Source organism: Lucilia sericata, unplaced genomic scaffold, assembly GCF_015586225.1.
Source record: "Lucilia sericata isolate MDLA Ls3-8-SP2 unplaced genomic scaffold, ASM1558622v1 Contig000538F_arrow, whole genome shotgun sequence".
NCBI classification, from domain to species: Eukaryota; Metazoa; Arthropoda; class Insecta; order Diptera; family Calliphoridae; genus Lucilia; species Lucilia sericata.
In genome coordinates this window covers 148,287-292,465 of record NW_023994548.1, presented here as the reverse complement: position 1 = coordinate 292,465, position 144,179 = coordinate 148,287, and the positions used below count along the sequence as shown (strand labels likewise).

Genomic DNA, 144,179 nt, shown 5'->3' with positions numbered 1-144,179 from the left:
TAAAAATCATTAACCTTCTAAACACCGGTGTCAAAATCAAATTTTTGAATTTTATTATCTTGAAGAAATAAGAGCATGATGTTGTTAATTTGTTGATGGATATTGATGAAACTTCTTAGAAGTTATTTTTTACTACATTCAAATAATACGATAAACCAAATACTGGATATATATTAGGGTTGTCATTCGAATATAAATTATTCGATTAATCGAGGAAAAAAATTTGTTTTTCTTCGAACGAATAAAAAATTTTCAATTTAGAATAAAGAATAATTCGAACAATTTTTGCCGATTAATCGAATATTCGAATAATATTTGAATGTTACTTTTTACGAATATTTTATTATACATAGCATTGAAATTATGTTAATATTTTGTAACACAAATCTAAATATAAAGATATGTTATAATTGAAACAAAACTTTTACTACTTTTTGCAGTTTATAAAAATTGTTGTTTTGTTAAAAATGAAATGGTTCTAGTTTTAAAAGTGATATTCTTAAATTTTTTTAATGTTTGCTTAATTTTTGTTTAATGTTTCAGTATCTGTCTTTTTACAAGAAAAGACAATTTCTAAATATATTGAACCCTGTTTCCTGGGTTGACTTCTTTGGACAAAAAGTGTAATATCAAACTACAACAGGGAGTTCAGCATACTTGCTGCTTGGGTACAAGTGGCAAGCAAGGCTCCAGAAACGTTGCTAGATATTCCACCGATTGAAACATATTTAAAATATGAGGCGGCACTTACCAAAAAACCTTTTTCTTCCATGAAAAGCAGCGCACAACTACTAGCAAAGAAAATTACCGAGCTAGGCTATTGTGGTTATTATATTCACGCAAAAATGGCTCAAGCTCATAGAAATCGCGTATTTCATGATTTTCGACAGGGCTTGTGTCGAAATCTTGTCTGCTCTGATTTGTTCACTCGTGGTATAGATGTTCAGGCAGTCAATGTTGTCATCAATTTCGACTTTCCACGGATGGCCGAAACCTATTTGCATCGTATTGGTCGTTCCGGTCGATTTGGTCATTTAGGTATTGCAATCAATTTAATAACATACGAGGATAGGTTTGATTTACATCGAATTGAAAAAGAACTTGGAACTGAAATCAAGCCTATACCTAAGGTGATTGACCCAGCTTTGTATGTGGCCAATATAGCTCTTAATTCCGGAGAATCTAGTAATAATGATCTTAATAATTCATGTACCGAAGAAGGAAATGTTAGCAAATAATATGCTATTGTCAAAAAATTATACATAAAATTCTAAAAGGAAAAATTATTGAATTTTGAATTTTACAGGAAATTTTACAGGAAATTAGCTGCCTAATTTCCTGTAAAATTTTTTATGTTTTTTTTAAAAAACATAAAAAAAATTGTTTTTTTATTTCGCAATCTTTTTTTAAATTTACAATAATTATTTTAAAAGAACTAACATATTTATGTTTTTTAAAAAAATCGTAAAATGAACAAATTTTTTTTCTAAATTTATATAAAATTATTTTGCATTTTACTAAAATATTTCGTACAATTTCGTATATATTACGAAAGAATTTTGTGGTGCGAAACCACGAAGCATTTCGTACAATGTACGACATTTTTCGTGTATATTAGGCATGGATTATTTTCAGTGTATACATTGAAAGACACATCAAGAGAATGTTAAATGCTCATTTACTACAGGACCAGTGTAAGCCAAAAAAAGTTTCGAGAAAAATAGCTTACTATTTTTAAAATAACTTTTATACGAATCAATTTAACCAAATTTAGATAGTAGAGGTTAATTGTTATGTTTCTCATCTAAATTGAAATTTAATATTTATTATTCATCTTATATTCGTGAAAACATGAGTTTTACTTTTTACGTTTGCAATAAAAAATCTCACAACGAAAATAATAGACATATTTAAAATTTGATAAATCTATTTATATAAAAACTTTATTTAGTATGAGGCATGTTTTGCGTCAAAAACCCAAATTTTGGATTATACCAGTCTTGTAGTAAATGAGCGATATGTAAGTATTTGCAATTAATTTCTTCCAGATTATTCTCAACTGTAGTGTCAATCGGCCACATCCCACTGCCTTGAATTTCTAAATTGATTGGTTGCTTTCGAAAAACTTGTATATATGTACATATGTATAAATATCAAGTAAAATTATCTCAAATGCACTAGTTGTTTGGACGAATGCAACCGAACATTTAATTGGTATTGGATGCATCATGTAGGCAAGATGCGCTTATTCCTTCCTAAATCTTAAGTCCCATGTAAATGCATGATTCATCTGTGGTTGATCTGCTACTTTCTCTCACCTCGGTTTTATCCTTCCATCGATACCATATTCTTAAGACTGAGTAATTTAAGGATATATTTTTGTGACATGGTCATTGCATTGCAAATTTGTTTAAACTGAAAATAACATTTTATAGTGCTTATGGCAGAAGACATTGCAGACGACGATGCAAATTATTGTTAGAAAGGATACTTTGTAATGATACAAAATATTTGACTTAGAAATTCAGCAATTTTTGAAAATTAAGATTATATATACATACATATGTATATATATACATTTGTATACAAAATAAAAGTGTAGTATGTAGTACTAAATTGAGTTGAGTTTTCTTTGAATATGTCAAGATAATGGCAAACATAACTCCACAGCTTCCTCTCAATACCAACCAACTATCGATTTAATGTCCCTGGAGAGTTGTTAATGTTCGCTTGGCTGTTTTTGTGCTACGTGAACGACACTTTATTTAGCAAATATCAGACAACATCTACATATTACTCGTACAAATACAAATAAATAATAAAACCTTTTTTCTTTATTTTACTTTGTATGTATATTCGGTTTATTTCTAATTTTCTTTGCAGCATTTCTTAGCATTCTTTTGTTTGTTGTAGAACATTTGTCTCGAACATTTTCGTTTTGTCACGGCACACGAAATAAAAGAACGTCTAACTAACCACCCACATGTGTTCACGCCATTTTCCGATGTCCAGTGCTGTTCGCGTAATACGCTATACTCTGTCGTTAACGACATTTATACGTTCTTTTTCAGCACACACACACTTTTAACTCTCCCAGCTGTTTTATAAGGGGTCAATGTTTCCCTTTTAGACAGCATTTTTCCCAATGGGTTATTACTTGGTTGAATCGATTTAATGTAGGAATATGTACATTAGGGTGCCCCGTTTGTATGGAGGAAAAATAAGGTGTCAATGCTCCCAATTAAAATTAAAGTTTAATTTATATGAAATATTGGTATCATTAGAAAGGTCCTTAAGAGGCGCTTTAAATTTCATGTCAAAAAGTAGTGAAAATTTGCTAATTTTTCGGGAAATTTTCAGATTTTTTGCATTTTAACACAGATGAATTTAATATAATTCGTTGAAATTAATTTCCGTTTTTGAAAATTCAATCTAGATCGAAGTTTATTTGATTTTATAGACTCCTATGTACGCTACCAAAACTTTGCAAAATAATGTAAACTACAACATACAAACCTTTATTAACAAAGTAAGCATAACAAATAATTGTGTTCATATTTTAGTGAAAATGAAAAATTTGATCTAAAATAGAATGAAACCATAAAGTGTTATATACCAATCAGCGTTGCCACTTTGGTCCAATTGGACCAAAATTGGTAGTTTCAAATCTCTGAAATGACTTTTGGTAGTTTGGTTGGTAGATTTAAATTTTGGTCCAAATTTGGTAGGATGAGATAATTTTGATCTCATGCATATGAATTTATAAACATTTCTGACCTTGTTACGGCAAAGTAATAAGAATTTTAATAAATACGTAAATCTTAAATCTTATCCTTGTTAAGTTTATATTGTTTTTCTAAGAAAATATTAAGTTTCTATATTTTTCAACATTTCTGATTCATGAATGTTAGTAAGTTAGTTAGTTTGAAATGGGGATGTTACATAAAATCCGAAGGAATACTTCTAGGCCTGCATCGGTCCCGTTGTGAACTTCCTAACCAATGCCTCAGGTGGGAATCGAACGCACGACGTCAGGTCTGACTATAACATAAAGCACTAACCTACTGGAGGCCACACTAATTATTTTTTTCTAAGAAGCCAGATTCATGAATGAATATATAATTTGGTGGGTCTACTACCTTACAAACGGAATCACAAAATTAATATACCCCAATCTTTTTTGATGGGTATACATATATTAGGGGTATATTGGTTTTGTGATTCCGTTTGTAAGTATATAGTTTTTCTAGGTTCTTATTAGATTCTAAGACGATATAGCCATGTCCGCCCGTCAGTCTGTTGAAACAGTTTTTTAAGAACCAAAATCTTTATCTAATTTATGTCGATTGGTCCACAATTGATCCTATTACAGCCATATAGCCCCTTTTACGGAAAATAATTTTATTATCAATAAATAGCAAATTAGTTAACCGTAGTATAATAAAAGGATTTATCCATAAAGTCCTCAATTTGTACGATAGATTCTGATGGTGTATATACACATATGATTCGTCATAGCCGAATATAATACTATTACTATTTTCTCGGGAATGATTTTGGTACAAATTTTGTCGAAAACAGCAATTATGTATTTCATAACTATGTATATAGTACCAAAGTATTTGGAATTTCTGTCTAATTACGTAAAAGTAAACCATTGATTCTTTGGAACAAATCATTGTATGATATTACATATTAGTTTTAAAAATAATGGAACTATAAACAGAAGCAATTGTCCCTACGGAAAAATTTGGTAGTTTTTGGAACGTTTTGGTAGTTTTTTGTCGGAACTTTGGTAAGAAAAATAAATTGTGAGTGGCAACGCTGATACCAATATAAAGCTAATGAAATACGGATATACATATTATGTACGTTAGATATATTATATTTATTTATGTAGCTAGCACAATACCAGGGAGAAAATAGGATTAAAAATATTTAAATATAATACAAAACATATCGAATTTCGAAAAACAGAAAAAAAGGTTTATAACGAAATAATTTCAATTAATTAGATTAAATAATTCTACGTAAAACTTTGAAAAACTTAAATATTTTCCGAAAAAATACGACATTTGTAATAATTTTGGAGTTGTATACAAAATTGTGTTATTGAAATCGTCTCCCAAGGACTTTTCATATGATACATACTAAATTTGCATATGGTTTATTTGCAAGAAATATGATAAAAATCATAAAAACCTTAATATGGGACCTTTTTATCCTTTGATCCAGCTCACCAAATATTTAGCGTTAGGACAAAAATTTTTAGAAAAGGTATAATAGAATGAACTAATTTTTCAAACAAAAACTTATATTCGAGTAAATATAGATATATTTTATGTAAAAAAATAGTTTTATTAGAATATTTTCCAAAATAAGTTATTTTTTTCACATTTCTTAATCAAGCGCTTTGAGACACGTTGGCGAATTTTTAATAAATTTTACATTTTGCAACCAAATTTTCTGTTTTATATCTTTTTGAAATACTAAATTATGACTCTTTAACAATGATATGTAAAAATATTTACTTAATAGCAACATTTATCACATAATATCAAAATATGTATACGAAGTATGCTCCTACCGCGACCAGGTCACGTTTTTGGGGACAAAAGCTGTTGTAACTCTGTTTGACTTAAAGTAACAAGAATTATGTATATATTATAAATTTTGAATAACAATATTAGCTTTCTTTTCTTTCTATTATTAACCGTTCCGGAGTTATAGCTTCATATGTTCGTTTTTTGGCCAAATATTTGTATTTGTTCGGACTTTGAGCAACGAGCAGCACGTCTTAACGTCGATAAAATCAAATATTTGGAAAAGGGAATAGTTATGTGGGGTTCAGAGAAACCCCATATAAGATCCGGTCAGTCTAATGTACATACATACATACTTTATAATGCAGAAGGGAATCTAACTCATCAAATTAGTATTAATAGAAGTACAACTTTGCAATTATTCAAGCACAGGCACTTAAATGCACCTACACTAAAAATGGAAATGTTACTATTTCGTGAGTACCACCCCGAACTGCAGGGATTGTATACGTAATAATCCCAACAATAATGATTCTAATGTTGATAATAATGACGACGGCGATGATGACTTGAAAATATTTTTTGTTTTTTTTTTTCAATTTATGTATGTGTATTTGCAGCATCACTCAACCGTTCGCGTTCAAATACAAAATAAATATCTATTCCAAATATATACTATACACGTACAATGTACTGTATACAAATGTTTATACATATGTACATGTATGTGAGTATCAGTGCAAATGTCCGTTTAAAAATACAACTTACACATGCACAAATAACAGCTCAATAAGAAAAATATTTGCGAATGAATGAGTGTGTGTGTTGTATACACGTATCCTGTTTCTGACATATATTATAAGCAGAATAGAAAATAAAAGCCCGTCGTCGTTCTAAAGACTTTACTCCCTGATGGACAAACAAAAAGAAAACCTGGTGGTAGCTAACTTTTCCATGTCACTCTTTACGCCAAACGTATGTGTGTTTTTATGTATACATACTTACACACATGTATAGTCACCCACATTCACACCACCACCCACTGTCCACTGGTCTGACAATTGAACTAAACGACTAAACGTCAAAAATAAAACGCGTCGCATAGCATCGCGACCCTCTTATTGAAATATTCAAAGAAGGACATTTAAGATTGTATAGAAGGGATCTCATATGTATGCCCAAGTTTACACACGTCTATACAAGCATACATATATGAATGAATGTGTGCTTGTTTGTACATACATTTATATGAATACCCCAATAACAAAATGTGTACATACTTGTGTATATTTTTATACATTTTGAAAGGTATGTATGTTTATATTGACACATGTTTGTGTATGTTTATGTGTATCTGTGTGTGTTCTCCTGATTTCGTACTGTATCCTTCGCGTTTATATTTCACAATTTAAGTCCTTGACTACGCGGCGCGAATGATGCTTATGTTAAAGTAAAAAGAAATTCTTATTTTGGACTGTCCAACACATACATAAAATAAAAAAACTTTTTGTTACGGCACAACTGTACTTATTTCTATCCATACAGAAACTCACTCACTTAATCACAAGAATAGAATAATAGAGAAAATTACATCGAAACAAATTACATACATATGTACATAGTACACACTGTATGTCTGTTTAATATCAATACATACATACATATGTACATATTAATGTGTAGTATTTAAATATTTTGCAATAAATTTTAAATGAAAAATTAAATTTGTATTTTAGATTTCAGTGTGCAACAAAAAAATCTACGAAAATAATCCCAAATTTCGTTACCGATACCGTTTTTCTTTTTTCAAATAGTAGGTGTCCAATCATAAGTAGAATAAATCATTTAAGATAAATTAATAACACAAGTTTACAAATTAATAATTTTTGTTTGCTCAAGGAACGAAACATACATATATTTTTGGAAAGGGCTATGTCCGGTGGTTAATTAACAATTTTTATTTTTTATACGTCGAAATTTTGAGATAAAGTGGTTTTCATTTACCATCTTCCATCAGTAGCGCTGGAAAAATATTTGAAAATGAAAACTGATTTTTGCGTGCTTTCACCTATAATATACAATTTCTAGAATATAAAAAAAGTAGGACTTTTTACCAAATTTTTTTTTTTTGGGCCCGATATTTAGTCATTTTTATACCCACCATCAAAAAAGATCGAAATATTGATCATAGACCCACAAAAGTATATATATTCTGGGTCCTCATTAAATTCTAAGACGATCTAGCCATGTCTGTCCGTCCGTCCGTCTGTCTGTCTGTCTGTTGAAAGCACGATAGAGTCCGAATGGAAAGAGCTAGAGGGTTGAAATTTCACATAAATATTTCTTATAGGTAAGGTTTGTTTGGTATTGAAAATGGGCGATATCGGTCCACGTTTTCGGATAGCCCCCATACAAGTGGCCCCTCGAAAAGCAGCTTTAACAGCCATAACTTGTTTAAAAATACGAATATAGGGATGAAATTCGACATAAGTAAGTTCCTTATGATCCAAAATCACTATGCAAAATTTTATGAGGATCGGTCCATAATTGACCCTACCCCCCATATAAGGTCCCCTTCAGAAAATGACTTTAACGCTCATTACTGGCTTAAAAATACTAGTATATAGATGAAATTTGACATAAGTAAGTTTCATACGAGTCAAAATCTATCTAAAAAATGTTACGAGGATCGGTCCATGATTGACCCTACCCCCCCATATAAGGTCTCCTTCAGAAAATGACTGCAACGCTCATTAATGGTTTAAAAATACGAGTGTAGCGATGAAATTCGACACAAATAAATTTAATACGAACCAAATTCTGTCTACTGTCTGTCTGTCAAATTTTATGAGGATCGACCCATAATTGACCCTACCCCCCTATATAAGATCCCCTTCAGAAAATTACTTTAACGCTTATAACTGGCCTAAATATACGAGTATATAGATGAAATTTGACATAAGTACGTTTCGTTCGAGTCAAACGAGGTTTGATGGTGGGTATATAAGATTCGTCATAGCCGAATGTAACACTCTTACTTGTTTATAAATTTTTTTTTTTAATAAAAAAATATTTAATTTCTAAAATATTATTGACATTTTATTCCAGAATTACAAACTTATGTATCTGAATTTATCTCTCATAGTTCATTTCTTATATTCTCATTTATTCTTTTCCGAAAAACTTTTGAAAGTGTAAGTGATAAAAATGGCACCTAGAAATAATATGCTGAAAAAGGGTTAAATTTGTTCCTCCTAATTTAACCCTTTTCAAGTTTATGTTAGGTTAGGTTGATAAGAAGATGTATACTACATCAAATCCGAAGAAACACACCTACATACTCGGGAATGTTGTGTGCTCCTTTTCATGAAAAAAATTTTGTACACTGAGTATATTATTTGTCAGTGTTCAGAAACTCAGTTTCCTGGACGTAATTCCTATGAATCATTTCCAAGATACTTGGATCTAACTTCGACGAATGCTTGACAGTGGCAATGAAAGTGCTCCAGAGTTTCACTCTCCTCTCCACATGTTCTACATTCGTCTGAATCCGCTCGGCCAGTTTTGCAGAGATGTGCTCGTAATCCTGTATGTCCACTCAGAATACGCACCATCATACTAACTCCAGACTTGCTCATTTTAAGGAGATTTCTCATCTTGTTTTATCACGGTCACCCCATAGGATCTTTGTGGTTCTACCCACCGTTTCATTATTCCAAGAGACCTTATGGGATTCTCTCAGCCATATTTTTAATTCAGCTTTTGTTGCGTCGAATGGTTTTGCGTTCGTCAGATTAACTACCTCGAACTCCCTTCCCTTTAAAGCTATTACATTCGCCCTTTCGTTGCCGACTACTCCCGAGTGTCCTGGTACCCATATGATGTAAACCTTACCTCTGGGAGAGCATTCAATTAAAGCTTTCTTACAATCCAATACGGTCTTAGATTTAATTCTACCACCTGATATCACCCTAATTGCCTTCTGGCTGTCGGTGAATATATTAAGGGGCGTATGCCCATATTTATTCTAATCGAATTTACACATTCCGTTATTGCTCGGACTTCTGCCTGGAAGCTTGTGTATTGATTAGGTAAACGGTGGTATATTTCTGTTTCTGGGTCTTCAATATAGAACCCCAGGCCCACTTTATCCCACAATTTAGAGCCAAATTCTAAATTCCTCCCAGTGGTGTACCGCGAAATATCATTTTTCTGGTAGTTATATCGTACATCTCGCCGCTTATCCATCTGTTCGTTAGAATGTAGTTGATCCAGTTACGGAGCACCCGGTCAACATAAAACTGGTCTAGGGATTGGATAAGAGTATTAGTGTGAGCGTTGATGTCAATGCATACCGCCAGTGTATACAGTTTGCTATCGAAGGATTCACCTATGTAGTGAAAAACTTCTTTTAAAGCTGCTTAGGTAGGTAGGTAGGTAGGTAGGTTGATAGGAGGATGTATACTACATCAAATCCGAAGAAATACACCTAGGCCACTATCGGGCCTGTTGTGCGCTCCAATTCAAAAAAAAAAAAAAAAAAAAAAAAAAAAAAAAAAAAAAAAAAAAAAAATTGTTCACTATATGTATTATTTTTCCATGTTCAGAAACTCAGTTTCCTGGACGTAATTCCTAAGAATCTTCCAATCGGTGTTGGTTAAGAATGTTATTTCTGGAATAACATCACTTCCAAGATACTTGGATCTAACTTCGACGAATGCCTGACAATGGCAAAGAAAGTGCTCCAGAGTTTCACTGTCCTCTCCACATGCTCTACATTCGTCTGAATTCGCACGTCCAATTTTGTATAGATGTGCTCGTAATCCTGTGTGTCCACTGAGAATACGTACCATCATACTAACCTCAGACTTGCTCATTTTGAGAAGATTTCTCGTCTTGCTCTCATCAGGGTCACCCCATAGAATCTTTGTGGTTCTACCCACCGTTTCATTATTCCAAGAGGCCTTATGGGATTCTCTCATCCATATTTTTAATTCAGCTTTTGTTGCGTCGAATGGTTTTGCGTTTGTCAGGTTAACTACATCGAGCTCCCTTCCCTTTAAAGCTATTACATTCGCCCTTTCGTTGCCGGCTACTCCCGAGTGGCCTGGTACCCATATGATGTGAACCTTACCTCTGGGAGAGTATTCAGTTAAAGCTTTCTTACAAATCCAAAGCTGCTTAAATTTTATGTCTTTGTCGGGTATACTGGTTTTAACCATACTATCGACTTTCCATTCCAAGGTTTTAAGTAGGAAGTACGTATGATTTATCGGCCGATAAGACTTAGGTGTCGCATAGCTAGGTTTCCCTGGTTTAGGTATTACCCTTGCATCCTGCCATTTAATAGGGGTATATGTGAATTTCAAGCACGCAGTGAATATCTGAGACAGATGTACGGAAACCAGTCCCCCTCCATCTGTAAGAGTGCCGGGAAAATGCCATCCGGCCCTGCAGGTTCATATGGAGCGAAGCTCTTGATTGCCCCTTTAACCATATCAAATGTAACTACAATTTTCGTGTTAGCCTTCCCTTCCTCTAATATTGGTTAATCTATGTTATTCGATGTACCGGGTGGGAAATGAGAGTCCATTAGGAGTTTCATTGTCTCCTCCATATCCTCCAGCCTCCTGCCCGTGTCATCGACCATAGATTCCAGTTGGACATGAGTTTTGGATAGGAATTTTTTATCTTCGTTACGTCATTTACGCTGTCAGTGAAAAGAAAAGTTTTCAGGAGTCTCGTTTGACTTTACGAACAATTTTCATATATATTCACTTTTGGCTCCTCAAAATTACCAGTACTTGCTAATGATGCTTTGGTTACTGTCTTAGGTGTTTTAGGGTCCTTATCGGGGCCGGTTTTGACAGCCCTTTCAATCGGCGCCTCTCCAATTTCGGAAAGGCCAGCTGTACCTTCTTTTGGCGAGTTAGTGGTACCTTCCTCGCTTCTAGGATTTAACTCCTTAACGTTATCAGTAGTTGCTACTGATGCTGTGGTCTTAGGTTTTTTAGTGTCCTTTTCGAGGCTTGTTGCAACAGCCCTTCCAATCGGCACCTTTCCGAATTTTGAATATGAAAGTTTAGAGCCGAAGTAAGCCTCTAAAGGTCGACACCTATTACAAATAAAGTTCCCTCAGGTTCTTCTTTCCTGTAAAAGACGTTGTATTTTTCCACGGCCCTTTAGTATATTCTTTCTTTATGAATAATTCGAAAATTTTACGTCCTAGATTTATATTTTTTCTGGACTTAGACGGCCAAAATAAAGAAATCCATATAGGTTTTATATCATGAGCAAAATCGTTGTAAACTATTTTAGTTATTGTAAATTTATATGAATAGATGGAAAGTAAATTAATTATTTATTACTCTCGGAGCGCGACGGCAACCAACGCTCTAATAGATAAAATAAACATTAGATACATATTTCTTTAATCCAGGAACTTTGGACAATTCGAAACAAGGCTTCAAGATTAAATCATGTAAATTTGCAACTATTCTACTGTAATGCGTAGTCCCACCAAGAACATATAAAGAAATTATGAATTCTCTCCCAACAGGGTTGAAATTGTAGAATGCAATAGTGAACCATGGTCGTTGAAACATATACATACATACCTGGAATTTGATGAAAGTGGTTGCAGAGGCAAAAAGAAAAGTTAAAAAATATATGTAATAGGTTGTGATGCCAACTCCTACGTAGCTAGTGGCTGACCCTTATTGATTACATTAATACAAAAGACTTGATCAAATTGAACTTAGCTAATAACATTAAGAAATCTTTCGAAAAATCAAAAATTTAAAACGAGACTCCTGGAAACTGCGAAGAGGTGGATAGATTAAATGATGCATAGATGATAAAAGAGATCCTATCCAAAACTTGAGCAAAAATAAAAGTTATTTTTTGATTTTTATTTTTTCGAGCAGAAGTAAAAGTTATTTTTTGACTTTTATTTTTTTGAGCAGTTATACAATTTTTTGATTATTGGAAAATAAGAGATTCTAATGCGAAAACTTTTTTTGCTCAAAACACAACTTTTATTTCTGCTCTAAGAAATAAAAGTACAAATTCTTATCTAGCGTTGCCATTTTGGGCTTTTCCTTGGTAGGAATTTTCTCGTTTAGTAGGAAGTTAGTCTAAATGGATTTTTTGGTAGGTTTGTCAAAACACATTCAGAGTATTTTTCATCAGGATACTAATATATGTATGTATTACGAAAGTTAAAGTAACTTTCTGATGGCGATATTATATGGTGGCTAGGGCCAAAGTACATAGAGGAATTCAAAAATGTCCAGAACGAATTGTACCGAACTTTATACCGATAGCTTTATTTATCAATGAAACATATGCGTTTAAGTGATTTTCGGAAGTGGACCTTATATGGGAGCTATCACCAATTATGATCCCATTCGAAAAAAATTCGTAGAGTGATCCATACGAATTTTATCAAGATACCTTTATTTGACAATGAAATATGTGTGTTTAAGTGATTTTCGGAAGTGGGCCTTATATAGGAGCTACGACTAATAATGGACCGATCCGAAAAGAAATTTGGTAGAATGATTTGTATGTACACAAAACATATTCAACAACAACTCAAATTTGATCACAAAAGCTTTATTTATCAATGAAATATGTGCGTTTAGGTGATTTTTGGAGGTGGACCTTATATGGGAGCTATAACCAATTGTGAACCGAATGAGATCTACGTTTGTTGTATGATTACTCTTCATATTATATTTATATGTAAAATTTTATGTTGATACCGATGTATTTGAGGGAGTAATTAACGATAAACTAATTTCCAGGAATATACACCTTTGTATGGGGCTATGTGAAATATTGGATCAATTGTTATGAGTTTGAACATACTTGATCCCTGGCACAAAAAAATAACGTGTGACAAAATTCATCGAAATATCTTTGGTAGTTTCTGAGAAAACTACCTAAGAATTGGGAAAAAAGCCTTATTTTTTTCGACATAGTCTGAAATTTTTACTCATAACTTTTTACATCGTGAACTGATTTTGCTGATTTTCAATACCAAACTGTACCGGATAATAAAGAATGTTTCGGGTGACTCACAGACAGACGGACGGACATAGCTAAATCGACTCAGAAAATCATAAGGATCAAGAATAATACTTTGTTGGGTGCCAGCTGAATATTTCTTGGTGTTACACACGGAATGACAAAGCTATATATACCTTCTATCACCACTGATGGTGGTGGAGGGTATAACAAGTAAGAGTGCTATAATATGCCGAATCTAATATACCCACCGTCAAACCGTGTGCCGTAAAATAAATGCTGTCCTATAAACATCAGGGTGATATTACTCATCAAATTTACTGATAGGGCCTTATATGAGAGGTAGGGTGAATTATTAACCGTTTTTATAAAATTTTTCATAATTTTATTAGACCGATTTTGGTTTATATAAAACATGTTTACATCAAATATCAGTTCCCGACACTTTCCGGTAGGAAGATTTACGTTCCTATTAAAGTTTCTTAGCTTTTGGCGAGAGGATTTCACTCGTAAGAGACTTACTTATGTCAAATTTCATTGCTTTACTCGTATTTTTAAGAATGTAATGAGCGTAAAATGAGCATTAAAGTATTTTTTAAAGGGGACCTTATAAGAGGTGTAGTGTCAATTATCGACCTATCCACATAAAACTTGGTAGAGAGTTTTTGGCTCTCCAGGGACTTACTTATGTTACTTATGTATGATAGAGATATTTTGGCTCGCATGGAACTTATGTGTGTCGAATTTCATTGCCTTACTCGTATTTTTAAGACCATAATTAGTGTTAAAGTAATTTTCTGAAGGGAATCTCATATGGGGTAGGTTCAATTATTTACCGATCCACATAAAATTTGGTAGAGAGGTTTTGGCTCGTCAGGGACTTACTTATATTAAATTTCATTGCTATACTCGTATTTTTAAGCCAGTAATGAGCGTTAAAGTAATTTTTTGAAGGGGACCTTATATGGGGGGTAGGTCAATTATGGAACGATCCACATAAAATTTGTTAGAGAGGCTTTGGCTCGTCAGGGACTTACTTATATTAAATTTCATTGTTATACTCGTGTTTTTAAGCAGTAATGAGCGTTATAGTGATTTTCCGAAGGGGACTTTATATGAGGGGTAGGGTTAATTATGGACCGATCCTCATAAAATTTGGTAGGGAGATTTCGGAACATATGAAACTTATTTATGTTGAATTTCATCACTATACTCGTACTTTTGAAACAGATATGACCGTTAAAGCTGTTTTTCGGGGGTCCACTTGTATGGGGGCTATCCGAAAACGTGGACCGATATTGCCCATTTTCAATACCAAACAAACCTTATCTATAGAGAATATTAGTGGAAAATTTCAACCCTCTCCTCGTAACAGACTTACTTATGTCAAATTTCATTGTTTTACTCGTATTTTTAAGAATATAATGAGCGTAAAATGAGCATTAAAGTAATTTTTTGAAGGGGACCTTGTATAAGGGGTAGGGTCAATTATGGACCGATGCACATAAAATTTGATAGATAGATTTTGGCTCGCATGGAACTTATGTGTGTCGAATTTCATCGTTATACTCTAGCTCATTCCGTTCGGACTCTATCATGCTTTCAACAGACACAGACGGGCGGACATGGCTAGATCGTCTTAGAATTTAATAAGGACCCAGAATATATATACTTTTATGGGTCTATGACCAATATTTCGATGTTTTACAAACGGAATGACAAAATCAATATATCTTTTTTGATGGTGGGTATAATAACTATAAATATTACTTTTTTCATTAAAAATTGAACAAATCGTCGAAATAGAGGGATTTTTGTATCAAAAATCGGCAATCGCAATAAAATCTAACAATGCTGGTTGTGTTTTTGCTTTTTTCAAATTTCGTTTGCAATTTCTGAAACAAAGCGTTCGTTACGAACTTCTCAACAAGAGCATCAAAAATATAAATATTTTATTTAGTTGCTTGACAGCACTCAACAAAGTAAGTTGATGTCGCTTTGTTTCAGAAATTGCAAACGAAATTTGAAAAAAACAAAAATTCAACTTCAAAAAACAAGAGCATAATTTACAAAAACAACATACACCCCATGATGCAATTAATAAGGTAGCCTAGTCCACACAGCTGATCATCAGCTGTTACAATCTTATCTGTCAAAGTTCCTGTTTGTTTACATGAAGAAAAAATCGCAAAAGTTTTAAAAAAAATTTAAAAAGCAAAAAAAATTATGTTTTTAAAAGAGTTTTCTGGCTCAGTCGTGATTAAATATCTTTCTTGTCCTTTTCTCTCTTGATAAAATAAGAAAATCTTTTGCTTCGGCATACGTTCCAAGTTAGATTTAACAATTTTTAACACGACCAATTACTTTTCACAAAAAGCTCGTTTTATTCGCAAAATTTGTCTTCTCAATAGTTATAGTTATGATTTTCAGGCATTCCACGTTTAATTAATTTAACATATTAATAGTTAAAATTTAAAATATTTGCTAATAACACATATTATTGTGTTTATTTGTTGCTTCTTTATTCTCCGCATGTAGTTAATTGTAACAGATGGGATTATTTCACAAAAACAAATCGCCTGTTGTTTTTGTATTGTTGTATTTGTTGTAGCGACGATGCTACCTTATTAAGTGTACACTGATACACCCTAAATAATTTTCTAGAATGCATAACAATGAAAGTAAATACCCTTCAAACATTTAGAAGACAAAACTATTGCGCATCACCCCAGACGCCACGTCAGAAACACTTCTGGACGATTGTCAGACGAGAACGCACATTTCACAAAAACAAAATACATTGATTTCGGATTTTCGTCTTCTAGAAATATACTTTTAAGTTACTTCCGGATGATAGTAAGAAGAGTGCATCCATTTTACTTAAACAAAAAAACATGACTGTTGATTTTTTTCATCTGGAAGTATACGTTTTAGTGACTTCTGAATTATATTAAGGTGAGAACACACATTTTACAATAACAAAATACATTGTTTCTGATTTTGTATCTTTTTATATCTTTTTATATATCTCAGTCGGTCCACAATTGGTCATAGCTCCCATGCCGAAAATCACATAAACGCATATATTTCATTGATAAATAAAGCTTGATAAAATTCGACACAAATATGTTTTGCCTAAATATGAATCATTCTACGAAACTTTTTCCGAATTGGCCCATAATTGGTCATAGCTCCCATATAAAGTCCACTTCCGAAAATCACTTAAACGCATATATTTCATTGTCAAATAAAGTTATCTTGATAAAATTCGACACAAAAATGTTTTGTCTTTATATGAATCCCTCTACGAAATTTTTCCGGATAGGCTCCCGTATAAGGTCCACTTACGAAAATCACTTAGGCGCATATATTTCTTTGAATAATAAAGCTATCGGGATAAAGTACGACTTGAATATGTTTTGTGAGCATATAAATCATTCTACCAAATTTTTACCTGATCGGTCCATATTTTGAAATAGCTCCTACATAAGGTCCACTTCAAAAAATCACTTAAACGCACATATTTCATTATCAAATAAAGACATTTTGATAAAATTCGACACAAATATGTTTTGTGTACATATATATTACCGGATGGCCCGTAATTGGTCATACCTCCTATATAAAGTCCAATTCCGAAAATCACCTAAACGCACATATTTCATTAATTATTCAGTCTATTGGAGTAAAATTCGACATGATTTTTTTTATATAAATCATTATACGAAATTTTCCTTATAGGTCCTTAATTGGTTACAACTTCCAAATAAGGACCATTTCCGAAAATTACTTAAATGCACATTGATAATTAAAGTTATCGGGATAAAATTCGACATAAATGTGTACTTTGTATATATAAATTATTCTACGGAATTTTTTCCAGATCAGTCCATAAGTTGTCTTAACCCCCAAAAAAGGTTAACTTCTGAAAATCACTTAATATCACTTAATCCGTTATTAAATGATTATAACCGGATAAAATTCGACATGATTGTGTTCTGTGTATAGATAAATCATTCTTTTAAAATGGACCTAATCAAAATTAGTTCGACATACGCATAAATGTTAGTATCCTCAATACGGAAACAAAAATTTTGTCAAGTTATCTAAAAATTAAATAATTAAATGGGTTTTAATAAAAAGTAACTTGCTGGTGTAGGCAGTGATGCCAGGAGATTTTTTTCAGAAATCCCTACGCTTATGAGAAAAAATCCCTTTTTTCCCTACACCCACTTTTTATTTTCCCTACATTTTTCCCTACACTACTTTTTTCCATTTTTTCCAAGTTTATCTTAAAAAAATACAAAAATAACATAAAAAACTAAAATTTAATATAATTATTTTAAATAAGGTTTACTTTTGCGTTTGCTTTTTGCGGTTTACTTTTATAAATTTTCAGAACATTAAATTATTTTTTCAATCCTGAGTTACTGCATTAAGCCCCCGACTACTCTATCTATAAGGAGTCAGAATATATCGCTCTACAGGATTGGCATAATCCAAAAAAGTCGTTTCAAGAAAAATGGATATGAATATTTAATGACATTTAACTTTGATAATTTTTAAACAAATCAAGGGATTTTAAAAATCCGAATTCAGATAGTTGAGGTTAATATATTTCTCATCTAAATTGAAATTCAATTTTTAGTTGTCTAATATTCACGAAAATGTGGGTTTTAGTTTTTACGTTTACAAAAAATCGATTTCACATCGAAAATAATAGACATATTAGAAATTTGATAAATCTATATGAAAGATTTTAGTATGTCGCATGTTTTGTAGACCTCAGTTCAAGAAACCCGAATTTTGGATTAGCAGAATTTTTACTAACGATACACTTAAAATTGATTTAATTTTTAATTTTAAAGTTTAATACATAAGAGTATATTTTTAGTTGATAAAAACTATGAAATTGAAAAAATCCCTACAACTTGACAATAGTAAGAAATCTTTCCCTTTTTCCCTACACGTGAAATTTTTGAAAAAAAATCCCTACAAAAAGGAAAAAATCCCTACACTTGGCATAACTGGGTGGAGGGTATTTGAGATTCGGCATACCTGAATATAGCACTCTAACATGTTATATTTTAATTTGGTTATAAGTATTTTAATAGGGGGTACAATACTGTTTTACAAAAAAAAAAAAAAAAATTATTAAAAATAAATTAATTTATTTATTGTTTTGAATCAATAAAAACATTACCTTTCATGAACATTTTTTTAAATAACTTGGAATTAAACCGTCTATAAAGATCTGAAATTACTAAATCATTGATTATTTTTAAAATTATTTACAGTGACTAACGATAGAAACACCTTAACGACCCTAAACTGTTATTGTAAAATATGCAATTTCGTGTCAAGTGACCCAAGTCAAAAAATAATTTATGTATAAAACAGTAGTATTAATTTGAATATAATGATTCCAGCTAGCGTTTAAATACTTTAAATAAAATTTTGAGTATTTTTTTTTTTTTGTTACGGTAATGAAATACAAATAAAATTTTAGCTCAAAGTGACCATACGTAATCTAGAAACAGGACCTAAACGCGCAAATAGTCAAATTAATCTAAATAGGTTAAAAATGCAATGTTCATCAAATGAAAGCCGAAACGTACAACTTGAAAAAGTCTTTAAATCACACATCGACAGAGCGTAAAATTTTCTTTCCGCATCAAAAGTTTGGAAAATTTTATTAGTCTTTTTGGTGTAGTGACTTCACTACTTTACAGTGTACTGTATTATAAATAACAAAAAAACATTAAAATTTCTAGATTTTTTATGAATAGGATTGGAAAAAAATTAAACACGACTTATTATTTTTGAACATTGCTCTCGGAAATGCATTTATTTGCAATTTTAGATACAAAATGAATCTTAATATATACTCCATGTAACAAAAAGTAAAGTAATAATGGAAGATTTTAAAAAATGAAACAAATAATGGATCGTTAGGTGTATAAAAATATCCTCCAAGAACTTTTGCGATCATATACAGTGCTATAAATGTCAATTAATTGAAAATATTTACAGGATAATGTTGTAAATAGGCTTGCATGCCAAGAATTAACATAGTAACGGGTATTTGTTTAGGAGGAGTTTATGTCGTTGATTCACCTTTATTAAAATTCCCATTATTTTTAACAATTACTAAGAAAAAAATTCTTCAAATAAATTTTTTTACGATTTAATGATAATTTTTCTTGAGATATTTTAAAATTAAAATAAATATTAAATATCAAACATTCTCATATGCAAAAATAACTTTAGGCAAACAAGAACTTATCTTTATGATTTCTCTATGTGTAACTCTATCAAAAAACTTCCAAGTTCTCATTCTCTTAGTTTGGAAGTTACGTACGTGTGTTGGACAGCGTTGCCAATTTAGCGCTTTTGGCGCTAGATTTAGCGCCTTTTAACAATCCAAAAGTCGCATTTTTTCCCTCTTAGAGCTTTTTTCGGAAAAAGGCGCTAAATTAGTTGATTTTGATCGTAACAGCTTTTTATTGATCAGAAAATTCTATAAAAATTCACAACAAGGGAAGTTTTTCACGTCAAAAAAGGGAAAAGTTGTAAATTAACTTAATTTTAGTTAGGTTAACTTGAACTTAAAATTAAAATTGCATTTCGTGAAAACTATTGATATTTTAATGTGAATAATACAAAAATAATTTTGATCGCACAAAGTTTGATTCACAAAAATTTAGCATTATTTTTTTTATAACTTCACTGTGAAGGAAACAATTACTTGACGATTACTTCAGTTTTTTTCACAAAGTTTTGGCTCTTGGTATTTTTGGAAATGAAGAGTTTAATTAAAATTTATTATGGGGAATTTCAAAAAATCTCTTTGACTAGTTATTGAAATCTTGATCGATGATAGCAATTAGCCATTGAATATTGAATTTAATAAACAAATTTTAGCTAAATACTATATTTTTTAAGACTATGTAATAATATAGTTTTAGCGCTTTTTAGTGCGTTTTGAGTGAATGGACGGCGCGTTTTAGTATAAAATAGTTGACAACACTGGTGTTGGAAAATAAACTAGAGAGCTCAATTGAGAGCTCGCTGCGCTTGTATGATATAAGTTGAAACGCGACAACTTACATGTTGCTGTCGATAATTTCGTCTTGAAAGAAGGTTCAATGACGACAAGTTAAAGACATTGTCTTATTTTATAATAAAAAGACGACAAATAGCATGCAGTAGTAGCTCATCTTGTCTTTAAAAATGCTTAATGTAAGACAAATTTAAGAAATTTTCTTTATTATGGCATCTATTAAACTCAAAACACGACAAATTTCACGACTGTGTTATTGAAAGTATGTATATATGTATGTATGTATGTATGTATGTATGTATGTATGTATGTATGTATGTATGTATGTATGTATGTATGTATGTATGTATGTATGTATGTATGTATGTATGTATGTATGTATGTATGTATGTACTTTATACGTGGCTAAACGGCTTGAAAGTTTTAATTAAAAAATTGGAATTAATTTGATTGTTTTAATTTAAATCTACTTTATGTACATACGTGTGAAAACAAAAGCAAGGGACCTCATTTGAGAGATCTTTGCGTTTTGCTGATATACATACATACATACATTAAATACGGGGTAATGACATCCCCTAATCCAAAAAATCCCTACAATTAATAAGGAACTGAACATTCACGCACCAAACGAGTTTGAATTTGTTGAACGTATTTGTTTTGATCATATCTTCAATACTTATATACCGATTTTGCTGGTCTTAAACAGGTAAACTCCTAAATTAATATCAAATAGAATCTAACATTTGGATTCTGGAGATATGGGAAATTCTCTTTTTAATTTAGATTTTGGGGTTAAAAAATGATGACATTTTTTAAAGCACATCAACGATATTTTGTGTGGACATTGTCTAATATCTTAGAAGTACAATTATCTTCTCGTGAATAATTTTTAGCAAAAGCCGCCAAAGTTATAGCGGTTTAAAGTTAATAGTTTAAAAGAATCCAAAATTACGTTTTTACCCGTAACTCGAAAAAAAACGTGGATATAATTCACAACGAAGTACCCAAAATACAAATTAATTTAAACCAAATATTTTAAATATTCGTGGATAAATTCGCTTTTTAAGAGTTTTTTTTTCAATCTCTTCAAAAAAAATTTTTTTTTATAAAACTAAGTACACACTTTTTTATAGCCTATTTAACATGATGTATTAATATATTAATTTACAATCATTAACTAAAAAATTATGCATTTATGTGTGATAGATTAAAAATGATGAGGTTTTAATTTATTTATGCATATGCTCGAATGCATTTTTTTAAAATTGCAATTATTCCAAAATGGTTGTATTTTTTCAAACGGATTATAGATTTTGCTATAGACCTCATTAACAGCAACCTAAAAGAATATAATTTTATCACTTTTATTACAAGTTTTTCTTAAAAGAAAAACACTGCGTTTTCTGCACAAGAGAAATTTGATGCAATTATTTTTGTGGTTAGCCAATAACTGCTTGTTTATAATTGTCTTCTGGTTCCATTTCTGAATTTAAATGAGTAAATAATATGAAAACCGTTAAAATGAAAATCTATATAAAGTTTGGAAATGAATTTAATACACATGACCGAACTTTTTTCAATGAATTTAATACAAAATCGTATCTTTTTCTAACGTCTTATCAATTTTGGTATAAGCATCATTGTCAGCTACCGATTAATGTTAAGTGTTACCAATTTTAATTAGCGGTTTAGGTGTGCTTCGTCGAATTATCTTGTAACTCAAGAAACACCGCGTTTTCGGCTAAAGAGAAATTTTGATGAAATACCTATTGTAGTTAGCATATGCCTACTTATCTACAATTAACTGCTTTTTTCATTTCTAAATTTTAATGAATAATTAATCCAAAAAACCGTTAAAATGAAATTTTGTAAAGAAATTATATATTTACATGAATGAACTTTTTTATAATTTTTTAATGCAAAAACGTACTTTTTTCAAACGGCTTATCGATTTTCGTATAAGCATCATTGTCAGCTATCGGTTGATGTATAATGTCCACAATTTAAATTAGCGTCTTAGGTGTGCTTCATCGATTTATGTTGTGAAAGAAACCCCGCGTATTCAGTCCACGAAAGGCCTTGATTAAATTTTTTGGATGCAAACCAATTCTTTCTATATAAAGATTGATTACTGATAAAATTCAGAATTTAAATTTTTTTATAATGCGGAAATTCGCTAAGGTAAAAAATGAAAAATTCGCAATTTTTTTGTATTCGCTCTAACATCTTTTCATGTTAATTTTTCATCGCGGCTTTAAGATTTCAACATGTAAAATTTAAAAGTATTTCGATCACGCGATATTTTGGGTATATTGAAGTAACGCTGTTAGTGTGCTTCGCGAAAAAGCCCTTTTTCGAAACTTTCACGTTTGTTTTTCCAATATTTAAGATTCTCCCGCAGAGATACCTTCTAGAGTACATTTTGGAGATATATATCAAACGACGCGTAATTACTATGTCTACTTTTTTTTATTTATACATTTTGCATAACTTAAGAACCGCAAATATTCTATCCAAAAAACTGCAAATTTTGTAAAATTGTATAAATTTGGTTTCAAAACATTGCGACCACGTAATTCTTTACTTATAAATCGCACAACAATTAAATATGGACTACAGTCATTCAATAAGTGTATACAGCTTACATTAGCAAAATTGACTATCTTAGTTGTAAGCCGCCCTCATAATATTAAAAAGTTGTAAAAAAACTACTTGGTTTCAATCACATTTTTGAGAAATTTTAACTTTGAGTGTTTATTTCTCCAACATGGAACTACTCTCGACCACAAAATTTTATGGACGTTTTCTTTCAAGTCTTGTGAATAAAAATTCGTCATCACTTAATTTTCAAAATATTAAACGAAAGAAATATTTAATGCATAAAGTTGATTTCTTAAAATCTAAAACAAAAAAAGAATTCCCATGTACATATATGGGGCCTCCAAAAAACTGATTTTGATAAACAGACGGACAGACATTTAGTGCGTGAACTTTTTTAACAATCACGGAAAAGTAGTATCGCTGTTTATCATATTTTTGAAGGCTCTATTCGACTTTGCTATGTCAACGGAATATCACTTTTAATTGTGTAGTGTGTAATTCGTTTTGAACTTTTTTAAATTTTAATTGTACTTTGAATATTATTATAAATGTAATTTGTTTATTTAAGCAATTATAAAAAAAAATATTTAAATATTAAAAATGTTTATGTAGATTTAATCGGGAATCATGCAGCAATGCCTCCTTTACGCTCTCATATTTCTTTTGGGATCCTTCATGTGTTAAAGTCAAACGTTGCTGTACCATACGTTTGTTTAACCCAATTTCCTTTGCTTCAGTTACAAGTTGTTCGTAGTCATAATTATTAAATTGATTTTCAAATTTATTCAAAAATCTTTGCAATGATTTCGACTCTGTTGTAAGCTGAAAAAATGTACACATTTTTTATATGCAAATAGAATACATATTTTTAAAACTTACACTTACATCTTCATACTGCCGTTGTAAATCATTGAGAAGACCAACAAAACGAGATTTTAAATCAAAAAGACAGGCATTGTAGGCAGCCCACGATTCTTCGTAAGTGAGTTTACGATTTTTATAAGGTACTAAATAGGGAGCAAGAAAGTCCGCTGGTTTAAGCTTTCAGTTCACTTTGATAAACTTCTTCATCTGCATACTGAAAACAAATTTATAATATATACATTAGTGCTATAACTTTTACAAAACTTTAATACACAACAACAAAAATGATTTCAAGGCCTAATTAATCCAGACTTATCATATGGTAAATACAAAAAGGTAATTAAATAGTAGACAGAAGACAAGTTAAAGGGCGGGGAGTGTGGAAGTGTTTGAGAAAGAAGAAGAAGAAAAGAAGAAGGAAGAATAAGAATAAGAAGAAGAAGAGAGAAGAAGAAGAAGAAGAAGAAGAAGAAGAAGAAGAAGAATAAGAAGAAGAAGAGAAGAAGAAGAAGAAGAAGAAGAAGAAGAACAAGAAGAAGAACAAGAATAAGAAGAAGAAGAAGAAGAGAAGAAGAAGAAGAAGAAGAAAAAGAAGAAGAAGAGAAGAAGAAGAAAATAAGAAAAGAACAATAAGAATAGAAGAAGAAGAAAAGAAGAAAGAAATAATAAGAAGAAGAATAAGAAGAAGAAGAATAAAGAAGAAGAAGAAGAATAAGAAGAAGAATAAGAATAATAAAGAATAATAATAATAAGAAAATAATTAAGACTAAGACAATAAAATAATAAAAGAATAATAATAATAATAATATAATAAATAATAATAATAATAATAATAATAATAATAATAATCATCAAAAAATTATAATTCAACAGTAGTTATGTACATAACAGCTACTGTTTATAAATTCACCAAAACAGTTTTCCTGAATTTAGATACTGAGTCACAAAATTTTCCATAGTCTTGAGACACGAGTACAAATAATCTGTTCATTAACTGTGTAAAATTTCTTGGAATAATTATAGAACTAGTTTCTCGAAGATTCCCAAAATTAAATCTGCTCATAAGGTAAGAAGGATGCCCATATTTCAGAATCTCGTAAAATTATAGGAACAATCTTAAGTCTATAAAACTTTTAAAATCACAATGTAAAATATCAACGGTAAACGAAGTCATCTAGTTATCGATCCATCCATCCATCCATCCATCCATCCATCCCATCCAATCCATCTATCTATCTATCTATCAGCGATCACAGCTAGCAGCGAGCGACGAGCGATATCGGAGCTAAGCGAGCTAGCATCAGCGAGAGAGGAGCGACGAGCGAGCAGCTAGCGAGCCTAGCGAGTATCGATCTACGATCAGCTAGCGGACGATCTACGAGCACGAGCAGCGAGCGATCTATCATCGAGCGAGGAGCGAGCGACGAGCGAGAGCGAGCGAGCGAGCGAGCGAGCGAGGAGCGAGCGAGCGAGCGAGCGAGCGAGCGAGCGAGCGAGCGAGCGAGGAGCGAGCGAGCGAGCGAGAGGCGAGCGAGCGAGCGAGCGAGCGAGCGAGCGAGAGAGCGAGCGAGCGAGCGAGCGAGCGAGCGAGCGAGCGAGCGAGCGAGCGAGCGAGCGAGCGAGCGAGCGAGCGAGCGAGCGAGCGAGCGAGCGAGGAGCGAGCGAGCGAGCGAGCGAGCGAGCGAGCGAGCGAGCGAGCGAGCGAGAGAGCGAGCGAGCGAGCGAGCGAGCGAGCGAGCGAGCGAGCGAGCGGGCGAGCGAGCGAGCGAGCGAGCGAGCGAGCGAGCGAGCGAGCGAGCGAGAGCGAGCGAGCGAGCGAGCGAGCGAGCGAGAGGGCGAGCGAGCGAGCGAGCGAGCGAGCGAGCGAGAGAGCGAGCAGCGAGCGAGCGAGCGAGCTAGCGAGCGAGCGAGCGAGCGAGCGAGCGAGCGAGCTAGCGAGCGAGCGATCTATCTATCTATCTATCTATCTATCTATCTATCTATCTATCTATCTATCTATCTATCTATCATCTATCTATCTATCTATCTATCTATCTATCTATCTATCTATCTATCTATCTATCTATCATCTATCTATCTATCTATCTATCTATCTATCTATCTATCTATATCATTTCAAGTCCCACGCCCACATACCAAATAAGTATTAACCGTCTTGTCTATTCCCGAGCAAAATTACGTACATCAATATCCAACATACCGGGTATGTCATACAAATTTTATGGCGGTTTCATCTTTTTTTACATTTCCGGTGTACAGTCTTTTCCTATTAACAAATTATATTATGCAAAAAATCTTAAGAAAAATCCCAAAATATGAACATTATGCAGAATTTGACTTTGTAAAATTTTGACTTCAAAAAGCTATTACTTTTTTTATAAACAATTTATGAACAATGACATATCACTCCTTATTTTAAACAAAATTTGTTGTTTAGTTAAATTTTTTTCATAAGATTCAAGAATATATATAATTCAAATAATAAAACTCAAAATTTATAATGAAACTTAATTTTTGTCCGATAACTGACATATTATTTTTATGAATACACTGGTATGTATGTTGGGTATTGATGTACGAGATAAAAGTAGAAAATATTAAAAATATATATCGAACTATTTATAGAAAACACTACTCTGAAGGAATATCCCAAATTTCATGACGATACGATATGTAGATCTCGAGATATATCACTTTGTAAATGAAAAACATATATAACATTGACATAACGGTTAAAAGTCGTATGTATAGACAACTTTGACAACCACATGAACGTACAAAATAGGCGGGCTACCTATATCGTAAACGTGAAACCTCCCATATAAAGAAAACCTTAAGTTAGTATTTCTGAGGAATTATAACAGCAAAAAGATTAGCGGACTAGCAATAGGGTCGTTGCACCTCCCATATGAATTAAATACAAAATTTTGTTTATCTCTGAATCTATTAGATCTAGAATTCTAATTTGCACGAATAACCTTGAAATTCATGGGAATATTTGAATTAAATGAAAAATTCCTTTATCTGGGAAACTATTAGATCTAGAATCGTCAAAATTTGCACGAATAAACTTCACATTCATGTGTAAAAAACAAATTGGCGGACTAGCAATAGGGGCCGTAGTACCTCCCATATGAATTAAATACAAAATTTCGTTTATCTCTGAAGCTATTAGATCTAAAATTCTAAAATTTTGTACGAATAACCTTGAAATGTATCTGAATGTTTGATTTAAATGAAAATTCCTTTATCTGGGAAACTTTAGAGTTAGAATCTTCAAACTTTACAAAAAAATTTAACATAAAAGTGAACATTTTGGGGGTTAAAATGGGCGGACATTCAAAAGGGGGTCTTGGAACCTCTCATATGGTTTAAATACAAAAATTCCTATATATGAGAAACTATTAGAACTAAATTCTTAAATTTTCCAAAAAGGAAATTTAACATAAAAGTGAACATTTGGGAGTAAAATTGGCACTCATTCTTGAGAAAGTCTCGAAACCTTTCATATGAATTAAATACAAAAATTCGTACATCTTACAAACTATTAAAGCTAAAATCTTCAAATTTTGCGCGCACAACTCTAACATCTATGTGAACATTTGGGTAATAAATTGCAGGACAACCGTTAGACCTCCTATATGAATCTGGGAAAATATTAGATCTATAATCCTCAAATTTTGCAGAAAGAACTTTGATATTCATGTAAGGTACCATACCCTATTTCAGTCTATCAATAGGAGGTATGGTACCTCCCATATGAATTAAATTAAATATTCGTATAACTGGGAAACTAATATAGCTAGAATCTTCATAAATCGTAAAGTGGTGTTTCTATTTACACACTGTTTGGACTTTATAGACAGCTAAACGGATAGTCCGATATTTCTGAAAATTTGACAGTGTCTTCCTGTATGTCTGGAAGGAATCATAGGCTACATTTCTTCAAAATTTCAAATGGGCGACGTGTCACGCCCACTTAAAAAATTTTGTATGGACAACTTTAACATCCATATAAATACATGGGAATAAAATTGACAGTCTAGCTACAGTGGGCGTGGCACCTTCTATAAAAAGAAAATCTTAAATGGGAATATCTGAGAAAATCTAACAGGTAGAGTTCTCATTTTTTTCGGAGGCATTTTAGTATTAATATGAATGTTTAGGATAGAAAATGGGTGGACTAGCAATAGGGGTCGTGGCACCTCCCATATGAATTAAATATTAAAATTTTACCAAAATTTTGCACAAAGACCTTTAAAATCCATATGAATATTTAGGAGAAGAAGGTCTTGGTACCCATACGGATTGAATATAAGAATTCGTATATCTGAGAAATTATTAGAGCTGAAATTTTCAAATTTTATACGAATATTTGGGTAATAAATTGGTGGACTAGATTTTACGGGACGTGGTGCCTCCCATAAGCGCACTTTTATTAGGAATATGAATTAAGTACAAAAATTCGTGTATCTGGGAAACTATTAAAGCTAGAAACCTCAATTTTGCACGAAGAACTTTAGCATCCATGTAAACATTTTGTGTAATAAATTGGCGGACTACCAATGGGTGGCGTTGCTCCACCCATATGAATAAAATATACAAAAATTCGTTTATCTTGGAAACTAATAAATTGGCGGACTAGCAAATTGGAACCTCCCATATGAATTAAATAAAAAATTCGAATGTCTGAGAAACTATTAGAGCTAGAAAATTTTACATGAAAAACTTTGACATTTACGTGAACATTTAGAGAGAAATGGGCGGACTTTCAATGAAACTTTGACATCTCCCATATGAATTAAATACAAAATTTCTTACGCAAAAATTTGCATCATTTGATCACATCCACCCAGTGTTGCCATTTTAGGACTTTCAGTGCTAGTATTAGCATTTTGCATCCTGAAAATGCATTGAAGTTTTTTAAAATTATGCTAAATGCTTCTTAGCATAATTTGCTTGATAAAAAATATTTATATGTTTTCTATTAAAAATATTATTGAAAATCAGTGGTTGTATATTACAAAACAACATTATGGTGAACAAGTAAGAGTGTTATATTCGGCTGTGCCGAATCTTTTATACCTACTATCAAATCATGTGTCTTAAAGTTCAAGTGAATTTCGGAAATTGGACCTATACTATATAAATCGATACTTTTGCTACCACAATTTAATCATTTATTGGATTTATTCTAAACTGTTTTATCATATATAAATCGTAATATAGTCAGGGTGATGGTAATACTTGTTTTATTATATTTTTTATGATTTGATTTCTTCTAAATTGACTTATGGTATGGACCGATCCCAAAAAAAATTGACAATTTGAACTATGTTCCTATAAAACATGTTTATGTCATTGCTTTACTATCATTTTGAAGCAAGTTATGAGTGTTAGAGTCTTTTATATGGGGGCTACGCGAAAACATGGACCGATATGGCCCACTTTCAATACCAAACAAACTGCATGAATAAAAAATATTTGAGCAAAATTTTAGCTACTTAATTTTAAAAATTTTATCGGTAAAAATGCATTTAATGAATTTTTTACTTTTGTATTATCATTACTCGTTTCACCTTTTTCTAATGCCGCAGTTGAAAGGCTTTTTATTTCAAAGGCTATAATTAAAAATAAAATTCGAAATCGTATTTAAGCTGAATTTTTGTTCAATAATACAAATTCGAAAAGAATTGAAATTCGAAATGCATGCTGTTAAGTGACCTTAATCATAAACAGATTTTAAATTTATACAAGTTTTATAAATCAAATTTTGTATGGAAATTTGTATTAAAAATCTTTTACAAAATAAAGTGTTGTTTATGAATATATAACTAATTATATTGCAAATAAAATAAGATCATTTGAAAAATATCAAAATGAAGATAACGATGATGATATAGTGCCAGAAATATTGGAGTCATGCACTACATAATCAGTATTTTAATAAAACTAGAAAAAGCAATCATTTATATTGTTTTTATATATTTAAAAAAATTTAGCACTTTTTTTTCTTCTGTAGAACATTTTAGCACATAGTTTTTTAAGTTTTAGCATATTTTAAAATTCATTTTCTGGCAACACTGCATCCACCATATAAAGTCCCCTTCATAAAATGACTTGATGGTTCAAATTCACTTATAAACACTAATATTACGACGATATTCTACATAAATAACTTTAATGTAGATATAAATCTCTTTACCAAAATTTATAAGGATAGTCCCATATTAACTACCTACCCCATATAACCCTCTTTTATAATATTTTTGCTTTAGAATAGAAAAAAATCGTTCTTAAAGCACAAAAGTTATAATTTTGTCAGATTTTCGCCATTTGGCCTATTTTTTGTCTTCTTCCGGTCCAATTTTCGCAACGGTACTTTGCTAATATATATTTAAAACAAATTAAGTAGTTTAATTGAAAATGCTTTTGATTAAGGATAGAAAAAATCAGTATTTACTATCAAAAGTACAGGTTTTCACCCATGTTACCCCCTTTTTGCCCCCTCCTAGTCTAAGTTCTGAAAAAATATAGCCTATAACACTCTCCAAGTATAGATCTAACTATGTTCCAAATTTGAAAATCGGTCCAGCCGTTGAGGCGTGATTGTCGAATAAACAAACAAACTTACAAAGCGATTTATAATATACTAGCATACCCTGGGTGCTTCGCTACCCTAACCAGTGATGCCAGGAGATTTTTTTCAGAAATCCCTACGCTTATGAGAAAAAATCCCTTTTTTCCCTACACCCACTTTTTATTTTCCCTACATTTTTCCCTACACTACTTTTTTCCATTTTTTTCAAAGTTTATCTTAAAAAAATACAAAAATAACATCAAAAACTAAAATATTAGCTCCGTTTTATAATATACATATATGTATGTATTTTTTTTTAATTTTTAGGAATGAAATTTCTAGAATTTAAATTTTAATTTTTTTTATCTTTCAATTTTACATCATACAAATCTTCCAACCCTGACTCTTCAGTTAAGATTTAAAAAAAAACAATTGAAAGATTTATGGCAGTATATCGAATCGTGATAAAAATTTATTTTATGTGCCTCCAACAAAAAAATTTTCATAAAATAATTATTTTAAATAAGGTTTACTTTTGCGTTTACTTTTCGCGGTTTACTTTTATAAATTTTCAGAACATCCCAGCAAAAACTCGGTAATGGGTTGTACTTCCATAACCACTTACTTTTCAATGACTACTACTTACCGTCTGCATTACATAGAAGTACTCTAGTAATGAATTTCTTATAATCTGATATAGAAGTACTGTATTTTCGGCTTTGTCATTTTGTTTGCACATTTTATTTAATTGCGTTTTAAGAATTGTGTTTTAAAAAAATAAAACAAAATTAGTTTTGTTTGTGAAAACCATTATTTGACGCGCAATAAAATAGCTAAGCAGTGGTGCAGTGTGTAGAACATTTGACTAACAAACCGAAGCCCCTGGTTCGTATTCTAGCTGGCTCTTTTTATTATTAAAAAACAAAACAACTTACTCAACAACTGTTTTGTAAGGGAAATTGCAAGTACTTCTTTAAGTCCCTATTTGTAAGCGTTCGTAGAATTACTTGCCTCCAATGACATCACCGTGTTAAAATAATGACTTAAAATGCTAATGAAGAAGTAGTGAAAAGAGGTTTTATTAGCTATTTAACTCATTACTTTTTAATGTAAGTTTTTCCTGGGATTAAATTCATTTTTTCAATCCTTAGTTACTGCATTAAGCCCCCGACTACTCTATCTATAAGGAGTCAGAATATATCGCCCTACAGGATTGGCATAATCCAAAAAGTCGTTTCAAGAAAAATGGATATGAATATTTAATGACATTTAACTATTTTTTTAATAACTTTTAAACAAATCAAGGGGTTTTAAAAACCCAGATTCAGATAGTTGAGGTTAATATGTATGTTTCTCATCTAAATTGAAATTAAATTTTTAGTTGTCTAATATTCACAAAAACGTGGGTTTTAGTTTTTACGTTTACAAAAAATCGATTTCACATCGAAAATAATAGACATATTTGAAATTTCATAAATCTATATGAAAGATTTTAGTATGTCGCATGTTTTGAAGACCTTAGTTCAAGAAAGCCGAATTTTGGATTATGCCAGTCTTGTAGCGATATGTAGGTACATATATTGTAGAAATTACAAGCGGAATTTTTACTAACGATACACTTAAAACTGATTTCATTTTTAATTTAAAAGTTTAATACATGAAAGAGTATATTTTTAGTTGTTAAAAACTATGAAATTGAAAAATCCCTACAATTTGACAATAGTAAGAAATCTTTCCCTTTTTCCCTACACGTGAAATTTTTGAAAAAAATCCCTACAAAAAGGGAAAAATCCCTACACTTGGCATCACTGACCCTAACCAAAATTAAATACATACAAAATTTTGTTTACTTTTATAGAAAATTAAAATTGATTTAAAATGTTTTTAATGTTTCAGTTTTTTATGTTCAAAATCACGTGAATAAATTCCCATTCAGGAAGAAGCTTGTATTTTTAGTTTCATTCGTTTAGCTTCCATATTATGGAAAATTTCGAAATTACTATTTGAAAAAAAGTACTATAAAATACCTCTTATTTAATCAAAAATTTAATGTTTCTGTGTTCAATATTATAGACAATTCAAAAAAATTAATTTCATGAATGAAAAAGTACCGAAAGTCCCTTTCAGTAGATTCTCATTCACTAAGGTCCCTATATTTAAAATTTTATATTTCTATGTTCAATATATAAAAATATCAAAAAGTACCATCGGAAAACGAAAAAGTACAAAAATCTCTCTCAATAATTTCTCATTTAATAAGGATGTGTTCCTATGTTGAATATTTTAAAAAATTAAGAAAGTTCCATTTATGAGATAAAAAGTACTAAAAAGTTCTCTCTTAAAAAATCTTATCTTATGTTTAATAATCATGTGTTTTGAATTCATATTATAAAACATAGAGAGTATCATTTGAAGAAAGAAAAATTACCAAAAGTGGAATGTACTAATAAAATAGTACAATTTTTCCCCTTTTCGCTTAGAAATATACTTTTTTGAGAATTAAGTTTACGAAATGTTCCGTATTTAAATCTATATATCACAGATAAAACTCAAACGATTCAAATCTGCATTCATTTGTTCCAGAAAATTTGTGCTTCCAAAAAGGTACCAAACAATTTACTCAAATTTGGTCCTACATAGGTTTTAGTACTTTTTGGTACTTTCTCACCAGTGAAATAGCAAATATTTTGTTTCAATAAATATTACAGAATTAGTCCGTAATTTAATATGAATACTTCAATAAATCGAAAAAGTTTTCTTAATGTGCTAGAAAAAGTACCAAAAATACAATTTTCTCCCTTTTATACTCAAAAAAGGCTGAATTTTAAAAAAGTACGAAACAGGTGTCTTCTAATTTTGGGAGATATATTCAAAATATTTACAAAAATGTTATATTGTTTATTAGTTAAAAAGTTATAAAGGGTCAAAAAAAGGTTCCAAAATCACCTTTGTTACACATTTTCACCCCTTAAAAGTACGAATTTCAAAAAAGTACCAGACACCCACCCATCTGCTTGTTTTAAGATAGATACATGCGCATTTAAAATTTTTCTTGCATCACTAATATTAGGTAAGATAATTATGAAAACCTGTTTTAACCGTTTTTTCCAAAAACCAAACACATCTACTGTCAAAATTTCATGATTCTAGGTTCAGCCGTTTGGGCTGTGCGATGATAAATCAGTCAGTCAGTAACGCAACTCTTTTATATATATAGACTAGCTATATCCAGTGTGCTTTGCTACACTTAAAGCAATGTAAATAAAAAAAAAACACTTTACGATTTTGAAGATTCTAACTATAATAGTTTTCCAGATATAAATTTTTTACTTATTGGGGATGCTACGCAAATAATTGCAAGTTCGCCATTTTTTCCAAACGTTAATTTAGATTTTAATGTAACCTATGAAAAATTTTAATAATATAATAGTTTCCCATATAAACGAAATTTTGTTTTTAATTCATATGGGAGATGCCTAGGTCCTATTGAAAGTCCGCCCATTTTTCTCTAAATGTTTACATGAATGTTTTTCATGTAAAATTGTTGCATTTAATTGATATGGGAGGTTCCAAATTGCTAGTTCGACAATTTATTACCAAAATGTTCACATTGATGTCAAAGTATTTTTGCTCTACCTAATAGTTTCCCAGACATTTAATTCTATTTAGTTCATATGGGAAGGAATCTATCTGTTATATTTTCTCAGATATACTGATTTAATAATTTCTTCATATGGAAGGTGCCACGCCCACTATAGGCATTCCGCCCATTTTGTCCAAAAATATTCTTATGGATGTCAAAGTTGCCCATACAAAATTTGAGGACTCCAACTCTTGCAGTTTCTGAGATATGCGACTTTTAATACTAATTTTAATGTGGGCGTGGCACGTCGCCCACTTGAAAGCTTGATGTAAAAAGTAGCCTATAGTTCATTCCAGATATACAGGAAGACACTGTGAAAATTTCAGAAAAATCGGTCCAGCCGTTTAGCTGTCTATAAAGTCAAAACATACAAACACACATTCATTTTGATATAAATAGATGGGAGGTGCCACGCCCCCTGTTTCTAGTCCTCCAATTTTCGACTTTTGAAGAAGTGGGCGTGGTACCCCTACAACTTGCATTTTCAAAATAAAAAGTAGAATATAGTTCCTTTCAGATATAGGGGAACATACACTGAAAATTTCAAGAAGATCGCTTCAGTGGTTTAGCCTCCAATAAGGTACAAACAAACATACATTGATTTATATATATATATATATATATATATATATATATATATATATGTAGATATTAGGTTTCTTGTGTATTAATTTCAACGAATTATATTAAATTCATCTGTGTTAAAATGTAAAAAATCTGAAAAATTTACGAAAAATTAGAAAATTTCGATTACTTTTACTGATACGCAAACATTTTGGAAGCGTCTCTCAAGGGCCTTTCTTATGATATAACCTTCGGGAAAAATAGGAAAAAATCATAAAAGCCTCAAAAAAGGACCTTTTTATACTTTAATCAAGCTTGCCAAATATTGACCCAGGACAAAAATTTTGAAAAACGCCATTTTATAATCAATTACGGCTGTATTTATAAAAACTTATTTTAGGTTTATTAAACAATTTTAGGCAAAATTCAGGAAAATCGTATTTATAAACGAGAAATAGCTTAAAACACCTTCAATAAACCATTGACAATTAGAAACATTTTATTGTAGGCTCGACCCTTCTTTAAGCCAACAATAAGTTGATTTTTAACAATTTTTTTCTCAGATAAAGATTTTTCCGGTATTTTTAGGTTGATTGCGAAAACTAATTATGGTTTCTTTTAAAATAAAATCTAAAAATTCTAATTTTAACGTTTACAAATTTGTAAATAAAATCCCAGAAAATTTTTAAACGATTATATTTTGAGGAAAAAACTCAAATCTAGGGATTATTGGTTTAATGCATGAATATTTGACAATATTCTAATTGTCCAGCACTATTTTTAGGCAATTTGGAAATGCCCGTCTGTCAACCAAATGATGGACAAAATCATTTGATTTGGCTTTTTCAAAGTTTGTTGGTTAAATATAATGCCATAAAGTAATTAACCATGTAAATTATATTGATTAGTGTTATACTAATGCAAAATATATTCGCCGGCATTAAAATTAGTCAAATATCAAAGAAATTTATCAATATTTGCAAAAGTTTATCAAAATTTACAGGGAAAATAAGTAAAAATAAGAAAATGTGTCATAGTGATGTATATTTTGTCGCAAAATATCCGTTATTCGGATACTTTTAATAATAATTAGAAATTATATGTTATATTTATACATCTGAACTAAATAGACATTTATTAAAGCCATATATATTTATTTTTCTTAAAAGTTTGTTTTTATTGTCAAAAATCTATTATAAACCAAAATATGAAATTAAGAAAACCGAATCAACGAATATTTTATCCTAATTGTACGCAACACTAACACATAAAATGACAGCCATATTATACAGTGCTGCCAACTTAAACATAAATCAGCACAATAGTTAATATACGTTTATTATTTGTTTATGAATATCACAATTTTATTAATGGTTTTTAAGGCTAAAGTGTGCTTTAACTATTAAGTGCATTAAAAGCAAAATAAGATTTTTTTATAAATACAAGCGTTAGACTTTAATTTTATTTGGGAACATCGACACCTTATTTTTTCTCCATACAAACGGGGCCACCCTAGCGCAATGTATGAATATAATTTAAAAATAAGTGGATATAATCTACATAGTCAGCGGACTGACTACACCCACTAAATTTCATTGAAATTAGACTACGGCGTTAACTGTGATATCCAGATCCAGCTCAAGCGTTTGGGGGGTGAATTTTTTTCGCTCGGTGTATATTTTGGAAGTATCGATTTTACTTGAATACGCAAAATATGAGAATCGAAACTTGTTGCCGATTTCTTGTTAGTTTTTAGCTTAAATAAACCGAGACATTTCAAAAATTCTCGAATTCCGATTTTTATATAAATTTGTACACACATTCTTTGTATAAATACTAAGTTTAAAATTCTTCAAAATTCATTCGGTTTAGATTTTATAGAGGGTCAATGTTTAAATTATTAAGATTTTTTTCAGGAAACATTAAATTTGATATCCTATATTTTCTAAATATTTATCTGACCATTTTAGTCTCCAATTAGTGCCTATGTGTTGAAGTTTTGACATATTTTATTTAAAATATTATATATGCATTAAAACGTCCTTTAGTTAAGAATATCTCAAAAAGTTATCTTCCATTTCATTTATTCCATTCCCAAAAATAGCTTACACAGAAAAAATATTTAATAATGTTTCCCAATAAAGTCGTTTATCAGAATTAAATTTTGTAATTATATTTTTTTAAATTAATATGACTGTTTTTTAATTCTATAAACTCTTGTACAAAAATCTGTATTTTTCAATCAATAAAGACTTTAATTGATATTAAAATTTTTTTAATAAAATTTTTAATTACACTATGCAACAAAATTTGGGTTTTCGAATCTTTTCCGAACAAGACCAACGGGAAATGAAAGTAGACAATTAATAGACCCAATTCCCCAAAGGGTTTTAAAAAGTTAGCTCGTATTGTTAATTTATAGGCTAAAATGCCTAAAATGCTAAGTTTAAAATAACTTAGCTTTTTTCAGTAAAATTTGTATAATATGTATACACAGAAAAAATTATCGGTAGTCTATTTTCAATTAACATGTTTTCCTTTTTCTATAACTTTTTTTTAAACAATTTTTTAATTGTCATAATTATCTCATAGTTTTGATACTAACTATATACGTTTGATCGCTCTCACGAGAAAATAACATTGTGAACATAAATTCTTAATTAAAATATAAAAAAAGATAAGTAACAGCGAATGGACGCTAATTAAATATGTACATACTTATATATATTTTTGATATTAAAAATACATTTAAATGAAATAAATTGTCGTTTTTGTTAATGCAATTATTAACAATAACAAATTGTAGCAAAACAAAAAGCATAAAAAATAAAAAAAAATAATATAAACGAAACCTTAAATAAAGTGTAGTGTTTGTGTTATTGTGCATGAGTTTCTCCAACTCTCCAGCAAGTGAAAGGAGGCTCAGTAGCAATGGAAAAAATGCATACTTTGTTATGAGCTCTCCATACAACAATAACAATAATTATGATCCAAAAAATCATAAAAACTACCCAGCGGTAAATGAAACAAAGTACTTAGATAATATTCGATGACGTCAGTATGACGTTCTAAGCGAGCAATCTAAGTACTTAGAGTGCAATATATGCGTAATCCAACATATCATGCACTTTAATTATAACATAGATTACGATTTAAGCAGAGAGTTAGCTGCCTTTTTCATGTTGTTTTTTGTTTTTATTTCTTTAAAAAAAAAAACTTAACTAAAGCACCGTTTTATTTTTCTTTTGTATACTACATGAAAAGAAGAATCTTTTTGTTTCAGTTTAAAGTTGATCTTTTGTAAGTGACGTTGTGTTTTGTTAAAAAAGTTATTTTATTGTAAAAATTTAAAATAATTGTGGTGATCTAAATGGCAGAAACGGACTTAAAAATTGGGGTAAATTTACTTCATATATTCTAGTTTTAATACTGACAATTTCCTCTTGATTATTTACAGGATCTCTAAAGGAAGATGACCGAAAGTTTCAAAAGAAAATTAAGATTCATTTCATTTATCTTCGTTAAAATTGTTTATTTATATTTTTATTGAATTAACTATAATACATGTTTATTATTTGATGATCATTTTTAAATAAACTTGCATAATTTTAAAATAAATGTAAAAAGTATATATTTTTTCTATAACAAAATCGGAAGACATGGTACTTTAACTTACAAATGCAAATAGGATTGTAATCTACATACATTACATTCTTATTTGCAAGCGTTTATAGGCGTCTCATTAACTTCGCTTAGAACTCCACACATTATGTAAGTGAAATTTTAATTTGTCTTAATGATATTGTGGCTCACATTCTAAGCGAGAGCACATCGATGAGGCAGCCTAGGACACTTTTATGTTAAATCTAAGTGGAAGAATAAGTGAAAGCATCACCACTGACTGCCACGAAATATCACTTAGATAATCGAGTACATAATGTGTATTTTTACCGCTGGGTAACCAAACAGTCATAGCTGCCAGATTTGACGATTTATCGTCATTTTGACGATTCTTCGTTTCAAAAATAGCAAAGTGACAATTTGACGATTTTTGAAAAATTAAAAAAATGCTATGTACATTATTTCTTATAACTTTTGAAGAGATCGACAGATCTGAACCAAATTTTCACACAGTATAAGTTAAATCCAGTACAAACAAGTTTTGTAAAAGAAATAATTATACGAAGAAATCTCACCAAGTTTAATCTTTTTATATCTAGTAGGGTGATCGATTATTCGACATTTAAAAAAAACCGGTTGATTTTTTTCAAATTCAGAAAAAACCGGTTAACCGGTTTTTCATTATAAATAAAAAAAAATATATTTTAATTTGAAAAACTTAATGTTTATATTTAAATTTGATTAATAAAACATGGCCCGAAATGATTTTTAACAGTTTAAAAGATTATAACTTTAGATCTAGTCGTCTGATTTAAATTATTTCTTTAATATAAAAAAATTAGGAAAAAAGTGGGACACTTCTGTTAAACTTAAGGTACTATGTAATCCAAGCTTATTTTAAAAGCCCTATTTAGGAAATTTGCATATGCATTCCAACACTTCAGCCGTAAATTAATTATTGTAATTGGAATATAATCTTAAGATTGATAAAATTTTATCAAACAGTTATCAATTTTACAAATAAATTTTTTTAATTAATTAGGAAAATCAAAAAAGTTTAACCAAAGGAGCTGTAGAAAAATATACGCTAGTTCCTCGAATCGAATATTTTTAAAATTTAGACGTGCTGCATTATTATTTACTTAAAAATTTAATTTAAATAATCTTTGAATACAAAGCAAATAAAAGTATTCGAAACCGGGTTTTAAAAGGTGAAAAAACCGGGTTATTCGATATTCGAAAAATCAACATTAAGAAAAAACCGACACTGGTAAAGCAGAAAAAACCGGTTTTAAAACCGGTCGAAAAATCGAGTCGATCACCCTAATATCTACCCAGCAAAAAATAGTGCTTCTTCGGAAGCAGATTTGTAAGGCAGAGAGCAGTTGTTACTGCTTGCACTTGTTATGAAAGAATATATGATTTTTATATGGGATTCCTCTCGTAGAGGCTCTGCCTAAGGAATCCAAAATATGCATATTTCAGTTTGATATTTTTAAAAATGCCAGAACATTGAAAACATTATGAGAACATTAGAAAAGAATTAACATTACTGTCGAATATTCTTCAAAACTCAAAGTTTATTTTCGAATTTTACATAAATATTTATTAATATTATAAATTTTTTAATATATTTCATTTAAAATATTACAATATTTTTAATTTTTTATAAAAATTTTAAGCTTTTCATTTTCTCCGATTTTTTGAATATTTCTTTAAACCAAAATGACGATTATTTAAAAATTTATCGTGAAATTGACGATTTTTTCAAAAATTCATCTGGCAGCCCTGCAAACAGATTCAAAAACAACAACAAACGAGAGATCTCCTCTCTCAAGTGCGCCAAAACCAGAAAATTGTGTCGAAGACAACGCAAAAGAAAAAGTAGAAAAACAAACAACTGATGCAATGGTTGATGAAAATAGTAATGCTAATGTGAACAATATCACAAATAGTATCAATAACAATATTAACACTATAAAAACCATTAATGATAAGGAAGGTCACTTAAGCCCAATGTCAAAGAATACTGGTGCCATACCAAAAAGCAATCTAAATACATTGAGCTCGCATAAAACGGAAAAGATCCAAACGGGAATGGACCGTTATGTCACTTATACAAAACGTAAGTCCAGGACTTCAAAATTGGAACCAAATCCAAAACAGGCAAAAACAAATTCGGAAAGTCAAAATCGTTTTGCACTCCTTGACAACCAAGAAAGTGAAAAAGTACCACCTATGCCTTTAAAAGACCACAAGCCGCCTCCCCTCTATTTGCGCGAACCACGTAGCCTCTCTACGCAAGGGAAACAAAAAACTTACCTATTCATAAAAGTCTTTTAGTTTTGATTCTGAGAAAAGAAATAATTACACATATCAACTAAAAAGTGCAAAGGGTTTGGCAGTAGTCATCAAAGGTGTAGACAGCTCTGTACCAACTGATGACATTAAAAAGGCGCTAGAGACTGAAAGTTATGAAGTGAAGTGAAAATTCCTCAACCAATGTTTAGAGTTGAAATTACTGTTAACTCTTCACAATTGAAGAAAAATGGTGATACTCATCCAATATACAGTTTAAGATATCTTCTTAACCGTAAAATAACTGTAGAGGAACCCATTAAGCGCAGAGGTCCTCCTCAATCCCTAAATTGCCAAGAGTTCGGTCTCACCAGAACTTTCTGCAAATTACCATCTGTTTATGTGAGATGAGGAGACATCCATAAAAGCCAAGATTGTCTCCACCCAAAAACAGATAACAATAAAAGAAAATGCAGTAACTGTGGTCAAAATCACACTGCTAACTATCGCGGATGTCCAGTATATAAACACATGCAATAATCAAGTAAGGCCAGAAGACCTTTATATGCTCAATATAAAGCTTCTAACTTTCCAAGCCTTCCTAATATTTCTAGTGCTCAATATAGAAGTATCACAAATAAAAGCAATCAGAATAAAACGTATGTCCATACGACAAAAGAGGGTTCCGTTACCCAAATGAACGCAAAACAAACTTCTAGTGCCCAGTATAGAAGTCTTACAAATAAGAATAATGAAAATTTGCAAACAAATAATGAAAATAATACCACATTACTTTCATATGCACAAGCATTAAAAGACCCGCACCCGAAACAAATTCTCAAAGCTCTATTGAGAATCTAATTCAAACCAAGAACAGTTTCATGGCAAATATGCAAAATATGTTTCAACAATTAATGCAAAATCAAAGCATGCTCATGCATATCCTGCTAAATAAAAAATGAATTCCCTAAGAATTTGTTTTTGGAATGCTAACGGAATTAGCCAACACAAGAATTAAGTAGAACAATTCCTGCTACTTCAGGAAATTAGACATTTCCCAATGCCAGAATATGAAAAGGACCATATCCTCTATAAATATACCTGATAGCAGAGTTACAATATCTTCAATATATTGTCCTCCTAGGTATAATGTCAATCGAGAGCAGTTTCTCGATTACTTTAGAACTCTTAGCCCAAGATTCATAGCAGCTAGTGATTATAGAGCAAAACATACATTTTGGGGCTCTCGCCTCATTACTCCCAAAGGCAGGCAATTGCTAGAAGCAATATTGCATAACAGACTAGATGCCATATCTAGTGGCCAACCTACCTATTGGCCTACAGACCTCAATAAGATTCCCGATCTAATTGACTTTGCTGTAATCAAAAATATAAAACTAGAATTTATTTCAGTGATCGCCTACAGTTTTAACGTTGTTAGAAACCCCAAATAAAAACTATTGTTCTTGTTTCCCTAACAAGAAGACGATCTGGTTAAAATATAAAATGTATGTTAGCTCACACTTGCCACAAAACATTTCATTGAAAAATGACCATGAAATACAATCCGCTGTCGATATATTTACGGATATCTTACAAGATGCTGTCTTAGTGTCTGCACCCCCAGTCACCTTGGGATACTACAAAAACTCGAAATGTCCTAGGAACATTAAGTCTCTAATTAAAGAAAAGAGAACACTCAGACGTCAATGGCAACAATCGCGATCTCCAAACATAAAGGTTCAACTTAATAATGCCAAAGAAGTCTTCACATCGCCTTAAAAAATAATAAGGAATCTAAACTGAGAAATTATCTCAAAAACTTAAACCCTACTAAGAAAACAGAATATAGTCTCTGAAAAGCTGTTAAACATGTGCAATGTCCTATTGCATATGAATCACTCATACGTCTCCAGAATGGTCAATGGGCAAGAAATACATCAGAAAAACTTGAAGCATTCGCCAATCACTTGGAGAATGTGTTTACTGAAAATGATACAGATTCTTCTATTAGTGCTAACATTATAAATAATGTGGTTCCACGCCCAATAAAATTCCGTTCTCTACCGTGAAGACAACAATCAAAGGTCTAAAGGCAGGAAAATCACCTGGTATAGATAAAATTACAACAACGATGATAAGTAACCTGCCCAATTCAGCACGTTACATATACTTTAAGGCGAGAAAATTGTCCTCCCTTACAGATAATATAAAAATTCCTGAACAAAGCCATGTGAGATATCTTGGTATCCATATCATATATCATCATTTTTTGATAGGTGCAAAATTTGCTTGATATAATTAATTTGATAATTAAAACACATTTTCAGTTTTTTCTGTGTATCAAAAATATCAAAAATTTTTGACCTCTCTGATTTTGATGAAATTCGGTACACACCAGTGTTGCCACTTCATGTGTAATTACACATATTGTGTGTAATTTTTATTTCCATGTGTAGCCCATGTGTAATTGGTTTCACGTGTAATTTATGTGTAATTTAAATTTTTTTAAATCCTTCTGTAGAAAAGAGTTGGGAGAGTATATTGGGTTTGCGCTGATGTTTGTATCGCACAATAATATTTGTGCTACACCCACCCTGCAAAAATAAAACGAAGTACTTCCAAAAAAATAACATTTATCACCACTTCAAAAGTAGCACTGATTGAATTTTTTTACCTTCTGAGGAAATGATGTTTTAAGACTTCCGAAGAAGCGAAAATAATTATATTTTTTCAATGTTGAAGATATATTTTGTGTTTTTATATTTTTATGAGATAAAAAATGTTATATTTGGGCTTTTGTATTAAATGTGTCTATTATTCTAATTAATGTTAATATTATATAAGTCAAATTAGTTGTATTCTATAATACTTCAATTTCACTTCCGGAAAACTTCAAAAAAAGAGCATTGAAGTAGTGAATTTGAAATCAAATAAAAAGGACATCCCTCCGGTGACAAGCCTGTGTTAAAATCATCACTTCTTCAGGTCTTTTTTAGTACTTCCATGGAGTAAATTCTACTTTTTTCGCTTATTTGGAAGTTCTTTTTTGCTGGGCACCTTAAAGTATACTAATCATAATCATTTTCTGAGTAGATTTAGCTCTGTCCATCCGTCTGTCCTTGTAATCAATTTTCGATATAAATTTATGAAATATTGCACAATTTTTCTTTTGGAAATGGTTAAAATCGGTCCATTATTTTATTAAGCCACTCAATAAAGAAATAATAATTATGATAATTTAGTTTAAAGTAGAATTTTTTAAGAACTGAAATAAATTATATATATCCGGAAGTTCACCGTTGTTACAGTTATTATTTCTTAATTTAATAACGAAAAAAGTGGATCACTCTTTAAAGACGTAATTATGAACCCTATATGAGTTGATATAATGGATTTTAATCATTCGGAATAGACTTCGATCGCACTTGTGCTAAAAGACTTTTATTTTTCAAAATATCTTAAAAATTGCTATCTGTGCTGAGCGAACAAGGAGCATGTGTAATTTTTCTTTAAATGTGTAATTTAGAAGCCGAATAAGTGTAGTTTCTAAATTTATTGGTGGCAACCCTGGTACACACATTCTTTTCAAACATACAAAAATTTTAAGTTCTCCCAAATTTCCAAATTCGTTGCGATTTTGATTTTATCGAGGTTCAAAGTTCATATTTTTAACAGTTTTTCTAAAAAGGATATTGTATATATTCTAACATATTTATCCTATTTTAATCATTTTATACCGTAATTAATATTTATGTGTTGTAGTTTGACAATACTTTATGTGAAATATTATGGTTTTAAAGTAAGGATAATTATATCAAAAAATGTCCTTGAGTAAAGGATATCGTAAAAACGGTATCTCCCATTTTCATTATTCCTTTACTAAAATTTGTTTATAATATCAACAACATATAAAAAAATCAGCATTGGACCATGAAGGGATCCATAGAAAATCTAATTTTAGTAAACTAATCGATTTTACTTCCGTTCAAATTTTAAAATTTTTAATTTTATTTTTTCATAAATCAAATAAAATTTGAACATTTCTAGTAGAGTTCAGGTAGTAAAGGGCGATATCAGGTGATAAAATTAAATCAAAGACCGTGAGAGAATCCCATAAGGAAAATTTTTCATAAAATTGCAAAACTTTAAATGCCTATAAATTAAAGACTCGAGCTAACTTTTTCATACCCTTTGGGGATTTTAGTCTCATTCGGGAAAGGTTTTCTTGTTGCATAGTGTTATTATAATTAATATTTCTAATTGCATATGGGACTTCTGAATAAGAAAGACAAATATTTTATAACTATTTTATATGAGAATAGTTTTTGTTATTTTATTAAAAAATTGTAAATTGTGGTATATCAATGTAAATATGTATGTGGACCTATTCCGTAATTAAAAATGTTCTAATTTAAAAATATATATAGGCAATTTAATATTGTGTCTTTTAGATATTCTGTGGGATGGGATGTTATATTGGGATGTATAATATATACATACATACATACATACATACATACATACATACATACATACATACATACATACATACATACATACATGCATACATACATACATACATACATACATACATACATACATACATACATACATACATACATACATACGTACATACATACATACATACATGCATGCATACATACATACATACATACATACATACATACATACATACATACATACATACATACATACATACATACATACATACATACATACATACATACATACATACATACATACATACATACATACATACATACATACATACATACATACATACATACATACATACATACATACATACATACATACATACATACATACATACATACATACATACATACATACATACATACATACATACATACATACATACATAAGGAATTTATTGGTACAAAATCAATTAAATACTACAATGAATTTGCAAGGAATTTAATTGCCATAACTTTAATTGCATAACTTTTCCAATTGATGTGGATGTGATTGAATAGTTCAACCATTCATTGTTTCAGTCACTCATTCATTCATTAAAGGTGTACAAAATGATTCAAAACAAATCCAAACATAATCATGTGTATTATAAATGAATTAATGTATAATATGTATTTAAGTATATACTTATTTGTTTATATAGACATTCCATACATAATCGTCTGCACATAAATAAGTATATACTTTACGGGTATTGAAGTCTGCCCTCATATATGAATCTGATTAAGTGATTGTCTACATTATTATAACTACATATGTATGTACATATATTTCTGTATGAATATTTATATAGGTATGTATTATGTACATACATACATGTATATACTTACATTAGTATGAATATGTTTAAATTGTGTTTGTGAGTGAATGTGATTGTGTGATACAAAACTAACAGTACACACTGTGTAGGTTTGTGTGTGTGTATATTGTGTACATATTTGTATATACTTAACCAGCTGATTATATGTGTCAAGTATATAATTAGAAAGTCATTGCTCTGCTCATTAAAGTTCAAGGTCCCATGATTCATTTGAAATTAGGCATACATAAATGCTGACACACATACATACATACCTATACACACTTGTCTTAAATGAAGTTGAATTAAGAAAAGCTTTTAATACATAAAATAAGTATGTGTGAGCATACACATGTAACAATACATATGCATATATAAACACTAGTAGATTCCAGCTCATACATACATATGTACATATGTTTATATTTTCGTGAACATCTACAATTGTGCAAATATGCCGCATAATTATGGGTACTTATTTATGGCTGTATTCATGAATGTTGCATATATGATAGTTTGTGCGGTCAATATACCAACAAACATTTACATACTTCATATGTATGAAAGTACGTACATACATATATACAATGTTCATACAAATATTATTTGTATCATATCTCATTTTAACATTTCGACACATGTACAAATGTATGTAAATTAGTATGTATGTACATACATACATTTGTATATATCAAATCATTCATAAATACATTCATGTGTGCTTATTATGATTATAATAAGGTAAATTAGTTGAAATTTAAATAAACATCAATTAACGTGACACATATTAAATGTTCTTTTTATGTGTACATGTATGAACTTTTATGCAGGGTTTCAAAAAACTGCTAATTGCAGTCGCAAATTACTAAATATTTGACTAAATTTAGTACCATGCTTAAAAAATAGTAACTCGTTAAAATTTCCCCTTACAAGCTAACTGAAGTCAGTCAACTGTGTCAACGCACTGCTGCAATAACTTGCAAGTGGTTTTGTTTTTCTTCAGCAGCCAAACACACAAGCAGCGACCATGTTAAGTTTTTCAACTCAGCCGAACTGAACACAACGACTGAACAGTAAAAAAAAATTTGCGTGTGCTGCTTACGTATTGCTTAGTTCTTGGTTTCGTTTTCTTACTAAGGGACGTAAAAAAAACTGATAGTTTGACTGGTTAGTACAAATCAAGCCGACTGAACAATAAAACTTGATGGGTTGTTTGTTCAGTAAGACTTTGTTATTGTATGCAATTTGTTTTAGTATATTGTATGTTTTTTTGTTTAAAGTTGACAAAAGTAAATAAAGTAATTGATAATTATTGCTAATAGAAATTCTTAATTAATTTAAAATTTATAAAATTATAAATTACTATACTTATAAATTTAGATATTTTCTTTAAATAAAAATTGATTTAAATTTAAGCATTTTGATGATTTTTTTGTGAGATTTTGTTATTGTATGTATGTATGTATATTAGGGTGGGTCGAAAATAGGCTTTTCGCTCGGATCAACATCTAATAGTGAAATTATGTTGTATTTTAACGTCAAATGGAAGACTGTAAAATATTATTCAATTATTTTGAGGGTAAGAGCCCGCGCATCGCCGCCAAAGTTTGTAAATGCGTTTATATGGGAAAAATGGCACTTTTTGGAGTTTTTTCACAAAATGATGCTTTAAGTATTAATTATTGCACCATTTTATAGCAAAATCGTAATGTCTACAAAATTGTCTTTCCAAAAAGATGGAAAAACTCAAAATTGGTTAAAAAAGTTTTGAGTTATTAAAATTTCCCCCGAGAATTTTGTGATTCTGAAGACATATAAAAGTAAATATAAGGAAATTTTTGTTAGTTTTGAAAAATTTTACAAAAAAATATTATGTTTATCTTTATAAGGTTCATAAATGTGCTAGTACGAATTTTTGTTCAAATTGGATAACGCTTACTCGGTTTAGTATGTGGTCAAAAAAGGGCCATTACTTTAACAGCATCCAAAACTCCATTTTCAAACTTTAAAAAATTTTTTTATATGGATTGTTAAAAATTTAAGTTTTCTATGCTGGATATTATAAAGGATATATATAAGAATTAAACACAGAAAGAATGAGCTTAATACCTCTCATAGTTTTACCGTACCTGCGATGTGAATTTGAAGGATTTCGGGAAAAAGACAATTTTTGCCAATAATTAAGTAAAAATTATATTATTACCAATTGTTGCTTAATTTTGATCAAGTAAATTGCTATTATTATTTCCGAGTCCATGGAAAGTTAGTTCTAATCAAATTTTCGAAACTAAAAAACATTAACCCTCTAAACACCGGTGTCAAAATCAAATTTTTGAATTTTATTATCTTGAAGAAATAAGAGCATGATGTTGTTAATTTGTTGATGGATATTGATGAAACTTCTTAGAAGTTATTTTTTACTACATTCAAATAATACGATAAACCAAATACTGGATATATATTAGGGTTGTCATTCGAATAAAAATTATTCGATTAATCGAGGAAAAAAATTTGTTTTTCTTCGAACGAATAAAAAATTTTCAATTTAGAATAAAGAATAATTCGAACAATTTTTGCCGATTAATCGAATATTCGAATAATATTTGAATGTTACTTTTTACGAATATTTTATTATACATAGCATTGAAATTATGTTAATATTTTGTAACACAAATCTAAATATAAAGATATAATATTTGAATGTTACTTTTTACGAATATTTTATTATACATAGCATTGAAATTATGTTAATATTTTGTAACACAAATCTAAATATAAAGATATGTTATAATTGAAACAAAACTTTTACTACTTTTTGCAGTTTATAAAAATTGTTGTTTTGTTAAAAATGAAATGGTTCTAGTTTTACAAGTGATATTCTTCAATTTTTTTAATGTTTGCTTAATTTTTGTTTAATGTTTCAGTATCTGTCTTTTTACAAGAAAGACAATTTCTAAATATACTGAACCCTGTTTCCTGGGCGATGTGTAGGAGAACTGTAGGCATGAAATGGGGTCTTAGTCCTACTATAAAACATTGGTTTTATTATTTTATTAATCGGGTTGACTTCTTTGGACAAAAAGTGTAATATCAAACTACAACAGGGAGTTCAGCATACTTGATGCTTGGTAGATATTCCATCGATTGAAACATATTTAAAATATGAGGCGGCACTTACAACCGAACGTCACATAACTTTAGGTGAAATGTCCAAAATCAGTTATAGGACACGTCATCAATGTATACTGGACACATTGGAAAGCTATAAACAATCATCTCCTGATCGCATGCCAGACACAGAATATGTCAGAAACTTTGAAACACTGAGTCCAGATAGAATGTCTTGATCAAGCGGAACATTTGATTGGGAAATTCTTAGGAATTACGGCCAGGAAACTGAGTTTCAGAACATTGAAAGATAATACCAAAGAATAATAAGAAGTTGGACTATGACATTGTTTTACAACAATAACATTTCCTTCTCTTCACAGACGAGTTCTGTGTAAATTCAACACACTTGTGAGAACTCAATTCTCTCACAATACTTCAAAACTTTTTCGCGAAAATACCGGGATATTAGGACTTGAACGACGTTTTTTCACAAACACATAACTATTTATTAATTTTTTACACAATTTTATCGCATTTAACAATCCGAAATATTTTTATTTTTCACAAACTAAAAAAATATTTTTTTAATTTTTTTGACAATTAATTTTTGTGTGTCGAAATTAAAATTGACAAAACAAAGTTGTATATTTTGGTATTGAAAATGAAAAAATTATTTAAAATAAACTTATTTTTTTGCAAAAAAAGAGATTTTAAGTCCGAAAAATATATTTATTAAATGTTTACTGATTAGATGTGGGCAAAATAAATTAAAAAATCTGCGAATGTAGAAATTTAAATGTTATTTATTTTTCCTAAAATTTTTATGTACGATTTTATGCAAGTATGTATGTTTGGAAAGTGTGGTGAAAGTGGTTGGAGCTCCAATACTAATACAAAAATTCTACCAATACATACTTAGAGTTAGGTACCGAATGACAACTCCTTTACGTACCAACTGACAAGCCCCAATTTCTTTATATTCTTTGGATAATACATTCAGTCGACACTATCTTCCATGAAAAGCAGCGCACAACGGGCCCGATAGTGGCCAGTTTCTAATACATTAATAAATAGTACGATTTTCTTATATAAAACAGTTTGTAAAAATGTCTGCAAAACAGGTTAGCTAAACATCGTATATATCATTATAAAGGCCTCAGCTTCCACTTTTAAATTCTTTGAGAAATTTAAAAAAGGTTGAGATTCATCTAAGTTACTGATTTATAAGTGTATGTACGAAAACCGTTTTATTTTAAGATTTTGAAGGTGTTTTGCAAATTTTATTTATATTTTATTAAATTATTCCAATAAAAACTCTTATTCGTTACTCGTTCGAATAATCGAATAATTTTTAAAATTTAATCGACTACTCGAATAAAAAAAATATAGTACATTTTTATTCGAATAATTTTAAGCACGAATAATTGACAACCCTAATATATATCCATTAAATCTTTAAGAAAATTAATTTTAGAAAATTCCTTTTTAAAAGTGTTTTTTGTCGTGTTTATAAAATCGGTCTTGAATTGACCCCAAGTATGACAGAGGGTTAATTTTTAAAGAAGTTTGATTCCTATATTTCTGGATATATTTTCGTGTAGTTTGTCAAAATGAATTCATAATTAAATACACAATATTTTGCTATTTTTAATGAAGAATATTAAATATACAAAAACTTGATTTTGACCCCGGTTTTTAGAGGGTTAATGATTTTTAATTTCGGAAATTTTATCAGAAATAACTTTTCATGGACTCGGAAATAATAATCGCAATTTAATTGATCAAAATTAAGCAATAATTGGTAATAATATAATTTTTACTTAACTATTGGCAAAAATTGCCTTTTTCCCGAAATCCTTCAAATTCACATCGCAGGTACGGTAAAGCTATGAGAGGTATTAAGCTCATTCTTTCTGTGTTTAATTCTTATATATATCCTTTATAATATCCAACATAGAAAACTTTAATTTTTAATAATCCATTTAACAAAATTTTTTAAAGTTTGAAAATGGAGTTTTGGAGATGCTGTTAAAATAATGGCCCTTTTTTGACCACAGACTAAACCGAGTAAGCGTTATCCAATTTGAACAAAAATTCGTACTAGCACATTTATGAACCTTATAAAGATAAACATAATATTTTTTTGGAAAAATTTTCAAAACTAACAAAAATTTCCTTATATTTACTTTTATATGTCTTCAGAATCACAAAATTCTCGGGGGAAATTTTAATAACTCAAAACTTTTTTAACCAATTTTGAGTTTTTCCATCATGTAGACATGACGATTTTGCTATAAAATGGTGCAATAATTAATACTTAAAGCCTCATTTTGTGAAAAAACTCCAAAAAGTGCCATTTTTCCCATATAAACGCATTTACAAACTTTGGCGGCGATGCGCGGGCTCTTACCCTCAAAATAATTGAATAATATTTTACAGTCTTCCATTTGACGTTAAAATACAACATAATTTCACTATTAGATGTTGATCCGAGCGAAAAGCCTATTTTCGACCCACCCTAATATACATACATACATACAATAACAAAATCTCACTAAAAAATCATCAAAATGCTTAAATTTAAATCAATTTTAATTTAAAGAAAATATCTAAATTTATAAGTATAGTGATTTATAATTTTATAAATTTTAAATTAATTAAGAATTTCTATTAGCAATAATTATCAATTACTTTATTTACTTTTGTCAACTTTAAACACAAAAACATACAATATACTAAAACAAATTGCATACAATAACAAAGTCTTACTGAACAAACAACCCATTAAGTTTTATTGTTCAGTCGGCTTGATTTGTACTAACCAGTCAAACTATCAGTTTTTTTTACGTCCCTTAGTAAGAAAACGAAACCAAGAACTAAGCAATACGTAAGCAGCACACGCAAATCTGTTTTTACTGTTCAGTCGTTGTGTTCAGTTCGGCTGAGTTGAAAAACTTAACATGGCCGCTGTTTGTGTGTTTGGCTGCTGAAGAAAAACAAAACCACTTGCAAGTTATTGCAGCAGTGCGTTGACACAGTTGACTGACTTGAAAATAAATACTTGAACTTTCTTCAGTTCAGTCGACATTTAAAAAAATAAAACTAAACTAAATATTAAACCCTGAATTTAAGTATAAAATTTTTTACATAAAACACAAACGATAACTTTGACGCGTTATTGATGATTGATTCAAATCGGAAATGGACCGTAATAATATAATATGAACCGCTATACTGTCTAAATTAATTTGAGATATATTTTTTAACATTTAAGTTAAATTTGTTATAATTACGCTTATTTAAAGTCATGTACCATATATGGTACGCTATTCATTTAAGGGTTAAATAAACTTCACCAATAAGCAAGTTTTTAATTAAGACGCTGTTGCAATTCTAGAGTACTTCAAAGTAATGCAGACAATTTGTTATAAAACGTCGTCTGCTTATGATGGCGAACACGATATTTTTTAACAAATTGTTGTCTTATTGTTGACTTGTGCAGGCCTTTAACGCAGACAGTAAGTAGTTATCATTGAAAAGTATGTATGAATCTGAATCTAAATTTTTAAGGACGGTGAGAAAACCAATGTGGCCATATAATATAAAAATTAAAAAAAAATATATATATATATATATAGATGATGAATTTTGTTTTTAGAAAGAAATGTAGAAACAAACTTTTAAAACAAAATTAAATTTTAACGTAAAAAGTTTGTCACTTTTCACGAAATTTTAAAGCACTTTTAAAGCGATAGGGTTGCCATAATTTTCGAAATTTCAATGAAAGGATGTCATTCCTCAGAATTGTGGACCTGCCTTTACTTGTTTATAAAATTTAGTCCAAATCGGTGACTATGGGAAAAAATCTTTTAAATTTAAAATAGAATTCCCCTAATGTTAATTTGAGGATTAATTATATTCCATCTAAAGAAAGTTTTTTCAACATCACCTCCGAATTTAGCCAAACTGTTTCATATGTATATAACTTGCATACCGACAAATTTTTTTGCACTTTCTGCTCTGGAAAAAATGTCACTCAAAATCTATGCATTATTAACAGCAGATGAAGCAGTTAGAATTTTTTAAAAATTATTACATTACTGATCCAAAAACTTTCATAAAAGGTATGATATCACAAAATATATACATAAGGGCAATTTCGTCTCAAGAGACCCAACCTTTAAAATCGATGTCTTCAGATATGGATGAAATTTGCTCCATGGTTAGTACTATTGGATATAGGGTTGCCAGATTCCGATTCGCAAAAAGCTGGACATTGGGTTTTAAAAAGCTGGACAAAACAAAAAAAAGCTGGACATAAAAAAATACTGAGAAAATGTTGATTTTGGTTTTGTGTAAATAATTTCACAGTGATACACCAAAAAATGCAGGGGTTCTCATATACCAATTCCGTTTTGTTATAGTCCATAGAGTACGATCATATTTTTAGTTTTCCCCGATCACTTCGTTACCTTAGTTTTTAAGAGCAAAAGATGTGAAAAAGCGCCATTTTTGAAGTTTTAAATTTTAAAAATCATAAGTACATAAGCTGTACGTAAAGAAATTGACTATCGCTCGAATAATAATTAAAAATTCTATTTAGCTGGACAGATTAAATTTTAGCTTGAAACTGGACAAGCATCAAAAATGCTGGACAATCCAGCCAAGTCCAGCCAGGCTGGAAACCCTAATTGGATAGTAGGCCAGACCCAAATTTTCTATTGGTCAAGAACTGCCGGAGTCAGAGGGGGTAAAAGTTGGACATTTTAGTCATACACGCAGAGAAAAAACATGGTTCGGCATGGTTATAACAACTATTCTATGTATTTTGTAACAATATTTTGTGGTCATAACCAAACAATTGTTATTTTTATTGAATTTCATCAATATTTTAGTAACTGTAAACATTTATATGTTTATAACAATTATATATTTGAGAATGATTCACTGAAAAAATATTATTTAGAACCATTTAAACTTTCAAATAACCATTTAATGGTTATTTGAGGTAAGTTTTTACATGTTTGCCCATACAATGTTTAAGATACAAGCAAAATACGTTTACTATTAAAAATATTGTACATAAAAAATTAATAATTTAAAAAAAATATAAATTATATTAATATTGGCATGAAAGTGTGGATATATTAATTTTTATTTATGGGAAGTTTGTGTATGTTTAAGAGAATACATAATATGATATCTTATTATACTAATAATGCGTCATGGCAAAGCGCTGTTGAAAGTTAGTTGCCTAGTCCACGTATGCCGTCACTGCGTGGGTGGTCCGTCTGAACGAGCTTATTCGTGGGAACAAAAATGGAAAACTACATGGAAAAAACAAAGAATAATATAGTGAAAGGAGGAGAGGACAATGGAAATGACGAAAGGGTAGTTGGAAAGGACACTACGGCTTTCAGGGAAAGTGACGTTTTAGAGATGGACAAGGACAGTATTTTTGAATGGGACCTGACTTTGACGGACATTCATGCTAGGATTTTGGAACATGAAGGACAGATTCTGAAGGACTGCGATGTGGACGACCTTCTGGGCTTGTCGAAAGATTCCTTTGGGGAAGCTAGTGCCATATGCAAGTTAGTGGATTTGACTCTGTCTTCCGATGGAGAGCATGATATCACTGTGATATCATCTCTAAATCGTATGGTAGCCTCATCTCCACCTGCTGGCGAGGCCAAGGGGACTCAAAGTAAGCTTTCAGATGAAGGTTGTTCACTCGGCGCAAATGACGCCAAAATTGTTCGGCAGGCAGCCGTGGAGAAGTCGCCTAGTGCCTCTCCACGAGATATTTCAAAAGCTGGCCGAACAAAGCTTGACAGAGCAAAGAACGGCACTCGGAAATCTCTGGCTTTTCTGGCTAAGATGAAGCAGAGGGATCCGGCGTCGTTCTCGGCGAAAGAGAAGTACCTTCTCAAGAGGCACCGACAGGATGTGGCCAGATTCGAAAGGATCCATGGTCCTGTAAGTGTTCTCTTGGGTGGGTCTTCTCTTGAGGAACTGCAATCAGCAGATGTCGTCGGCCTGGATGTAAGACCGTCAACATCTGCTAATTGCCGTTTAGATAAAGGAAAGGAGGGTGGTGTTCCTGCTGCCGAAGCGCTCAGGGCTTCGGTGGGAGCTGCAGATGTTAGTAAGACACCACCTAAAAAGGTACCAGGGGTGAGAGGCTCTAAGAAACCTTCAGCTGCTTCCCTTAAGGGTTCCCAGTCGGGCACCTTTAAGCGAATGGGATCTGGAGGCGGTCAAGCCCCTTCACTAAAGGATGCGAAAGGTACAGATCCATCTGGCATCACTAGTGGTTCCCGTAACGAGACCATTAAGAGAGCTAGATCGGGGGATGACCAGCCGCATTCATCAACAAAGAAATTGAAGAAATCCTTGAGCCTAGAAGACACCTTCAGCAGTTATAGATCGGAATGATCCGGATGGGAAGATCAGTACCGATCTGTGGCAGCTGGTTGAGAGTAGGCTCTTGGATGAGATAGCTGCACATAGTGGCAGTCCGGATGATGTATCATTTAAGGGTGCTGACTGGGCTTAAGGAGTCAAGATTGTCAACTGTCGTAATAAGAATTCTTTTGAATTCTTAAGGGTCACAGTTGCCAAACTTGGTGATCTTGGTCAGGACACTAAGCTCGAAGTGATTCAATCATCCGAACTGCCTCTTAGGTCAATAGTGACAGTGTGGATCCCACCCCCCGTAAGACCGGTGGGGACTATACTGGCGGTATTGGCAAAACAAAATGGTAGTCTCCTTACAGACCAATGGAAGTATTTTACTTCAATGGTGTGTAAGGAAAATACAGGAAGAGATTTTCGATTCGCAGTGGATGGAAAATTCCTAGAATTCTTGGATCGGGTGAGGGGTGTTGCCAATTTTGGCCTTGGTACTGTTAGGTTTAGATATTCTAAACAGATCCAGGAAGCTGCTGGTGGTGCAGATAAACCTGCATCATTGTGAGGCAGCTTCGGCAGAATTTGTAAAATTCATCAGCCAATCCAAGACAGACGTGGCCTTAATCCAGGAGCCTTGGATAAATAAAAATAAGGTTCGTGGATTGGGGATTAAGGGATATACTTTGTTCGTCCCGTCCACTGTGGATAAGGTGAGAACATGTATATTGGCAAGAACTGAGCTAAATTTTCTAACATCTCATTCTTTCAGGAGCGGTGATCTCACTGTCATAAATAGAGAGGCCAAGGGTAAACGACTGCTTACAATGGCCTCGGTGTACATGCCCTATGAAGCTATAGAGCCATTTGGCAATGAGGTGCTGGAGCTCACGGCATCTGCTACAAGGAAAGGAGCCATCCTCATACTGGGTGGTGATGCAAATGCACATCACAGTCAATGGGGAAGTGCTGACATCAACAAAAGAGGTGAGTGGGTATTTAATTTTATTACTGCGAATAATCTTATAATCTGTAACAGGGGCACTACACCAACGTTCAGGAATAAAGATAGGGTAGCAGTCATAGACATTACACTAACGAACCGAAATGATGATCTCGTTAGGGATTGGAAGGTTGATACGAACTACTCTTTTTCTGATCATAGTCGCATCACCTTCGCATTGAATTTTAATAGAACTAGGCAGGACCCTTTCAGGGATCCTCGTAAGACAGACTGGGCAAGTTTCTTCAGCAGGGTTCAGTCAGGTTTGTCGCAGTCTGATTTCTTGGTCCAGAGACCTAAGGACTTGGACAATGCTGTGGATAAACTTACTCACGTGCTAAAAGAGAGCTACGAGCTATCTTGTCCGTTAAAATATCCGGGCAAACAAAAACAACCTAAATGGTGGACCGGAGAACTTCGTAATCAAAGGTCGACGGTTAGGAAATTGTTTAATAGGGCTAAGCTCACAGGGCGAACAGCAGATTGGAATAACTATAAAGTGTGCTTTAGTAAGTACAAGGGAGATCTCAAGAGAGCAAAACGGAATTCGTGGGTGACATACTGTGTATTATCCAAAGATCCAAAGGTCTTAGGTTATATTCAACGGGAAGACAACTCATGGACCGAGTCTAGCTCCGAGACGCTCTCTGCTTATGGAAACACACTTCCCTGGTTGTGAGGACATTGATGCTAGGGACGTAGAGCAGGGGGTTTTTAGACCTATAGACTCTAGTCATGCATCTGGTCACATTGAGGAAATAGTCACCATGGATAAACTTAGCTGGGCGGTAAACACTTTTGACCCTTACAAACCCTTACTGAGACTCTATGAGTCATCTTTAGTAATACCTCAGAGAGTGGGTCACACTAAGATCTTGTACGAGGTTTGTCTAACAGGTAATGAAAGGACTACGGATTGTATCTCTGATCATTTAGTTACGACACTAGACTTCGGTTTAACACCCCAAATAGAGTTTCCAAGTAGGGACACATGGATGGGATCTGAAGTTTTGTTTGAAGAGTATGCAATCTTCACTGATGGTTCCAAAATAGAATCCGGCACAGGTGCAGGAGTTTATTTAGGAGACTACAACATAAAGGTGTCATATAGACTTCCGGATGAATGTAGTGTTTTCCAAGCAGAGATCTTAGCGATCTGGAAAGCTATGGAACTGATAAAAACACACATTAGAAGGGGGTCGGAGGTGACAGTTTATGTTGATAGTCAGGCAGCACTTAAGGCCCTGAAATGTCATGTAGTTCATTCCAGATTAGTAAGCAGCTGCAGGGATGCTATCCGCGAGCTATCTGAGTTGTATACAATCAGGTTGTGTTGGGTTCCAGGGCACTGTAATATACAGGGTAATGAGATCGCAGATGAACTGGCCAGACAAGGGTCAGATCTGGACAATAATAGTGGAGTTAGGTCGGAAAAACCTCCTATCTGCTACTACTATAGGTTAATTTCCGACAAATTCAGGAACTCCTCCAACCAATCCTGGCATAGTAGGATGGATTGCAGGGTATCCAAAGCCTTATGGCCGAGGTTGAATGCCAAGGCAACCAGAACACTATTAGGATTGGACAGAAGGAGTATTAGAATTCTAGTAGAGAACAACATCAAGTATTCCATTTTGATTATTTTATTATTTATTTATTATTATTATTATTTTTTGACCTTTATTTTTTGAACAAAAATAAAAATTATTTTTTGACTTTTATTTTTTTGAGCAGAAAAAAAGTTTTCGCTATAGAATCGTTTATTTTCCAATAATCAAAAAAAAACTTTTATAACTGCTCGAAAAATAACTTTTATTTCTGCTCAAAAAAAAAAAAAAAATAATAATAATAATAATAATCAAAAAATAACTTTTATTTCTGCGCAAAAAAATAAAAATCCAAAAATAACTTTTATTTTTGCTCAAAATAATAAAAATCAAAAAATAACTTTTATTAACGATCGAAAAAATAACCTTTATTTCTTCCCGAAAAAATAAAAGTCAAAAAATAACTTTAATTTCTGCTAAAAAAATGGAATTTCGATCCTTCTGTATACTGTATACACTGGCGGTATGCATTGACATCGAAGGCGCTTTCATTAACGTGCACACTGATACTCTTATCCAACCCCTAGACCAGTTTTATGTTGACCGGGTGCTCCGTAACTGGATCAACTACATTCTAACGAACATATGGATAAGCTGCGATATGTACGAAATAACTACCAGGAAAATGATATTTCGCGGTATACTACTGGGAGGCATTTTGTCACCTTTACTCTGGGTTACCACGATTAATAGCTTCCTAAGGACCCTTACTGAGAAAGGACTTAGACCTGTCTGCTATGCAGATGATATCGTAATACTTTTAAAGGGAAAGGATCCAAATTACTTGTGTAGAAGAGCTGAGGAGACCCTGCGAGGACGGAAATCTGTCTTTTCACAAGAGAGACAAATATTTTCACGTATACTGAACCTTGCTTCCTGGGCAAGAAGAAATTAAAATGGAAACACCACATAGAGGATAGGATCAACAAGGCACACCGCATCTGGGCGATATGTAGGAGAACTATAGGTATGAAATGGACTATGACAAATTGGGTTTATATGAGAGTAATTAGACCAATTCTACCTTATGCTTCAATAATCTGGTGGACTGCTTTGGACAAAAAGTGTAATATCAAACTATTACAGGGAGTTCAGCGTACATGCTGCTTGGGTATAAGTGGTGCCATGAGTACTAATATGGAAACTTTGCTAGATATTCCACCCATTGGAACATATTTAAGATATGAGGCGGCGCTTACAGCCGAACGGCTCTTTACTTTACATAGGTTATAGGACACGTCATCAATGTGTACTGGACACATTGGAGGGTTATACACAGTCATCGGGCGTGCCTGATCGCATACCAGACATAGGATATGTCGGAAATTTTGAAACGGTGATACCAGATGGAATGTCTTGGTCAAGCAAATACATTAGAGCAAATACGAGTAGGAATCCACTGTTACACGGATGGCTCTAAATTGAGGGATAAAGTGGGCCTGTGGTTCTATATTGAAGACCCAGAAACAGAAATATACCACCGTTTACTTAATCATAACACAAGCTTCCAGGCAGAAGTCCGAGCAATAACGGAATGTGTAAATTGAATTGGAATAAATATGGCTCCCACAGCCCTTAATATATTTACCGACAAATCAATTAGGGCGATATCAGGTGATAGAATTAAATCTAAGATCGTATTGGATTGTAATAAAGCTTTAACTGAATACTCTACCAGAATTAAGGTTTACATCTTATGGGTACCAGGCCACTTGGCAACGAAAGGGCGAATGTAATAGTTTTAAAGGGAAGGGAGGTCGAAGTAGTTAACCTGACAATTGCAAAACCATTCAACGCAACAAATGCAGAATTAAAAATATGGGTGAGAGAATCCCATAAGGCGTCTTAGGATAATGAAACGGTGGGTAGAACCACAAAGATCCTATGGATTGGAATAAATATGGCTCCCACAGCCCTTAATATATTTACCGACAAATCAATTAGGGCGATATCAGGTGATAGAATTAAATCTAAGATCGTATTGGATTGTAATAAAGCTTTAACTGAATACTCTACCAGAATTAAGGTTTACATCTTATGGGTACCAGGCCACTTGGCAACGAAAGGGCGAATGTAATAGTTTTAAAGGGAAGGGAGGTCGAAGTAGTTAACCTGACAATTGCAAAACCATTCAACGCAACAAATGCAGAATTAAAAATATGGGTGAGAGAATCCCATAAGGCGTCTTAGGATAATGAAACGGTGGGTAGAACCACAAAGATCCTATGGAGGGACCCTAATGAGAATAAGACGAAAAATCTCTTCAAAATGAGCAAGTCAGAAGTTAGTATGATGATATTTATTCTGAGTGGACACACAGGATTACGAGCACATCTATACAAAATTGGCCGTGCGGATTCAGAAGAATGTAGAGCATATGGGAGGCCTGTGAAACTCTGGAGCACTTTAACTTAACCTTTTGAAGAACGAAATAGTACCAAAAAAATCCACCTTTATAGGTTCTCCCTTAATCCGGGTTCAACATGCTTAGTTTCATATTTATTGGTTCAATATTATATAGATTTCGAAAAATACCTTTTAATGAAGGAAAAAGCTATAGATGATTAATTGTGTGTTCTTAGGTTTAATATTATAGAAAATTCAAAAAGTACCTTTCGAAGAACGAACATCTACCAAAAAGTCACCTTTTATAGGTTCTCACTTAGGGTAGAAGGGGGATCATACGCCATAGGGGCACATCTGCCAATAGCGAATAACTTGAAAACTGAGTAATCGATTTTATCAATTTTTGTTTTCGTTTATCGATTATCTATCATCCCTGAAAATTTGAAACATTAACTTTACATGTGATGGGAGGCAGACATGATTAATTATTTTTCAAAGGGCTGTGAAAATATTTCACTGTGTAGACTTTTTGTGCTAACTTTTTTAGTTTTTGTGATAGAAAAAATATATTGGTCAGTATTAGAACGTCAATAATAGTGAACAATAAGAAATAATAATATTTTCGATAATATAATTTGAAGCCCGAAAAAAATTGAAACTAAACCCCAGAACAGCCCGTGGGGCACATGCGCCAAATATATGTAATGCTTGTGATTTGGTTAAATATAGAAAAAATCAGTAATAATTTGTTTTAATTTTTTTGTTAAGTTTTGTGAAATAAACAATAAATATCTGGTTTATTATACTTTGTTTAATGAATTAAAGTATAAAACAGCAAAATATGTTTATATTTTTGTAATTTTTTCTTTTATTTTACTAACGACATATCTGCCCCCTCCCCTTGGCGCATTTACCCCCTGGATGGGGCGGTATCGCCGTTTTTGGTCAGTGCGGAAAAGTTAAAAAAAATATGTACATGAGGATGACTTAGGAAAGATTGAAAGGAATAAAACTAAAGCCAACATATCTAAGTATCCGAACTAAGAAAAAATTAAGAATATGTATTGTGGTTTTAATTTGAGGCCACCTCAAAAAAAGTGGCGCATGGTCCCCCTTTTAAAGAACGAAAAAGTACCAAAAAGTGTTATTTTGTAGGTTCTTTCGAAACGTGTTTCTACTTTGTTTTTATAAACAAGCAATTATAAGAACAAAATTTATGATTCTTTGTGTTCTTGTTGTTTGTTTATTATTGGCATGCACAAATCTTAGCTTAATCGACTCTTCTATCTATAAGGACTAGGAATATCTAAATTTTTTAGGGTGGGAAAATTATATTATAGAAATTATTATTGGAAATCCAAACCTATATATACACTTCTCACGAAGGTGAAGGGTATAAAAATTAAAGGTAAAACAAGTAAGAGTGTTATATTCGGCTATGCCGAATCTTATATACCCACCATCAAACCTCGTTTGACTCGAATGAAACTTACTTATGTCGAATTTCATCTATATACACGTATTTTTAGGCCAGTTATAAGCGTTAAAGTAATTTTCTGAAGGGGACCTTATATTGGGGGGTAGGGTCAATTATGGGTCGATCCTCATAAAAGTTTTTAGATAGATTTTGACTCGTATGAAACTTACTTATGTCGAATTTCATCTATATACTAGTATTTTTAAGACAGTAATGAGCGTTAAAGTCATTTTTTGAAGGGGACCTTATATGGGGGGTAGGGTCAATTATGGACCGATCCTCATAAAATTTTGCATAGTGATTTTGGATTATTAGAATGTCGAATTTCATCGCTATATTCGTATTTTTAAACAAGTTATGGCTGTTAAAGCTGCTTTTCGAGGTGCCACTTGTATGGGCGCTATCCGAAAACGTGGACCGATATTGCCCATTTTCAATACCAAACAAACTTTACCTATAAGAAATATTTATGTGAAATTTCAATCCTCTAGCTCTTTCCATTCGGACTCTATCGTGCTTTCAACAGACAGACAGACGGACCGACGGACATGGCTAGATCGTCTTAGAATTTAATGAGGACTAAGAATATATATACTTTTGTGGGTCTATGACCAATATTTCGATGTGTTACAAACGGAATGACAAAATCAATATACCCCCATCTTTTTTGATGGTGGGTATAAAAATACAAAAATGTCAAAAGATCCACTAATGTATATTTAAAAAGTTATAGTTACCTGTTGTAGACGTTTTGTGCGTGCACCTTTATTGCGAAGAGAATCAAAAATGAGAAATTCAAGACACGAGTTTTCCAGTTCAATTTTTCGCTGATCCAAAACAGCATTAGCTTCTTCCAGAATTTTTTCAAACTGTTTTTTTAGTTTCTCTTCATACTGCATTTGATTCAATAAAATTCGATACAATTCCAGAGGTGTGAGATCAGGGTCAGCTACATTCGCCTAAATTTTATTTAAAAGAAATAGAACATGTGTTATGGTATTATTGGGTTCACTGTAGTAGGATAATAACCCGTGACGGAAATCGATTAAATGTGAACATAATCGGAAACGAGTTTCGGTTAAAAATCAGGGACCGAATTACTACATACGAGCTCGAGTAAAATTCTGTAATTTTCCTTATCAACACTGATTTCCCATCACTTTCGAAATGACAATTGCGTAAATTTCTTTTTTCAACAGCAATTAAAGATCTCAGGTTTTTTTCCAAGTTAAATTATTTGCAATAGTATGAAATATTATAATATGGGGGATTTCATGTCGAGTGACCTAACTTTTGAATGGGATAATATCATTAGCATTGGATAGTAGTTTAGATACAATTTTTCAACAAGATCGTATAAGAATTCTCTGAGTTGCGGGGGGTTTGACATTTTTCAAAACAAAGTTTGACATTTTTAAAAACATGTGTTTCTTCTATTCTATATAACTTATAACCAGGGCAACCAAAAATATTTACTATATATCATATATTTCAGACAGTTTATCGAATTTTAGCATCAATTTGTTAGAACATATTTTTGCATATATTGTCTCTTACAGCATATTTCCTAATATTTCATTCATAACCGCATATTTTTATTACATATTTAATTCTTTACACCTAATGTTTTCATATTTTTTATAGTTTTGTTTTTTACTTTATTTTTGGAAATGTTAAAATGTAAAAACGGATTTTTTTAGTTTTTAGGACAGGAAACATCAAAATAATTTTGCAAAAGTAAAAAAGAAAAAATTTAAAAATTGTGTCTAAACTACTATTTAAAAAGACTAACATTGGTGAAAATCGTTTTATCCATATCTCAAGATTTTGGAAGTGTTTTGCAAATTTCAAAAACAGATTCATATTGTACTCAATTATAGCTATCAAAGAAATAGTACATTTCCCAGGTATTTCTATTTTGGTTTATTTTGTTTCAATGTGTCAGGCGCGGATCCACGGGGGCAAAAAGAGTCCGTTCGTGAGCTGGACAGTTTTTAAGAAAATATCCCATGGGGGACACGATTTTTCATGTTCAATTCAAAATTTTACCCAGCTTCAAAAAATCTTTATTCTGTTTTATGATGGCTCCCAAAATATTTTTAGTCTATCGATGGCCGTTCGTGAGCTGGACCGGTTACCAAAAAGTCTCTTTTTAGTTATTTTTTTACATTTAACATATTTTTTCTTAAACAAAATATACAATAGGTTTTTTGAACCCGCGTCTAGTGGTGTTCAAAATTTGGAAAATTGTGGATAAATTTTATTTATATTAATGAAAAACCTAAAAATTTTAAATTTTTTAGAATATGACAATCTGCTCATAGGTTTTTTATGATTAATACATTATTGGACGCGGCTTTAAACCCCCTTTCAAACGATACCCCATATTGAATATATTGTTTCAAAACAAAACTAAAATTTAAAAAAAATAATTCAAAAATACCTTTTTTAAATTTCGTTCAGCTCACGAATGGCCATCGCTAGACTTAAAATATTTTGGGAATCATCATAAAACAAAGCAAGGTAAATTTTAAAGGGGTAACAAAAACACGTTTTTGCTTTCCATACAGAGTGAGTCGGTCTAATGTACATACATATATTGTATTTTTATCAAAAATCATCAAAGTTCAGGATGAATAGAAAGATATGGATTTTCCTTACTAAAATTAGAAGATACCATTGTTTCGGCGATAGTATTTACTTAGCGGTATGTAGGAATAAATTTCCTTTTGAAGTTTCAATATTTTTTTTATATTTCTAGCAAATTTTTCAAATATATTAAATTTTTCAGAAAAAATTTAGATTTTCAAAATTTATAAATAGAATTATATAATAAATAGCAAGGACCTAAAATAACTGTTATCAAAATTTTAGAAATCAAAAAATATCCCTTTTTTAAGAAATATAATTAAAAGTTACACAATAACTGTTTTAGGCAACATAAAAAATAAATGTTGTTCGTTATTATTCAATTTATATTTTTTTCTATTGTTTTGAAACACATATATTTGAGAAATATTTTTTTTTCCTTGTCAATAAAAATTTTCTAGCAGCAAATGTTATTTTTTTATTATTTAAAACTATTTTAATTGATATAGAAAGAATGGTCAATAATGGACTTAATCTTATAGGAATGAGTAGATAAATGTTGGTTCCTTTAAAGCATTGGGGCATAGATTTTGGTTCCAACTTATAAAACTTCATTATGTTGAATTTTATCGCTATATGTGCAATAAAAAAGTTTGTTAACGCAAAGAAAAACATACAAGTACTGTTATGTCCTATCTGACTTACTTATTTCATATCAATAAAGCTGGCTACACACCATAATATTCAATAAAACGACACGTCAAAATTTTCAAATAAAATTAAAAATATTATTGTGTAGATACAAAATGTAATAATACTTACTAAAAATACGGATAGAAAATTGAAAATCGTATGATTTTTTAAAATTTTTTAAAAAATTTCAAAACGATTGGATTTTTTCGTTTTATTTGAGTTTTATTTTTATTTAAATAAAGAAAAACATAAAAACAGAAACAAAATGACAATTTACGTTTTTTCTTTGAATTTTTTCAAATTGAAGTTTCATTATACCCTACACCACTATAGTGGGGAGGGTATTATACGTTTGTGCTGATGTTTGTAACACACAAAAATATTGGTCCTACACCCTTAAAGTATACCGATCGATTCAGAATCACTTTTTGAGTCGATTAAGACATGTCCGTCCGGCTGGCTGTCCATGTAAACCTTGTGCGCAAGGTACAGGCCGCAATTTTCAAGATAATTTGATGAAATTTGGACCAAACATTTTTGGCACAGGGACGAAGCCTATTGAAAATGGTTGAAATCGGTCCATTATTTCACCTAGCCCCCATACAACCGTACCTACCGATTTGGGCTTTTTATGCCGTAATTACGTCAAATATACTATTATCTCTCTAAAAATTGGCACAAATATGTTTTATATTAGTATAAATGACACTGCAGATTTTCGTGTCTTAAACGTCTAAAATTGACTTGTAACCATTTGTATCGCAATGAAACTCAACATAACTAACTGTTATTTAAAAATATATTCTTTTCCCAAATTGAATGAGTATCGGCCCATGTTTGACCTATACTCCTATATAATTATATATTTATATTTAGAAAAGTAGTTTTTTTATCAATAAATTGCTTAAATACTTTGGAATTAAGGTAAAATTCAACATAAAAGTTTCTTTATGAAAAATAAAATTTTTTAAAATATACTCATGGTGTTGTAGGGTATAGTGATAGTGTAAAAACAAAATATATTTTCTATGTGATTTTTTTGATAATCATACCAATTTTCATTTTATTTTGTTTTGGCAGTATGAAATAAAAATCTAACGACTTCTCTCATAGTGTGTAGGAAGCTAAGTAATATAAAAAGACGAATTAAATATTTGTTGAAATGGGAAGTGACACTATTTTTCTGAAGGGTGTATCCGAGTAGAACAAGAATTTGCTTTTGAAATTTGCCAAACACCTCCAAAATTTTGAGATAAGGGTAAAAACGGTTTTTTGTACCTTTAATTACTTATAAGACAGTAACTTAGTTGAATCTCAACCGATTTAAAATTTTTCAACGGATTTAGAAGGAAGCTGAGTGATTTAAAATTACATATATGATGTTTATGTAACATGTTTTTGATTTTAGTTTTCAACAGTTTTTCAAGTTTGGAGATATTTTTTTTCAAAGTATTTTGTATAGGAACCGTACTACATATTTGTTAATTGATTAGAAAACCATGTCTATTCATGAGTAAAACGCAACCAAATTTTACGAGGATCGGCCCATATTTAATCCTAAAAATGAATGTGTGTTTGTATGTTTGTTTGGACTTTATAGACTGCTAAACGGCTGGACCGATTTTCCTCAAATTTACAAAGTAAATATTGAAAGTCACATATCTCAGAAAGAGCAACAACTAGAGTCTTAAAATTTTGTATGGACATCTTTGACATCTACATAAATATATGTGGATAGTATGAGTGACTTAGCTGTAACGGGCGTGGCACCTTCCAAATAAAGAAGATTTTAAATTTGTATATCTGAGAAAAAACAGTTAGAGTTCTCAAATTTTGTCGGAACCACATTAGGGTCAGTATGAGTATTTAGCATTAGCATTAGGGAGCGTGGCAGCTTCCATATGAATTATATACAAAAATTCGCATATATTGGAAATTATTAGAGCTAGAATCTTAAAATATTGCACGAATAACTCTAACGTTCATGCGAACATCTGGAAGGAAAATGGGCGGACTTTAATTAGGGAGTTTGGAAATCGTATATAAATTTTGCACGGACGACTCTGATATCGATGTGAACATTTCTGAATATAATTTAGGTGACTAGGAAAAAAGGGGAATGGAATATCCCATATAAATTATATAAAAATTCATTTATTTGGAAAACTGTTAGAGATAAAATCTTCAAAATTTTCACGAAGAACTCTAGCGTCCATGTGAATATTTGGGGAGAAAATGGGCGGACTTTAATTAGGAATATCTAAGAAACTCTTAAAGCGAAAATCCTCAAATTTTGTAAGAACAACAATCAATGTGAAGATTTGTGTGGTAATTTAGCGGACTAGGAAAAAAAATATATAAAATTAATAAAAAAATTCGTTTATCGGGAAACTATAAGAGAATCCTCAAAATTTGCACGAAGACTTTTAATTCAGATAAATGAATATTTTGGGGAAAGTGGGCGGACTTATATTAAGGGGCTCGGGGGAGTTTTCCAGTTTTTCCTACCGAGCGCTTCCCCGGGTGGCGGATAGGGGGTGATGATGGACCATCTGTCATCTTCCAACTTTAGAGTCACTTAAGCTGAGGGAGGGAAGATTGTCCACCACCAGGGAATATTATATTCCTCGCGGACCAAAAAACTGGAAAAAACAAACAAATCGTGAGCAAAATACTACCTTGGCTTCCGTGGCGGAAAATGCGTCAAGTGTACAGCATGCCATTGGCAAAAACATAGGGGAGAAAGAGAAGGATGTACTCAGAGAGAGCTCTAAGCTACCTCAGCCTTTAAATATAGATGAGAACTTAGACTCTGAATCCTCAGATGATAATAACAACACCATTATAGCAAATCCCAAACATGGTGATGTAGAGCAAATGGTGAAATAGGTGAGTGATAGCATAGCTAAACTACCTATTACTAAGAAAAGACTATCTGGAGCACAGAGGAGGAAGTTGAAAAAGATGCTTCAGGAAATCATAGTTAGTCAAGCCCACGACACTCCAAAGAAAAAATCTGACTCCCGAGGAGTTTACAACTGAGAATAAACCTAAGAAGAAAAAGTGCTCCCCGTCTTCCTCGAAAGTAAGGGTATCTCAAAAAAAGCCCCGAAAAACGAGGAAGGAGAAGATAGACGGTGGAAAAGAGTCGCAATCTTACGCCATAGTTTCCAGAAGAAGACCCCGGGACAATCTATTCTATGCAGTCTACGATGCCGGCAAAATTCCAATAGACCAGCAGAGCAAAAAAGAAGATCTGGTCAACAATAAGATAGTGGACCACGCAATCACTTCAAAGGGCAAACAAGCAATAGAGAGCGTGGGCTGCGAGTTCAGCTTGGTTGATGAGTTAGCACCTTAAAGAACTTAGTGGAAAGTATCACTCCTCCCTTGGACAACGTTAAGTTGGGACTGGCAAATAAAAACGAGCTACCGGTGCTCTTAAAATCCACTGCCTACATATAAGGATGAGGCAGTAAACTGGCTAATGAACGTATACTGGAAATTCTTGGTGGTCAAAATGCTGAGCTGGCCGTGGAAAAATGGGACGTCTTTTACAGGAAAGAAGAACCTGAGGGAACTTTATTTGAAATAGGTATCGACCAAAAATCTATGGCTAGGCTTGCCAAGAATGAAGGTAGGGCTTACATCGCCTCTAAAGCTGTCATATTCAAAATTGGGAAGGTGCCGATTGGAAGGGCTGTTACAACAAGCCTCGAAAAGGAAACTAAGAAACCTAAGACTACAGCATCAGTAGCCACTACAGTTAACGTTGAGGAGTCAAATCCTAAAAGCGAAGGAGGTACCACTAACTCGCCAAAAGAAAGTGCAGATGCCCTTTCCAAAAATTGGGAAGGCGCCGATTGAAAGGGCTTTCAAAAACGGCCCGGGACACTAAAACACCCAAAGCATTATTAGCAAGGAAAGGTGTCGATTTAAGACTGCTATTCCTATGCCTGATAAGGAGACCGCAATGCCATCAATAGAATCCACTACATTAATAGCCACTTCAGGAGATGTTTTTTTTTTCAAAGTATTTTATATAGGAACCGTACTACATAATTGTTAATTGATTAGAAAACCATGTCTATTCATATTTAATCCTATCCCCCGTATAAAGCATCCTTAAGAAAATCAGTTTTTGAACAGATTCCACAGGATTGAAAACTTTCCTTTCTGTCTTGCCAATACCCATATTGGAGTTAATGGCCCTACTCTTTGCATGATTTTTCTCTAATTTTTTATCCGCTAGTCAATACCAAATTCACCCAAAGCATTGAATATTTTCACGTTGTTAAGCGCACCCTCTATATCCAAAAAGATCCGACAATGTCATGTAAGGCCATCTCCACCGACCATTGAGGTATGTGTGTTGTGCCCCACAGAAATTATCAGAGGAGAAGATGTTCCTGACATGGATATCGAAAAACCTTTCCAGTGATTTCAATAAAAACAACGACATACTGATCGGTCTATAGTCTATTGTGGTACGGTGGTTCTTTCCATACCTTAGGAATATATCCTGTTCCCAGGCTGCTCCTACATATCATAATAGGGCAATCAGGAATCTAGGCGTACAAGGTTCTTTGGATAGCACCTTACGTAGACGTAATGCATCCGTGGTGCTCTCGAGTTCCTCACAGAAACGTTCACAAGATTCTTTCTTTATCGCGGACAAGATCAGCCAGAGTTGGTTAAGCCCGTACTTAGGAGCCGAAGGAATTCTGAGCCAATTATGATCCAGGGATCCTTACCTTTTCCTTTATCCCTCGTGCATCCTGATCTGATTATCTTGACACCTTTAAACCATTTGGCGCCATCGAATGCAGTAAAGGAAGCATCGTCACTGCATGCCAGTACGTCAACTAGCGCTTGCAAGATCTTCCCCTCCATAGACAGCCATCTGTACGCAGTTGGCTACGATCTATAATGGTTATTTGTATCTTAGGTGCTGATGTTAAGCTAGTTGATGGTTTCAGCCGCTTACCCTAAGACACCTGCGTTTTACTCGACCTTTGCCGCTTAATACTAGGTACGCTTGCTGGACCTTTGGAAAAGTCGCCTCGAGTAGAGGTCGGCCACTTGGGTGTTACGTTAGCTGACTTCGTCATGCCGTATTGGTCATCACCTCTCTTTGCTCCCGAAGTGGCCCTCTTTGCTGTATATGGGCTTACATCAGTATTATCCGAGACGATGATCTAGTTCGGTCAAGAGCTAGCATGGGGGATCAGTTTAGATGTGATCACATGCTTTAAATAATAACATTTCAAATACAGACAGACTAGTGGGACGATATGATGTCACTTAAGTCTATTTCCACGGTTTTGGTATCATAACTACTTATCATTGTGGTAATAACATTATTTATAATATTAGCACTAACAGGAGAATCATTTTGAGTAAACTAGGGTGATCGACTCGGTCGGTCGGACTCAGTGTCGGTTTTTTTTAAATACTGATTTTTCGAATATCGAATAACCTGGTTTTTTCACTTTTTAAAAACCGGTTTCGAATACTTTTATTTTGTGTGTTGGAATGCCTATGAAAATTGTTTAAACAGGGATTTAAGAATAAGCTAGGATTACATAGTTCTTTTTTATACCCTCCACCACCATCAGTGGTGATAGAGGGTATATATAACTTTGTCATTCCGTGTGTAACACCAAGAAATATTCATCTGAGACCCAACAAAGTATATATATTCTGGGTCCTTATCAAATTCTGAGTCGATTTAGCTATGTCCGTCTGTCCGTCTGTCCGTCTGTCTGTGTAAAACACGCTCACGATAAAACGAAGCAATAGAGCTTAACCAAATTCACCCAAAATGTTCTTCATTTTCCTAAGTTGTTTGGTATTGCAAATGGGCAAAATCGGTTCACTCCGGGAAAAGTTATGAATCAAAATTTAAAACAACCTCGGAAAAAAATAAGCATTTTTTACACATTCTGATGTAGTTTTCTCGAAAACTATGCAAGATAATTCCATGGAAATCACCATACATTAGTTTCTGCACAAGATCTTGATCCCTGCTGAAAATTGCCAGAATCGGTCCACAATTTGATATACCTCCCATACAAAAGTACATATTCCCGGAAAATGGGTTTTTTGTTAATAACTTCCGCCACAATGTCGATATCTTCACAAAATTTTACAAATTAAAATCTTATGTCAATAGAATTCTTTCAGAGGAAAAACTTTATGGATCGGTCCATAATTGGACATAGCTCCCATACAAGGTCCCCTCCCGAAAATCACTTAAACGCGCATAACTCATTACTAAATTAAGATATCCAAATAAAATTTGGCTTAAGTATTGCCCATATGCATAGAAATATTACTGTGAAAGTTTTTTCCGATCGGTCCATAATTGGTCATAGCTCCCATACAAGGTCCCCTCCCGAAAATCACTTAAACGCGCATAACTCAGTACTAAATTAAGATATCCATATAAAATTTGGTATAAGTATTGCCCATATGCATAGAAATATTACTGTGAAAATTTTTTCCGATCGGTCCATAATTGGTCATAGCTCCCATACAAGGACCCCTCCCGAAAATCACTTAAACGCGCTTAACTCATAATTAAATTAAGATATCCATATAAAATTTGGTACAAATATTACTCATATGCACAGAAATTTTGCTGTGAAATTTTTTTCCGATCGGTCCATAATTGATCATAGCTCCCATACAAGGTCCCCTCCCGAAAATCACTTAAACGCGCGTAACTCATTACTAAATTCAGATATCCATATAAAATTTGGTATAAATATTGCCCATATGCATAGAAATATTACTGTGAAAATTTTTTCCGATCGGTCCATAATTGGTCATAGCTCCCATACAAGGTCCCCTCCCGAAAATCACTTAAACGCGCTTAACTCATAATTAAATTAAGATATCCATATAAAATTTGGTACAAATATTACTCATATGCACAGAAATTTTGCTGTGAAATTTTTTTCCGATCGGTCCATAATTGATCATAGCTCCCATACAAGGTCCCCTCCCGAAAATCACTTAAACGCGCGTAACTCATTACTAAATTCAGATATCCATATAAAATTTGGTATAAATATTGCCCATATGCATAGAAATATTACTGTGAAAATTTTTTCCGATCGGTCCATAATTGGTCATAGCTCCCATACAAGGTCCCCTCCCGAAAATCACTTAAACGCGCATAACTCATTACTAAATTGAGATATCAAAAAAATTTGGCACAAGTATTACTCATATGCACAGAAATATTACTGTGAAAATTTTTTTCGATCGGTCCATAATTGGTCATAGCTCCCATACAAGGTCCCCTCCCGAAAATCACTTAAACGCGCATAACTCATTACTAAATTAAGATATCAATATAAAATTTGGCACAAGTATTACTCATGTGCACAGAAATATTACTGTGAAATTTTTTTCCGACCGGTCCATAATTGGTCATAGCTCCCATACAAGGTCCCCTCTCGAAAATCACTTAAACGCGCATAACACATTACTAAATGAAGATATCCATATAAGGTTTTGTATAAGTATTACTCATATGCAAAGAAATATTACTGTGAAATTTTTTTCCGATCGGTCCATAATTGGTCATAGCTCCCATACAAGGTCCCCTCCCGAAAATCACTTAAACGCGCATAACTCATTACTAAATTAAGATATCAATATAAAATTTGGCAAAAATATTGCTCATATACAGAGAAATATTACTGTGAAATTGTTTTCCTATCGATCCATAATTGATCATAGCTCCCATACAAGGTCCCTTTCAGAAAAACACTTAAAGGCACATAACTCATTACCAAATAATGATATAAATAAATACTATTTTTGTTCATTAATACTGTTTTGTAATGCAAAAAGCACTTAATGCTACTTCAAAAATTTTTCACGATCGGTCTATATTTGGTCATATCTCTCATACTAGGTCCTGCCCCTAAAAGCGCTTTAACCGTATTTAACTATTTGCATTATCGATTTGTGTAGAACAAAATTATATATATGTATGTATTTTGAAAATCCTTAAATCTTTCACACACATACATACATGCAAATACTAAATATCGCTAAAGCATATCTTAGGGCGCTATAAAAATTTAAATGAAAGTGGCGTTTCTAATGTTCAATAAATCTTGGAATTGTAGTAGATTTAAGCTGTTTAAATCTAGGGATTTTTCTATTTAAGACATGAGAAAACTTATTTCTACAAATATTTTATTAATTAGAAATGTATTAATACAAAAGTTACTGGTGGAGGGTATTTAAGATTCGGCTCAGCCGAATATAGCACTCTAACTTGTTTCCAATTTTGTTTTACAGTAATGAAATAATATAAATCAGACAACTAGAACTAAAGTTATAATTTTTAAACTGTTAAAAATACGTTCGGACCCTATTTTATTAATCAAATTTAAACATAAACCTTAACTTTTTCAACTAGAAATAGATTTTGTTATTTATAATGGTTTTTCCTGAATTTGAAAAATGTCAAACGGTTTTTTTTCAAATGTCAACTATTCGAAAACCGGTTTTTGGAAAATGTCGAATAATCGATACCCTAGAGTAAACACATTTTTCAAGTGATTGGCGAATGCTTAAATTGTTCAGATGTATTTCTTGCCCATTATATACCTTTATGTTCGGAGATCACGATTGTTGCCATAGACTTTTCTTCAATAAGAGACTATATATTTTGAGGACATTTCGAATTTCTGTAGTATCCGAAGGTGACTGGAACGTCTTGTAAAATATCTGTAAATATATCGATAGCGGAAGTAGGTTAGCATACTAGATATGGAATCTAGTCTGTTGTGCGATGTTGCTTTTAACAATTGCCTTCCTCTGAGTGCAATGAGGCGAGGACCCAAAATGTATGTTTTGCATTATAATCCCCAGCTGATATAAATCTTGAAGGACAATACATTGAAGATATTGTAACTCTACTATGAGGTATATTTACAGAGGTGTCCTGTATACGATTCTTTTTGCATTCTTGCATTGGGAAAAGAATGTTCCGCCTCAAGCTCTACCACTTGGATGGTTTGTATCATAAATATCCGTTAATTCTGAAACAATTCTTTAGCTAAAGTCAGAGACCATTAACACATCAATTTCCTGAAGTACTATGAATTGTTGTATTTCATTCTTAAAACCGTTAGCATCCCAAAAACAAATTCTTAGGGAATTCATTTTAATTTGTTTGTTAATTAATTGTTTCATTTAAAGAATATTAATAAAATGTTATTCATACCAATTTTGTATGAAAAAAATAACAAATTATGATAATTTTTAATGCATTTTAGAACTATTATATGTTGCGGTAGCACACACATTTTTAAAAACATTAAAATCTAAAACATTATATTTTCTAAACTATTAGGCTAATACCACTTTAAAAATTAATAGTTCATATACACCTTTTTTACTTTGTATACACTGTTGCCAGATTTGACGATTTATCGTCATTTTGACGATTTTCACTGTAAAAAATGGCCTGTTGACGATTTGACGATTTTAACTCTAAATTTGACGATTTTTTAAAATAGGATTTTTGTACTAATTTTAATACATTTTATCATTTTTCTGTCTATAATTTTTAAGAATATCGATGTATTGAATATCAAATGGAAATGTTAATAAAATGAAACATTATAATGTTTTAGAGAATGTCCATTGATCGAATGAATTACGTAATAACGAACTCAAAAATGTTTGAGAATTTCTCTTTTTTTTGGGCCAGCACTTTGGGGTTATTGGATCTAGAATAATTGGTAGTGGGAAGAAGGATAGAGGAAGTAGTGTTTTTGGAAGATCGTCGTTGCCATTATCGCTTAAGGGGAATCAGGACGTTCTTTTTACTCTGTGTGTTTTGTTACGGTTTTTTGAAGTGCATGTTGACCATATGTATTCGTGTTAACTTAACATAAGTTTTAATTTTGATTATGGTGGAGAACCAAAAAAACTCAATTTGATATTCTGTCCAGTCGTACTGGAATAATTGGTGTTGGCGTTATAATCTTTCGATTCGGCCAAGAAGTCTTAGCTGCAGATGCAGCTAAGCAAACTTAAAGTACAAACAAACAAAACTAAAATCTATTTCTCGATAGTTAAAATAATCACTATAAAATCGTAAAAATACCATCAAACATGTAAATGGAAAATAGCTTTGATGATTTAATGACGATTTCGAAAAATCAGTTGACGATTTTGACGATTTTTTTCTCGAAATTTGAAGATTTTACACCCAAATCATCTGGCAACTATGTTTGTATGAAATGCACAACGTTAAAGATTCCCAGATATAAAAATGTTTGTATTTAATTTACATATACATGTGTGGGGTGCCACACTCATTATTTCCTGTCTACTTTTCAAGTTCACCCATTTTTCCAAATGTTCATATGAATTTCAAAATCAATTTATTTTCCAAATGTTCACGTGGATATCAAAGTTGTTCGAGAATAATACCTACATATCTTTAGTTTTTGTATTTAATTCACATGGGAGGTACCACGCACCCTCTTGCTATTACACAACTGTTGTTATGCTTGTCAGTGTTATTCGTGTACAATTTTCAGGTTCTAGCTCTAACAGTTTCCCAGATATACGAGTTTTTGTATTTAATTACAAAGTTGATAAGAATTTAAAAGTTGTTCGTGCAAAATTTGAGAGTTTTAGCTCTAATAGTTTCTAAGATATACGATTTTTTATATATAGGAGGTGCCACGCCCATTATTGCTACTCATATTAAAATTAAATTGGCGACACAAAATTTGGAAGTTGTAATATTGGACTAATTTAGTCCGCCCACATTATCCTTAAATATTCAGATGGTTGTCAAAGTAGTATATCGTTAGCTTAGTACGCAAACCTAACAAGTCCACTTTTTACAGAAATTGAGATTTTAATGCAGAATGGTAGTATAACTTGAAATACACATGTTAAAATCAAAAAATTATCTTATTTAAACATGTATTTTTGCTGTGGAATGCAAGTGTGCTAAGTCCTCTATATAATAAAAATATAAAAAGAAAAAGTATTAAGTCCTACAATTTGCTATTATAAACGCATTAATTAGTCATGTAAAAAGAAATATCAAACATTTTGTACATCAACGTCTAGGAAATAGTGTGTAGTTTGTGAAATCTTCAAGGGTGGAAAGGGAAACTTTATTTTGAAAAAAATAAAAAGTATTGAAAATTGCAGCAAGATTTAATCATTTGTCGGAAACATATGCAAAACTGTAGACTTATATCTGCCATTATATTTTGAACTTTTGTAGAATACTAAATAGAAAACTTTCGATGAAATTAAGGGAGAATCGGAAAAAACCATAACGAGTTTTCCACAGAAAAAAAAAAATAAATTTTTTTAGTTATTGAAAATTTGCTGCAAAAATTTTAATTTCCTTAAAATAGTTTTTACTTAGATAAATTGTGTTGTATTTTTATTAAAAATCCTCAAAGTTCATAAAGAATATTGTCGAAATCCTCTATAGTAGTCGTTACGTATATTGGGGTGGTCGTGTTTGTCTGAAGAAAATAAAAGATGTCGATTTTCCTTACTGAAATTCGAAGATACCATTTTTAAGAAATTTTTTACTTTACATTCGAAATTACTTTATTATTTCCCGCTCTTTCATTTAAAATTGTTCGAATTTTAAACTGTTTTGAAACATTTCAACAGTCCTTTTCTGAAATTCAAATGAATAATATCCCTGCAGGGATATTAGTGCCAAATTAGTATTTTACTAATACAAAAATCACCAGTAATAGTTCCCAACTGTAAACTTTCCTATACCATCTTAATGCTCAAATTAACATTGAGTGTGTTTGAAAAATTACTAATTCTAGACTTTACTAGTACAATTGGACCCAATTGGGTTCTTTAGAACCATTTAATTACTAGTTCTAATGTTCACAAAAAGTCCTCATAATTGGTAATTTTACTCCTTTCCAATTTACAATTAATTTGTATATTGTTTTATTTATAAAAAAAATAAATTAAATAAAAAATTTTGTAAATACCTTTTACAAAACAAGTTAAAATTTTGAAGAAATTATGGTTTCTATCCGCACATTTATGACGTCAACATTTATGACGTTATTATATATCTTTAGGGCATTTCAAAAATGTTCGAACAGGTTTTTTACCTTACCTTTCTGATTTTGATGAAACTTGGTACACCCATTCTTTCTATATATACGAAGTTTAACGTTCTCCAAAATTTTCTAATTCTTCACGGTTTAGATTTTATTAATGTTCAAAGTTCACATTTTTTAAGGTTTTTTTTCAACAAGCGTTAAATTTGAGATCTTATATTTTCTAAACTATTTATCCGAACGTTTATTGTTGAGTACACTATAAGCAATTATTTGAAGGAATACAGAAAATGGAAGGTACCTTTTTTTGTTCTTGGTTATAGTTTTAATATAAAGATTATATCATTATCTTTATATTAAAACTATAATATTTTAAGTAAAATATTGTCAAACTACAAGACATAGGCTTTACATGGGACTAAAACATTTAAAATCGGATAAATAGTTTAGAAAATATACAATGTCAAATTTAATGCTCGTTGAAAAAAATTCTAAAAAATATGAACTTTGAACCTCTATAAAACATGAACCGTAACGAATTTAGAAATTTTGGAGAACTTTAAATTCCGTATTTACATGAAGAATATGTTTACTGAATTTCATCGAAATCGGAGAGGGTCATGTTCAAAATCCTACTTTTTTGTTGGGAATTTTTTGAAATGACCCCTTCCTTTATCATTATATTAACAATATAATATAATTTTAAATTTAATGCTTCTTGAAAAAAAATCTTAAAAATATAAACTTTGATCCTCGATAAAATCTAAACTGCAAAGAATTTGAAAATTTTAGAATAGCTTAAATTTAGTAAAAATCTAAAAAATCGAAAATTTTTGATATGTCTCGGTTTATTTTAACTAAAAACTAATACAAAATCGTCAAAAAATTTCGACTTTCATATCAAAAATTGCGTATAGTCATCACAATCAAGTAAAATCGTCACTACCAAAATATATACCGAGCGAAAAAAAAGTCCCCCCCAAACGCTTGAGCTGGATCCGCGCCTGCTATAATGCTACTTCAAGCCAGTTGTGCGCTTTAAAGTCATTGGGGGTAGAGTCATACATTGCCCTATTCTCATAAAATGTTGTAAATAGTTTTTGGGTCACATAAAACTTGTTTATGTCGGATTTCAGCACTACTCTGGTATAGAGTAATTTTTTCAAGGGTACTTTATATTAAGGCGACCAGATTTTGGAAATGAAAATAGATGACATAAAATAAAGAGTAAAACATTTGTTTGAATTGAATTTTTTTATATATTTTACAGAAAAAGGTTATGACTAGGGTGATCGATTATTCGACATTTTCCAAAAACCGGTTTTCGAATAGTTGACATTTAAAAAAAACCGGTTGATATTTTTCAAATTCAGAAAAAAACGGTTAACCGGTTTTTCATTATAAATAAAAAAATATATTTTAATTTGAAAAACTTAATGTTTATGTTTAAATTTGATTAATAGAACATGGCCCGAAATGATTTTTAACAGTTTAAAAGATTATAACTGTAGATCTAGTCGTCTGATTTACATTATTTCATTAATATAAAAAAAATTAGGAAAAAAGTGGGACACTTCTGTTAAACATAAGGTACTATGAAATCCTAGCTTATTTTAAAAGCCCTGTTTAGAAAATTTGCGTAGGCATTCCAACACTTCCATAAATTTTCAGCCGTAAATTAATTATTGTAATTGGAATATAATCTTAAGATTGATAAAATTTTATCAAACAGTTATCAATTTTACAAATAAATTTTTTTAATTAATTAGGAAAATCAAAAAAGTTTAACCAAAGGAGATTTAGAAAAATATACGCTAGTTCCTCGACTCAAATATTTTTAAAATTTAGCTGTATTATTATTTACTTAAAAATTTCATTTAAATAATCTTTGAATACAAAGCAAATAAAAGTATCCGAAACCGGTTTTTAAAAAGTGAAAAAACCGAGTTATTCGATTTTCGAAAAATCAACATTAAGAAAAAACCGACACTGGTAAAGCAGAAAAAAACGGTTTTAAAACCGGTTGAAAAATCGAGTCGATCACCCTAGTTATGACCTTATGCATTTGTTTTGTTAAAATATAGAAAAACCAAATTTAAAGATTTTATGAAAGAAATTTATTAAAGTTAAATGAATTTTGTTTTCTTATTAAAATGAAAAAAATTACGTATTTAATTTTGTTGATTCCAATACCAATATTCTTTTAATTAAAGATTTTTACGTTAAAAGATATATCTTTTTTAAAAATCTTGTACATAAAACATACATATAATTTTAAATTATAATTAAAAGTATCCGAATATCGAATATTTTGCGCCCAAATTAACATCGCTATTGCACATTTTCTTATTTTTATTGCGATCTTTTATAAATGATTGCAATTATTGATAAATATCTAATGTAGCATTATATTTAACATACATATACATTATGAAAAAGGAAAATAAAATCATTTGGTTGACACAGGGCATTTCCAAGTGGCCTAAAAAGAGTGCTGGCCAATTGGAATATTGTCAAATATTCATCTATTAATCAAATATTACCTAGATTATAGTCTTTTTCCCAAAATATAATCTTTTAAAGTTTTTGTGAGATTTTATTTAGAAATCTATAAATGATAATGTTATAAATTTTAGATTTTATTTTAAAAGAAATCATAACTACCCAGTAAAAACTTTCATTACCATGTAAGGAGTTAAAATACTAAAATTTACTTACACAATAGCATTTTAAGTCATTATTTTAACACGGTGATGTCATTGGAGGAAAGTACTTACCACAAACGATTACAAGTAATTAGAAAAAGTAGTCATTGTAAATCGCATGAAAAAACGTACACAGCTTATATATCTTCATTGGAAAGATGACTAATGAATTAGAATGTATTTATATAACGCATTATTAGTAAGACCTTATTAGACTACTTCTATGTAATCCAGACAATATGTAGTAGTCATTGAAAAGTATGTTGTTAGGTTAGTAATTACAATTGAAAGCCATTACCCAGTTTTTGCTGGGTAGTTTTCGTTATCAACCTAAAATTGACGAAAAAGGCTGAGATCTAAAAAATGTTAAAAATCAACTTATTGTTGGCTTAAAGTAGAGTTGAGCCTACAATACAAATCTATATTTGTCAATAAAATTAGTGTAGCGATTTAAGTTAATTAAAGTTTTTTTCCTTATAAAATTTCAAAGCTATACTGATATGTTTAATGCTTTTATGAGCGTTAAAATAATTTTCTGAAGGGGATCTTATATGGGGGTTAGGATCAAATAAAGCCCTATTTGTGTCAAATTATATCAAATTATCTTCAAAATAGAACATGTACATACGTAAGGAAAAGGTTATAAGAAAATGTGCTAAGTCTAGTTTTAGAATTTTAGCACTTTCAGTGCTAGATTTAGCATTTTGCAAATATGCTCTTTAGCATAATTTGTTTGATAAAAAAAATTAAGAAATATTTTTATGTTTTCTATAAAAAATTAAGTATAGTTTAACTGAAAAAAATATTGAAAATCAGTGGTTGGATATTACAAAACAACATTATGACGAAAAAACTGATACTTTTTAAATTCAAGTACATATATAATTTTAAAAATTTTCAATACAAATTCGAAAATGCATGCTGTTACACCTAACGCCTTAATCATAAACAAATTTTAATTTTATACAAGTTTTATAAATCAAATTTTGTATGGAAATTTAGCGTTAAAAACCTTTACAAATTAAAATGTTGTTTATGAATATATAAAAAATTATATTACAAATAAAATACGTTCATTTGAAAAATATCAAAATGAGGATAGCGATGAAGATATAGTAAAAGAAATATTGGAGTCATGCACTGCATCATCAGTATTTTAATAAAAACTAGAAAAAACAAACATTTATATTGTTTTGTTATATTAAAAAATTTTAACACGTTTTTTTCTTCCGTAGAACATTTTAGCACTTAGTTTTCTTAAGTTTTAGCATATTTTGAAGTTAATTTTCTGGCAACTCTGGCTATGTCCTAAAAAATCGGCATAAGTATTCAACTGCATTATTTTTAAATTGTTTCATAACCGATATTAAACAAGTACGAGTACTATATTCGGCTGTGCCGAAACTTATCAATTTTATAAAATTTAAATTTATTTCATTTTCCCGAATATTTCATTATTATAGCAATAGCAAAACAAAATGAACAACAACAACGCAAAACGAAATAAACAAAAAACAAGTAAGAGTGTTGTATTTGGCTATGCCGAATCTTACATACCCACCATCAAACCGCGTTTATGTCGAATTTCATCTATATACTCGTATATTTAGGCCAGTTATAAGCGTTAAAGTAATTTTCTGAAGGGGACCTTATATAGGGGAGTAGAGTCAATTATGGGTCGATCCTCATTAAATTTGGTAGACAGAATTTGGTTCGTATTAAATTTATTTGTGTCGAATTTCATCGCTACACTCGTATTTTTAAACCATTAATGAGCGTTGCAGTCGTTTTCTGAAGGGGACCTTATATGGGGGGTAGGGTCAATCATGGACCGATCCTCATAAAATTTTTTAGATAGATTTTGACTCGTATGAAACTTACTTATGTCGAATTTCATCTATATACTAGTATTTTTAAGCCAGTAATGAGCGTTAAAGTCATTTTCTGAAGGGGACCTTATATGGGGGGTAGGGTTAATTATGGACCGATCATCATAAAATTTTGCATAGTGATTTTGGATCATAAGAAACTTACTTTTGTCGAATTTCATCGGTATATTCGTATTTTTAAACAAGTTATGGCTGTTAAAGCTGCTTTTCGAGGGGCCACTTGTATGGGGGCTATCCGAAAACGTGGACCGATATTGCCCATTTTCAATACCGAACAAACCTTACCTATAAGAAATATTTATGTGAAATTTCAACCCTCTAGCTCTTTCCATTCGGACTCTATCGTGCTTTCAACAGACAGACGGACAGACATGGCTAGATCGTCTTAGAATTTAATGAGGACCCAGAATATATATACTTTTGTGGGTCTATGACCAATATTTCGATGTGTTACAAACGGAATGACAAAATCAATATACCCCCCATCTTTTTTGATGGTGGGTATAAAAAAATACACAAGGCAGTAAAACCAACAGACATCCAAACATACGAAACGAAATACACAAAAAAAAAAACAAAAACAAACAAGTAAGAAAGTATAGTCGGGCGTGACCGACCGTTTGATACCCTACACCAGTTATTAATATTATATGTGATTTATTTTTCATAATAAAGCACTTATCTTCAATATTACCTTGTACATTTAAGCAATTTATGGATGAAAAACTAATTTTCTGAAAGAGGCTTTATATGGGGAGCTAGGGACAAATATGGACCAAACCCGATAACGTTTTGTGAATGTATTTATATATATAATATTTATTTGTGCTGAATTTCATCGCGATGTTTGTGTTTATAAGTTAATTTTGGGCATTGAAGTAATTTTCTGAAGGGGACTTTGTATGGGAGCTAGGGTCAAATGAGGCCCGATCTTTATGAAATTTGGCGAGGTCATCAAGACTTGTACTTAGTTGTGCCGCTTTTTATCAATGTACAGGTATATTTAACCCACTAAAGTGGTGTAGGGTATAAATACACAGCGCAATGAAACCCACAGCCATCCAAACATACGAAACTGAATGCACCAAGAAACAAAAACAATATACACAAGGCAATGAGACACACAGACACAGTTACCGTTGTGAGACTACCCTACAAACATTTTCTATTGCGGAAGTTACCCGTGTGAAACTTCCAAACGTGCTAAAACCTCGCCATCGATGTTGCGGAAGTATAAGAATTCTTGTCACCAGTCGGGAAGAACTGATGCCGAGCTGGGGAACGTCTAAGAGTAACGTGGAAGATTCTTCTGTAAGACCCGCAGAAGAAACTTCTAGATGACTCTTGGAAGTAAGGTATTACCAAAGACTCTTCTAGATGTGACTAGGAAGTCACTTCTTGAAGTGACTACTTAGTATCATCTAGAAGTGTTCATATCTTATCTTCTAGAAGATGAGTAATCTCGTCTTCTAGAAGATGAGTTTTCTCTTCTTCTATTTGTATACTCACCAAAATAAAATCTATAAAAATAAATCTAAATGAAATGAAATTTTATAGTTTTTATTGAAATAATTGAAATTAAAATAGTAAAAAAATAATTGATTTAATAACTAATCTAAAAAAAATATATTTACATTAGACCGACTCACAAAAAATGGTGCTTGAGTTACCCCCCTCAAAATATTCGCTGTTATGTAATATGATGTTACCCAAAATATTTTCGGTTAAGTGTTGTCCATTCATGAACTGGACAGTTTTAAACAAAATATCGTATGGGAACATGATTCTTCATGTTAAATTCAATATTTTACCCAGCTTCGTTGTTATGTTTTATAATGGTTCCTAAAATATTTATAGTCTATCGATGGCCGTTCGTGAGCTGAACCGGTTACAAAAAAGTCCCTTTTTAGTTATTTTTTTGTAAATTATACAGCATTTCTTAAACAATATATACAGTATGTGCCATATAGTAGCATATAGGCGAAAGGGATTGTCAAAGACCTAAGTCCCATGTCAAAAACCTAACTGGTGAGAATGTATTAGTAGAAGCATAAAAATAAACATAGTTGTTCAAAAGGTACTAACTAGTAAATGTATTTTTGGTACGTTATTTTTTGTATCTTATTACTCGGATTTCATATACTAGTGAATGAAAATATTAGTTAATTAATTTTTTCAGAAGATATTTCATCTTAAAACATATTATAAACACGTCTTTTTGTTATTTTTTTCTGCACCAATGGAAAAAGAAAAAAAGTATGTGTTTATGTGTGTTTTTCATTTTCAATACGAAAATTTACAACTTTTCTTTTTTCAGTTTTAATTAAAATGAAATGTCAAAAAATAAAAAAAATATTTTTTTTTTTCGTTTGTAAAATATAAATTATTTTCGGGGTTTTATATACATTAAAAGTGTGGCAAAAAATAATAAATATTAAGTTTAAGTGATAAGAAAATAGCTTAAGTGCTAATATCCTCGCAATTTCGCGAAGAAAATTTTAAGTTTTTTGAGTGCGTTTAGTTCTCTCAAGTGTGTTTTATTCTCTCAAAACTCGTCTGTGTGAAGAGAATAACAAATTTTGTTTGACAACCCCTTCAGTTTCGCCTATATCCCTACTATATGGTATGTGCTATCATTTGAAAGGTTTTTTGAAGCTAAGTCTAGTGGTTCTTAGTGAAAAACCTAACAATTTTAAATATTTTGGAATATGACAATTATAAGCAGACGGTTATTTATGATTAATACATCATTGGACGATGCTTTAAAATACATTTTAAACGATACCCCGTATTGGATATTTTGGTTCAAAACAAACAAAAATTTAAAAAAAATAGTTCCAAAATACCTTTTTTTAATTTGGTCCAGCTCACGAACGGTCATCGCTAGACTTAAAATATTTTGGGAATCATCATAAAACAAAGCAGAGGGGTAACAAAAACACGTTTTTGCTTTCCATACAGAGTGAGTCAGTCTAATGTACATATGTATCAAAAATTTTGAATTATTACCTTATAATAAGATAATTTTCAGGAAATCTGTATTAATATTCCAACTGTTGACTGGTATACTTCCAAAAATTGTAAAACGTTGGACTCTAAAATATTTTTGTAGTTCTTCATAAATTTTATGATCAATCCCTCAAATTGTAAGAGTTATATTTCGGAATGCATTAATCCTTTAACGAAATAAACAAAAATAATGTTATAATTAATATTGAATATACATACTTTTGTATTTATTGAAATTACCTGTTATACTTTATGAAGCAATAAAAATAGGATTCTCTTATGATCAATATATTTCCCACCAAAGTTTAAACGGTCAGATCCATTTTTTACATTTTCTGCAAATAATCGACGTTTTTAATGGAACCGCCTGATGAAATAAGACATATATAACTTACCAGATCCCTTTTTATACCCTCCACCACCATCAGTGGTGATAGAGGGTATATATAACTTTGTCATTCCGTGTGTAACACCAAGAAATATTCATCTGAGACCCAACAAAGTATATATATTCTGGGTCCTTATCAAATTCTGAGTCGATTTAGCTATGTCCGTCTGTCCGTCTGTCTGTGTAAAACACGCTCATGAAAAAACGAAGCAATAGAGTTTAACCAAATTCACCCAAAATGTTCTTCATTTTCCTAAGTTGTTTGGTATTGAAAATGGGCAAAATTACTCATGTGCACGGAAACATTGCTGTGAAATTTTTTTTCGATCGGTCCATAATTGGTCATAGCTCCCATACAAGGTCCCCTCCTGAAAATCACTTAAACGCACATAACTCATTACTAAATTAAGATATCCATATAAAATTTGGTAAAAGTATTACTCATGTGCACGGAAACATTGCTGTGAAATTTTTTTTCGATCGGTCCATAATTGGTCATAGCTCCCATACAAGGTCCCCTCCTGAAAATCACTTAAACGCACATAACTCATTACTAAATTAAGATATCCATATAAAATTTGGTAAAAGTATTACTCATGTGCACGGAAACATTGTTGTGAAATTTTTTTTCGATCGGTCCATAATTGGTCATAGCTCCCATACAAGGTCCCCTCCTGAAAATCACTTAAACGCACATAACTCATTACTAAATTAAGATATCCATATAAAATTTGGTACAAGTATTGTTCGTATGCACAAAAATATTACTGTGAAATTTTTTTTCGATCGGTCCATAATTGGTCATAGCTCCCATACAAGGTCCCCTCCCGAAAATCACTTAAACGCGCATAACTCATTACTAAATTAAGATATCCATATAAAATTTGGTACAAGTATTGTTCGTATGCACAAAAATATTACTGTGAAATTTTTTTCCGATCGGTCCATAATTGGTCATAGCTCCCATACAAGGTCCCCTCCCGAAAATCACTTAAACGCGCATAACTCATTACTAAATTAAGATATCCATATAAAATTTGGTACAAGTATTACTCATATGCATAGAAATATTGGTGTGAACGTTTTTTCCGATCGGTCCATAATTGTTCATAGCTCCCATACAAGGTCCCCTCCCGAAAATCACTTAAACGCGCATACCTCATTACAAAATTAAGATATCCATATAAAATTTGGTACAGATATTGCTTATAGGCACAGAAATATTACTGAGAAAGTTTTTCCCGATCGGTCCATAACTGGTCATAGCTGCCATACAAGATCCCCTCCCGAAAATCACTTAAACGCACATAACTCATTACTAAATTAAGATATACATATATACAATATATATATTGTGAATTTTTTTTTTCGGATCGGTCCATAATTGGTCATAGCTCCCATACAAGAACCCCTCCCGAAAATCACTTAAAACCACATAACTCATTAGTACATGAAGATATCCCTATAAAATTTGGTACAAGTATTTCTCTTATATACAGAAATATTACTATGAAAGTTTCTCTGGATCGGTCCATAATTGATCATAGCTCCCATACAAGGTCCCCTTCCGAAAATCACTTAAACGCGCATAACTCATTACTAAATTGAGATAATCATATAAAAATTGGTACTAGTATTGCTTATATGCACAGAAATATTACTGTGAAATTGTTTTCCTATCGGTCCATGATTGATTATAGCTCCCATACAAGGTCCCTTTCAGAAAAACACTTAAAAGCACATAGCTCATTACCAAATAGTGATACCCATGAAATATTTCGCATAAATACTACTTTTGTTATTTCAAAATTTTTTCACGATCGGTCCACCCTTGGTCATAGCTCCCATACAAGGTTCCCTCCCGAAAATCACTTAAACACACATAACTCATTACCAAATATTGATATCCATACATTTAGCAAAAATATACATAAATTAAACTATAAAATTGTTTTACGATTGGTCCATATTTGGTCATAGCTCTCCAGAGAATCACTTAAATGTACAATATTCATTACCAAATAATGATATAGATACAGAATTTTGAAATTTTGTCTTTATATACATAATTGGTCATAGCTCATATACAAGGTCCTTTTACGAAAATCTCTTAAACGCACATTACTCATTACCAAATAAAGCTATTGATACAAAATTTGGCACAAATATTAGTTTTGTATACAAAAATTCTATTTCAAGATTTTTTTCACGATCGGTTCATAACATGGGTGCGGTCGGTTGATAGTTGCATTATCAATTTGTGTCGAACAAAATTATATGTATGTATTTTGAAAATCCTTAAATCTTTCACACACATGCATACATGCAAATTACTAAATATCACTAAACGCTATAAAAATATAAAGAAACTGGCGTTTGTAATGTTCAATAAATCTTGGAATTGTAATAGATTTAAGCTGTTCAAATCTTGGGATTTTTTCTTTTTAAGACATGAGAAAACTTATTTATACACATATTTGATCAATTAGAAAAGTATTAATATAAAAGTAGCTGGTGGAGGGTATTTAAGATTCGGCTCAGCCGAATATAGCACTCTAACTTGTTTATATTTTAATTCGGTTAGAAGTATTTTAATAGGGGGTACAATATTAGCTACTGATTTTAAAAACAATAATTAAAAATTAATTAATTTATTTATTTATTGTTTTGAATCAATAAAAACATTACCTTTCGGAACATTTTTTAAATAACTTGGAATTAAATCGTCTATAAAGATCTGAAATTACTAAGTCATGGATTATTTTTAAAATTATTTACAGTCACTAACCATAGAAACACCTTAAAGACCCTCAACGGGATATTGATTTGACACTAATACTGCATTTATTTTTTGTTTGCTCTCTTCTAATTAAGGAGTTATACACTTTCAAAAACTTAAGAATATTAATATCATGTAAAGGAAAGACCTGGTGTTAATAACTAAAAAAGTACCTATAATTAGAATAAATCCAAAGCTATATCTATATGTATAAAAATGAATGTGTGTTTGTTTGTATGTTTGAACGTTATAGACTACAAAACTGCTGAACCGATTTTCTTGAAATTTTCACAGCGTATTCCTATATGTCTGGAATAGGAAATAGGCTACTTTTTATTTTGAAATTTCAAGTGGGCGAGATAATATAACAGTTAGAGTCCTCAAATTTTGTCGGAGCCACTTTAGTGTCAATATGATTATTTAGGACAAAAAGTACGCGGACTAGCATTAGGGGGCGTGGCACCTCCCATCTAAATTAAAAACAATAATTCGTTTATCTTAGAAACAATTACAGTTAGAATCTTAAAATTTTGCACAAATAAATTGGCGGACTACCCATGAGGGGAGCGGCACCTCCCATATTAATTAAATGCAACAATTCGTTTATCTGGGAAACTAAGAGAACTAAATTCTTCACCTTTGGCACTAAGAACTTAAATATTCGTCTGAACATTTTGGATGAAAAAGATCGGACTTTCATCTGGGGGGGCTTGGAGCCCCATATGAATTAAATAGAAAAATTCGTATATCTGAGAAACTGTTAGAGCTAGAATCTTCAAATTTTACTTGAAGAACTTTGACATTCATTTGAACAATTAGAGTATAACGGGCGGACTTTCAATGAGGGACTTGGTACCTCCCATATTAATTAAATACAAAATTTCGTTTATCTGGGAAACTAATAGAACTAGATTCTTCAAATTTTGCACAAATTACTTTAATATTCATCTAAACATTTTGAGAAAAAATGGCGGGCTTTTATCTTGGGGGCTTGAAACCCCCACATGAATTTAATAGAAAAATTCTTATATCTGAGAAACTATTAGATGTAGAATCTTTAAATATTACATGAAGTACTTTGACATTAATGTGAACATTTAGGGAATAATTGGCGGACTTTAAATGGGGGACTTGGCACTTCCCATATTAATTAAATACAAAAATTCATTTATCTGGGAAATTAATAGAACTAGATTCTTCAAATTTTGCATAAATTACTTTAATATTCAACTGAAAATTTTGGGGGAAAACGAGCGGACTTTCATATGGGGGGCGTGGAGCCCCCATATGAATTAATTAGAAAAAATCGTATATCTTAGAAACTATTAGAGCTAGAATCTTCAAATTTTACTTGAAAAACTTTGACATTCATCTGAACAATTAGAGTATAACGGGCGGACTTTCAATGGGGAACTTGACAACTCCCATATGACTTAAATATAAAATTTCGTTTATCTGGGAAACTAATACAACTAGATTCTTCAAATTTTGCAGAAATTACTTCAATAATCATCTGAATATTTTGGAGGAAAAATATCGGACTTTCATCTGGGGAGCTTGAAGCCCCCACATGAATGAACTAGAAAAATTGTATATCTGGAAACTACTAGAGCTAGAATCTTAAAATTTTACATAAAAAACTCTGACATTCACGGAACATTTAGAGAATAACGGGCGAGCATTCAATTGGGGGCTTGGCACTACATAAATGAATAAAATACAAAATTTCGTATATCTTGGAAACTATTATATTATTCAAATTTTTCATAGATAGATAGAAATTGGCGAACTTTCAGTAATTTGCTTGGCATCTCTAATATGTAACATATTGTAAATCTAGAGAACTATTGCAGTTAGAATCTTCAAAATCGTTAAGTGGGTTTTTTATTTATACTACTTTTAGGGTAGCAAAGCACACTGGGTAAAACTAGTTAAAATTAATAAAATTGTTTTTAAAAAAGATGGTTTTAAAAATATTTGATTTTAATATGTGACCCAAGCCAAAAAATAATCTATATATACATATGTATAAAAGAGTAGCGTTACTGACTGACTGATTCATCATCGCACAGCCCAAACGGCTGAACCTAGAATCATGAAATTTTGACGTATATGTGTTTTTGATTATGTAAATCCACTAAGGAAGGATTTTTGGAAATTTGTACATTTACGGGTAAAAAGGGGATAAAACGGGTAAAACAGGGTTTCTTAAATACCTTGCACAATATTATTGATATAAGAAAAAGATGGGTGTCTGGTACTTTTTTGAAATTCGCACTTTTAAGTAATAATTAACATAATCAAATTTTTATAAATATTTTTATAATTTTGGGATACATCTTCCAAAATTATGAGACACCTGTTTCGTACTTTTTTAAAATTCAGTCCTTTTTGGGTATAAAAGGGAGAAAACTGTTTTTATGGTACTTTTTTAGCACATTAAGAAAACTTTTTCGGTTTATTGAATTATTCCTATTAAATTACGGACTAACTCTGTAATATTTATTGTAATAAAATTTTTGCTATTTCACTGGGGACCAAAAGGGAAATTTAATTTTATTCAAACTCATTGAGCCAATTTTTATAAAATATGAAAAAGTAGTTTATTTACTCACACAAAATATTATTTTGGAATTCGAGTTCTAAGGCCTATGTAGGACCAAATTCGAGTAAATTGTTTGGTACTTTTTGAAAGCACTATTTTTCTGGAACAAATTAATGCAGATTTGAGTTTTATCTGTGATATATAGATTTAAATACGGAACATTTTGTAAACTTAATTCTCGAAAAGGTATATTTCTAAGCGAAAATGGGAAACACATTAGTACTTTCCACTTAGGTAAAATTTATTCAACTTTTGGTACCTTTCAAATGATACTCTTTGTATGTTCTTTAATATGAACTCAAAACACATGATTATTAAACATACACGATCCTCATTGAATAAGATTCTTTAAGAGACCTTTTAGATTCTTTATGATGGTTAACCGGAACACACGGTAGTTATTAAATGAGAATTTATTGAGAGAGATTTTTGTACTTTTTCGTTTTTCTGATGGTACTTTTTAATATTTTTACGATATTGAACATAGATATTGATAATAAAATTAAAAATGTAGGGGCCTTAGTGAATGAGAATCTACTGAAAAGGACTTTTGGTACTTTTTCATTTATCAAATTATATTTTTTGAATTGTATATAATATTGAACACAGAAACATAAAATTTTTTATTAAATGATAATCTATTAGAGGTATTTTATAGTACTTTTTTTCAAATATTACTTTCGAAATTTTCTATAATGTGGAAGCTAAATGAATGAAACTAAAAATACAAGCTTCTTACTGAATGCGAATTTAGTCACGTGATATTGAACGTATAAAACTGAAACATTAAAAAATGTTTAATCAATTTTAATTTTCTATAAAAGTAAACAAAATTTTGTATGTATTTAATTTTGGTTAGGGTAGCGAATCACCCAGGGTATGCTAGTTTATGTATAAAACAGTAGTATTAATTTGAATATAATGATTCCAGCTAGTGTTTAAATACTTTAAGTAAAATTTTAATGTATTTTTTGTTTGTTACGATAATGAAATACAAATAAAATTTTAGGTCAAAGTGATCATACGTAATCTAGAAACAGGACCTAAATGCGCAAATAGTTTAAAAAATATTAAAAGTTAAGATTTAACTCAAATAAATCTAAATAGGTTAAAAATGCAATGTTCATCAAATGAAAGCCGAAACGTACAACTTGAAAAAGTCTTTAAATGCTTATAACTCCTATACCAATTAAGAGAGAGACGAAATTTATTATAAAAACATTTTTAATTAAACATATTAGACTTTGTTTAAAAATAATGGAAATGGAAGCCGTTTAGAGTTGTTAACATATTCCTAAAATAGTATTTTAATGTAAAATATGACAACTTACTTTCTAATTTTATTTATATAATCCTTGAAGATAATTACTTTTTGGTATATATTTAATAAACTTCGCCAATTAACAAAACCTTCTTAAATGTTTATTAACAATTGACTTTTAACACAACACTGTCATATTGTTATACCCTACACCACTTTAGTGGGGAGGGTATATTGGATTTGTGCTGATGTTTGTAACATATAAAAATATTCGTCCTAGACCCACCTTAAAGTATACCAATCGGCTTAGAATCGTTTTCTGAGTCGATTAAGCTATGTCCGTCCGTCTGGCTGGCTGGCTGTCCATGTAAACCTTGTGCGCAAGCTACAGGTCGCAATTTTCGAGATAATTGGATGAAATTTGGCACGCACGTTTTATTTGACCCAAGGACGAAGCATTAAATGGTTAAAATCGGTCCATTATTTCACCTAGCCCCCATAGAACAGAACCCCCCGAAAAGGGCTTCTGAGCTCATAATTATGTTAAATATACAGATATATCGATAAAATACGGCACAACTAAGTTTTATAGAAGTCTTGATAACCCTGCCAAATTTCATAAAGATCGGGCCCCATTTGACCCTAGCTCCCATACAAAGTCCCCTTCAGAAAATTACTTGAATGTCCCGATATTATGAAAAATAAATCACATTTAATATTCATAACTGGTGTAAGGTATCATATGGTCGGCCACGCCCGACTATACTATCTTACTTGTTTTTTATTACTTAAGATTCACAATATATTAATTGCACTATTTTTCTATGAACATTAAATTCAATAACTCATTTAAGTTTTACAATGAATAATTAAAACTGAACATGACTGGACAAAACACAAAACATCACTGAACTTAGCAAAATTTCTGCATTATTTATTTTTATTTTTTTTTTCTCGTTCGCGCTAAAAAATGAAGTATTTATATTTTTTTGTTTTTGTACTCTTCTTACTATCATCCGGAAGTAACCTAAAAGTATACTTCCAGACGGCGAAAACTAGAAATCAATGTATTTTGTTTTTATAAAATGTGTGCTCTCGTCTGACAATCGTCCAGAAGTGACTACAATTCACACTTCCAGATGAATAAAATACAACATTAATGTGAACACTCTTCAATCTGTCTTCCAGAAGTGACATAAACATACAAATCAAGAAGATACAAATTAGGAAACAATGTATTTTGTTATTGTAAAATGTGTGTTCTCACCCAACTCTCATTCAGAAGTCACTAAAACGTTTACTTCTAGATGAAAAAAATTCAACAGTCATGGTTTTTTGTTTAAGAAGTAACTTAAAAGTATATTTCTAGAAGACGAAAATTCGAAATCAATGTATTTTGTTTTTGTAAAATGTGCGTTCTCGTCTGACAATCGTCCAGAAGTGTTTCTGACGTGGCGTCGGGGGTGATGCGCAATAGTTTTGTCTTCTAAATGTTTGAAGGGTAAAGTCGCAATTTGACCCTTTTTTAAGTGCTTTGCCACTTTTTGTGACCCCTTGTCAAAATGAACTAAATTTGCGACTTTTTTTGTTTCTTGCCACTTTTTGAATAAAAAGCATTTTTGTATTTTTATACCCACCATCAAAAAAGATGGGTGATTGTTTTGTCATTCCGTTTGTAACACATCGAAGTATATCCACAAAAGTATACATACATATATATTCTGGGTCCTTATTGAATTCTAAGGGCCAATATCTCAACCTCTGGTTATCGTTTAACAGGTTTATCGTTAGGATAAAACATAATCAGATAACCGGAGATTGAGATAACGGACCACAAACTAGTTTGATAAAAATCGAGATCTTTGTCCAAAAATGTGTATGTAACACATTTGACGCCATCCCCATATTTAAGGTCTGCTTCAGAAAATTACTTTAATGCTAAATACTGGATTGAAAAACCTGTTTATATGTATCTTTCTTTAAAAATATATATCCCCCAGAAAAACAAGTACAGCAATGAAATTCGACAAAAACTCATTTTATATTCACCGAAATATTTTTGTTAAATTTTAATAAGAATCGGTCCATAATTGACCTTTCTCCCTGTGGACGATCCCCTTCAAAACGTAAGTTTAACGTTCATAACACTCTTCAACTTCTATAGAATCCGAAAACTGCATACTAAATTTTATGAGGATCGAGATATAATTAACCCATATAAAATAAACAAATTATGTAGGAACCAAAATATTTTTACCAAATTTTATGAAGAAGGTGACACTACACCCATAGGTCCTTCACCTTCTACAGAAAATAACTTTAACACTTATTACAGATTTAAAAATGTTATAGCTATGAAATTCGGTATAAATAAATTTTAAAGAAACCGAAATAAATAAAAAATATTCCTACCAATGTTTATGTGGATCGGTCTATAAATGTTCTTAACCCCATTGAATGCATTATTCCAAATATATTATTGATGTTCATGTAACTATTGATATACGATAATGAAATTCAGTATTATTGATAAAACCGCGGTCAAATATAGGATTTTATACAGAAAATCGCTTAAAATTTATTTTTTGGTCCAAGATGTGAAAAATTTATAAAATTATCTTGTAATTTTCGGTTAAGCCATGAGCCCATAAATTTTATTATAAAAATATGTATTTTTCAATTTGAAGACGTTCAACGATTTTATTTAGGCTTTTATAAAAATCTATTTCTGAATATTTCACTGTTCTAGGAATGAACGGGCCCACAAATAGTGAGCATGGGAAGTAGAATTTTACAAACATATTCTGAGTTGATCAGGGAGTTTACTCCGTATTTCGATTCGAGAGATTTTTCGCAACACCATGTATACAAATTCGAAAATTTGTTCATTCGAATCGAATTACACAGTAAACCCCCAGTATTACATTCAAAATTGGTGAATCGTCTAACTTGAAAAATATTTTATGAATGTCCTTCTGACGAAGGTGAAGGGTATAAAAAGGAGAAATCTAAGAAGAAAACTACGTTTACAGATTTTAAAAATATGAAAACAAGAAGAGTTATAAAGTTTTTTCTTCTCCTTTAAAATTTACAAAATTTACGGTTGCGCACTAAGCTAACGATATACAAAATTTGAGGAGTGAAAATTGGTACATAGCTTCTCCTTAGCATAATTAGTAAGGGATTAAAAGTCACCGAAAATATCCTGTACGCTAAGAGATATTGAAGGTCAAAGGTTACAAAAATCTGTTTTAGCGAATATCTCGCTTATTATGCGTCGTACGCGTTTTGACAGTATTATAATTTCTATAGAGTATGGAATTTCCTACATTTTGGTTGTGGAATATTTTCGCATAAGTGCAATGTCCGTCTATCCAAAATTTCCGATGTGATCACAGGTCACAATTATGAATATAATTTAAAAAAAATTGGTGGACATAATCTACAAAGTCAGAAATATATTTCCACCGAATTTCATTGAAATCAGACTACCACTACAACTATCTCTAATATAGACAACCGAGTTTAATTTGTTTCCAATATTAATGAAAACCACAGTTTTTTTACTCTTTTGAAAAATCAAAAATTGTTACAAAATATTTAAATATAAAGTCTGATTTTAATTAGATTTGGTGCAAATATTACCCTAAATATGTGGATTGTCACCACCAATTTTTTTATAATTCTGATCATAAATATGACATGTGATACTATCTGAAATTATTGATAGACAGACATTGCACTATGGGTCATAGAGCGAATTTGAGATAAAACTTGTAACAATGTATAAGAATATATTAACTGCTTATGAATAACGTAAAAATTATGACTAACATGTTATTAGTAAAATATATATTAAGATTTGAAAATATTAGTGCAATGGAAAAGTAATGCACTATAGCTCGAAAACAACTCAAGATACTCAAAAATATTTTTCAACCAAAATGTAGGAAATTCAATTCTCAATAGTAATTATAATAACATTAAAATGCGTCCGCCGCATGTTAAGCAAGATATTCGGCGCTAAGCGAACAAGATTTTTTCGGTGACTTTTAATTCCTTACTAATTATTCTAACAGGAAGCTATGTGCCGATTTTCATTTAGCTATCAGAAATTCCCCAGATTGCTAATTTGTTTGCCTAATTTTCCTGGGGTTGAAATTTTATACTTATTTTGAATGTGGGCACGGCTCCACGTCGAAATTTTAATTTCAATTTCTGAATATCAATTGGTTTTTTCTCAATACTAAGTTGGAAATAGGAACAATATTTTCTATAACTAAATACAAAAGACTTTTTTTGTATTTCGAACAAAAGTTCAAAATACATAGATTATTTTAAAATCTTTTGAACTTAATTTCGGATATTCGAATATAATATTGTAATGTCTTCGTCATTCCATTTAAACTACAGGAAATAGTTTTAATAGACTTAAATCACTATCGAACATAAGTTCGACTTTTCGAAGTTTTTTTATTATTCAAAGATTATTTTAAAACCATTAAATATGTTTCGAACTTAATTTCGAATTTTCGACCACAATACTATATTGCCACCATAGTAATCATAATTATCAAATTTTAGTCAATTTGGACTACAGGCAGAGATTTAAGTAGACTCAAAACATTTTCGAACAAATGTTCGAATAGTCAGATTTTCGTTTTTAGGTTTTTATGATTCAGAGAGTATTTTAAAACCACAAAAATTTTTTCGAACTTTATTTCGAATTTTCGTACTTAACTTCGAATATTCGAACATTACATTATATGTTCCTCTGGTGTACTCATAACTTCCATTTTCAGCAAATTTGAGCTATGGGAACTGATGCTAATAGCTTTGAAAGTTTTTGTCACCAGTAAAATACACATCGACACTTTCTGTCGACATACATAATACTATTTTTAGTAATAGATTTTTAACTTACCCAGCAAAAATTTTCATTACCTAGTAATCTAGAAAGTAATATTGCAATCACGTGGAAACTAATTACTTTTGGGGTGAATAACTAATTATTTTTGTTCGACGAGGTTCAAATAATATGTACCTACCTTAAACAAATTAATAAATGGTTACTAATTTGATTACAAAAACTTTGCGAAATAACTAGTTACAAATAAACCTACAAATATGTTATGTTATAGCTAGTTATTTTGGGCCGACTTTGTATGTAGAAAACAAAAAATAAAAAAATTCCTCTGCCGGGATTTGAACCCAGGCATTCAGTTGTTTTAGGTGTTTCTCACTCCAGCCGCTTACTCGATGCTCCATTAACATGTTGCTTTTTGTAATTTTGAGAACGGCTTTTTACAAAAATATATAAATGAATGTCATTTTGAAAAAAATAAACAGTATCCAGCAGGGCTCGAACCACGAACCCCCTGTTTGTTAAATGAACGACCTAGACAATTGAGCCATAACAAATCCAAATTGTTTTGTTCTTTACCAGTAATAACCTATTCAGCTAAATGAAATAATGTGGATGATAATGAACACTCATTACCAAGTAATATATGAAATAACTACTGGCTATTACCAAAAATTTCAGATTTTTTGCTGGGTAGTTATATTTCTATAGAAAATACACATACATAATAAGGGTGTTTATCTTTACACTTTATCTTTACAATTTTGATAAAATATTTTCTTTTTTGTACATAAGGGGTTAAAATGCTAAAATTTACTTAAACAATAGCATTTTAGGTCATTATTTTAATACGGGCTGTCATTGAAGGCAAGTACTTACCACAAACGATTGCACGTAATTAGAAGAAGTAGTCATTGTAAATCGCATGAAAAGCGTATATAGCTTCTATATCTTCACTGACATGACTAATGAATTAGAATATATTTATATAACACATTAGTAAGTGTAAGACCTTATTAGACTACTTCCATATACTCCAGTCGATAAATAGTAGTAATTAAAAAGTATGTTGTTAGGTAAGTAATTACAATTGAATGTCATTACCTAGTTTTTGCTGGGATCAGATACTAATTCAATAAAATAATATTTAAACTCACAAAGATTAAAACATTTTTAAAAAATATTTTCACAAGATTTTCCGTTATATCTAAAATTTTACGTGTACTAGCGGATTTTTTCACATATACAGTTTTGAAAAAGTTATACAATCCATTTTTCTATTGTTCACACTTTTAGCGATTTATCACATAGTTTTTTATTATAAATAGAATTCTACATATCGTCACCTAAAACGCAAACTGCCCTATCTAACATTTTTAAAATTTTACAGCAGCGAAAAACTATTTAAATTGTTTGATAGTTGACAATGGCGTATATAAAAATGGATAATTTGGACTTTTTACCTCCAATATTTAAATGTTTTTATAGATAGGGCCTTTTGGTCGGAGGAGTCAGGTGACGACATGTATTTAGGACTAACATTCTTAATAAGATTTTTTAACAAACCTTGTAGGATTTTATTGAGGAAGAATCGAATATAATTTCCTGTCCATAATCCGGTTTCTGAGGTTTTATAAATTCACGAGTTGAAGCTGTCAAAGCACCTTTGGCATAGTGATATTTAAGCGAAATTTTACGTTGAGTTAGATTAAATGTGCGAACGGCAATATCTTTATCAGCTGGTATCGATAAGTTGCGATTAAATTTCTCCACAATTTTCTGAAAGATAAGATTAATTTTCATTGACCAACTCAACTGAATGCATTTTGCTTAAAATTTAAATAAGTGTGTACATTAATTACCCTTCTATATACATTGTTACACTATTGAATACGGTTATAAAAACCACTCAAATATTTATACATTCATACAAACATACATACATACATAGATACATACAGGTACATTAAATTAGCTCCCAACGGTTAAAATGAAATAACACCCAAAAAACAATGGACTATTTCGAACACCGGCTTCGCTAAATTTAACCTTAAAATGCCATAATGTCCTTGAACATAGTGACATAAGTTAATGGAATATAAATAGTCTATTTATCAAGAAAAGGCTTAATTTGGCGAAGCCAGTGTGTGAAATACCCCAGATTTGAAAACCATTGCGCACGGTTGTAGGCCGGCTGTCCACCACACTTTCGTAAGGAGTTGGGAGTTTTTTCACATCAGTTGGGTGTTATTTCATTGGAAGTTATTTTACACAAATAATTTCTTCGACTTTGGAATTATTTCATATTTTTGGGATTTGTTTCATTGGGAGCTATTTCGCATTTTTTGGAAATTAAATTTTTAAAATTCTAAAACTCCCAAAGTTATAACCTTATGTTATAACATGGACACACAGATGTATACAGAAACACACTTTACTCACAAATTGAGAAACGATGGAATTTTTTGTTTCACACTTCTCGATGTGAGAACCTCTCACTTAAAGTTACAGAAACGGGGTATAGGATAGTTTAAGTATGTTTAGTTACACCAGTTTACAGTTTTGTTTGCTCATGGAAAGGGCTATGTCCGATGGTTAATTATTTTTTTTTTTTATGTACTTCAAAATTTTAAAATAAAAAGGATTTAATTTTGAATCATCCTTCAGGAGTGTTGATAAAATTTTTGAAAATCAGTACCGATTTTGAGGTGCTTGGGCCTATTTTGGGAACCTAATGTTTCTTAATCAACTTTTTGTATTTTTACCTGATTTTTAGTTTTTTTTATATATATTTTTTAACATTAAAAAAATAAATTTCGAAAAAATTATTGAGATTTTATTTCAGATTTAATTTCTTTAGAAGTATGATACACCTGGCATCTTCTTTTTATTCATAATTTAGCCTAAAAATTTATGTTTTAGCTTTTTGTATCCTTTTTCCCGCTTTCTTATTGGCCTTAAAAAGGCTAAATTTTTTAAGAATTTTCATTACTTTTAAGGATTTTAAAAGGGAACATTTATAAAAACTTTTAGATATTTAACTCCCATATTTGGAATCAGCACATCAAATAACACTGGGATTAGTGAAAATTATTTAAAAAGTTTTTCCATCGTTGGCCTGTGTAATGAGAGTAAATGTCATGAACTTTATCAGTTTTACAACTTTTAACTGATTTCCCGCAGGTGTTTCTGTTGTCAGATGAACTACAATTTTAGATAAATTAATTTTAGAACCTAAAATAATTTCTAAAACCTTTTTTTAGTATTTTCTTTCTTAATAAATAATTAAAAATACATTTTTTCCAATATTTTTTCCAGGTATTTTAATCCATATTTTGGAAAACAAGGTTCCCAATGAGATGATTCCTTTTGCAAATATAATTTTCTATAAATGGAACAGAATGAAAAAATTGTACTTCTATTTTTACAACTTTTGTTTAACAATCTTAGGCCTGTTTTCATATACACAAATGGAAAATACCTAATATTTAGAATTATCTATTAAAAATTTTTAAAAATGCGAATCACAATATAAAATCAAAGAAAACATAAAATTTTGTACTAAAAATTAAAATTTAAAAAATTAAATTAAACCGGTTAACCAAGACTTAAAAACCAGATAACCCGATTAACCGAAAGCCAATATTTTAAAAAACCTGGTTTCGAAAAACCGAAATACGCAATAAAAACCGGTTAACCGGTTTATAAACACTAATTGTATCTCAACATCGATAAACACGTTTGAATATAACTCTATCGCCAGAATATAACTCTATCTATTATTTTGCTTTTTGGGATTTTTAGATTTGTGGAAATTACTAATTTGTTGTTACGCCATTTTGAATTTCATTTCAATAAAGTCGGTGTTTTTGACAAAAGGGTTCTAAAAATTTTCAGCAACATGTATTTTAATGTGGTGGATCATATTCAATCAAAAAGTCGATTTTATATTTTTTGGTTGTTATGTCTTGCATTTCAGGTGACAATATGTAGCTTGACAATATATTTATTCGAATATTCGACATTTATTGTTGAACTAATTTTCATATTTTTAACTAAACACTGTTATTTATTTCTATAGATTTCTTTATTTCTATCACAACCCTTTAAATCATAGAAATAAACAGTTCTAAAAAAGTGTAAGTATATATGTATGTATATTTTCTTAAGTAAAGTATACATAATTGTCTAATTCACAACTGGTCTTGTATTTTGTATTGCTTATTAAAATATGTACAGAATTGGAATATCTACTTGTGAACAGCCAATTGTATTTATACCCTACACCACTTTAGTGGGGAGGGTATATCGGATTTGTGCTGATGTTTGTAACATATAAAAATATTCGTCCTAGACCCACCTTAAAGTATACCAATCGGCTTAGAATCGCTTTCTGAGTCGATTAAGCTATGTCCGTCCGTCTGGCTGGCTGGCTGGCTGTCCATGTAAACCTTGTGCGCGAGCTACAGGTCGCAATTTTCAACGTTTTATTTGACCCAAGGACGAAGCCTATTGAAAATGGTTAAAATCGGTCCATTATTTCACCTAGCCCCCATAGAACAGAACCGCCCGAAAAGGGCTTCTGAGCTCATAATTATGTTAAATATACAGATATATCGATAAAATACGGCACAACTAAGTTTTATAGAAGTCTTGATAACCCTGCCAAATTTCATAAAGATCGGGCCCCATTTGACCCTAGCTCCCATACAAAGTCCCCTTCAGAAAATTACTTGAATGTCCCAAATTAACTTATAAACACAAATATCGCGATGAAATTCAGCACAATAAAATATTATGTAAATATAAATATATTCACAAAATTTTATCGGGCTTGGTCCATATTTGCCCCTAGCCCCCATATAAAGCCTCTTTCAGAAAATTAGTTTTTCATCCATAAATTGCTTAAATGTATCGGAACAAGGGAATATTGAAGATAAATGAGATATTATGAAAAATAAATCACATTTAATATTCATAACTGGTGTAGGGTATCATATGGTCGGCCACGCCCGACTATACTTTCTTACTTGTTTTATATTGCAAAAAGCCAAAAGAAAGAAAAAACACGCTAAAAATTTATAAAAATACAGTTAAATTGAAAAACTAAATTAATAATATCACTAATATGAATTATTTTCTATTTTATTTCACTTCTTTAAATTTTTACTTTATGAAATTATTCTTCTTCTGTTTTATCTTATAAAAATTGGGCATTCACATGAGAATGATAGTTTGACATTGAATACGAAATAAATAAATATATGAAAAACAAACGTACATATATATAAAATAATATAAAAATACACACTATACGTAGTTAAAAGAGGGTTGTGAATTGAACAAATATTTCTATACATATACAGACAATTCAATAACTTACCTTTAACACTTGTCCTGCAGACTTAAATTCAAACTCCTGATAGAAGCAAAAATCAGTTCGCTTGCTGTAATGAAGCATAATACGATCACTTTCAAGTTTTAAATATTTCAGCGAATCTTGTCGAGGATCGGAAAAGAAATATAGTTCTTTGGGTGCCAATGTATTCATATTTGAACGAAGAACTGAAATGCATATGTTTATAACATTAATATTAAAACTAAGAATACAATTTTGGTCACTTAAATTTTTCAAACTATATCTTCTTCAGCAAATGGCATTCAGAGTTTCTTCATACATACTAAAAGCCTGCACAAGACAACAATAATGCGACAATTTGTTTAAAAAATATCGTGTGCAGGCCTTTAATACATACGAACATTATTTACGAATTTCATTGCAAAAACCGGAACACTTCTATTGAATCTTGGTTGTACAACTAAATCTAACAGGACTTTCAGTTTGAAAACTAAATTTCCGATATTGGTAAAAATAGCGGACCCTTAAAAATATATTGGGGATTTCATGTCAAGTCAACTTTTGAAACCTAAGTCTTCCGATCGAGATGAAATTTGCTTCAATGTTAGTCGTATTAATTTTTTGGACTTTTTTCAAAATTAAATTTTCGACTTTTTTTTACAAAATCGGCGATTTTTGTTTTTATAATTTTTTGGCTCAAATAAAAGCTTTCCAGCAAAAATTGTATTAGTTCCACAACTATGTAGTTCTAAAACGCATGATTATGATGATTTTTGTTCGAAATTGTCACCTTCAGAACTAGTTCTGAGGAAGCCTTATACAGTCAATGATTTTTGTTCCAATTTATCAACCTCGGAACTAGTTCTAAGGAAGCATTGGAGAACGTATACTAGAGTGCTCCAAGCGTGTATGAAGGAAAAAATAATATAATACAAAAATTGGTTGAAAACTTAGAGCGAGTTTTTGAGTTGGCAATTAAATGCCAATTAATAATCAGATTAATTAATCTAAAAATAGATTTAATCTAATGTTAATCTTTGATGTTTTTGAGTACAAATTTAAAATTCGTAGTGTTGCCATGCAAAACAACAGAAAACGTCACATTTTGCTATCAAAACAATGCTTGTTTTATAAAAAAGAAGAAGACAATTGTGAATGGAAAATGAAAATTAACGATAACTTAAATTAAAAACAAAAAAAATCTATTTAGAAGTCCCCCTAATTTATACTAATCAAGAAATAAAACATTTTAATGTTTATTTTTATAAAAATTGCATATATTTTTTTGTAGCATTTGTTTACATTTTTGCATTTTTTGCTCAAGTTTAAACTACCTCCATTGGGCGCTTAAAGTAGCAAATAAAATTTACTGAGTACTCAAAAACATCTTTCTAGGATTAATTTTAATTTAATTAATTATTGGCCAGTTTAAGCGCCCAATAAGGTTTAAACTTGAATAAGAAATGCAAAAAAAAAAAATAAACTTTAAATGTTTTATTTATTGATTTGTATAAATTATGGATTCATAAAAATAAAATTGTTTTTTTTTTAAGTTTTTGTTTATTTTCATATTACATTTACAATTGTCTTCTTCTTTTTTACAAAACATGCATTGTTTTGATAGCAAACAGTGATGTTTTCTGTTGTTTAATATGGCAACGCTGCGAAGTTTATATTTGTACTCAAAAAAATCAAACCGGAACATTAGATTTTAATGCCAACTAAAAAACTCGCTCTTACAGTTTAGCAATTTGAACTCGGCGGATTTCGGGAAAATCGCATTTTTTGTAATATTTTAGAGAATACATATGTATTAATTACACTAGTTTACAATGATTTTGCTCATGATATAAAACCTATATGGATTTCTATAAGTCCAGAAAAATTATTTAAAAAAATCTAGGACGTCAAATTTTTGAATTATTCATAAAGAAAGAAAATGCTAAAAAGGGTTAATCGTTATGTCAATTCCCACATACCCGGGTATGTTTTTAATTTTTGAAGTGATATATCTCGAGATCTATATATCGTATCGGCTTGGACTATGCTTTCAGAGTAATGTTTTCTATACATTTTCCAAAAAATAGTTAGATATTGTATATACATATATTAAACCGATTTATGACCGATTTTCTATTTTTACCTCGTGTTGAATATGACTTAGTAAAGTAAAATTATGCTGATTTTAATAATTTTATTCTCATATAAACAAAAATATTTAAGTTTAAATTTTAAAATTTTGATTTTTGACCATGACTTAGCAATCTTTTTTTGCAAAAACGAAAGCAAAAACAATTTATTTAATTCTAATCGATTTTATACACCTTAATAAATAAACAAAATTAAATATTTAGGGGTGTAGTTATTTTGTATACAAAAAATGTTACAGGTCTTCCTCACAACTCTGTAACAATGGATTTCTGTCACAAATATATTAAAAATTACGTTGCAATAATCTTAAATCTTGGTGAATAAATGCAATTTTCATCACACACACATCCAAGAGTTTTTCGGAAAAAGTATAAGTGGGAATGTAAGAAATGAACTATGAGGGCTAAATTCAGATCCGTAAGTTTGTAATTCAGGAATAAAATGCCAATAATTTTTTCAAATTTTATTTTTTTTTAATTTAAAAAAAAATTATCAAAAAAATTACTAAAAATCGGGCCAAAAATAAAGAAATCTGACAAAATGTGTGTTAATGAAGGCGTAAATTTTATATTATTGATTTTTTTCTGAGTTGATTGTTAGGTTCCCAAAACAGGTGCAAGCACCAAATAATCCATTCTCATTTTCAAATATTTTTCATCACTACTGAAGAAGGATGCTTAAAAAAAAACACTTTATCTCAAAATTTCGACGTATAGGGAAAAAATAAAAAACAACCGGACATAGCCCTTTCCAAAAATATATGTTTCATTCCATGAGCAAACAAAAAATATTAATTTGTAAGCTAGTGTTATTTACTGATGTACATTTTAAATAAAGTATTTTCAGAATATTATATCCTAGATAATACAAAATATATATCCGAAGTTTTATTCAAATCTGACAATCTTAACCCGTAAGCTGTGGAGTTCAAATAAAACTGAATGGATTTTATCGAATAATGTCCGGTATTCATTTGAATAATTTGAATAATGCTCTATGTAATTGGAAGAATAACAGAAATAAAACGAAACATTTTAAAGTATAAAGTATAAACAAATATATTTTAATCCTGTTTAAAAACATTTATTTTGAGAAATAATTCGGCATCTCTGCAACTATTGGATATATCGCAATGAAATTTGGAAATTTGTTTGGAGCTGAGGGTTTCGAGTTGATTGATAGTTGTAGGTGATCGAGGGCGGAATGGGTTCCAGTGGGTAGCCCCTCAAATTTGATCAGCTCGGGTATAAAATATTAAAAAAAACGCTAAAAATCCATTTATAATGAGCTGAAATTTAAAATATAACTACTCCTTAAGAAGATCTACAAAAAATATGCTTAAATGTGTGGGTTATCTCTTTCGCTTTAAGAGATATTTAGGTTTAATTTTTTTATTCTTAAATTTTCCCGGTCTATTTTTAGTTTTTTAAATGTGGTTGGCCTACGGAGGATCGTAACATTTTTTAAAAATTTCCTCTAGTTTTCTAAAAAAAAATCTAAATAAACAAAAAACAATTATCTTGTCCCTATAAAAAGTTAGACTTATTCAAAGTTTTTCTTTTAAGGTTTTTCCCAAAATAGTCCCTATATTCTTTCTTTTATAGAAACAAATTTTATTCGGGAATTTATTCAAATTTAATATGATACGGAAAGAGAACAAAAGTGTGTAAAATAAAATTTGTTTTATTTAAGCGGACACTCACAACGGTCCCATATTTATATAGCCGTATACACTATGTGGATTCAAATCTAATTTTAGATCCTCAGCACAGTTAATGCTATACAAAATCAAATTCTTAATATGGATCCAACGCGGACTGATTGATCTGTTTTCCGGATATCAAGAGCAACATAAAAAAATCTCAAAGTTTGATGACAAACTATTTTGCAAGAAAAGAAACAATTGAAACTTCTAAAAATTCTCTGATCTCGTCTCCTATTAATTTAAAAGATATATAAATTCTAAAGATGAAAATGATATTTTACCATATGATGGCAATATGATTATATCATCTAGTGATGAAAGTGACGTTGAACCAATTCCAAAATGATGCAGACAATTATACAGTGATTCAGATTAATCATACTTATTAACAGAATTTTCTTAAAAAAAAGTTTCAGCTTATTTTAGAATCATTTTCTGTTTATTCAGTAATTAATGAATTAATGTTATATATGCATTTGTTTATTTTTTTATCGTGTTTTGTTTTTATTGTTTAAGTAAATGAAATTAAAATATTATTTCTTGATTTTTTTTATGCGATTTTTTATGATTTTTTTATTAAAATTTGAATTTATGCGGTTTTTTTAGAATTTTGGAACGAATCATTAGTGTTTATATGAAGCTAGAGTATCGTTTTATGAGAATTCAATGTATGCGATTTGTTTTGGAACGCATCTATCGCATAAAACGAGATCTGAGTGTACATTAGGGTGGGTCGAAAATAGGCTTTTCTCTCGTAGTAAAATTATGTTGTATTTTAATGTCAAATGGAAGACTGTAAAATATTCAATTATTTTGAGGTTAAGAGCCCGCTCATCGTCGCCAGTTTGTAAATGCGTTTATATAGGAGAAAATGGGACTTTTTGGAGTTTTTTTCACAGAATGAGGCTTAAAGTATTAATTATTGCACCATTTATAGCAAAATCGTAATGTCTACAAAATTGTCTTTCCATAATAATTAATACTTTATATATATATATATATATATATATATATATATATATATATATATACATATATATACATATATATATACAAATCAAATAAAAGTAAAAATTATATTATTACCATTTGTTGCCTAATTTTGATCAAGTAAAATGCGATTATTATTTCCGAGTCCTTGGAAAGTTATTTCCTTTTCTATAAGAAATAAAGAAATAAAGAAATGAAGCTAATTATTTTTTGGAGATTTTTTCAACTAGTTTCATAATTCCTACGTTTCAATGAACTAGTGAAGCCTTAAACTGTGTGGAAATAGATTGGGTATGATGGTGTAGTGTTAGACAAAAGATTTGACATAAAGGAAAGAAGCTTTTTCCACATACGGAGCTACTCGATCACGTACAGGAGAAGGTTGGATTTAAACTTTATTGATTCATTGGAGCCATAGATGGACACTTTGCAGTACCAGTAAAATTGTAGTAAAAATAGATTTTTACTGATTACAGAAAATTTTTTCAGTATTCAGTAAAGTTTTACTGATTACTGAAAAATAAATGCAGTATTCAGAAAATTGTTACTGAATACTGAAAAAAAATCAATATCAGTAAATTAAAATCCATTGTGCATTACATTTTACGCAAAAGTGTTTTAAAACAAAAAAATTTTAAATTGACAAAAGCAACAACAACTAAAACAAGTAAAATTTACTATAAGGATGTCTGAATGTACATGTGTACATCCAGACTTAAGTTATACATAATAATATTAAGTTATAAGTTATAATTATTACTTTGTACAGTGGAGCCGGGATAATATGATCTCCTGAATAATACGAAGAAACATAATTTTACATTTGTGACTCTAAAGAGTGAACAACGCAAGCCTCTACAAGTGAACTTTTTTGTAAAAAAATTTACAAATATATGAATTTTTATAAGTTTTCTACATAAATATTTTCCACATTAGTTTATTTTCTTATGAAATTATTCCGATGAGGAATAATTAAAACGTTTAAGGTGAGAACAATGTTAAAAGAAAGCATATCATATATATGATTCATAAAATCTACTAATCATACACACATTCGGAGAACTTCAATTGAAATTCCGATTTTCCATTTCGATTACGGAAAAGAACAATTGAATTTTATATTAAAAAAAAAAACAATTATAAATAAGATTTATTCGATGGAAATTCTGAAAAAAAACAAGTGAAAATAAAAGTTTTTATATAAATCTCGGAAGACAACTTGAATTGATCATAAGTTATAATTATCCTATTTTTAATTGCTCATTATCTATTGTTTTTACCAGGGTTTCAAAAAACTGCTAATTGCAGTCGCAAATTACTAAATATTTGACTAAATTTAGTACCATGCTTAAAAAATAGTAACTCGTTAAAATTTCCCCTTACAAGCTAACTGAAGTCAATCAACTGTGTCAACACATTGCTGCAATAACTTGCAAGTGGTTTTGTGTTTCTTCAGCAGCCACACACACAAGCAGCGGCCATGTTAAGTTTTTCAACTCAGCCGAACTGAACACAACGACTGAACAGTAAAAACAGTTTTGCGTGTGCTGCTTACGTATTGCTTAGTTTTTGGTTTCGTTTTCTTACTAAGGGACGTTAAAAAAACTGATAGTTTGACTGGTTAGTACAAATCAAGCCGACTGAACAATAAAACTTGATGGGTTGTTTGTTCATTAAGACTTTGTTATTGAATGCAATTTGTTTTAGTATATTGTATGTTTTTGTGTTTAAATTTGACAAAAGTAAACAAAGTAATTGATAATTATTGCTAATAGAAATTGTTAATTAATTTAAAATTTATAAAATTATAAATTACTATAATTATAAATTTAGATATTTTCTTTAAATAAAATTGATTTAAATTTAAGCATTTTGATGATTTTTTAGTGAGATTTTGTTATTGTATGTATGTATGTATGTATGTATGTATGTATGTATGTATGTATGTATGTATGTATGTATGTATGTATGTATGTATGTATGTATGTATGTATGTATGTATGTATGTATGTATGTATGTATGTATGTATGTATGTATGTATGTATGTATGTATGTATGTATGTATGTATGTATGTATGTATGTATGTATGTATGTATGTATATTAGGGTGGGTCGAAAATAGGCTTTTCGCTCGGATCAACATCTAATAGTGAAATTATGTTGTATTTTAACGTCAAATGGAAGACTGTAAAATATTATTCAATTTTTTTGAGGGTAAGAGCCCGCGCATCGCCGCCAAAGTTTGTAAATGCGTTTATATGGGAAAAATGGCACTTTTTGGAGTTTTTTCACAAAATGATGCTTTAAGTATTAATTATTGCACCATTTTATAGCAAAATCGTAATGTCTACAAAATTGTCTTTCCAAAAAGATGGAAAAACTCAAAATTGGTTAAAAAAGTTTTGAGTTATTAAAATTTCCCCCGAGAATTTTGGGATTCTGAAGACATATAAAAGTAAATATAAAAATTTTTTGTTAGTTTTGAAAAATTTTACAAAAAAATATTATGTTTATCTTTATAAGGTTCATAAAATTTTTGTTCAAATTGGATAACACAATAACACAAACACATACAACACAATTTCACTATTAGATGTTGATCCGAGCGAAAAGCCTATTTTCGACCCACCCTAATATACATACATACATGCAATAACAAAATCTCACTAAAAAATCATCAAAATGCTTAAATTTAAATCAATTTTTATTTAAAGAAAATATCTAAATTTATAAGTATAGTAATTTATAATTTTATAAATTTTAAATTAATTAACAATTTCTATTAGCAATAATTATCAATTACTTTATTTACTTTTGTCAACATTAAACACAAAAACATACAATATACTAAAACAAATTGCATACAATAACAAAGTCTTACTGAACAAACAACCCATCAAGTTTTATTGTTCAGTTGGCTTGATTTGTACTAACCAGTCAAACCAGTGATGCCAAGTGTAGGGATTTTTCCCTTTTTGTAGGGATTTTTTTCAAAAATTTCACGTGTAGGGAAAAAGGGAAAGATTTCTTACTATTGTCAAATTGTAGGGATTTTTCAATTTCATAGTTTTTAACAACTAAAAATATACTCTTTCATGTATTAAATTTTAAAATTAAAAATGAAATCAGTTTTAAGTGTATCGTTAGTAAAAATTCCGCTTGTAATTTCTACAATATATGTACCTACATATCGCTACAAGACTGGCATAATCCAAAATTCGGGCTTCTTGAACTGAGGTCTACAAAACATGCGACATACTAAAATCTTTCATATAGTTTATCAAATTTCAAATATATCTATTATTTTCGATGTGAAATCAATTTTTTGTAAACGTAAAAACTAAAACCCACGTTTTCGTGAATATTAGACAACTAAAAATTTAATTTCAATTTAGATGAGAAACATATTAACCGCAACTATCTGAATCTGGATTTTTAAAATCCCTTGATTTGTTTAAAAGTTATTAAAAAATAGTTAAATGTCATTAAATATTCATATCCATTTTTCTTGAAACGACTTTTTGGATTATGCCAATCCTGTAGGGCGATATATTCTGACTCCTTATAGATAGAGTAGTCGGGGGCTTAATGCAGTAACTCAGGATTGAAAAAATGAATTTAATGTTCTGAAAATTTATAAAAGTAAACGCAAAAGTAAACCTTATTTAAAATAATTATTTTGTGAAAATTTTTTTGTTGGAGGCACATAAAATAAATTTTTATCACGATTCGATATACTGCCATAAATCTTTCAATTGTCTTGTTTTTTTTAATCTTAACTGAAGAGTCAGGGTTGGAAGATTTGTATGATGTAAAATTTAAAGAAAAATAATTTTAAATTTAAATTCTAGAAATTTCATTCCTAAAAATTAAAAAAAAAAAAAATACATATATATACATATGTATATTATAAAACGGAGCTAATATTTTAGTTTTTGATGTTATTTTTGTATTTTTTTTAAGATAAACTTTGAAAAAAATGGAAAAAAGTAGTGTAGGGAAAAATGTAGGGAAAATAAAAAGTGGGTGTAGGGAAAAAAGGGATTTTTTTCTCATAAGCGTAGGGATTTCTGAAAAAAATCTCCTGGCATCACTGAGTCAAACTATCAGTTTTTTTTACGTCCCTTAGTAAGAAAACGAAACCAAGAACTAAGCAATACGTAAGCAGCACACACAAATCTGTTTTTACTGTTCAGTCGTTGTGTTCAGTTCGGCTGAGTTGAAAAACTTAACATGGCCGCTGCTTGTGTGTTTGGCTGCTGAAGAAAAACAAAACCACTTGCAAGTTACTGCAGCAGTGCGTTGACACAGTTGACTGACTTCAGTTAGCTTGTGAGGGAAAAATAAATACTTGAACTTTCTTCAGTTCAGTCGACATTTAAAAAAATAAAACTAAATATTAAACCCTGGTTTTTACCGAATTTGGGTCTTCCGATATTAAACTGAAAAATATCCACTCCAATTTTTCTTTTCTGAATTACAAATAAAATATGATAAATATGATTTTCTACGCTAATTTGATTCGAATTTGGAACAAATAAATTCATAATTCAAATTATTATTTGCCGAATTTCAAATTAAAAATCTAAATTTTAATAATTTTTTTCTAAAAATCAAAATGGTGTAATAACACCAATATACAATTTTTTAATAACTCCTTAGAGCGAACTCTCTGCATAAAGTGAACAGGCCTTGCATGAATTAGTTCACTATATCCCGACTCCACTGTTGTTGTTTTTCTATTCATTCATGTTTCACTGCTAATAAACCAATTAAAATCGGAATGCATGTCTGAACATTTATCGTTGTATCTTCGTCCCTTTTATAATAACTTTTGGTGAACCCTTCGAAATTTTCATCTAATACTTCACCAAGATTTTTAGGAAAAAGTTCGAGTCCAAAAATTTAAGTCGATATGCAGAGACCAGTCATTTAATAATTTCTTTGTAATTTTCAGCTCTTTGTTTTCCCCCAAAAAATTACAAACATCTACAAATGCGACACATGATCATCTTCTAATTCATTAAGCTTTATTTTAAATACTTTGTTAACTCTGACACTTCTAGTGAGGATTTCCTTGGCTTAAGCCTCAGTTAGTTTTAAAGTTTCGTAACGTTTCCGTTCTGTGACGTTCCGTTGACTATCTATGTGTAGTTAGTTTTTACGTAAGAACGTAGCAGCTGATTTTAAGAATAAGCAAAACATATTTTTATAAAGGAGGATTTCAGTGCAGACCAGTGTTATTTATAAAGGTTTTTTCATTTGTTTCCCTAGTAAGATAGAGTTAAAAAATATTTGCAAAAATCTTAAAAAACTTAATAATAATGATTTTACTAACATGTAATTAATAAAATTTTACCGATAATGCATAATAGATTTTAATTTACTGATACTGATTTTTTTCAGTATCCAGTAAATATTTACTGAACACTGCATTTTTTCAGTAATCAGTAAAATTTTACTGAATACTGATTATTTTTTCTGTTATCAGTAATCTTTTACTGAATACTGATTTTTTTCAGTAATCATTAAAATTTTACTGATAATGAAATCTGAATTTCATTACCAGTCAAATTTTATTGAATACTGCAATGCTTAATGCATTAGAAATATAATGCAGTGTGCCCATCTATGATTAGAGAACCGTCGCCGAGTTCTATCGATATTACATTGGAATATGTGGAATGGCTTTAGCTATATGAAAAACGAAGTCTTCTTGTGTGTTATCCACTTGCCATTCGGCCAGGCCTGCCAAATTTGCCGATTTATCGGCATTTTGCCGATATTTTACCCAAAAAATATTAAAGTGCCGATTTCACGACGATCTCTATGATCTAGCTATGTCCGACCGTCTGTTGAAAACACTATAGTGTCCAAACGGAAGCAGATAGAAATTTTGCATAGATACTTTTAGTTGATGCAGTCTGTTTGGTATTGAAAATAGACAATATCGGTCCACAATTTCGCCTAGCCCCTATATAAGGCCCCCTTCAGAAAATGACTTTAACGCTTATAACCGACTAAAAGAAGCAGCTATAGCGATGAAATTCGACATAAACATATTTTATAGGATCCTTAATATCTTAATAAAATTTTATAAGGTCCACCCATATAAGGTTACCTTCAGAAAATGACTTTAACGCTCATAACTGACTAAAAGGAGCATCTATAGCGATGAAATTCGACATGAACATATTTTATAGAAATCTAAATCGCTTTGTAAATTTGTATAAGGATCGGTCCATAATTGACCCTACCCCCCATATAAGATCCCCTTCAGAAAATGACTTTAACGCTCATAACTGCCTTAAAGAAGCACCTATAGCGATGAAATTCGACACGAACATATTTTATAGAAACCTTAATATCATTTTATAAGGATCGGTCCATAATTGACCCTATCCCTCATATAAGGTCCCCTTCAGAAAATGACTTTAACGCTCATAACTGTCTAAAAGAAGCCATACCCTCCATATAAGGTCCCCTTTAGAAATGGCTTTAACGTTCATTACTATCCTAAACTAAAATCGTTCTAGAAAATTTGACGAGGATCGGTCCATAATTGACCAAATCTCCCCCCAAATAAGGTCCCTATCAGCAAATGACTTTAACGCTTTTTACTACTTTAAAAATACAAGTACAGCGACAAAATTCGATAAAAATTTCTCTACCAAATCTTAGGAGGATCAGTCCATAATTGATCCTATGGATATACATATGTATGATAGTAAAATTATACATAGATGTAATAAATGAGAAAATTATTTTGATAATAACAAAAGCATCGATTCTTAAATATCAAAGTTTATTTATAAGGAAGCATTCCTTTTCGGCAATATTTTGATGGTGGGTATACAAGATTCGGCACAGCCGAATATAACACTCTTACTTGTTTATATCGATTTTGGTTCATATAAAACATTTTTACATCGAATATCTTTCCTACACTTTCTGCATGAAATTCGGTAGGAAGATTTACATTCCTATAAATGTTTCTTCTATCAAATTTCATAATTGTTCACGTATTTATACCCTACACCACTTTAGTGGGGAGGGTATATTGGATTTGTGCTGATGTTTGTAACATACAAAAATATTCGTCCTAGACCCACCTTAAAGTATACCAATCGGCTTAGAATAGTTTTCTGAGTCGATTAAGCTATGTCCGTCCGTCCGTCTGGCTGGCTGTCCATGTAAACCTTGTGCGCAAGGTACAGGTCGCAATTTTCAAGATAATTGGATGAAATTTGGCACGCACGTTTTATTTGACCCAAGGACGAAGCCTATTGAAAATGGTTAAAATCGGTCCATTATTTCACCTAGCCCCCATAGAACAGAACCCCCCGAAAAGGGCTTCTGAGCTCATAATTATGTTAAATATACAGATATATCTATAAAATACGGCACAACTAAGTTTTATAGAAGTCTTGATGACCCTGCCAAATTTCATAAAGATCGGGCCCCATTTGACCCTAGCTCTCATACAAAGTCCCCTTCAGAAAATTACTTGAATGTCTCAAATTAACTTATAAACACAAATATCGCGATGAAATTCAGCACAATAAAATATTATGTAAATATAAATATATTCACAAAATGTTATCGGGCTTGGTCCATATTTGCCCCTAGCCCCCATATAAAGCCTCTTTCAGAAAATTAGTTTTTCATCCATAAATTGCTTAAATGTATCGGTACAAGGGAATATTGAAGATAAATGCTTTATTGTGAACAATAAATCACATTTAATATTCATAATTGGTGTAGGGTATCATATGGTCGGCCACGCCCGACTATACTTTCTTACTTGTTTTAAGTCAGCAATGATCGTTAGAGAAGTATAGAGTAGAGAATTTCTGGCTCGTAAGAAACTTACTTATGTCTAATTTCATCTCTATACTCGTACTTTTGAGTCAGTAATGAGCGTTAAATTAATTATCTGAAGGAGATCTTATAGGGGGGTAAGGGCAATAATGGACCGAACCACATAAAATTTGGTTAAGTGATTTTGGTTCGCAAGGAACTTACTTGGGTCGAATTTCATCGCTTTACTTTTTAATAATCGTTAGTCATTTTTTGAAAGGGAACTTATAGGATCAATTATGGACCGATCCACATAAAACTTGGTAGGGTAGGGTCAACTATGGACCGATCCACATAAAACTTTGATAGAGAGATTTTGGATCCATTAAAACTTATGTGTGTCGAATTTCTTTTACTCTTAAGCCAGTAATTAAAGTCATTTTTTGAAGGGGACCTTATATGGGGGTAGGGTCAATTATGGACCGATCCACATAAAATTTCGTAAAGAGGTTTAAGATCATAAGAGACTTATCTATGTCGATTTTCATCACTACACGCGTATTTTTAAGCCAGTAATGAGCGTTAAAGTTATTTGCTGAAGAGGACCTTATATGGGGGGTAGGGTTAATTATGGACCGATGCTCATAAAATTTGGTTGGAAGATTTTGGATCATATGAAACTTATTTGTGTTGAATTTCATCGCTATACTCATATTTTTAAAGCAGATATGCCCGTTAAAGCTATTTTCGGGGGTCCACTTGTATGGGGGCTATCCGAAAACCGATATTGCCCATTTTCAATACCAAACAATCTTACCTATAGAGAATATTTTTGGAAAATTTCAATCCTCTAGCTCAATCCGTTCGGACTCTATCGTACTTTCAACAGACAGACATGGCTAGATCGTCTTAGAATTTAATAAGGACTAACCAAAAATTCAAAATCGATTTTATTGTTGATTATAATGTATTGCATCAAAGCAAATGTCCACACAAAAAATTCGACTCCTCCGGCAAAAATTAGCGATTATATAGACAAAAAACAAAAGGCCCTATCTACAAAAACATTTAAATATTAAATGTAAAAAGTCCAATTTATCGATTTTTATATACGCCATTATCATCTATCATAACAACTGATAGGTTTCACTATTAAACAATTTGTTTATTTACTACAAATAAATCGCGTTGACAGAAACAAATTTTTCAGTTTCAATAGTTTTTTGCATAGAGTATAGTTTTTTGCTTCTCCTGTAAAATTTTAAAAATGTTAAATAGGGCCGGTTGCGTTTTAGGTGACAATATATACTTTTGTCGGTCTATAACCAATATTTCGATGTGTTACAAACGGAATGATAAAATCAATATACCCCATCTTTTTTGATGGTGGGTATAAAAATGACATGGAGCTTTTAAAATAATTGGGTTTACAAAAATCTTCTAATATCGCTTAGGATTAGAACCACTAACTTCCTTATTAGACATATGTCTAGACAATTGATCCCAAATCCTATTGAAAAAAAAATATTAATGTTGTTAATAACGACCACTCATTGCCAAGTAATGTATGAAATAACTACATCACTCATTAGCAAAATTAGAAAATATTTACTGGATAGTATGCAACAAGTAATTATACCCTACACCACTATAGTGAGGATTGTATTATACGTTTGTGCTGATGTTTGTAACACACATATTGGTCCTACGCCCACCTTTAAGTATACCGATCGACTCAGAATCACATTTTGAGTCGATTGAGTCCGTCCGTCCGTCTGTCCGGCTGGCTGGCTGTCCATGTAAACCTTGTGCGCAAGGTACAGGCTGCAATTTTCAAGATAATTTAATGAAATTTGGACCAAGCATGTTTTTTGGCACAAGGACGAAGCCTATTGAAAATGGTTGCAATCGGTCAATTATTTCACCTAGCCCCCATACAACCGTACCTCCCGATTTGGGCTTTTTATGATATAATTTCGTCAAATATACTATTATCTCTCTATAAATTGGCACAATTACGTTTTATATAAGTATAAATGACACTGCAGATTTTCGTTATGATCGCCCCTTATATGACCATAGCCCCCATACAAATCCCCCTTCAAAAAATGTCTTAAACGTCTAAAATTGACTTGTAACCATTTGTATCGCAATGAAACTCAACATAATAAACTATTATTTAAAAATATAGCCTTTTCCCAAATTTAATGAGGATCGGCTCATATTTGACCTATACTCCTATATAAAGCCTCATTTAGAAAATTTGGTTTTTATCAATAACTTGCTTAAATACTTTGGAATTAAGGTAAAAACATAAAAGTTTCTTTGTGAAAAATAAAAATTTTTAAAATATACTCATGGTGTAGGGTGTTATATGGTCGGCCATGCCCGACTATACTTTCCTACTTGTTTTATACCCTACACCACTTTAGTGGGGAGGGTATATTGGATTTGTGTTGATGTTTGTAACATACAAAAATATTCGTCCTAGACCCACCTTAAAGTATACCAATCGGCTCAGTCGATTAAGCTATGTCCGTCCGTCCGTCTGGCTGACTGGCTGACTGGCTGTCCATGTAAACCTTGTGCGCAAGGTACAGGTCGCAATTTTCAAGATAATTGGATGAAATTTGGCACGCACGTTTTATTTGATCCAAGGACGAAGCCTATTGAAAATGGTTAAAATCGGTCCATTATTTCACCCGAAAAGGGCTTCTGAGCTCATATAGCTCATACAGATATATCGATAAAATACGGCTCAACTAAGTTTTATAGAAGTATTGATGACCCTGCACAAATTTCATAAAGATCGGGCCCCATTTGACCCTAGCTCCCATACAAAGTCCCCTTCAGAAAATTACTTGAATGTCCCAAATTAACTTATAAACACAAATATCGCGATAAAATTAAGCACAATAAAATATTATGTAAATATAAATATATTCACAAAATTTTATCGGGCTTGGTCCATATTTGCCCCTAGCCCCCATATAAAGCCTCTTTCAGAAAATTAGTTTTTCATCCATAAATTGCTTAAATGTATCGGAACAAGGGAATATTGAAGATAAATGCTTTATTATGAAAAATAAATCACATTTAATATTCATAACTGGTGTAGGGTATCATATGGTCGGCCACGCCCGACTATACTTTCTTACTTGTTTTCAATTGCCGATTTTTAAAATAAGTAAGTGCCAACAAATGCCGATTTTTTAGGAAAAAATTGCCGATATTTCCACAAATTTATTTGACAGTCCTACATTGGTCTACAAAACCTGTATAATATAAGTTCTCCAATTTCAGAGAAGCGCGTTCCATTGTAGTATCAATAGAAACACATGCCAATTTGCGTCCTCTCTAAACATTATGTTTTTTGTTTGCGTTTGTCCAACTTACAAAAAAATGTGATATTTTTAATAATGTTATTTTGACAAATTATAGATAATCATATATATATTCAAAAATCACTGAAGAAGTTGGAAAAAACCGACTTAATGTCGAATATGTTGAAAATGGGATAAATAATCTTTTATTTGAACAATGACCTTAAAAGCCTGTTTATAGGAAACTATATTTAATAATTGGGTAATTTCAAAATAAAACGACCAAAAAAGACTGTGTTACATTTTTGCCCTCTTCGATTTTTTAAAGCTCACAGCATATATTCTTCTACCTAACGTGGTTTATGTGACGTATAAATTGGATCCATAACTTAAACAGTTCATAATTTATGGGTCTCTAAACATGGACATGTCGGGGATTTTTGTGAAAAATTCTAAATGTTGAAGAATGAATAACTTTGGACGCGGCCTCCAATTTAATTTTAAAATTTACCTTACAAAAGATCGTACTTTGGGTCAGAGGGCAACTTTAACACAAACAGTGTAATTAAATAATTTTCTGCTTTCATAGCTATAATAAATTATCACAATGTCGTTTGTAGACCAAAATACATTGAGGTTAGAAAAACATATCGCAAATAAACGAAAAATTACTATGACTAGTAAACTGCAAACAATATAAAAAAACGATTTTAAACCAAAATGTTGTAAATTTCATTCAGAAAAAAATAATACATAACTGGAATGAATTTTGTAATAAATTGTACGAATCGAACATGACTTTTTTCCCAAACCATTTTCATTCAGAATATTAAAAGTTCATAAAAGGTATGAACTTGTACATGTACATGCGCATATTTCATCAATTTCAAAAAATCATAAAGAAGTAAAAAATTTCCCAAAAAAATTTCAAACATTTTTTTAACAAATAGAAAAATAAATATAAATTTGAAATATTTTAATTCAAGGCTTCGAGATTATGTTTGAAAAAATAAAAATTTAAAAATTAATACCATTTAGGAACTTTTTCTTACATATTATTAACTTTTGTTAATGAAAGCAGTTCATAATATTTATGTTGAAACTTTTTTCTGTGTAGGATGCATTAGAGGACAGATATATATGTACATATAACTAAAAAAATATTTTTTAAACCTTTGACCTCCAATATTTCGTTCAATTAAGACATTATTTCGGATAATTTTTACCATCATATTAATGACATCAAGTTGATGGTCTACGGTTTTTACTTTATTTGGCATTAAAACATTGGCGATAAAACGTGAAATTAATCTAAATAAAACTAACATAACTTCCAAACCCATTGAGATACCATTAAGAAAAACAAAATATCCTTTTCTAAGATATGAACAAATTTTGCTATGAACTAATAGGTAATTAGTTACATAGATGAGAAGAAACACATGTTTTTCAAAAATTTCAAACTTTGATCCACTGTAACTCAGAAAGTTATGAAACTCTTCAGAGTAGTTATGAAATTCTTCAGAGTAGTAATTGATTTTTTTCTTTGTAGTTTTAAGCTTTTTTCCCAAAAAATCATGAAAAACGTCTACAAAGCGCCGCATGCTCACATTCAACTTCTTTAAGATTTTTTAAATACTTCATAAATTCCCGTAAGCATGGAGTCTTTTTTACGACTCCTTGCTAACTTTCCTTGAGGCTTATTAAAAATATTTTTGAATATTTTATATATAATATTTCAAAAAATTTATTGGAAAAAAACTAAAGTTTTTAAAATTTGCTTTAAAATTTTGGTATCAAATAACTATTTTTTGATCGATCATTTATGGACTAAATATGAACAATATTTTTGCTAGAAGTGTATACAATAGGGTGGGTCGAAAATAGGCTTTTCTCTCGGATCAACTTCTAATCGTGAAATTATGTTGTATTTTAAAGTCAAATGGAAGACTGTAAAATATTATTCAATTATTTTGAGGGTAAGAGCCCTCGCATCGCCGCCAAAGTTTGTAAATGCGTTTATATGGGAGAAAATGGCACTTTTTTGGAGACCACAGACTAAACCGAGTAAGCATTATCCAATTTGAACAAAAATTCATACTAGCACTTTTATGAATCTTATAAAGATAAATATAATATATTTTTGTAAAATTTTTCAAAATTAAAAAATTTTCTTATATTTACTTTTATGTGTCTTCAGAATCACAAAATTCTCGTGGGAAATTTTAATAACTCAAAACTTTTTTTAACCAATTTAAAGTTTTTCTATCTTTTTGGAAAGACAATTTTGCAGACATTACGATTTTGCTATAAAATGGTGCAATAATTAAATAAATATCTTATAAGCATCACAATTATTATCCAAATGATAATTTCTAATTTTTTGTTAAGATTCTGAACTTTAAGCGCTTGTAATTAACAGATGGAGCTACCTCTGGCCTTAGACGTTTGCAGTCTTTAATTCTATAACATATTTTTTAAAGGTGGATTTCATTTTCATTTCAGTCCCGTGTAAATAAACCAAAAATTTACGTGTTGTTGATATTTTGATCCAGTGGTATGAAATGTTATAAATTGGTGGTATTAAATGTTATAAATTTGTTACTTTTTAATTATAAATTCATGTTTTTGATTTAATAAGAAAAAGTTTGGTTTCACCGAACTTTGAAAATCGATACCGAACAAAATTTTGAGTTCGATCGGACTCTAATTTTCTTGTTTTTGATAGGTTAATGTCTTAAATTTAATTTTTATTCATAAACAACATTTGTATTTTATAAAAAGTTTATAAAAAAAATTCCATACAAAATCTAATTTATAAAATAAAAATGTTGTTTGTGAATAAGGGAGTTAAACTTTTTGGAGTATATTTTATAAAATTTTAAATACCGATATCCATAAGGTTCATATTTAGGTGACCAACTTTGAAAGTTAAAAAGAAACAATAAATCTCATTTGAATTACATTTTAAACTATCATATCGCCCTTTCTTAAAGGTTTCTTCTATTTCGGAAGTGTTATATTTATATTTTAGTTGAACAAGCAAATCTGATCGATTCTCATAGTATTCCCAACGCACAGTAGGTTTCTGGTAATCTTCATCAGCATATAGTGTTAACTGCATAACTTTGCCATTTTTTTGTGTATATGGAGAGAATCTTTCATGTTTAGCACCTTTGTATAAGATGGTTTTCTGAAGTTGTGGAAAACGTTCTTCAAATTCCTTCTCGCCAATATGCAATCGAGTTACCCAAGATCGTATTGTATCTAAATGTTTCTCTTCAGCTAAAAGTTGATCTGTAGAAATTATATTTTCGTCAGAATGTGCTGCATGAGTTCGCATTTCTTTAGGTTCTCCCGGCAATAGATGTTCCCAGTCTTTAATATTTCTTAGATCCCACCGAATGTCTTTAACGCGTAAATATTGCTGTTTGTTAACATAGTATTGTAAGTTATTCCATACGCTATCGATTATAATATAGTTCTTGTTATCAGAACCACTGAAAAGTCCTGTAGATGGCTCAATAAAATGCGCTGTAGGTTGTTCTTCAGTTATGTCCCCACTTTCGTTTTTATATTTTTTCTTTGGCTTTATACTCCATGGTGCATTTTCAATTATTGCCACCCATGCATGCGATCTTCGATAATGATATTTATCTGCCGCTTTTAATTCAAGCTCCTAGACATAAATTAAAAAATAATTAATTAATAAATGTGATATTTAATTCTAATTTTAATTTTAAAATTTTATAGGACATCTCAGTAGGATTTGTAAATACCATAGTAAAACCTATATATGTTACGGAATATGATATTATTTTTTCGCGATCATGAAAAAAGTTCCCGCACCTAACACGAAAAAGTTTTGTAAAATAACGATCATAAAAATAATTATCCCAATTCAAGTTTTATCTGAATTGCGAAAAAGCTTCCGCAATAAAAATATTTTTCATATTTTTCTCTAATTGTTATGTTTTTATTGAATATAACTTTAAAACCCTGTATGATCAAAATGTCTAACTTTGACCTCTAAGTCCGGCAGTTCTGGACCGATAGCGCTAAAATTGTTTGTCTGGCCTACTATCCAATAGTACTAACATTGGTGCAAATTTCGTCAAAATCGATTTTTTGAGTTAGGAGATATGTATGTATATATGTATGTATGTATGTATGTATGTATGTATGTATGTATGTATGTATGTATGTATGTATGTATGTATGTATGTATGTATGTATGTATGTATGTATGTATGTATGTATGTATGTATGTATGTATGTATGTATGTATGTATGTATGTATGTATGTATGTATGTATGTATGTATGTATGTATGTATGTATGTATGTATGTATGTATGTATGTATGTATGTATGTATGTATGTATGTATGTATGTATGTATGTATGTATGTATGTATGTATGTATGTATGTATGTATGTATGTATGTATGTATGTATGTATGTATGAATGTATGTATGTATGTATTTATGTATTTATGTATGTATGTATGTATGTATGTATGTATGTATGTATGTATGTATGTATGTATGTATGTATGTATGTATGTATGTATGTATGTATGTATGTATGAATGTATGTATGTATTTATGTATTATGTATGTATGTATGTATGTATGTATGTATGTATGTATGTATGTATGTATGTATGTATGTATGTATGTATGTATGTATGTATGTATGTATGTATGTATGTATGTATGTATGTATGTATGTATGTATGTATGTATGTATGTATGTATGTATGTATGTATGTATGTATGTATGTATGTATGTATGTATGTATGTATGTATGTATGTATTTATGTATGTATGTATGTATGAATGTATGTATGTATGTATGTATGTATTTATGTAGCACTACCTTATAGCCAATACTGTCCTGATAACAAAATGCAATTTTTTAAGTCACTTTAGTGAAAAAAACTTCCCGCATCGAAAGCAATTTCTAAAATTCTTTTGTTCGGTATTTTTACTAAAATTATGTTTATATAAATATATACTATTATCTATAATATTGTGATATTAATATTATTAATTAAATATTCTTCTGATGAGGAGCCGTAGCGGGCCCGAAAATGCATTCCATTCTGCTGTTGTGTCCGAAAAATTAAATTTTCAGTATCCTTATAATTAAAAACATCATTACAATTTGGAAAATAACTTATCCCCAAGTGGGACTCGAACTCGAGCCTGAAGTATATTCAATTAGTAATTTTAATATTACAGTCCGAAGAAATCAATAATTTTAATATTTTAACTAATTTTTTCACATATGATAAAATCTCACAGCAATTTCAGTGCACAATTTTAATCACAAATTCTAGCCAAAACATGCAAATATTGGTGGTTAAAATTGACTAAAATGGAATAAAAACATAAAAATTTTCGTTTTTTGTTCAATATTTATATTAAAAATCTATTTTCTTATGAATAGATATAAAAGGCTCAGTAAAAGAGGAAAACGTGTTTTCAAATTTTTTCATTACATTGTAGTTTATATTCAATCTGTGAAAGTTAACTAGAAATGTATTTTTTTTCCTAGTCGTATACGAAATATATTGTATATATGTACATTAGGGTTTCCCGTGGACCACTTTTTTGGAGGAATACCTCTCAAACGATGCGTACTAAAACGAGAAAAATAAAAAACTATTTTTTTTGAAAAGGTCCTCAGTTCCCTACCTGCGATTGAAGATCTTGATCTTAGTACAATATGTTTAAGAAAATTGCAATCATTTCGAAATGGGTCCTAAAAATTTCGTAAATTTGAGCTTATCGCTGGAAAAATAATTATAATTATTTTTAGTCCGCAAAAAACTTTTAGTGTATTATAAGGGGCATATAAATTTGAATATAATCTATATGGACCAAATCAAATGCTGAACTATTTTTTTTAATATTTGTCTGTATAAGCTAAAATTTACGACAATCTTGACAACTATTTCGATAAAAAGCGAAAATAATATGCCTCTCCAACCCACTTAAAATCTTTTTGTGGACCAAAATTACTCTACATAAATTTTAAAATTATTTTTCCCGTAATCAGCTCAAAATTATGGAACTTTTGAGATCCTTTTCAAAAAAAATTTAAATATTTTATTTTTTACAAATTATACTAAGATCAGGACTGAGGACCATTCGAAAAAAATATTTTTTATTTTTCTCGTATTCAGTACATTAATACTCATCGATTGAGAGGTATTCTTACATGAAATTATTAAAAAGGCTCTTCCTTGGGACACTCTATTGTACATATGTATGTAGGTTTGTATGTACATTTAATTTGTTAACTTTCAGATATTATTATTTTACGTAAATGTAATCAGACATATACATATAAACTATAGATTTACAATTTATTACCTCAAGTTCAGCCTTTATGATTTCTTCTTGTATTCGTTGTTCTTCTTCTGACCTTTCTCTCAAAAGTTGTGCCATATTTTCATGCAAGCGACTTTCCAAATCTGGCATTTGTCGCAGCTTGTACATTTGTTCAGCTTTTACGCCGCCTTTTTTATCGTCATCGATTATAATATCGATTATTTTATGCGGATATGGGACATTGCGTTGATTATTTTCTACCGTGTCTGCACGAGCAACTCCAGATACAACCACAGCTGGAAATCCAGCCCCAATAAGCATGCTACATAGAAGTGTCGCCATTTCAAAACTATTCCCGCGACGTCGTCTAAGCAATGTTGACGGTGACATCAGTCTTGTGGGCTAAGAGAAAATGTATTATTGCGCTTATTTTATTTAATATCCTTTTAATATAAAACTACATATTTAAAGGTATCGAGGTCATTAAAATAAGATAGTATTAGTAGTTGGAATGTAGATGTTTATGTTGGTATAAAATCAGAGCATTCTTTCATACACAGACCTAGTCAAGATTTTTTATCTTTTGTTTTTTTATCTTTCAAACAAAATTGAAGGAAGAAATCAATAAATAATTTGAAAAGAGACATTTTTCTGCAGGCAACTCGATGGTATTTGATGTTCCATCAGTACGTAACCATTGTTAGGATGTCCAAATACATGTTTAGAAGTACATACTAACACATACAGTCACATGTACAGATGAACTTGCATATCGCCATGCTAAACGCAAACCTCTCTCACTGACTAAATTTGAACTTTACAGGAAAACTCAAAAAGCTAAAATATATGTTATTTTTGACACAAACGTCACACAGTGAGTTTGATGGCACCTAAAGTGACGATTAATTCGAGGGAGCCGTAATTATAATATATTTTATTTTTTTTAACAAATCAGTAAAAATACATTAAAAGTCATCTTTAGGCAAAAAAATTACAGTAACATTTTTTTAGGATTTAATATGTATTTTTATTTTTCAGGAAATTGTGACTTGATTCCGAAATTTCGCTGTAGCTTTAAAACGGAAAGCGATATTTTCTCAAAAAAACTAATTCTAAAATTCAATTTTTTGATTTTTGTTCGTAATATTTCTTGTCTTCCAGATATGTAACTAAAACTAACGCATTGTTACGACGGATTATTCGTAATTCAATTCTAATTACATACATGATTCGCCATACAAAATTTCAAGTGCAAATTACATCATTGGTACTTAATTCAGATGAAATTATTTAAACTTCGACCGAATCAGTATCATCTTTAATTTTTAAAATTCTCGTGTAGAATTTATTTATGAGTTAAATACAATTTCGAAAGTGGACTTTACATGGGAGCTATTTCGCTGAATAATTTTTGTATGTCTATAAATAAATCCCTTTTCCGGGAGTATATAAATTTGTATGAGAGTTATATATGTGAAATTTTAATCCGATTCTATTAATCCCAGGAAAAGCTCACAATAAAAATCTGAGTTGAAAAGCTTATAAAACCAATTTTCACTACTTCTTCATTAGCATTTTAACTCATTATTTAACACAGTGATGTCATTGGAGGCAAGTACTTGCCACGCTCGCTTACAAATAGGCTTAGAAAGAAGTTGTTGGGTAAGTTGTTTTGTTGTAATGATAAAAAGAGCCAGCGAGTATACGAACCAAGGTTTGTTAGTCAAATGTTCTACTCACTGCACCACTGCTTGGCTATTTTATTGCGGTTCAAATAACGAAAATTTAAGTACTTCCATATCAGATTAAAAGAAAGTCATTATTAGAGTACTTCTAAGTAAAGCTGGCGGTTTTTGAAAAGTAGGTTGATGAGTAAGAATATTTATTACAATAATGATGTACACCTGAATTATTTCAATTTAGAGGCATTGAATTTATTTACACAAAACCATTATGAAGTTAAATGTTTTATGGCTTATTTCTCCATTCATAATTATTATGGATGAGAATTATTTTTTTTTTTCATATGAAAAAACTTATGTTTTAATAAATATTTTTGTACTCCTTATTTATTTAAGATGGAAAGAATTAATTTTAAATTTTAGTATTTGCCAAATTATTATTATAAAAATGAATAAAAAATTATTAAGAATGAGTAAAAAAAATAAAAATTTGTTTAATAGTTATTCTTCAATATTTATGTTTCTTTGCATTATATTTCTCATTTTTTCAAGTAGATACAGTTCAGTTATCTAACTGCATAGTTTTGCAATGAAAATATTTATAAAATTTAATACCAGAAGAATTCTTAACATTGTTCACGAAATAAATATTATAAAATGAACTTATCATTATTAAAACAATTCTTAAAATATATACATTAGGTTTATGACTTTTTTTGGGTGGCGAAATACCACAGCACTGTCCTGATAATATAAGGCCGTTTTTTAAGTAAATTCGGTCGGTAAATGCTTTTGTTCGCTTTTTTTTTCAAAAATTATTTTAATAATTTTCATATAAATGTATATTATTTTCTATAACATGCAATATTATCGCGATTTGTTAAAATTTCCATAACAAGGGTTTAAAGAACAATGTTCTCTTTAAGATAATGTAATACAAATGCAAAAATGTTGGCAAAAATATTTATTTTTCTCATATAGGAAAAGTAATATTTATACAAAACTTCATCGCCTTTGGTGCGGGAACTTTATTCACGATCGCGAAAAGAAAATTTCATATTTCTTAACATCTGTTCACGCCCTACAAGCTCTTGCCATGGTATTTTTGATATTTGCAAAATTTGCAAACGATTGTATGTGACATTCGCACGCCTTCAGAGTGGTATAGATTTTGTAAAATTAGGAGTACTTAGTAATCCATAATTTTTAAATAAAAAAAATAATATAATTTTATAATGAACATTTTTAAATATCGTACGTGACACATCGTATGTGACAGATTTTTCTCCTGATTTTTTTAGGTGTATCTTTTTTTTTTTAATTTCTTACACCATGGGACATATTTTCATTAGTAATCCATAATTTTTAAATAAAAAAAAATTAATATAATTTTATAATGAACATTTTTAAATATCGTACGTGACAATTCGTATGTGACAGATTTTTCTCCTGATTTTTTTATGTTATAAAATATATATTTTGGAAATATATGTATACACACACTTCAACAAATCAAAAGGAGTAGGAAAGTGCAGTCGGACATGGCCGACCTATATACATGTTTAAGCAATTTGATAAAAATAAAAAACTGCAGTTATATGGCGACTAGGGTCAAATACCGATCCTCATAAAATTCTAGGGTGTGATTTTAATTCATAAAAAACTTATTTGTGCCAAATTTTATCATAATACTAGTGATTAGAGGTGAGTTATGGACGTTTAAGTGTTTTTCTGAAATTAAACTTTGAATGGAACTAGGGTCAAATGAGGTCCAATCGTTATAAAAATCGGCATAAAGGTTTAGGCTTATAAACATTTTAGATCTGCCGATTTTTGAAGGGATAGTTTTATAATTAACAGAATTATGAGCTAAAAAGTGATATTTTCGGGTCCGTTTGTATGGCTGCGAGGTGTAAAAATAGACCGATTTCAAAAATTTTCAACAGTCTTCGTCTTTGGTGCTACAAAAGATCATATACCAAATTTTGTTGAATTATATTCAAAAATGCAGAAGCTATAAGGGTTTTATTTTTTCAGTCGTGGTTTATCTTTTCATGGAATTACCCATATGGGCAATTCCACACGATTGTATGTGAAGTTCGTACGCTTTCACAGTGGTATAGATTTGGTAAAAATGGCAGTACTTGGAAAACAATATTGACATTCTGCTCCATTCTGAGAATATGATATTTGCAAAAGAAATCATCCCATTCGGAATCTTGTTTTCCAAAATATGGATTAAAATATGGCGATATCATACGTGACGAAATACGGAAGTGTTTTTAAGATACATGTAAATATTTACGAAAATCTGCGAATTCTGTAGTTCTATTTTATTTGTTTTAATTTCTTACACTATGGGACATATTTTTCAATTGTAATCCATAATTTTTAAATAAAAACAAGTTAGAGTGCTATATTCGGTTCAGCCAAATCTTAAATACCGTCCAACAGCTACTTTATATTAATAATTTTAATTCCAAGATTTATTGAACATTACAAACCCCATTTTTTTTTATATTTTTATAGCGCCCTAAGATAGGCTTTAACGATATTTAATAATGTGCATGTATGCATGTATGTGAAAGATTTAAGGATTTTCAAAATACATACAGTGTCTCTCATAATTATTCGAATTTGGGTAAACTATAAAAAGAAACCAAATTTAATAATATATTTTGTGTGCAAAATAAATAAATTAATTTGTTATATTGTCTAGATAGTCCTTATGTTTGATATCACGCTTTTTAAAACTTGAAAAATTTGCATTGACTTAAATTAATTGTGCTTTTTTAAAAAAAGTCCATGAAATTGCCTCACAAAAGTATACGAATTTTTCCTGTATTTCATATTTGATCATATTAAACGCAACACAAATTTTAGAATCGAATGGTTTTTATGCGTAATATTGTTTTAAGGGGTTACTATCCACGGAAAGGGTATATTTTTGGACCATTTGGTCCACAATTTTGGGGAATTTGTACCCTCTTTTCATGTAATATCATTAAAATGGCGATTTTTGGCCATAATTGTAAATTTGTATCCTTTTTTCCAGAGATAAAACAAAAATTTGATATTGGGACTTAAAAGACCCCTTGGGGTATCTAAAAATAATATTTTTGTTACAAGAATCTGTATTTAAACGTTCCAAGATAAATTATTCGGATCATTCTTCTGTCGCTAATTCAATATATTGGAACTTAAGTCCATTTTTATAATACTAGGATCAACTATTTTCGGGGAAAGTTTTCTGGTATATATTCTTTTAGATATCAGCTTTTATACATTTTAAGTTTTCAATGTGTTGTGGAAGTGTACAACTCCAAAACATGCCTCGAAGAAGCACCATTCAAAATAGTAAAATCATTATTTTTATATACCAATGGCCTCCATGCTGCATGGCACGATATCATTATGATCACATCAAAAATGTTGATATGTGTTTAAATATTATTTACTATGATCAAATTAAAACCAAAATTTAGAACTTACAGTGTTATTGTAACGGGCAACATAAGCGTGAAAGTTACGAGTAGTAAAAACTGAAATCTACTATATAGGATGACGTTTTGTTAAGGCATGATTTGGGGTTGTATACCGCTATAATATATTGAAAATTTAAAATACATTAGTGCCAATATGTACATGAATATACACTAGACAACTTTGTCGGAAAATATGGTCCCTAGAGGTACGAAAAGGGACTTATGATCCAGATAATTCAATTAGAAACTGAAAAACGATACCAAAAATACATCTTGGAACGATTAAGTACGGACCCTTTAACAAAAAATATTATTTTTAGATATCCTATGGGTTCTATTACATTCCAATATTAAATTTTGGTTTTATCTCTGGAAAAAGGGTGAAAACATTACAAATATAGCCAAAAATCGCCATTTTAATGATATTACATGAAAAGAGGGTACAAATCCCCCAAAATTGTGGACCAAATGGGCCAAAAATATATCCATGCGGTTGATAGTAACCCCTTAAAAACAATATTAAGCATAAAACCATGTGATTCTAAAATTTGTGTATCGTATAATATGATCAAATATGAAATACAGGAAAAATTCGCATACTTTTGTGAGGCAATTTCATGGACTTTTTTTAAAAAAGCACAATTAATTTAAGTCAAGGCAAATTTTTCAAGTTTTAAAAAGCGTGATATCAAACATAAGGACTATCTAGACAATATAACAAATTAATTTATTTATTTTCCACACAAAATATATTATTAAATTTGGTTTCTTTTCATAGTTTACCTAAATTCGAATACTTATGAGAGACACTGTATATATAATTTTGTTCTACATAAATTGATAATGCAATTAGTTAAATACGGTTTTAGGGCAGGACCTAGTATGGGAGATATGAATATTGTGCTTTTAAGTGATTTTCTATGGACCGATCGTAAAACAATTTTATAGTGTAATTTATGTATATAAAAGCAATATTTTTGCTAAATGTATGGATATCAATATTTGGTAATGAGTTATGTGCGTTTAAGTGATTTTCGGGAGGGAACGTTGTATGGGAGCTATGACCAAAGATGAACCGATCGTGAAAAAATTTTGAAATAACATTTCTGTGTACAAAATAGTATGTATGCCAAATTTTTTATGGGTATCACTATTTGGTAATGAGTTATGTGCCTTTTAGTGTTTTTCTGAAAGGGACCTTGCATGGGAGCTATGATCAATTATGGACCGATAGGAAAACAATTTCACAGTAATATTTCTGTGTATATGAGCAATACTTGTGTCAAACTATATATGGATATTTTAATTTAGCAATGAGTTATGTGCGTTGAAGTGATCGGGAGGGGACCTTGTATGGGAGCTATGACCAATTATGGACCGATCCGAATAAACTTTCATAGTAATATTTTTATATATGTATGTGAGCATTACTTGTACAAAATTTTATATGGATATCATAGTAATGAGTTATGTGCGTTTAAGTGATTTTCGGGAGGGGACCTTGTATGGGAACTATGATCAATTATGGACCGATCGGAAAATTTTTTCTCTCAATGAATTCTATTGACATAAGATTTTAATTTGTAAAATTTTGTGAAGATAAAAGCATTCTGACGGAAGTTATTAACAAAAAACGCATTTTCCGGGAATACGTGCTTTTGTATGGGAGGTATATGAAATTATGGACCGATTCTGGCAATTTTCAGCAGGAATCCAGATCTTGTGTATAAACGAATGTGTGATGACTTTCATGAAATTACCTAGCATAGCTTTCGAGAAAATTATATCAGAATGTGTAAAAAATGCTTATATTTTCGGAGTTGTTTTAAATTTTGATTCATAACTTTTCCCGATGTGAACCGATTTTGCTCATTTTCAATACCAAACTGTACCGGATAATAATGAATATTTTAGCTGAATTTCGTTAATTTCCATTACTTCGTTTTAACGTGAGTGTTTTACACAGACAGACGGACATAGCTAAATCGACTCAGAATTTCATAAGGACCCAGAATATATATACTTTGTTGGGTATCAGATGAATATTTCTTGGTGTTACACACGGAATGACAAACTTATATATACCCTCTATCACCACTGATGGTGGTGGAGGGTATAAAAAAGTTAATATAATTTTATAATGAACATTTTTGAATATCGTACGTGACTGGAACTAGGGTCAAATGAGGTCCAATCGTTATAAAAATCGTCATAATGGTTTAGGCTTTTATTGATGATAGATTTTATAGATTATAGATCTGCCGATTTTGGAAGGAATAGTATAATAATTAACAGAATTATGAGCTAAAAAGTGATATTTTTTTTCGTTTGTATGTGGCGAGGTGTAAAAATAGACCGATTTCAAAAATTTTCAACAGTCTTCTTCTTTGGTGCTACTAAAGATCATATACCATTTTTTGTTGAATTATCTTAAAAAACGCAAAAGTTATAGGGGTTTTATTTTTTCAGTCCTAATATTTTGCAGAGAGATTTTAGTTTCTACAAAACATATTTATGTCAATTTTGTTGATATACTGGAGTTTTTAACCAAATTATGAACTTTAAAGTTATTTTCTGAGAGGAACCTTAAATGGGGGGTAGGGTAAGTTATGGATCGATCACCATAAATTTTGGCAGAGAGATTTAAGTTCCCGGAAAACTTGTTTAAGTCGAATTTCGTTGCTCAATTATGAACCGATCCTCATAAAATTTGGCAAAACAATATACCCCCTTCTTTTTTGATGGTTTTTGAGATTTGTTCAACTAGTTCCATTATTCATACGTTCCAATGAACGTATGGATCGATCTCCATAAAATTTGGCAGAGAGATTTAAGTTCCCGGAAAACTTTCTTAAGTCGAATTTCGTTGCTCAATTATGAACCGATCCTCATAAAATTTGGCAAAACAATATACCCCCTTCTTTTTTGATGGTTTTTGAGATTTGTTCAACTAGTTCCATTATTCATACGTTCCAATGAACTAGTGTATAACTATTGTATAACTAATTTATAAAAATACTTAAGAAACACAACAATATTCCTCAAAAGTGGTTGTAGAAGTAAAGGCGATATCATTATTTCTAAGATTGCTCTTCAAGAATCTGAAGTGTTTACGTGTTTCTGAAGAATTGATATAAAAATCATCAAATAAATTTTCTTCATTAATGGAAAATTATTAAATTAAAGGAAGAAAATTTCCTTTACTGTTACTGTTAAAAAGTGATTTTTTATTAATCGGTTAATTGATAGAAATTATCCGGTTTATTCGTTATTCGAAATTTGGCATGTTTAATTTATTCGAGCGATTAATTGACAAAAATTCATGATTAACCGATCGACGATTAATCGTTTTAATACCCTAATTTACAATCATTAATTAAAAAAAGTATGTATTTATATTTGATAGATTAAAAATTGTGAGGATTTTTTAAATTGCATAAATCCAAACGGCTTATAGATTTTGTTATAGAATGGCAACCTAAAAGTTTATAATTTTATTAATTTTAATTAGCGGGCACACCCTACTTCATCAGGTTTACTTTAAAGAAAAACACTGAGTTTTCTGCAATTTTTACGCAATTTTTTGTAGTTAGGCAATAACTGCTTGTTTATAATTATATGCTGCTTCCATTTCTGAATTAAAAAAAATTAATAATATAAAAACCGTTAAAATGAAAATCTAAATTTCATGCACATGACCGAACCTCTTTTTATGCATTTAATGCAAAATCGTAACTTTTTCTAACGGCTTATCGATTTTGGTATAAGCTTTATTGCCATCTACCGATTAATGTTAAGTGTTACCAATTTTAATTAACGGTCGTTTTGCGTACAAGGAATAATCTAACAAAACTTTTAATTATTTTTCCCGCGATAAGCTCAAAATTACGGAATTTTTGAGACCCATTTCGAAAAGATTGCAGAAAAATTTTTTGGAACATATTGCACTGAGATCAAGATTTTCAATCGTTGGTAGGCAACTGACTTCAAAATAAAAATGTTTTTTTTATTTTTCTTGTATTTAGTACATTAAAAAGCATTGTTTGAGAGGTAATCATCCAAAAAAAGTGGTCCACGAGACACCCTAATGTACATATAATGTGTGTTTTTTAAAATGTAAGACGATCTAGCAATGTTTGTCCTGTCTGTTGAAAGGAAAATAGGATTCACACGGAAGGAGATATGCAGCATAATTTTCCACAATTATTTACTATTCATATTTGTTTTAATAAATCATGTAGAGCTCAGTGCAAATAAATCAAAATATTCAAGTTTTTATCATAATATCCACACCTATTGATTATAATCAATACATATGCACATATGCTGTGTTTTTTTTCGAAATTTATATCTATAACTATAAAAACTTCGAATAAAACAGTATGACTGCTTAACATAAATTATTTGACAACAATTTAATTTTTGGTTTAGTTTGGGCACAAACTAATTACAAAAATATGTTTTCACACCAAAAAAATTCAAGCAAATTTGAAATTTTTTTCCAATTTGCTTTGAAATTTTTTATCTGGCAATTTAAATTTTCTTATCAAATTTACAGACCATCACATGGTGTATATATTTTGAAAACTTAAGTTTTAAGTAGGTATATCTATTGCTATTTATAAAACTTATACCTACTTAAATTTGTACTGAAAATTTATATAAATTTCGAAAAAAAACACAACTATATTACAAACTTTATTTAAATGCAATTCTTTAAATCACAAACTGTTTTTTTTTTTTAATTTAAATGCGGTGTTTTCGATAACAAACATCGGGATGACTATATTTTTTCTTCACGGAATCAGAAAATTAAACAATTTTTTCGTTGGTGTCTTTAGCGTTTTAGTTAACGATATGTTTTTAATAAATATGTGTGGAATACAATATACTATGTATGTATGTCGTATATATGGATTGTGTGTGTTTGTATTCATGTTGATTTGTTTGTTTGCACTGGTAATATGTAGATGATTGTTGTGCTTTTTTATAACAGCTGTTTTTTTCTTCGTGAATATGTTTATGTGATTCCTTCTTTTAGATTCTATATATATTTTTTTTACATTGGCAACACAATACAAAAGCAATCACTATCAAAAGCATAGTAAATGAAAACAAAAAAAAAAAAAAACTAGAAGAGTTTAAGACAAAAGAAATTTCAATTCGATGGATAGAAAAAATTAACAAAAAGAAGAAATGTTTCATAAAAAATTATCTACATACAGATATTTTTATCTTGTTTATATATAGTTATATTAGACCGACTCACTTTGTATGAGGAGCAGAAAAGCGAATTTGTTCAACGGACCAGCTCACGATCATGGCGACATATGTGGCGATTTTTCCACAAACGTGTTTGTCGGCGAAAAAAATCATTTATTACTGCATTTTCTAGTACATTTCACTATCTTCAAACATGTGACAAACTTTTTATAAGTACATTCAGTGCTGGCAAAAAATAGAAACAAGAAAATTTTTCAGTGGAAAATCTATTTTCTGCCAAACTATATGGTAGAATTTGATGATCAATATCCTAAATAAAAGCTATTTATGTGTACTTTCTTCTGCTATTTAGTTATTATAGATTTTTGGACTCGGAAAATTTTTATTCAAATTTAACTGAAATAAGCGTTGGAAAAAATAATATAAACAAGTTATATAATGCCTTATGTATGTAACAAACTATTTTAAAAAATAGTTGTTCTTCATTTCTTTTGAAAAGTTTTAAATAGAAATGTATTTCTGAAAATTAAATACACTTTTTGCTTAAAATTTTCACTTAAAGTTGGTTTTATCAGCATTTTATTGAGTATATGGAACCTGACAGCTGAATCGAGGGTCTCACTTTCAAAATATCTTGAAAAAACATGAATATAAAATAAAATAAATTGGTAAAAGTACTAAAATTACCAATAAAACAGTTTTTTGAAATTATTTAGAGTCGAAAAAGTTTCGCGACCATTAATAGGTATCGAAAACTTACCGATTTTCAGGGCAGTTTAGCATTACTTAACAATTCGAACACTTTATAATGGCTAAAAATGGAATTAAACATCAAGGTATTTCGATGAAATGTTAAAAATATGCTAAAATAAGTCAAATTTAATACAAAAAGTCCAATTAGCATCGAAAGTTCATTACAAATCATAACGCAATAGGGGGTTTAGAATTTGGGATTAATACCATTATAGAAACGATATATTCTATTATATAAAAATTAAAAAGAAATATAAAAACCAAAGCATTTGAAATAGTTTTCATTTGATTATATTTGTTAGAAGTCTAATAACCCTTTATTATCAAAAAAATAAGGAAATTTTTTTTGTAGGATTTTATACCATAAAAAAATTGTTTCTATATCGATATTAATTTCCATTGTTAAGTCCCTTACGACATTTTGATTTGTCAAGCATTTTCGATACTAATTCGACTTTTTTGAATTAAATTTAAATTATTTTAGGATATTTTAAACTTTTTATCAACTAAATTTATATTTAAGTCCATTTTTATTCGTTCTAAAGTGTTTGAATTGTTAAGTTGTCTAAAATTGGCCAAAATTGTCTGTGAAAATTGGTAAGTTCTCGATATCTATAAATGGGCCTAAATCATTTCATAAAATAGTTTTATATGTGATTTAATACTTTTAACAATTTATTTTATTTTTTATTCATGTTATTTAAGATACTTTGAAAGTGAGACTCTCGATACTGCTGTCAGGTTCCATATATTCAAAAAATTCCTGCTAAAATCAAGTTAAATGTGAAAAATCTAAACAAAAAGTCTATTTAATTTTCAGAAATACATTACTATTTAAAATGTTTCAAAAGAAATGAAATACAAATATTTTTTTAATATTTTGTTACATACCCAATGCACAGTGAGACATTTGGCACATTTAGAACGACATTAATCAAATCTTAGTGATATTGAGTTATAATTTTAGTTACTAATTTTAGCTCCACATAATAATCAGCACGATAAGACTGCTACCACGCTCATTTTTTACAAGTATGTATATATTGAATAAAAATTTAATTTTTGGTCGCATATATCTCAAAACTTTTGCTATCGATTTTGAATTTTTATATATTTTTAGAAAGACAATTTTATACAGATTGCTATTTATTTATAAGAAACTACAAAATTTAAACATTTGTAGCACAGTCTCAGCAAAAAGTTAATAAAACCCATTTTCCTATTTAAACACATTTTCACCGTTTAGCACATAACTTTGAATATATTAAATTTTAGTTAATCTTAAGAAACTGTTAACAAAAATTACTATTGAATAAATACTAGGGTTGTCATTCGAATAAAAATTATTCGATTAATCGCGGAAAAAATTTTGTTTTTCATCGAACGAATAAAAAATTTCCTATTTAGAATAATGAATAATTCTACCAATTTTTGTTGATTAATCGAATATTCGAATAATATTTTAATGTTTCTTTGGTTCTTTAAGTATCTGTCTTTACACAAGAAAGACAACAATTTCTAACCACCACATAGAGGATCAAAAAGGCACATCGGTGCTGGGCGATGTGTAGGAGAACTATAGGCATGAAATGGGGTCTTAGTCCTACCATGACACATTGGTGTTATAAAAGCATAATTAGACTAATACTAGCTTATGCTTCAATAATCTGGTTGACTTCTTTGTAATGTCAAACTATAACAGGGAGTTCAGCGTACATGCTGCTTGGGTGCCATAAGCCATAAGCACAATGTCAAGCAAGGCTCTAGAATCGTTGTAAATATTCCGCCCATATTTAAGATATGAGGCGGCACTTACAACCGAACGGCTCACAACTTTAGGTGAATTGGCCATAGCGGTTAAAGGACACGTCATAAATGTATACTGGACACATTGTAAGGCTGTAAACAATAATCGTACGTGCCTGATCGCATGCCGAACATTTCTCACGAACACTAATTGTGAAATTCTTAGGAATTACTGACAGGAAACTGAGTTTCAGAACATTAAAAGATAATACATTCAGTGGACACTATGTTGTTTTTTTACCAATAAACCTTTTTCTTTTATGAAAAGCAGCGCACAACAGTCCCGATAGTGTTGTTGTGTGGTCAGATTTGATGTAGTATACATCCTATCAACCTAACCTAAGTATTAGTTTTATTATCGATTTTATTGCATATTTAACCCTATTGTCCCATATAAAGCACCTTTAAGAAAATCGGTTTTCGAAAATCTTTGTTTCAAGAAAAAAATTAATAACTTAGACAATGATAGCCAAATTGCGTTTTACCCAGAATAGACATAGTTTTCTAACACATTAATAAATAGTACGATTTTTTATATAAAACTGTTTGTAAAAACTCCTGCAAAACAGGCTAGTTATTTTTTTACCCGTATGTTTTGAAGGCGTTTGGCAAATTTTATTTATATTTTATTAAATTATTCGAATGAAAACATTTATTCGTTATTCGTTATAGTACATTTATATTCGAATAATTTTAAACACGAATAATTGAGAACCCTAGTAAAAACTTTCACTAGAAGACATTTTAAGAGTATATTAACGTAATATAAGGAACATTTTTACGATTTTATAAGTATTTTTTTTTTAAACATTCGCTATTGAAAAGTTTTTCTTGCGATTAAAAGAAAAAAATTATGGATGATTTTAAAAAATATGAATCAGTGAGACAAATTCCTTAGAAAAATTATATCCATTAGTATTCGTAATAATAATATATCAAAAATATAGCGGCATTTTCGCAATGATAAGAATATGAATTATTAATTTATTTCATATTCTTTACAAAAAACACCGTTAATTTTGTTTGTTCATATATTTCTTAACAAATTAAATTTCTTTTTTTCAAACTAAGCCAAATAATTCTTATAATTTCAACACATAATTCCGGAAGTCCATTATAAAAAAGCAAATTTGTATAAAATTGTACTTGATTCGTTATAACCGAGTTGATTATAAGAGATATTTTCTGTATGAAAATAGTTACTAAAATGTCGGGATAATCGAGACATAATCGAGAATTGTAATTTTTTGGATCAAGTGCTATTCTGTAAGAATTGTAATTTTTTGGATCAAGCGCCTTTTGAAAAACAATGATTTAGGTTATCATATGGTCGGAAATCCTCGAAATGAATTGCGGATATTCAATTCACTTTCTGAAGGGGGCTAGGGTCAAATGAAGTCCGATTTTGAAATTCGGCAAGATCATTAGGGCATGTCTAAGACTTAGTTGTGCGAACTTTCATTGAGATACATTTATATTATACATAATTATGAGCTCAAAAGCCCTTTTCGAGGGGTTCAGTTGTATGGGGGCTAGGTGAAATAATGGACCGATTTTAATCATTTTCACTAGGCTTCGTTCTTGGGCCAAAACAAATGTGTATTCCAAATTTCATCAAATTATCTTAAAAATTCCGACCCGTACTTTAATAACAATGTTTACATGGACACACAGACGGTCGGGCGGACGGACATCGTTAAATCGACTCAGATTCTGAGTCGATCGGTGGGTATAGTGCTAATATTTTAATGCGTTACAAACATCAGCACAAAGGCATAATACCCATACTATAATACTATAGTGGTGTAGGGTATAATTATCAAATTTGTTTTAATTTAGGCCTTTTTCAAGTCTTTGTATATATTTAGCAAATTATTTCAATTATATAAGTTTTGGCAATGAACGTGAAACATAATCTGACAACTCTGCTCAAGAGATGATATCTTGGTAACGACAACTTACTTTGCATTAATTACTACGTATCATCCGTATTATTTTTAATTACACTAATAATGACTTACGTATCTATATACATATGTATATAAAAATGAATGTGTGTTAGTAACAGAGCATAGCTAGAGTCCTTGAATTTAATATGGACAACTTTGACATCCATATGAACATATGGATATAAAATGGGCGGCCAAGCTATGGTGGGAGTGGCTAATCTTAAATTAGTTTATCTGTTAAAATGTAAAAACTATAGTTCAAATTTTTTCGGAGCCACTTTAGTATCAACATTAATATTTAGGACAAAAAATGGGCAGACTAGAGGTGTTTCGCCCCCTTATGAATAAAATACAAAAATCGTTTATCTAAAAACTATTAGGGGTAGAATCTTTAAATTTGACTCGAAAAACTAATATCCTTTTGAACATTAGTGCTCAAAATAGGCGGACATTCATAAGGGGGTCTTGGAAGCTCTCATATGACTTAGAGGTTAACGCAATATTCGTAATATACAAAAATTCGTATATCTGGGAAACTCTTGGAGATAGAATCTTCAAAAATCGTATTTTATTTATGTTGTTTTAAGGGTAGCAAAGCACACTGGGTATAGCTAGTAATGATATAGATAATTGTAGAAGTGCACAGCTCGCGTTGTTAGCGTTGTAATATTCATAAGCAAATAATAAACCTATATTAACTATTGTACTGTTTTATGTTTAACATGACCAGCGTTGCCACTTTGGTCCAATTGGACCAAAATTGGTAGTTTCAAATCTCTGAAATGACTTTTGGTAGTTTGGTTGGTAGGTTTAAATTTTGGTCCAAATTTGGTAGGATGAGATAATTTTGATCTCATGCATATGAATTTATAAACATTTCTGACCTTGTTACGGCAAAGTAAAAAGAATTTTAATAAATACGTAAATCTTAAATCTTATCCTTGTTAAGTTTATATTGTTTGTTCTAAGAAAATATTAAGTTTCTATATATTTCAACATTTCTGATTCATGAATGTTAGTAAGTTAGTTAGTTTGAAATGGGGATGTTACATAAAATCCGAAGGAATACTTCTAGACCTGCATCGGTCCCGTTGTGAACTTCCTAACCAATGCCTCAGGTGGGAATCGAACGCACGACGTCAGGTCTGACTATAACATAAAGCACTAACCTACTGGAGGCCACACTAATTATTTTTTTCTAAGAAGCCAGATTCATGAATGAATATATAATTTGGTGGGTCTACTACCTTACAAACGGAATCACAAAATTAATATACCCCAATCTTTTTGATGGGTATACATATATTAGGGGTATATTGGTTTTGTGATTCCGTTTGTAAGTATATAGTTTTTCTAGGTTCTTATTAGATTCTAAGACGATATAGCCATGTCCGCCCGTCAGTCTGTTGAAACAGTTTTTTAAGAACCAAAATCTTTATCTAATTTATGTCGATTGGTCCACAATTGATCCTATTACAGCCATATAGCCCCTTTTACGGAAAATAATTTTATTATCAATAAATAGCAAATTAGTTAACCGTAGTATAATAAAAGGATTTATCCATAAAGTCCTCAATTTGTACGATAGATTCTGATGGTGTATATACACATATGATTCGTCATAGCCGAATATAATACTATTACTATTTTCTCGGGAATGATTTTGGTACAAATTTTGTCGAAAACAGCAATTATGTATTTCATAACTATGTATATAGTACCAAAGTATTTGGAATTTCTATTAGATTTAAAAATAATGGAACTATAAACAGAAGCAATTGTCCCTACGGAAAAATTTGGTAGTTTTCGGAACGTTTTGGTAGTTTTTTGTCGGAACTTTGGTAAGAAAAATAAATTGTGAGTGGCAACGCTGAACATGACAGCACTGTACAATTTGACTGCCATTTTATGTGTGAGTAAATACTATACATACTATGTATGTATATGGCTATGTACCCTGCCAGCAACTCAACTAACTTTAAATGCATTAAAAGCCGACTTTTTCATCAACTAGTTATGGTTGATTCTTGGATTATTTTTAATGGAGCGAACTGACTATTTTAACATGGCGATGTCCTGCGAAGTAGTCAATTGTCCGACTCTGTATGACTTTTCAACTAGCTTACTCAACTAGTAACTCTTTATTAACTAACTTAAAGTTAGTTGCAGAAAAGTCAAGTAATAGTTTTCTTTTGTATTCCCTACTGTATTAATTAATTACATTTTAATTAAATATATTTAAAATTTAACTACTAATTATCAAAATTACATTTCGCTTTAATACAAGTTATGATATTAGTTCGTTAAAATTAATAGACATCAGTTTTCTGCAGGGGAACTAATAATAACACCAGTAATAAATTTTAAAATATTATGTGTAATGTTAACTGTTATTGTATTATATTAACAGTAATAATCAGCAGAATTTAGAATTTAGGGACCGAGTTTTGAAATATTTAACCTTTTATAATTAATTTTTCCAATTTACTGACTCTAATTTCACAACGTATACAAGAAAATGACAAAAATGTAAAACAAAATTCCAAATAATAAAGAAACATGAGAAAACATGTCGAAACAAAATGCTCTCCAGATAATTTTGGGGTACTCCCGCATTATATGATAGTTAGCTTGTAGATAGTCTTTAAAAGTCGGTTGTTTACGTTAATAAATACCAAATTTTCGAACATTTCTGCATTACATTGTTGTTCGTTTATAGTCAGTCTACTAAAGTTAACAAATAAAATCATAATAATAGAGAAACAAGAGAAAACATGTTGAAATACAATTAATTCTCTCCAGATAATTTAGAGGCACTTCTGCATTACATTATAGTTAGCTTGTAGTTAGTATTTAAAAGTCAGTTCTTTACGTTGCCAAATACAAAATTTCTGGACAGCTCTGAATTACATTGTAGTTAGCTTATAGTCAGTCTGTAAAAGTAAACTAGAAGTGAATTTTTCTCGTAGTCGACTACAAAATTGCTGGCAGGGTATGTATATACTATGTATGTGTTTTTGATAAATGTTTGCAAATATTGACAAATTTCTTTGATATTTGACTAATTTTAAAGCCGGCGAATATATTTTGCATTAGTATAACACTAATCAATGTAATTTACATGATTAATTACTTTATGGCATTATATTTAACCAACAAACTTTGAAAAGGGCAAATCAAATGATTTTGTCCATCATTTGGTTGACAGACGGGCATTTTCAAATGGAATATTGCCAAATATTCATGCATTAAACCAATAATGCCTAGGTTTGATTTTTTTTTTTTTTCAAAATATAATCGTTCAAATTTTTTGGGGATTTTATTTACAAATTTGTAAAAGTTAAAATTAGAATTTTTAGATTTTAATTTAAAAGAAACCATAATATTACCGAAAAAAGCTTTATCTGAGAAAAAATTGTTAAAAATCAACTTATTGTTGGCTTAAAGAAGGGTCGAGCCTTAAAAAAGGGCTTATACATGGTTTATTGAAGACGTTTTAAGCTATTTGACGTTTATGAATACGATTTTCCTGAATTTTGCCTAAAAGTGTTTAACTGAAAATAAAATAAGTTTTTATAAATACAGCCGTAAATATTTCCACTGTAGCTTGTAACGCGTCGGCTGCATTCTACGCTTCAAGTTACAAGCAACGCTTTTTAAGCGCAATTTTGTATTTATAATAAACTAGCTATACGCAGTGTGCTTTGCTACCCTAAAAGCAATATAAATAAAAAATCTTCTTATTAATTTTGAAGATTCTAACTGTAATGTTTTCCAGAGATACATTTTTTCCGAACGTTAATTAAGATTTTAATGTAATCGATGACAAATAAAAAAAAATATAATATTTTCCCAGATATACGAAATTTTGTATTTAATTCATATAGGCGGTGCCAAGACCCCATTGAAAGTCCGTCCGTTATTCTCTAAATGTTCACATTAATGTCAAAGATCTTCATGTAGAGTTTGAAGATTCTAGCTCTAATAGTTTCTCAGATATACGAATTTTTCTATTTAATTCATATGGGAACTCACAGCCCCCCGAAAGTCCGCTCTTTTTTCTCCAAAATGTTCAGATGAATATTTAAGTTCTAAGTGCAAAATTTTAAGAATTTAGTTCTATTAGTTTCCCAGATAAACCAATTTTTGTATTTTATTAATATGGGAGGTGCTGCTCCCCTCATGGGTAGTCCGCCAATTTTCCTAAAATGTTTACATGGATGTTAAAGTTACTCGTGCAAATTTTTAATATTCTAACTGTAATAGTTTCCAAGATAAACGAATTTTTGTATTTAATTTATATGGGAGGTGCCACGCCCCCTAATGCTAATGCGCCCACTTTTTGTCTTAAATAATTATATTGATACTAAAGTTGCTCCGACAAAATTTGAAGACTCTAACTATTATATTATCTCAGATATACTAATTTAATATTTTTTTAATATGGGCGTGGCACGTCGCCCACATGAAATTTCAACATAAAAAGTAGGCTATATTCCTTCCAGACATACAGGAAGAAACTGTGAAAATTTCAGGAAAATCGGTCCAGCCGTTTAGCAGTCTATAAAGCACAAACAAACAAACATACATACATACAAACACACTTTCATTTTTATATATATATATAGATTATTTAATGTTA

The 144,179-nt window shown here is 30.6% G+C and overlaps 1 protein-coding gene across 2 annotated transcripts; it reads right to left on the bottom strand.

The window, feature by feature from the left end:
* Positions 1 to 23,866: 23,866 nt before the first annotated feature.
* Positions 23,867 to 125,026, bottom strand: LOC119605943 (coiled-coil domain-containing protein lobo-like). 2 transcript variants are annotated; one of them, XM_037959294.1, is made up of 7 exons: positions 124,682 to 125,026; positions 121,263 to 121,977; positions 102,353 to 102,534; positions 98,536 to 98,748; positions 62,821 to 63,042; positions 24,127 to 24,319; positions 23,867 to 24,063 (listed from the first exon to the last, which is right to left on the bottom strand). In XM_037959294.1, the coding sequence occupies exons 1-6, from the start codon at positions 124,979 to 124,981 to the stop codon at positions 24,278 to 24,280; spliced, it is 1,674 nt and encodes a 557-aa protein (XP_037815222.1). In that variant the 5' UTR covers positions 124,982 to 125,026; the 3' UTR covers positions 23,867 to 24,063; positions 24,127 to 24,277. The 2 variants fall into 2 exon arrangements, with proteins under 2 accessions (XP_037815222.1, XP_037815223.1); XM_037959295.1 differs by lacking the exon at positions 62,821 to 63,042.
* Positions 125,027 to 144,179: the final 19,153 nt, after the last annotated feature.

Excerpts from the sequence above, each read along its gene's own strand:
- LOC119605943 (XM_037959294.1), bottom strand. The coding sequence starts at position 124,981 with ATGGCGACACTTCTATGTAGCATGCTTATTGGGGCTGGATTTCCAGCT. Across the intron at positions 121,978-124,681 it reads TCATAAAGGCTGAACTTGAG|GAGCTTGAATTAAAAGCGGC; the intron begins GTAATAAATTGT and ends ATTTATGTCTAG. Across the intron at positions 102,535-121,262 it reads GCGATATGATAGTTTAAAAT|TTCTTCGTTCAAATATGAAT; the intron begins GTAATTCAAATG and ends TATGCATTTCAG.